The sequence below is a fragment of the Xiphias gladius genome, chromosome 17, assembly GCF_016859285.1.
Source record: "Xiphias gladius isolate SHS-SW01 ecotype Sanya breed wild chromosome 17, ASM1685928v1, whole genome shotgun sequence".
In the NCBI taxonomy this organism is placed as follows: domain Eukaryota; kingdom Metazoa; phylum Chordata; class Actinopteri; order Istiophoriformes; family Xiphiidae; genus Xiphias; species Xiphias gladius.
The window spans coordinates 11095249-11210319 of NC_053416.1; the positions used below are offsets into that span (position 1 = coordinate 11095249).

General features: G+C 39.2%; 6 protein-coding genes across 13 annotated transcripts; 2 read left to right on the forward strand and 4 right to left on the reverse strand.

Moving 5' to 3' along the window:
• Positions 1 to 18168: 18168 nt before the first annotated feature.
• Positions 18169 to 28237, reverse strand: LOC120802319 (NEDD4 family-interacting protein 1-like). Of its 2 annotated transcripts, none has more exons than XM_040150003.1 (7): positions 28024 to 28237; positions 25161 to 25248; positions 23468 to 23586; positions 20906 to 20993; positions 20652 to 20776; positions 20356 to 20422; positions 18169 to 19189 (listed from the first exon to the last, which is right to left on the reverse strand). In XM_040150003.1, the coding sequence occupies exons 1-7, from the start codon at positions 28051 to 28053 to the stop codon at positions 19086 to 19088; spliced, it is 621 nt and encodes a 206-aa protein (XP_040005937.1). In that variant the 5' UTR covers positions 28054 to 28237; the 3' UTR covers positions 18169 to 19085. The 2 variants fall into 2 exon arrangements, with proteins under 2 accessions (XP_040005937.1, XP_040005936.1); XM_040150002.1 differs by having other exon boundaries at positions 23456 to 23586.
• A 2368-nt stretch (positions 28238 to 30605) lies between these two features.
• On the reverse strand, positions 30606 to 37643 carry endou2 (endonuclease, polyU-specific 2). Its single transcript, XM_040150961.1, has 7 exons — positions 37586 to 37643; positions 35454 to 35619; positions 34590 to 34695; positions 33347 to 33468; positions 32756 to 32868; positions 32135 to 32288; positions 30606 to 30898 (listed from the first exon to the last, which is right to left on the reverse strand). The coding sequence occupies exons 2-7, from the start codon at positions 35553 to 35555 to the stop codon at positions 30644 to 30646; spliced, it is 852 nt and encodes a 283-aa protein (XP_040006895.1). The 5' UTR covers positions 35556 to 35619; positions 37586 to 37643; the 3' UTR covers positions 30606 to 30643.
• A 1559-nt stretch (positions 37644 to 39202) lies between these two features.
• Positions 39203 to 48374, reverse strand: rnf14 (ring finger protein 14). 2 transcript variants are annotated; one of them, XM_040150959.1, is made up of 9 exons: positions 48277 to 48370; positions 46933 to 47092; positions 46097 to 46227; positions 45303 to 45492; positions 44309 to 44694; positions 43878 to 44106; positions 42880 to 43052; positions 42326 to 42456; positions 39203 to 42227 (listed from the first exon to the last, which is right to left on the reverse strand). In XM_040150959.1, the coding sequence occupies exons 2-9, from the start codon at positions 47081 to 47083 to the stop codon at positions 42167 to 42169; spliced, it is 1452 nt and encodes a 483-aa protein (XP_040006893.1). In that variant the 5' UTR covers positions 47084 to 47092; positions 48277 to 48370; the 3' UTR covers positions 39203 to 42166. The 2 variants fall into 2 exon arrangements, with proteins under 2 accessions (XP_040006893.1, XP_040006892.1); XM_040150958.1 differs by having other exon boundaries at positions 39204 to 42227; positions 48269 to 48374.
• A 1330-nt stretch (positions 48375 to 49704) lies between these two features.
• Positions 49705 to 66870, reverse strand: hspa4a (heat shock protein 4a). 2 transcript variants are annotated; one of them, XM_040150477.1, is made up of 20 exons: positions 66797 to 66870; positions 66513 to 66656; positions 63477 to 63534; positions 63165 to 63305; positions 62117 to 62239; positions 60999 to 61098; positions 60293 to 60426; positions 59124 to 59368; positions 58638 to 58714; positions 58052 to 58203; positions 57583 to 57689; positions 57008 to 57141; positions 56203 to 56384; positions 55302 to 55385; positions 53803 to 53958; positions 53124 to 53249; positions 52808 to 52915; positions 52180 to 52299; positions 51747 to 51908; positions 49705 to 50730 (listed from the first exon to the last, which is right to left on the reverse strand). In XM_040150477.1, the coding sequence occupies exons 2-20, from the start codon at positions 66617 to 66619 to the stop codon at positions 50530 to 50532; spliced, it is 2517 nt and encodes an 838-aa protein (XP_040006411.1). In that variant the 5' UTR covers positions 66620 to 66656; positions 66797 to 66870; the 3' UTR covers positions 49705 to 50529. The 2 variants fall into 2 exon arrangements, with proteins under 2 accessions (XP_040006411.1, XP_040006410.1); XM_040150476.1 differs by having other exon boundaries at positions 66513 to 66830.
• Positions 66871 to 69492: 2622 nt separating this feature from the next.
• zcchc10 (zinc finger, CCHC domain containing 10) lies at positions 69493 to 76892 on the forward strand. Its single transcript, XM_040149670.1, has 4 exons — positions 69493 to 69596; positions 72091 to 72252; positions 73477 to 73518; positions 75953 to 76892. Exons 1-4 carry the CDS (start codon positions 69556 to 69558, stop codon positions 76200 to 76202), a joined length of 495 nt encoding a protein of 164 aa, XP_040005604.1. The 5' UTR covers positions 69493 to 69555; the 3' UTR covers positions 76203 to 76892.
• A 963-nt stretch (positions 76893 to 77855) lies between these two features.
• aff4 (AF4/FMR2 family, member 4) lies at positions 77856 to 112000 on the forward strand. 5 transcript variants are annotated; one of them, XM_040150086.1, is made up of 21 exons: positions 77856 to 77960; positions 94316 to 94445; positions 97736 to 98539; positions 98908 to 98946; positions 99141 to 99227; positions 99565 to 99592; positions 99731 to 99794; positions 100030 to 100122; positions 100574 to 100718; positions 100973 to 101729; positions 101894 to 102045; positions 102656 to 102741; positions 103174 to 103408; positions 103900 to 103997; positions 104441 to 104504; positions 105138 to 105274; positions 105743 to 105814; positions 106019 to 106112; positions 106273 to 106316; positions 106665 to 106882; positions 107995 to 112000. In XM_040150086.1, exons 2-21 carry the CDS (start codon positions 94320 to 94322, stop codon positions 108120 to 108122), a joined length of 3471 nt encoding a protein of 1156 aa, XP_040006020.1. In that variant the 5' UTR covers positions 77856 to 77960; positions 94316 to 94319; the 3' UTR covers positions 108123 to 112000. The 5 variants fall into 5 exon arrangements, with proteins under 5 accessions (XP_040006020.1, XP_040006021.1, XP_040006019.1 ...); XM_040150085.1 differs by lacking the exon at positions 77856 to 77960 and adding an exon at positions 78465 to 78824; XM_040150084.1 differs by lacking the exon at positions 77856 to 77960 and adding an exon at positions 89359 to 89653.
• Positions 112001 to 115071: the final 3071 nt, after the last annotated feature.

Sequence of the window (115071 nt, forward strand, 5' to 3'; positions counted from 1 at the left end):
GCATGTATGTGCGTTGTGCATTTCTATTGTGATTTGAATTGCCCGTCGTTTTGTCGTCTGCTTCTTAACTTTGTGAAAAATATGAATTTTTGTATTCATATTCATATTTTTTGTATTTTACCATTTGGCCACAGAACCAGATAAAAAATTGCCATCTATATCTATATCTGGCCCATTTTCCATCGGTCACTGGACACTGTTCCTTTAAAATAAGGTACAGTAAATTACATGCAATATATCACTAATTTGGTTGGTGGCATTCAGTATGCGCATGACAGAGTTTAGAACTCCCCTCATTTCACTGTGTGAGAAATACAATAAGAGATACATTAAGTGAAATAGACAAACGGGAGTTAAGAGAAAAGAGGATAACAGAATACATTTAGATAAATACAGTAGTCGAGATTCATCAGCAAGGAGGAAGAGCTCAAGCAAGAGAGAGACAGACAGGCAGTTGTCGCACTTTTCTCTCTGCAGTCTCCGATTGAACACAGAGCGGAGGAGTCATGCATCAGCGAAGGAAATTGGGAATGTGAAACATGCCAGATTAGAGAAGAAATCTGAGGGCCTGCAGACAAGCTCAATAGCTTCAACCATGGGAAAAACACACACTCAAGACACGCGCTCATACACACAAACATACTCCCGCACGTACACACACACACAACTGCAAAACCCATTCAGATTCTGAACCACCTGCTGCATTCCACAGCCAATAAGTCAGCTACTTAAGGAGCCAGCTTTTAATCAGCCAGTCAGTCAGTCAAAGAGCCAGGCAGTAAAGCAACCATCCATACCGACAGTTCATCAGCAAGACAACTAAGCAGTCAATCTGTAACCCATCCTGTCAGTTAGTGGGAGTTCACAGTTACTACTAAAATAATCTGCAAGCAAGCAGACATTTGCAACAGCAGCTCGTGACACCAAAAGAGATCAGTGCTGAGCAACAACAAGCAAAGCGACAGGGGGAAAACGTTTGGAAATATATTTTTCACTACAACAATCGCCACCAAAACACGTATATTCTGCAGGTAATTAACCGATTAGAATGACATGAGGCTGAAAATACAAACTATGACAGACCTTCATGTACAAGGACAGATTCTGGGAGAAATAGCGTAGTTTTGTAGTAATACTGCAGATGCGAGCTGAGTGCTGGTCAGCCTGTCAGGTGGCCAGCCAGCCAGCCACCCACACATCCAGCCAGCCAGGACAGGACAAGAGCAGAGGAAGCAGTCATTATGGAGGAAGCCAGGGCGTCTTAAAGCCATTATATGCCCCTCAGAGAGAGGCAGTCAGAGGCAGCACGGATGACTGGAGCGCTTCAAAGCAGGAAGGAGCCCAGCCACCACCACCACCTCCTCCATCGGCCTGCATGTTCAAGGGGAAGTGAGGAGTTTACAGGGTGAAATGGGGGTTAAAGGGCGGGTTGGAAGAGGAGAGATACAAGGGTATTTGAAAGTAAGCACATGATTTTTGTAGGACTTGTGGACTTTACCAGAAACGTGGTTTTGTGCAGGTTTAATGGTTGTTAGCCTTGCAGATAGTTTTGTTTTTTTGTACTGAAGTTCTGTGATTACTGCAACCATTGCCAAACAATGGAGTTGAATGGATTTGGTTTGTGGTGCGCACAACACCGAAAAATGAAAGAAGCTACTTTCCAATTAAAGCTGCACTAATCAATGTTTTTAATATTAACATAGGGTCAAATGATTACATGCAAAGTGAAAGGGATTGCTTGTAGCGATGAAACCAAAGAGAATGATCACACAGCTGTAGTTCCCCTCAGGTCTACAAAGGGTTTTAGTACCTTTTAGCTCATTGTTTCAGTTTTACAGCCTGCAATTTTACTGTTTTGGTTTGCTCTCACCGCTCTCGTCTACCTTCCAGACACAGCAGGCAGCTGTTTCAACCAAAAAGCTCTGCTGAACTGACTGTACACTACCCGCCCAACACTGAACAGCAGAATGACGAAGTTAGCAACCAGCCACTGAACATAGTGTAAATTTAAGAGCAAAACAGAATGAGACTTATATTGATTGGGAATGCGAATGTCTGCTTGATGTGTAAACAGGCAAGCGTTTGCTAATTCATTTGCCATTTAAACGTCATACGTTGATATGTCAAAGTTATATTTAAAGCTTGTTCCTCTGCACACAGTTGGCTTTAAGAATACTGCTTTAAGAAACAGTCCCTATAGGGAGTACAGGCAAACAGTTGCAGATTCGCGAGGTGGTGGGTAAAGACAGATTTGTGTAAGTTGAAAATGTTTATATGACACCCCATGAATGTAAGGAGACAGAAGGAAAGAGAAGGCTCTGAAGTACAATAACAGATGCTGGATTTGCTTATGAGTTTTAACAATGCTACAGCCACAATGTAGAGTCGATGCATCTTTGTGGCGAATAAACATGAGCTGCAAAAACACCCAGCGGTCAAATTCATGCACATAACGTGAGGCGAAATTCATTTCAATGATCCCCCCTTGTTTTTAATTTGGAGAATTTAAGTGGATGAGACAGGATAGAAATTATCTGAGGGGATGTTTGCGGTGGGATGGGATAGAGCGGAAAGGGAGGAAGTGATGGTGGTGAGTTATAGTGGAACTTAAGGATGGAAAGTAGGAGATGAAGGATGGCGAAAGAGGTTTTTAACTGAGGGAAAATGGCTTGGCTGTAGAATAGTAAAGCCATAAACAAGAGGAAGAGTTGAACCGTTGAAGGCTTTTGGAACAAAGTGTTGCAGAAACAGACCACTTCCTGCCCCATTTCCAAAAACAAAAAATATAACATAAAACAATGTTCTGGTGAATATTTAGGGAGTACAAGATATTTTTCAAGAATTCTCCCTTCTATGTCTTTGGAGTATGCAATAGAGATCAACATGAAGCACCAAAGGGTGCCCTTTCCTTCACCCCCAATGATCTCAGCATCCTTCTGCCCATTACCGCTGTTTTGTTGATTTTTCCACGCATACTTGTCTTCCCTCCCTTATTTCCAAGACTGTCCTCCCATAAAAAAAAAAAAAAGCCCCATAGGTCTTCGTGGAAGCATCTTATTACAACCCTTAGTAGCGTTTTATTATGACTCACAGTTGTGTGAGACAGCATCAGCTGTTTCAACAAATGCCCCAAAACCAAATATGTTTACGTTCGAGTGACAAAGGGAGGGAGGATGTCGGGGTAGATAGACGGGTCGATAATGCCAACCAAGGTCCTCTAACCTTAACAAAGTACTTATTTTAACCCAGACCATGATCTTTCCCTAAACCTACCCATATTGTTTTTGCACCTAAACCTAACCCAGCATTTACCAAAGCGTCGCCACATCAAAAAAGGAAAATTATTTACAGGGATTTTTAAACATTTTTTCTGTGGCATGTCACCTGCCACTGGTAGGGGCAGGAAACCCTCCTACGGGTCATATCAGAGGTGAGGGACAAACGATCAATGAGGTCATTTAGATTAGAGGACTTGTTATTTCCCCATCCTCTATCTTTCCATCTCTCCCTCCTCATCTGTCTCCCCTGTCTGTTTTTTTTTTTTATTGCCTTTACATTTCCTACTTTACCCCTCCCTTCCCTCTATACCAGTCGCCCTCAACTCTTCTTCCTCCCCCTCCTCCCCCCTCTTCTCCTCTCCAGCACCTGTGCCCCTGCGGAGGGGGAGTTCCGGGGGAGAGGAAACCCCCAGGGCAGCCAGGCACCTCACAGATGGTTAGCAAATTACACCTTCATTACCTCTCCTCTCCTCTTCCTCTCTTCCTCTGGCCAGTGCTTCACAATGACTCGCTGTTCCTGTGGTACTACACATCTGTCAGCAGCTGACCTGTCTGCTCATAAAAGTAGCAACTATTTAGAAAAAGTTAGGAACCTTCAGGCTTAATGGTACTTTTATTTTTGCATATTACTGTATTTTTTTTTTTTTAACTAAAACACAGTGTAGGCTAGGTAAAATATTTAATCTACAGCTACACTACCACTGTATAATCATAGTAGCACTGAGCACATCTTTGTTAGGAAAAAGGACAACTTGCTTTATGGCAGTTAGTCACTAAATTGTTGTGCAAATGACACATAACACAGGTACAAAGACATGACCACATAATCCCCAGGAGGCATTTTGTAAACTGAAATCAATCATTATAAAGGGTGTGCTTATACACTGTAGAAAATGACAAGCCTGGCATGCAATTTTATCTTGTATCCGATCTTACCGGCAGTGTTTGAGGAGATGTCTTTTTGCCATTGTATTATATTTCTGTATAGGACATCATTTTCCTTATTCCAGTACTATGTCTTTAAAACCAAATCAAAACATGAAATTCAACTTTGAAAATTTCCTTGAGATTTTTGTTTTGTTTTGTTTTATATGTAATTTCCTGGGGAAAAGTTACATTATCTCAAATAAATTGCATTTGTTCAAACAGAAATATTTTGTAAGTCATCTAACAAAAGGGACTAAACTATAAAATATAGTGAAGTTAGTTTCATGTCCATGTTTCATGTTTGCACTGCACAGCATTAACCACATAGATATGTTTTACTTGTGTTTTTTCTCTGCTTGGGATACGTGCAGAACAAATTAAGAAGGTAAATCATAATAGCAACTCTTGCAGGACTTTTATTAATAAATCACCATCATATTAGGTAATAATTTAAACAATATCACCACAAATAGCAGGATGATCTACGAGGAACAACGACCAGCCCTAAGCTTCTTTTGGCTGTGGGTTCAGGCTCTATTTCCAACAAGATCTTTACACAGCGTCTCTGTTGGACTGGAAAGGGAACGGGTCAAAACGAGTGGGGAGGTAAAATCATAAAACAGTCTGATAGAAAGATGCTTATGGGAACTATAAAATGGAGCACTAATCGTAATTCACTGGGGTCTTATATATGACACAACATCAACATAAGAAGTCTGTTTTCTGCTCTTCCATAGAGTTAAATGATGTGTCTAAAACAGTAGTTCCAAACCTCTGAAAGATTTTTGAAGAATTTTCACAAGAATAGTAGCATTTAGATAAAACAGCGAGAAATGTGATTAGTGCTCTGTTGTATACACTTGGTCAAATATTGTTATTCACAAGCCACTTTTTTTTTTTTTTTTTCAAACCACATTAGCGCATCATTATGAGAAGATTCCTGACAGTGATTACTGTACATATCAGTCATGTTTGAAATATTTAGCATAACAGACCACATTAGTACATAGAGTACAGCACTGTTCTGGGACACTTAGGCTAACTGTTGAGCCCTTTTATGATGCTTACTTTATATATAAATATGCAATGTTCAAGTTAAAGATCACACTGAAAATTTGAATCCTGATGCTGCTTTTCTGCCAAAAAGTGAAATATAACTTGAGAAAAAGAGGTAACCACAAAAGGTCAAATAAAAACCACCCCAATGCTGTGGAAAACATTATGGTGCTTGTTAAATGAAGGGTTTAACTTGTAAAAAGTGCTCTCTACATAGTATACTGACACTGTATTTTATACTAAAGTCTTATCCCCTCATAGCTAATGATTAACAATCCTGCACAATAAGAAAGTCACCATCAGAAAAAAAGGTGGGAATGCTGAACCTACCAAGTTGCCCTAATTAAGTATGCAGGTTTGGTTGCATACAGTGTGTAGGTTACCAGCTGTTTGTTAATTTGTAATGACAACTGACTGACTCACACACCCTGTATCTTATTTCCATTCCTCCTTCAGCCCAATGTGAAAGCACAGGGCCCAGTGAACCCATTAGTCAGGCTGAGGAAGGCATGGAATAATAATGAACGCACCTCACACGCATGAGCAAGTAAAGCCCCCCCCCACCGCCGCCGCCACCGCCAGTGACTTTCCAGGAGGTTTTTCCATCATGTAAAATGTATGTCCCTCTCACTTCAACAGATCTCTCCATCCTCTATCAAGCGAGGAGACTTTTTTTGTTTTTAGGCACTATGACGTGGACCTGAACTGAACTGAAATGGCAGAAAAAGAAAAAAAAAAATCAATCACCTCTTACATATTTCTTTCTCCCAGAAGCTGTTGGAGGTTTACATCATTTGTCATCATCATCATCATCATCATTAATCATCATGGTCACGTCACTGTATCTAATTGTAGTCTTGCATTTGGTTTGCTCATCTTCCTATGTTCTGTTGATTTTGAGGTGAAAGGGTTTTTTTATACATCTCTTGCTTCTCTTATGTGAAAACTTTTTAGTAAAAGCTTCTCACTTTTTTAGTGAGTTTTATAACATTGTTTTCCACTACTGTATGATTGTGTAACCATATTATATGCATTACTGTTGCACAAACAAACAGATCAGACCAATATTGAAGCTACAGGGAGAAAACCTGTTATGCCGTGCTCATAGTCAGTCCGCCTTTTTGGATAAATTGTAATAGAACTGTTCGTACTCTACACCATTATTTATTTATTTATTTATTATTATTATTATTATTATTTAAAGCCAAAAAAAATAGCATTGGAAGGCAGCTGCTGGACTGAGCAGCACATTTAAGAGAGCAGAAAATCAGATGGAAATTACTTCCTCAAATGTGACTGCATCATATGCTTAGCTAAGGACTAGTTTTTTGAAAGACGATTTAATATTGCTGTTTATTTAATATTTTGAAAATGAACACCATTTCCCACAATTCCTAGACATTCGCAAGCTAAACATCACGGCTCGACAGAAGATGCAAGTCCATGAGCTTGTTGAGAAGTCGTGGCTAGGTCAGACATGTGTCATAATATAAAGACAGAAAAAAACTACAGAATGTAGAAGCTGATACAGAATCAAATTTTAGAGGCAGCATAATTGCATGTAGAGTCAATAGTAAAATGACGAAGACACCTACACTCGAGTTGAAAATGTTTCAACTTTAGTGACTTTACGAATCTGCTTCATTAGCGTACAGAAACGAGGGAAAAAGGAGGGAGACTGTAGGGAAATAACAAAAAGGAGTTTCTGGTGAGTTCTGACTTCAGTCAGAGGCTGAGCTGAATATACACATACAGACACAGTTGGTATTTCCATTGCTAGCTAGCTAACGTACAGTTGGTACGTTAGCTGCAATCCCGTCTCCTAAAAATTATGTTCAGACATTTGTAAATTGTTTTCCCAATTATATGGTTGTGACAAATGCAATCACCAAACAAATTAAACTCATAGCAACAAGGTTCTCCCTTTTGCTTCCCCTCAATGGCTTTAAACCTGTGATAACTGATTTCTTTCACCACTTGGGGGCTGTGGAAACAAGTTGTGAACTCAACATTGACATTTTAATATTGACAGTTGACTAGTGACACGTACAGCAATTACAGATGATCATTAGCATTCATTTTGAGCAGTTTTTCTGGCCACCTGATGAATGTAAGTCCAATATTCACTCTCTTTTAGCCCTGTTTTTGGTCTCCACCAAATCCTTTGGGGGCATATGTGGGACTAAAGCTGCTAAATGTTCTATGTTGCTCACCAGCTGTCCCTTACTTTTTCTGTCTGATGTTTGGTGCTGGGCTAGCGGTGTACAGTGGGTTATTTGAATTTTTTTTCACTGAAAACAGATGCCTGTGTGGCCGAAATCGACCCTATGAAAGTGGTTAGAGTGAACCAACGAGCTGAAAACCTCTGTAAGGCTGAGAGGAGCTGCAGTTTTGGGTGATAATCATCTGCAGGTTCAACAATACTAGCGAACCCTTTCACACGGTCATGTTGTTTTCACATTGTCACTTGATACTAAATAATAATGTATTGATTATAGCCACATTAAAGTTGGAAAAAATCATACACACTGTTTGACCATATCTCTTTCAGATCGTTCCACTTCTTAATTGGAGCTGTGTTTGCACTGAATGAAATATTCAAACCCAAGACTCTATGTTTTTATGGCTCCACCATTACATCAGATGGAAATGTTCTTGAAGTCTTCAAAGTCACCAAAATTAGGTCTGACATGTTTGGAAACTTTGGGATCTCCCCTGGAATTCCAAATTAAATTCTGTGGGTTTTAACAATATTTCACTACGTAGCATGAGTTTGTACTGATGGGGTTAGGGTCAATGGGTTTAAAAGGTTAAATCATCATAAGAAAAAGAGAGCTGTGGGGACAGACATGTGTACGAGACAAGGGGACAATGCACTACCGGAGAAGAAGTGGAGCCAATGTAGACGCAGACAGGGAGATGGAGATAAAAGAGGGAGAGCCCACAGCAGGCCAGAAGTTGTCTTCTACTGTTACTGCAGTGGAGTCACAATGCGAGCGGAGAGAGTATGAGTCATACACAGACCCCTCCCTGGCTTCTTCTCTCTCCCCCCACCCCTGACAATGAAGCTGGGTTACGTCGGACCTGACTCATTCATTCACAGCCGAGTCTCAAGCCCACTTTGGTTATACAGATGAAATCGTGCTACTTAAGAGACCATCGCGGCTCTCATTATAGTGGTCTGACATACTTTACCGTGCTGGTTGCCTGAGCCCCATTCATAAAAATTCTGCAGTCTGTGAGTATGTGCAGGGGAAGACACATGTGCACACATACACACACAGCTCCAGTCCCTTATTTGGTTTTCTTGTATAGCTGAATGGGTTGAGGACGAGTGTGTGTCATGGCTAGGGTTTTGTGTTTAATGGCTACTGGGGGGCCACCCACACTGGGAGTGTGTTCACCTACAGTATTGTAACATACATTAGATAAATTCCCCTGAGTGTGCTCCATCTCCCCTCTATCAAATGTGACTTCCCCTATACTAAGATTCACCTCTGTGTAGTTATTTCTACCTCCCCTCCTAACATTTTTTCCTCCTCTAGCCTCCTCTTCCTCCTCTCTCATTGGAGCAGCATCTACCTCCATGTGGTTAGCTCATCTCCTTTCCTTCCTCTCCTTCTCTCTCTGGTTAGCTCATCTCATCTCTAGGCAGTCAGCTTGTCAGGCAGCTAATTATAGTCTACGCTGTGGAGCGCAGGGCCGGATGTGACAGCACGCCGTGTTTGTGTGCGTCTGTGCACTGTATGTATGTGTGCTTATGTGTGTTAAGTGCAGACATATATGTCACCGTTGCTGTCTGTTTCCGCATGGTGGTGTGTGTGTGTGTGTGTGTGTGTGTGTGTGTGTGTGTGTGTGTGTTCCATATGTGTTCTTGTACATCTATCTTTGTGCGGACCTGTTCTATAGGTTTGAGAATGTATTCCATCACTGAGGGTCTTCACAAGTATAATGATGCAAAAGTGTGTGTGCGTGCATGTGTGTGCACGTGTGTGGACGAGCCACCAGCAGGATATCCAATCCCAGCCCCTCCCACACTGTACTGCAGCTCTGACTCATACAAGGTGGAGGCAGAGACAACCAGGGTCTGATGACTGACTGGTGTGTGTGTGTGTGTGTACACATGCGGTTACATATACGCATATAGACTCATACATATGTGCTATATGGAAAAGTTAACAGGTAAGGATATAATACAGAGTACACACATGCATACAACATATAACACTGCGGATACTTTACATAGACATGAACAGAGGCTGGGCTATATAGTCAGTTACCAGTATTATTTATATCTATTTATACCTATTTATTGCAACGCTTGCCTCCATGGTCAGGCTTCAACTGAAACATGTTTCAACGAGCAACGTGTATCTAACATTATATCAATGCAAAAGTGGTGTCAATCAACAGAATATAAGATATTAAACGTTTACTGCAAACAGCCACAACACGTGCAATCACAGCTGTCAAATAAAAAAAATAAAAAAACTCTTATCAGTCCAGTTTTGGAGATTTTCATGTTTTAAATACTGTTTTACATGGTTTGGGAATTTTCTACTAGTCTAGATCCATTGAAAATCCTTCACAAGCTCATTGGATAAACTTAAAATTATTTCTTCCATGGCCACAGAAAATATTCATTTCTTACTGGCTGGCAGGTGTCTGTTAAAATAATATCACATGACACCTCGAACATAGTTCCACTCAACAGTTTAAAATCACTGTTTGAGTCAGTGCGAAAGGTATATTAAATTGCAGGTAACCATAGAAACTGATCTTCTGTGTTGCGCAACTCGTACTGGTGAAACAGACCTAACCCTGAATTAAACTGGCTTCATCCGTTTCTGCTGTTCAGAGAAAACATACAGCAAGATGCAGACCAGTTTGAGCCTCAAGTCTTTCAGAGTTATGCAATTTCTTTAAACCATCATTGATTGATTTTTTTTTTTTTTTTTTTTTGTCCACTTTGGGGCATTGGAAGCAAGCTGTAAACACAACATTGACATTTGACCATATAAAGGTAACATGCTGTTAGCAAACAGCTGCCTTTTTACACATATAGCAGAAACAGAGCAAAATTAGCATGAATATGACTTTGTGTGTCTGTCCACCTGCAAAATTTAAGTCCGATGTTCATTCTCTTTTTGGCTTTGCTTTGGTCTCCACCAACTACTAAGCAGCTGCCTCCTACATCTGGAAATGAGATTCAAAATACTAAAACGCTCAGTAGAGCTGAGGGGAACTGCAGAATCAGGTGATAATTCTCTGTGGGTTCGCCACACCTAAAAACTGTGCAGAACTGGGTGTGTGACAGCTCCCGGTGTTTATATTTTTTACCTATATTCTTTCACAGTTTCTGTAAAGCATGTCAAGGTGACACACGGAGGAAGTGTCTGAGTTAGACATAGGCAGTGAATGTGAACATGGATTTCTCAATGAAAGAGATGAGGCTGCGTCCATTCATATATTACGCATATAAGCACGTATGCCTGCACACACACACACACACATATAGACAGACAATAGCAACGGCTTCGCACGTAAAGGATGAGATCAACAGTCGATGTGTATCCGTTCAGATGCCATGGGAACTCTCTCTCCTCCCCTCTCTCTTTCTTCTTTATCAATCATTCTTTCCTCTTCTCCTGCTCTGCGTCTGCCTCATGGCTTCCTGTGTCATCCCCCCTCCCCCCACCGCAATAAAAGGAGAGAGGCCTGTTCATTCAAGCATTTGACCAGTCAGCTGAGCAAGGAGAGAGGAGGGAGAGAGGGAGGGAGGAGGGAGGAGGGGAGACGGAGATAAAATGTGAGGAGAGGAAAGGAGAGGAGGAAGGCTCCCTCCCTGTGATGAATAGGTCACCTGTATTACATCACCGATGGGGGATGGAGCGTTAAAGGAGAAAGAAATGAAAGGTAGGACAAAAAAAGACCAGACCCCTCCTTTCCCTTTTCTCTCTTTCTCATCCTCTTCCTCCCTGTCTCCTCCTCCTGCCTCTGCCCTTCCAGTCCCTCTCGCTCTCCTTCTCCCCTCTCCATCACCCCCTCCACTCCCCATCCTGACGGTATGAGTCACAGACAGACCAGTTCCCTTGTTGCACTGCGGAAACGTAATGTGACGTAGCCTCCATCTCTCCCTCCTTCGCCACGCGCGTCCCTCCATCTCTCCCATTCATCCGTCCGTCGCTGCCTCCCATTCATCCACCCTCTCGTCATAGCACAGCAAGTCTCCATTCACAAAAAGCCCTTTAAGCCGGGAGAGAGACACCAGGTGGATTCACAACACCAGAACGAACACAAACTGTGTCACACCAGTAGAATATTAGGCCTATACATTTCAGTATAGTACAATAATGCAGTTTAAAACAATGAATTAAAATACAACAAGGCAGTAGCAAGTAGAACTAAATCATTAGCACTTAAAATATGACTCTTTAGCATGGAGAGCACATAAGAATAACTGAAAATCTTGGCAAATGTAATGAGTATCTTTGGCTCAAAAGTGAGTTAGTTTCACCAATACTGTATTTGGTACAATGTTGAGCAAGGTTTATTGTTGCCATGGTTACAGCATGTGCAGTCATATATGAGTTAGACTGCCCCATGATTTGTAACACTGATTAAACTGTTGACAGGAAGTATGTTTGAGGTGTCCCAATAGAGGATAAAAATGGACAATGCATCTAAAACTGAATAGAATAGGAGCACATTTTGCAATTTGCGAATAAAAAAAACAACCTAATAATCACTAAAATCAAAATGTGACAAACTGCAATAGAAAGTGAGTGAATAAACCATGACGTACAGTACATGAAGCACGTAACTTGAACGTCCACTGGAGCATCCACTGGAGAGACGAAAAAATCACCGACGAAAACATCAGATCTGTGTGGAGCGACGAGGAGGCTGTAACCTTCTTCAAATTAGCACATGAAACAAACATAAATGCCATATTTCCATCATGATATCTACATTGTTTTTCACTGTTTAATGTTTGACTGGAGCTCCTCTAACTGAGTCATCTCGTTACACCCTCTTCTTCCACAATGATTTAACAGCATGTGACTTGGGAATTTGCGCCTTCCGCTGCTTATTTTCAATTAACCAACTCCTAATATTGACATAATGGTACCAGATGGAAATGTACATTATTTCATACTTTCTTTTGCTGATTTTGCCAAGCATTCTGTTCAAATTTTCATTAAATTTGCATGGACACCTAGATATAGATGAATATAATAGAATGCATATGGTACATTGCATTGCCATACAATGCCATACAATGCAACGCATGAGCAGCAGCAGGAAGATTATCATCACGGCTTCTAACCAATAGTTTCAAACAATATGCAGAAATGAAAAATAGCATAAAGGGAAAAGGCCAGGTGACTTCACACTCACACTGTCTCTCACATCACTACAGGATGAAGTCAAGGATAAACTTGTCTCTCTGGGTGTCATTCAGCGGCGTGTTATTAAACATTGGCATTCACAGACACGCTCCCAGGTAATAACACAGACAACACGATGGATTTGTGTTTTATGACATTCGTCAGCAGTCTGTGGAAGTACGCAGTGAAGTGAGCAACAGGGGTGATTTTTCATATCATAGACTAAATAATGCCAGCCGGCAAAAAAAAGTAGGACAGATGTGATGACATCACAGTATTGCCATCGGATGATTGTTAGAAAACACTCCACGGATGGTGAACCATTTATTTGAAAGTTGCAGAATCTGGATATGATACATGTACAGTGAACGGTGACAGGGAAATAGAGCCACAGCAGCCATGAAAAATGTCTCAGTAGGGTTAAAGCTATAACATAATACTAAGTTGAGAAATACTATATAAGTAAAATGCCATTGCATGTTGAATGCAAAATACTAATGAGCTAGTATTTCACCACTGTAATCATATCAGAGGAGGTTATCCAGGATAAAAAAAATGTATTCTGATTCCTATTGAATGGGGTAGTAATTCTAGTTTTGTTACATTTAAATTCAGTATTTCTCACTTAAAGGAATTGTGTGTATCTTTGAGGTCTAACGACGATACTGAATGGGTTTCCTTCCCGATTAATTGAATATTTTATAATGTGCAATATTTACATCCATGTTTTTAGCTTGCTTTCTTCTTTGCCTTTGTTAGCAAACCACCTGTCACTCAGCTGAACAGTGTAAAACTGGCAGCTTGAAAACATTGCTCCGTGGTGCTACCAGTGGTCCAAAACCCCACAGGGTACCTTTAAACTGGCCATCCGTCTTTGGACATTTTTAACCTTTCAGCTGCTCCCCCCTTAGAAGCCTCTGATTTTACAGACTTCCAATAAAACGGCTCATCTTATCGTTAACTGTACCTTTCACGCAGTCATAAAACTTGCATCTAGCAGTATGAGCCTGTGTGATTCTCTTTGAGCATGAAAATACAAAATTCCTCTGAGACTAAACAATCCTGCTAACAAGTTGAGGTTATTTGTGAAAAAAAAAAAGAATAATAGGGCTGTTTAAATAAGAACAGTGGCATTTCACTTGTGGTACAGAGGAATACTGTGTTTGCATTGGAGGCTCAAATACATAATCTTTCTCTGAACGTAATCAGAAGATATGAGTCTTTCTAATCTCTCTGATTACGTAACTGTATGTACGTTATAATGGATGACATCACTAAGGTAACCTACCTACCTAACGGTCTCAGTCGTCAGAGACAGATGCCTCAGCGACTTGCGTCTGATTTTACGAATGAACGGTTGACATTCAGGTTTGCCCTGCTGGTTGGCTGAAGACAGGAGCAGAGAAAATCTCAGTGTACAGTATGATTCACCACAACAAAGTGTTAGGGGAGAGGGGGTGGTGATGTCATTGGTGGTGGTGGTGGTGGTGGGGGACTCATCTGTGAGTCAGAGAGGAAAAAGAAGAGGAGGTGATGGAGGAGGAGGAGGAGGAAGAGGATAAGGAAGAGAGGTTGGTAAGGGAAAAAAAAAGAGAAAAAAAAGGAGTACATGGGGAGGTGGGGTACCTGCTGTGTGTGACCCATGGTAACAGGCGATGCTGGCCTGCAGATGACTCACCACTGCTTTACCAACCTCTCACACTCACACACACACACACACACACACACAATACACGGGATGCTCACGCCATACGCCATGACACGCAAACATGTAAAAATGCATCGTACATGCACATACAGACTGTTTTATGGCATTAGAAGCATGTAGACTTCCAAGCAACATACACACGTTGCCTACAGGATGCTTGCACAGACACACACACACACAAGCACCACATGAAGTGAAGGGAGAGGAGGGGAGGGTCAGGATGACTCACACATCAATGATAGCACCCCTCCCTCTCCTCAGTCACACACACACACACACACAGAAGAAGGACATATCATTTGGATGCAACCCACATCCTCCCCACATCCTGGGGAACCTCCCCTCTGAAGCTCAGACTCACAGCGGGAGGCTCCGACCGAATGCAGTTTCTCTAAGGTGATGGGAATTCTCTGGCAGGATATTCTAACTTTAAATAATTAAGGATTAAGTCAAATTGTGAGAAGTTTGCAGTAGCGCGTCTGTTGCGGCCTCCAAGCTTCTTGTCTTAAAGGTGCTCATCTCTAAAAATCAAAATATTATCGTCAGATTCAATTTTGGTATCTTGGTATAATTTCTGTAGAGATTAGACTTCAGTGGAGATTACTCGCACTCTCCAAACCACACTAGTTGTATTTTAAACTCTAGCTTATCCCAGACTTAAGACCACATTTCCCAGAAACCCCGTCCTGTTAACAGAATGGATATTTTAATGCCAAAGGATTCATTTATCTTTGTCTTACCGCAGATGATAAACATGATAAAGGTGTTTTTTCCTGTCGGCCTTTCACTCGTTCAACTATTTGCCTCTTTGCAAGCTTTTCTCTATTTGCACTGATCAGTGCTCTGCAACTGTTATTAACTCTTCAAGCTGACGCTGTATACTACTGTATCCTGCTCATTGCTGCACTGTTTATGTTGTTTATTTTCTGTTTTTGTGCCCACACTGTGAATCAATTTCCCTTCGGAATAATAAAAATCAATCAGTCAATCAATCATACAGCGTGCCTGATTTGCGAAGTAAAGCAATCCTAGCAGGTGGATACATCTGATCCAGAGGTGAGGTACATAATGTGAGATGCAATGACAGCTAATCCGCCATGCTTTTGACAGTTAGACAAATGTACTTATTATTTATTGTGCTTTTTTTTTTTTTTTACCTTAGTAGCAGTAGTTTCATACATGTCAACTGCTCAATATGGCCAATATTGCACTGTTGAGCATCTTAGTTTGAGCAATTTAAATGAAAGGTTCCTTTCTCTAGAGCTCAACAATAGCAGACATAATAACCTCCACCTCTATTCACCACACCCTGAATTAAGAGTAGGTCCAGATTTTTGCAAATACACTGATGCCACTGGCACGTCTGTATTGTGGATATGTAGCTGAAGCCAGCAGCCAGTCAGCTTTAGCTTAGCTTAAAGACTGGAAACAGAGGGAAACGGTTCGCCGGGCTCTGTCCAAAAGATGATAAAATGCAACTTCCAGCATCTCTAAAGCTCAGTAATTAATGCATTATATCTTTTCTGTTTAATCCACACAAAAACTGAAGTGTCGAAAAGACAATTCGTTGTACCTATGCACGGAGCCAGGCTAGCCCTTTCCGAACACTGCTGCTTTCCTACTGACCAGCCCACGGCATAGCATTCAGCTAACTTGAGTTATGTTTATAGGGGAAAGCAGTTTGAAAATCTCTTGTTTCAGACATCAGGCTTTTTCCCCTAAAAATATTGTTAGACTGTATCAACTATTGTAAATTCACATCATCGTTGGACAAAAAGTCTAACAGAAGCCAGAAAAGTAAAGCTTCTCTTTGGAAAGATGGCTCACTCCCAGGCTCCCTGTAAATCAAAAAGTCTCCTCTTATCTTTTGATAGCTAAAACATGCAAGCAGTTCAGGCACTTGGCAAGCACACATCATTCCCATCAATTACTCCAAGAAATACTTCCATCTCTGTAAATCGGGGGCAGCTGACAAGACATAGACAGCTCTTGGCACAATGGAGCCGTTTTATGAATGACATCTGGATAACAAGAACACCTGCACTGGGTGACCCTGCTGGAGCAGAGACGCAATGACGTTACAGAGGGATTCAAGTGCACTGAGGCTGAATTTGTGTAAGATGTGGATTATGAGGAATTTTGTTGTTTGTGTGCTTTGCCAGAATTTACAGCTGAAAGAATGTCATCGGTTAAACCCGTCTGCACCTGGCAAAATGAAATTTGTTTATCCAAGGTCATCTGGTGACGTGGTGGTTCAGTGTTGACAGTCTGGCCTATGACCGTTATCCCACTTGTCTTCTTTCTCCTTCTCTTTTTCTCACCTTTACAGGCTATTTGTACTGTGTAAAATATAAGAAATGAACAAAAAACAATTTTTAAAATATTCAAATAGTGAGTTGTCTAAAGCTCAGACAGTTCAAAGTTCACATTTTCAGCCCAGAGCTACTGAACATCTTGTAATTTCTGACCAACAGCTTTTTCTATTTTTCCAGTGGGCTCACTGCAGAAGAGTAAATGACTTCAGGAAATCCGATTTTCAAGAAGTTCCAGTGGTGCAGCAGCACAGCCTTAAAAAGGCAAAATCAATAGTTCATAAAGAAGAGAAACACTAGCTTAAAATGTCAACCAATATTGAGAAGTTGCTTTAGAGTATGTAGTAAACTTGTCAGATTTAGAGTTTCCTTTCATGAAATCTCAATCTAAAAACTTTTTTTTTTTTTAATATGGACCTCAAGGCAGAAGTTTTTAAAAATAATATTCCCTGTATACAGCAAAGTACCTACCAGAAGGCTTAACACACCTTTAGACTTAAACTGAATGAAAATCTGGTTTTCTTGACTTCTCTCATCTGCTCTTGGGAACAGATCGTATTCCGAAATTGTAAAATAATCCTTTTAATGAACTGAGAGTGACACTGTACCCCAGTGACCTGTGAAAGATGGACTGAATGGAGCCAATGTCATGTCAACTGAGCACCACTAGGGGCCAATATCCAGCTATACGATCAGGTGGGGAGGAATTCGAGATGATGTGACACTCTGTGACAGTAAAAGTTTCTAGTGAAACCAAAGACTGTTTTAGTAGGTGTGACATGTCTTCCAGGTGGGGTGACCTTTACTTCCGGTTCCAAATGCAAGGAAAAACACTGCTGACATGTATAATTAGCCAGCCCCAGTAAATCATCTCGATTCTTGCACACACACACACACACACACGCGTCTAGTGAGTGCTAAAATTAGCCCGACTAAAAGTACGTCTCATGTCAGTAACTGAGCACGGCAGTCAGCGAGGCTTCCTCTCTCTGCAGCTGATTTTAACCTTTCAAAACTCTCCTATTTAGACATTTTAGAAGTAAAATCACTCTGGAACTACTGGACTGAAATGTTTGTACGTAAATGAATATGTTAAATCTTCAACTGTCAGTCTATACGATAGAAGTGGTATCATACAACTTGAATAAGTAGCAGAACTAAAAATAGATGTGGTGTCAGGTGATATTTTCACAGGAACCATACTACTTTTTGATAAATAGCTCAGTACCAAAATGTTAATTTTAGATTTAAATTGCAAACATTTTCCAAGCGAGATACTTAAAATTCTTGCAATAAAAATAATCATTCCACTTACAATAGAATGAAGGCAAACATAAAAACAATTACTCTTCAACATTTCATTGTTATGTTAAAAAAAAAAAAAAAAAAGTCTCTGCTCTGAATTAATATATTCCTTGTTCTTTGTAGGGCAGGGTTTCCAAATACCATCAATTTTTTCCCCTCACTGGAAACCAATGGGATGCCAGTGACTAAGATAGGGCATTGGAATCATTTATTTGACCAAAACCGTCCGATTGCACATGTGAACAGACTAGTGACAGACTTATCAGCTTATTCCATCCCCATCACTGTGCCCTTGAGAAAGGCAGTGACCCTCAGCCTACTCCAGAAGCTCGGCTCCTGGCTACCCTGGACATCACTGCACCTTTAATCCTCTGCTGAAATACATGTATGTTAAATAATGAAAGAACATTTCTGATTACAGTGAGTTCATAGACAAATCTTAAATACACAAGGAAAGATGCATTGGGGAATGACGGGGCCCCTGATCTTCTATACAAGTGGTCCTCAACCATTTTAGCCCCTGAATCCAAAACAAGCCAATGTTTTTCCCTTTTCAGCCTTGTATTACCTGAATTATATACAATTCCACAAGGAACAAACGGTATTGGTCAGAAAATTTAAAAACACATTAATTTGATACTTGAAATATATTATTTCACATAGTGTAAATCAACCCATAACCCAAAAATTACCCACTGGTCCCTGGGCTGAGAACCACCGTTTTCTAAACATGTGACTTCATCAGGTTGAAGACCTGTGGAAAAAAAATAATACAAACAAGCCTGCCCCCTGGTGGCTAATCAGGAGCACAGTGCATGCTGCTGCTACCAACAGATAGTAAAATAGTAAATAAGGCATTAATTTATACATCACACACTTCGTAATTGCAAATAGCACTTGACAGTTCACCACTAACAATTGAAGGGTTTTACAGATTTCTCAGCGTTGACTATTTTACAACAAAAAGGGACAACAGATGTATTGCCCAAATCATGTCAAGCAGAGGAAAAAAAAAAGTTCCATTCTCCTGTTTTGGTTGAAAAAGCCAGAGAGTGTGCCTCAGTGAAAGAGAGAAAAAGATAGATGGTGAGACAGAGGGTTTACGGGCTCAGTAGATGAAGAGGACTCGGGTGCGGGGCAGAGTGGAGAAGGTGTCAGCCATCTTGCGGATTCTGGCGTAGTTGATGAATCCTCGTATGAAGAGCAAAAAGCCTGAAAAGGAAAAATGGGTCTATGAGATTGACAGTACTAACTAGTATTACAGTACTAGTATTACAGGCAATACACACACATACACACACACAGTGACAGTAGCGACAAATGTGGCCACTGCTCTGACTGGGTTTTTAGTTGACCAATATAAACCCTGATAAAACAAATAACAAAAACCGAAAGATATATCTGCATTTACCAATGGAAGCTCAAGATTAAGGTACTGACTACTACATGCAGGTGTTTTGAACTGCTCAGACTAAATTACAGGGTGAACAGAGTTTCATCTGGGTGATATGAAATGAACTTTAACATAACTCATTGAACTTAATGGCAACATGTGAGTGAATGAGTAATAACAAGGACACACTTTACAGAGATACAAAAAAGTCTGAGGTTAGCAAAGACCGTCATTCCATACTGTGTTTTGGTCAAGATCAGTGGGACAAAATTACTTTAAAGAATTGCGAAGTAGGAGTAGTTATTTTGGGAGTTTTTTGACCTGTTTGCACTTTATAAATTTGATAAGACAGACATGTTAAAAAAAAAAAAAAAAAAAAACACAGTTGTAGATACAGCAGATACAGAGCAACATTAGCATTTATGTTTCTGTCTACCTAACATAACCTTTCCGCTCTCTTTGGTTTCCACTAGCTCCTGAAGGAAATATCCGGCTCTTTAGCTGCAAAATGCTCCACTATGTTCAAAAGCTATGTTCAAAGCTAACTTGTATGTCTGCTGTCCACCAAGTAGATAGTATACAGTGGGTTTATCAGAAACAGCTGCCTGCTACAGCCAAAAGTGGCTGTATGAGAATGGTGAGACTGAATCAAAAGAGTAAAGTTATGGAACATGAAACCAAAACAATGATCTGAAAGACGCTATACAGCTGAAGTTGAATAAATACTTTTGAAATCAGATTCGCCTCCATGTGCTGTGGTCAAGAGTTGAAGAAATATAATAATCATTATCATCATCATCATCTCTATTCTGTTTTTATATTTTTATCTATCTATCTATCTATCTATCTATCTATCTATCTATCTATCTAGAGAGACAATAAATGATGCCTCAACACTGGTACAATGGAGCTTCAGAGAGCAGAAATGTGTAACAAGCAAATCAAAACCTTTTGATTCATTTAAGTGCAGCGGTTGGCTACTTACCCAACACCAGAAACACCCACCACAACCAGTACTGTCCATCAAAGTAACCAGGGAAGTATGTGGAGAACTAGAGACCCAACAATACAACAGAAATGACTGGTTAGAATAAATATGGCCAGCGCTGGTTTCACTCAAATGGTCCCTGCATTTTAAAAGTGAATGAAGAAAAAGCGCACTACAGAAACAACTTTAAAATACTAGAGTGGTGTTTGGGGCTTCTGAGTTGTTTTTGCATACCTAAAACCATATTTTATGTGTTTGTATGTTCGCTGTGTAACGTCCGTGTGGGCTCATACCCGGACTATGAGGATCCATTTGATGAGGGAGAGGCCAAAGCCTGAGATGGCCCCGTAGCGACCGGCTGCGGAGGTGGTCAGACAGAAAGACAGGAAGAAACCGATCCAGTTGAAGAGGAATGCCACTGGAAGGAAAAGGGAATGCTAAGAATGTCTTTCCGGCACAAATCTATGTAGAGAAGAGCTAAAGATAAAAAAAATAATAATAATGTGTAATAAGAGAAAAACAGAGACGAATAGATTGGGTGACTAACTGAAAAAAGTGAGCATGAAGATGCCATCATTTCCTATCCTCAGCTGATCAGCATCTTCAAAATCGTCCCTGGTCACAAAGTCTTCATCCTGCGATAGAATAAGCAACAGAAGGGCAAAACAAAAATTAAGCTATTAAAGCACTCAAACAGTCTTTCCACAGCACAGCCAGGCAGTAGCAGAGCTTTCCGGGGCTTTAATTTATTTATTTAAAACTTTCTACAGATCAATCAAATCAATCTATTTGATAAAGTTTGTCTTATTTTAACCAATTCACAATGATGTATTTCAAATTGTACAAATACAACACAGTGACTAAGATCAAAGTGTGATTTGATTAAGCACAGGTAAGCCACTGCTAGTGGAAACCAAGCTTTGCTGACAAAGGAGGGTAGATACAACACACAAAAAAAAAAAAAAAACAACCAACAGACCAATGGAAACATCACAACACAGCAAGCCCATTTAATGACTATCTGGAATCAGTCAAATTCACTGGGAGAACCAGTGGATCTCATTTTACTATCAGCTAAGCACTAGCTAGCACTCTAAATACACAAACATAAAAGAAAGGTGAGGCACTGAATACATAAACACTGTAGGAACATCTGTCTTCACACAGCAAACCAGGACCAAATACACTTTCTCTCATCATACACTCTCCTCCGACTCCTCCCAGTTACCTCCAGTGAACTGCGAATTACATCGTCAAAAGTCTCCAGGCGTTCCCTGTGCTGAGGCTGCTGCTGAGCGCGAGGCAGTGTGTGGCAGAGAAACACAACACCAGCAATCAAACAGGGCTGCCCCACATGCAGTAAGGCGCAATGCATCACAGTGACCACTAGGGGTCAGAGATTAGCTGTCATTTTTCAGAAGATAAGAAATTCTTGTTTCACTGTCAACTTAAACAGAAACAGCAGCTTTCAAGATAAGTCTGCGGCCAAGTATGTATGAATTTCTGCTGCTGAGAAATAGATGGCTTTTGTGTATGCGCTCCTTCTGAGAGGCCTGCACAAAGGAGGTTAGAAATTACTGGCACGCTGTACAGGATGAGGTGTGGTTTGCCTTTTGAAAATAAAAACGACAACTACAACGTTAGTAGAAACAAAAGAGTTCTCAAATATAGATGTTAATAAAAGAACACAAATGTTTCTCTAAACAAATGTGTCATCAAAGATTTGTGTTAAAGTATAATAATAAACATAAACTAATGTAATTTTTAGAAGAAGATATCAGTAAAGAAGGCTCTTTAGTAACGTAGTTGCAGCCATGGGAAACTAAAACGTGAACACCCATAGCTGATAGAAAGATAATTCCCAAGGCTGCATTTCACAACAATTTGTAGTGTGCCTATCCAACATTTCTAAATTTTACACTGGCAAGTATCCATAACGCCATCCTCAAGTAGAGACTGTATAATGTGATGTGGTGGCAAAGCTTGAACTAGCAGTAAAACCAGCTAGCCAGACAAAACATAATCAGAGTACGGCTGGAAATATTAGCTTATGTGGCTAACTTTAGCTACATCACAGGTTCAATACCTTTTTAAAATATGTTATCAGCACTTCAGCATTTTTTTCCCAGGGTTTTTTAATGCCACATAGAACACAATTTTATATCTTTTTCATGTTCATACTGGTCAAAGCATGACGGAAAACCAGTAGGGACAATAAGGCCTACAATTATTTATTACAGACATGAATTTATTGACATTTATATCCCATTTTTGCCAGTACTTTCCTTGCTTGCTACAGGTTTGATGGCATTGACTAAAACTCTAAAAAAAAAAAAAGGATTAAAAAGCCTCCTGCACACACAATCAACTTTTGCACCAGTCTCACTTGTAGTTTAGAGGTGTTCAACATCTCACTAATGTTACTGTGTAACAGACCAGTGAAAATATTCAAGACCTTTGTGAATGAAATTTAATACTTAATAACGGCTATGGTCTTTTTTTTTTGAGATAACTGAGTTCAATGATTTTTAAGATTCTTCAGAACCCCAAAGATACCTTATTTTATTCTGAAGCTTCCTCCACCTTTCAATTCTTGCACCAATATTTAGTCACATTTTGGGGGAAACAAATCAAAGTGCATTGTGCACACAGGGTAGTTCAGGGGGCCTTGAAGAATGAAACATGCAAAAAAAAAAAAAAAAGGCTGAATTGCTCATGATGTGAAAAAAAAACAGTAAAATATTATAAAATGCTCTTGAATGTGAGTGATAAAACATGTTTTTTCTCCATTTTTGATAATCTGCAGATGTTCACTCAAGTAACAAAGGCTGGCAGCAGTTCATACAGGAAAGACAAAGATATCAGATCAGGTAAGTGAAGTACACGGCAAACACAAAATGAAATAAACTATGTGGTGGGGCGCTAAGCACTTCCTGTCTTGTAGACAACACAAGAAGTCTTTGAGCAACAGTTGCAGTGTGTGTGTGTGTGTGTGTGTGTGTGTGTGTGTGTGTGTGTGTGTGTGTGTGTGTGTGTGTATACAAAAATTTAAAAAAAAAAAAAAAAAAAAAAAAAAAAAAGAGAGAGAGACGCTCACTCTTCCGGTTACCAGGGGAACAGTAGTTTCAGCTTTGGTTCTTTCTGCTTCATCATAGGAAGGTAATGTCGTTGCTACGTTGTATGATGGAGGCTTGGGGAAAACACCATCTTCCTTGTAGTCAAAGTAGGCTGAAGAAGAAATAGCACAGTTAGAAACAAAAAGGTAGCAGTTTTACTAATGCAAAGGCAGATAGCCGCCTAGTAACTACATTACATATTTACACTCAGTGGCCACTTTATAGAGTAGACGTGCCTGATCTAATGCAATCCAATACAAATGTGCCATAAAGTATACTTTCATGATGCCTATGTTAAGGCCTTTTTTTTTTTTTTTTTTTACACTGTCATATATGTATTAAAAAATTATTAATTAATTAAAAATGTCAAATTATATGTTTTAGCATTGAGGTCATAGTTAGTGGTAGTAGTGATTTTCTGTCCTCTCCTGTATGTAAATTGGGATTAGAAACACCTCTCAATATAACGTAGTCCAGTACATCACCAGCTTTAACTATGAACTCAATCATAACCATAACAGAATTTACACAATTTTGACAATGTTAAAACTGAAAATTATAAACCTATATTATAAAAAAGGTAGAATTTATGGCAGAGCTGTTGTATTAAATTGCAATAGACTGTACAGGTGTCCCTAATAAAGTACCCACTGAGTGTATTTTCAATGGCAAAACCAAAGCCACTATTTAACATGCGATCTCATGTATTCACATACAGTAAGCCTTTGAAGTGTTTGGTCATTGAAAAAAAGCTCTGGAAATGGAAACTATGAATTAGAATTTCCTACTTCTCACCACTGAAGACAAACTCAGACTTTATGAGATTACAAAAAAGTACTGTTTATGCAAATTTATGAGGACATCGCTCTCTATTGCATTAGATTTTGCTCACCGACCAAATGTTTGACAAGCCCTACAGTGTTAATGCAACTTAGAACTCACCATTATTTTCATTATCAATTAATCTGCCAATTATTTTCTTGTTTAATCATTTTGGCTATACAATGTCAGAAAACTGTGAAAAATGCCTGTTGCAGTGTCCCAGAGTCTAAGGTGATGTCTTAACATGGTTTCTTTTGTCTGACCAACAGTCCAAAACCCAAAGATAAATGGTTTTCCTCTCGGATAAGATAAAGAAAAGCATTCAATTCTCACATTTGAGAAGCTGCAACCAGAGAAAGTTTGCTTTTTTGGCTTCAAAAAGGACTTAAATGATTATTTGGTCAACAGAATAGTGTGGAATAATTTCCGGTCAATCAACTAATCGATAAATTGAGTAACCGTTGATGTTCTGTAAGGTGATTAAACATGTATGAGTCAACAATTATATCAAACTTAAGATAATGCCTTCCAAAACAATCTGCTCTTCTTAAAAGTGTAAGTTCTGTGTGTTATTTCATCCACTCTATCATCTCTTGATAATGGCCAGAGTAATCAAAACAATTATGAGGTCCAACTCATCCATACTGAGTGCACATTAACAAAGCCATTATTGCTTTAATAAATGTTGCATTTACTAAGATATTTATTTATCCTTGTGGAACTGCAAACTGTACACTACAGTTAAAGTAATCATGTTTCCTCAGGTTGTCTCCATGCAGCAAGACACAAATAAAATTCCCCCATGTGGCAGCACTGCATATGACCTCAGCACCGGAGAAACCTCTGGATGAGTCATGGTCTTACCAGCATTGTCCACTGTGATGCTGTTGTAGGGGGGTGGAGCGTCAGTTGCTACCTGTGGTCTCTCTTCTGGGTCCTCCTCGTTGGGCAGCTGTGGGAGGTCAGAAAACCACTTCCTGGTTGATTTAAGGCTACTAGCATACTTGTCAGCACTGGACATTTTCCTTTTGGATTATATTCTTTTAGATAAAGAAGCTTCACACCGCCTATCTAGAGTTAAATGGTTATTGCAACAACCTAAAGGAACTGACACATGAAGCATCAATTGATCAGAGAAGAGGAATGGAAACTGGGCACAGGTCAAAAAAGTTTTTCGATCATATATGAACATTACAAATAAGAAATGAGCACCTACTATAGCAAGTTTCTCTTTCTGTCATTAAAAGCAGGAAATCACGTTACCAGCCCAATTGATTACAAGATCAGAGCCTTGTCGGTCACCTCAGACACTGAACAAGATAGACTCAGCTGTTCCTCACTCCTGATTCAGCTTAACAAGAATTTTAAAACAAATTCACTTTTGATCAATTAACACTACTGTCAGTATCCAGGAAAGGCCAGTACCAACGGGTTTAGAAGGGTTTAAACTACAAATAAACAATACCTTTATTTTCCCTTTGGTTTGGGTAACACTTTGTTTTAAAAAGGTCCTATAGTTTCCTATAGAGTCCTAGAAAGGAACTGATATCCAGCAGTAAACTCATAGAATTACATTACAGGGAAAACAGGGACAGTGGTGACTGGCAACTGGTACACTTGTAAGTAATTAATTCCAATTAATTAGCTCCAATTACTTGCTAGTGTAACCTAGTGAGTCATTTCCACAATCAGATAAGCTTAGCATGAAAAAATGTTATATTTGTCTAGAGGCATGCTTCAACATCCTTTCTATGGAGGATTATTAATATCTTCCATTCCAATAATAAAAGAACAATGAATGAATATTTACTTTGCTTAAAATAAATAACCTTCCTCTGGAAAATAACAACTGTGTATAAACACAACTCAAGTAAACGGTTCTTCGAGAAGCATTAAATAAAATAGTACTTTGCAGAAACCATGACTGGAAATTGTCAAGGAGATTCATTCCGTAGAATAAAGCACTAAACTGCCAGTTTGCACAAACCCCTCCTGAAGCCATTTTAGGCTTGAGGGATTCCCAGGAACCTCTCTGTCAGAAAGTGAGACTGTGTTATTTACGTGCTGCTGATCAGGTTTTTAGAGAGTGAATGGTCAGAGTACAGCTAACACAGTGAGAGACTCAGAGTGACGCAAGAATTGTATCAGAAGTAACCCCAAAAACAAGTAATAGAAAAATACAGCTTTCCTTCCTTGGATACCCGCTGCCAAAACTGCAAACCACATTTCTAGTCATGCACAGAACATAGCCGGCTTTGTACCAGAGTAGTCTCTAATGCGTCTGCACATTAATTATTACTGCAATCAACCACATGAGCAGATTTATAATAAGGAGTGTCCATAAGCAGGTCAGCTGGCAGATTTGGCAGTTAAGCTAGATGACCTGCGAATACACCCACTGCTGTATGTCATGTGCTATCCAAACAGTAATGTTTACCAGCAGTGGAAAGCAACTAACTACATCTATTCAAGTGCTGTACTTAAGGACAATTTTGAGATACTCGCGCTTTCCTATTTCCATTTGATGCTACTTTATACTTCTACTCTTCTATTAAATTTCAAAGCGAAATATTTCACTTTTTGCTCCACAACATTTAGTGACAGCTCTAGATACTAGTCACTTTATTATGATTTTACATACAAAACATATGACCACGCTTGCATTTGTTCTTTGAAAAAAATCTCATCAAGTCATTTTAGTCCCCATGTTTTCTCGGTACGTTACTGAAAAAAAAAAAAAAAATCTACCAGTTCAGGGAAAACAGTCCAGCCTGTATTCAGGGCAAATCAAACTGTTTCAAGAAGTTTCTGAAATCAGGTTTCATTTCTCTTAATTGTGCTTGTGCAGCGACTGGCTTCATGCTTCTTGTTGCAGACTGGTTCAATAAAATGAACAACAAAAAAAAAAAAACAGGCTGGCGAAATGGCCACTTACAGCCTGAATTATTTTTATAACACTGGGGCTTTGCACTGTTAAAGACTGACCTGCCCAACAGAACATAAAGTGGTTAAAACAACGACCAGGCACAGACAGTAAAATGCTACTTACACATTAATGTACCAGTAACTTTACTCCAGTAACGTAATCAACTTGTAACAGACTGAAGAGACGGCATTCTACAATACTTTAACTTTTTAAACTGTAAGTAAATTATTCACTGAAAATACTTCTGTATTTAAGTAAGATTTTGAACGCAGGACTTTTACTTGTGACAGCGTATTTTTACACTGAATTCTGATTTTCCCTAAGTAGTGGAAAGTGACGTTAGCATACACAAACGGTCATCGTTAAACTCAGTTTAGTTTGCTGGCAACCTTTCCTGACACAATTCAACACTTGCTAAGTACTCAGAAACAAGCTGAAAACGCCCGAACAGACAATCGAGTGGACATTCGCGTATAAATCTACCGCTTAGTACTCAAAGAACCGAAACGCTAGCTGGAACGGAAACGTTGGCGTCAGCGCAGCTAGCATGCTAACAGCTGCCGATGAAAACGACGCTCGTGGCAACAAAATTGACCCAATCGGCCGCCATGAATAGAAAAACCGCCGTGTTCAGGTGTTGTGACACCGACCTAACGCCGCACACCTAGTGCGACTGTGTGGATTCTTTAATCGGCTTTACGGCGTTAAACGACGTTAACGTGTTGCGTTAAAAAAAAAAAAAAAAAAAAAAAAGCTTAACGTGTCGGTTTGCTACTGACCGACGGCCCGAGTTTGTCGTACCTGCTGATATCTGGCGCTCGGTTCGTCCATTCCGGCTTGAGCGACTCGCGGTCAACGGCAGGAGAAACAAGCCGCCAAGACACCCGACGAAAGCGAAATTATATAACAGCACAAACTATAAACTCTCTCCTCGCAACAATGAACAGCTGTTCCTCCCTCGACTGCTCACAGTACTGTCAAGCCACACTATTAGTCGGCGTATAAAACACAAGGCTTCCTGTTAGCCTTTTTAAAACAAAGTCCATATTGAAGACCGGTGCATAACAAAGCCAAAAACGCAGTCACTTCCTTACCTTGCTGCAGAAAATGTTATACAATAGAAATGTATATTAGCATTAAAAAGTTATATATATATATATATATATATATATATATATATATATATATATATATATATATATATATATATATATATATATATTTGTTTTAAAACTGCAGTGACTGATCTGGTGAGATAAATTTAGCAAAACCCAGTTTACCCATTTTATCCTGTTTCATGGAATCCAAAGATTCATTTTGATGCTCCGACATCCTATTATCTTATTAATTGAGTTTTCAGGTATGTAATTCGTGATACATTTTATTAAAGTAGATCCTTAGTGCTGAAAGGCCAAAGAAGAAACAAGAACATATTATGTTTGTAGACACTGCGTTTTCCCCCCTAGGCCCTTGGCATTATCCAGTGATAGGTTGCAGTTTATCTGAATGTTTAGATTTTATGTAAGGTCTGTGACAATTATCAATAATCTGCATAGAAGATAAGAGCTTTTTTTTATTTGGCTAAGAGTCTTCAATCTTCAAATCCTTTCTTCTCAACTTCAGTGTTTCTTTAGATACTTCTCTCAGCTTTTGTTAGGCAGAGTGGTGCTACAACCAAAACATATTTGGCTCCCCAACGAAAAGCTGAAGTTTTCCCCTTAACAGTTGGCACCAAAACGTTTGCAGAATTTTTCGCAAATCTACTGCAGGTAACAATGTAAACGACACACTCGTGCAACTCCCTGTAAAGAGGAACTTGTAACAATAAATATAATCAGTGATTCTAAAACGCTAAGAGTCAACAATAGCGACAATATCTTCGTTCAGCCATAAATGGAGCAGGCCACTGTTTAATGAGTGTGGATAAGCCACCAATTACAGTTTCATAGTGCAATGTAAAGCATACTGCACATTCACATATATGAGAGTCGACATGATTTGATGATTAATTGATAAGTCAATTGACAGAAAAATAATCGACATATATTTTGATAATCGAATATTCGTGTTAGTCACAGCAAATGGCTCCTCAAACGTGAGGAGTTTTTCTCTGTTTTATATCACAGTAAACTGAACATCGTTGGGTTTTGGACTCTTGGTCGGACAAAAAGAGACGTTTGAAGACGTCGCCTTGGTTTGTGGGAAATTTTGAATGCAATGCTTTTATAGACAAATAATAATGAAAATAACTGTCAGTTGCAGCCCTAATATGAGCCTTTTTTTTTATTGTTAAATAAGTTTTACAGTAAAATAAACTGCTGTTAGCACTCACCAGCTAAAGGGGAGAATTACATATGCCCTCAGATTAAACCCTAAAAGAACATTTTTTATGAATCAGTTTTATTCTTAAAGATTTTATTCAGTCGTTTCTTTCTCATTAAGAACATGATCACTTTTGTTATTTAAAAAAAAAAAGGGACATTTCCGATGCCTTTATGTTGAAACCAAAACCGATCAGTTTCCGCTCTATTCTCGTCAATTTGTCGCGGCTCCTGTTCGCCAAGCGATTGACGTCATTGGCCAAAACAAACCCTCCACCGCCGGAGACGAGGTGCGACCACCACGGCCACAGTACGAATGTTACACACAGCACCAGCCGGGAAAGGTACAATAACACTGACTCAATCTTAGCTGTCACCCAGAGATGATGTAACGCATTTTGTCCCATTCGCTTTAAATGCTGGGACAAATTACGAAAAAAAAAACAACAAAAAAAACAAAAGAAGTTTCTGTGAACTCCAGCATGAGACAACTCTGTGACCGGGGATCACAGATAAAATATTTCTCAACTGGGTGGAGGACCATGTACAATCCCATACCAACAACCATGTCACACTGTCTGACACAAAGCTGCTGCCGGGTACACACCAATGAAGTACTCTGGAGCCTCTTGTTTTATGGACGAGATGAGGCGTGAGTAGATGAGCAGGTTATTGGAACCAAACAAAGAGAATGGCAACATAACTATGTTATATAACCACCACTTGCACTCACTAGTACTCTTATGAAGTATATTGCATAGATTTGTACTGTATAAATTTGAAGACACAAACACGGGATGTAAATAACTGCACAAACTTTATGGTTAGATCTATTTTATTGTTTGTCCCTAGGATACCCAGTCTGAACTGAAACTGACCAAGATCAATGCCCGTCTTCAGACTCATCACACCTTTTTAATTACTGGATGAAATACGCACTCAGAGTGGGCAATAAAATACAAAGACAAATGCCAGTAGGTCTTGTAAGGGTTTATTGTATCTTTATCTAAAATAAAAAGGCAACAACAATACCTGTTACACTTTGGGTGCAAGCTTAGGTGTTGGAGAAGTTTTAAATCTCAAACTGATTTCTATTCAGGTTACTCAGGGTTCTGGTACCTGAGGAGCACAGGGTAAGTGGTACCTATGTGCTTTTGGTTGTAGTGGTGGCAAACAATCTCCACATCGTAGAAACTGAACTGGACTTTGACACGCTCATTGGGCGAGGTGAGAAAACAGAGAGTGTAGAGGGCGAACTCGAACTCGGGACTGACGCCGATGAAGATGCTGCCCTTGGGTTTTATACCGTTCTTCCAGCTGAACTGTAGCGCCAGGATGTGTTTGTTCTCGTCGGGCTGGAGTGAGCGAGAAGAGAAATGGCAAGTGAGGAAAGGGAGGAGGAGAGGATGCTGCGAGATGGGAGGGAGAAGTAGGATTGTTTGACAAAAGCAGCTGCGGGCTTGGTCTCGCCGGCGTGAGGAGAGGAGGCAGGGAGAAAGATGTGAGACCGATCCAGGCCTGTGCTGTGTACAGTGTCAGAAAGTCATTGTCACTCGTAACAAAGAGAAAGAAAATCTGAAACCAGTACGAACAGGACGTGACAGTGGGCCGAGAAATTAGATTTAGAGAAATTAGACACTGACATCCTGTCAGGGTTTTACATACTGGTACACACTTCCTGAGCACAGACATGTTGTGTGGAAACCCATGTTCGCCAGGAAAAGAAAAAAAAAAAGTCAGATAAGGTAAAAAAAAAAAAATTTAAAAAGAATTCTTGTCAAAATTATGAGAAAGTAAGTCAGAATTTTAACTTATTAAGTCAAGCTTTTGACTGAGGACCTGTTAATTTTAATTTAGTATCTCATAGTAATTAATTAGTAAATCAAACTTTTGAATTACCATCACATAATTTTGCCTTTTATCTCACAATATTGACTAAGTAAGTCAAAATCTTTGAGTTGTCTCACACTTTTGACTTAGTATCACGCACTTTTTACTTTTTTTATCTCATAATCTTACTTCACAAGTCAAAATCTATAACTCATCTCCTCATTTTAAGTTAGTATCTGATCATTTTGACTTTTTATCTCATCATTTTAACTCAGTAAGTCAAAATTTTTACTTAGGATAAATATTTTTCTTTTTTATCATTCATAACTTTCCATCTATTTTCTCTTCCTGGTGAAAATGGGCTTCCATATAGAACTAGACAAAATTTGAAGAGATCCGCAAATTTTGGTAAGACTGCCCCGCTGATCAACTCAGCTGATAGCTGAGCACCTTAAAGATTTAACTGGCCAACGGGCAAAAATTAAAAAAAAATAAAAAGGAAGAAGCTTGTGAGGGAGCAAACGTGACGGCAGCAGGATGGGAGGTTTCTCATTGGTGTGAAAGAACGATGATGAGAGCAAGATAACAAAGAGTGCAAGTCAACGTGGGGGAATAGAGCGGATGAGAAAAATGGAAGACAGGTAAGTGTTTTGTCAAATATAGTTCTATCTATCTATCTAATCTAATGCAGACACAGCAGTGCTGAATATCTATTCCTGGTCCATCTTAGTTAACGCCAGAGACACACAATAACTGTATACCTTGGGTGAATTTGCATTGACGCTGTAGCCTTTGTAATCGATGTGTCCCAGCTTCTCTTGTAAGTAGAGCTGGATCCAGTTGTGAAAGCCAATGACGGTCCGCCCTCCTCTCGTCTCTCCAACAAACACGTGTTCGAACCCTGAGGAGTCTGGCCTGGTGGGAGACAGAGAGGAGAGTGTCACGCCACGAACACATTTGCTGATACGCGGTCATGCTGGTGTACTGTACGTTCCCCGTGCCATTTTGTCCTTAATTTTTCCTGAAGGATCTTGCTCACTTGTTTATACATGCAGAAACACATTTTCAAGAAGTACCGTTTCAACTGCTCATGCTCATGTCCCACCCCCCTACCCCCTTATAACTCTTAATTCAGCAGCTCGGCATCGATTCAAATGACCAGATTCTACGAAGTCATGCACCTCTCGGACAAAATAAGGTGTTGTGTGTCTGCTTCCACCCTGAACACGCTACAAAGAAACATCTTCAGTCTGACTATGTTTCACTCGCAGCGATGCTGACTGGATGTGTCACTCAGAGCCGGTTTCCCAGAGCAAGACAGTTACCGTTACCAGATTCCACTGGTGAAGTTACATTTAGGTGCCGCGCCAGATCCCACCCACCTGCTGGATCCTCTCCTCGCATAAAGTTCAAACCAGATCCTGTACAGCTGCTCCTTGAATTGCGTCTCATCCTCGGGAGAGAGGTGCTTCTCTACCAGGTATTTATGGGCTATCTGCAAACAAGCATGAATTTCTTACAAAATGATGTCTAGCATTATATTACATATCAGACACCTCAGAGTCTTCAGACCTGAATTGGGATCACTATTGTCCATCGTCTACATTACAAACCTCGGGACACAACTGGTTTTGGCCCTGCATTCTTGTTCTGCAGTTGCTTTCCTTGTTTGGCACTGATGCCACTAGCAGATGTGTATGAGACGGTATATCTGCCTTACACCTACAGGACAATATCTAGAACATTTAGAGTATAACCAACCATTCAGGAGTTGGACCAGACCCAATCTAATATAGTTATGAGTAATAAAAGTAATAATTTAGTCATTGTGAGAGTGAGTTTAAGCGTATTATATGAATATTTAAACAGCTGAGCAACTCCTTATTAGTTCTCATAAATTATTTAGTAGAAACGGGCCTTTATGAGGCACGTGAAGATGGGAAGGGTTTATTCCCCGAAGTCCCCACAGCTACCTTCATAGTGGGAGTCTGAACGATGGAGTCCAGGAACTTGTGGTTCTCTGCCACCTCCTCGGGGGTTACAATTTCTGGCTCGCCAGTGTCACTCTCATAGTTATCCAGCAGTGAGATAAAGGCTGCAGAAACAAACACACACACACACTCTTCAAAAAGTGATTTGGTGCAGTCCGGGACAAAAAAGGGTAAGTAATTTTTCATAAATATAAGTAATTTTGTTTATGTGCTGTCCAACCTTAGAAACATGGATAAAACAACAATGATGAAGACAGCGAAGCAAAGCTGAATATCGAAACCTCAAGCTCAGTGGGGTATAGACAGAAAAAGTCTTAAAACTGAGACTGCGCGTCTACTCCGATACATTTGGCATGAAAAAATTCTCCATGACTCTATCTTCCTGATTGGTCATCGTCGATGGTGTGTAAGCTGACGGCAGTTTACATTTACATCATTTACATTTTTTTCACCGTCACTTTTCACACATGAAATAAATCTACTCTTTTGAAATGTAAAAAAAAAAAAAATGTACCTGCTGTTTAACCAGGTGACAGACAGCGAAGCAAGTTGCTAGAGACTATTTACAAACTAAGTACAAAAATAGCACAGAGGGAGGAATCCTCTTTTTTTCAATGGGACATCAGCCTCAGCCTGAACTCTCAATACCAACTATTACATAACTCAGTTCCCTATAGAGCTCTGTACTAGGGCGCTGCTTTCTCTAACGTGCTGCACGACACAACTCAGTGACAAGAATCACCAGAATTAAGTGTGCCTCAGCAGTTATCATGCAGAGGAAGGCTTGAATGAGAAGCCAGTGGTTGTACAGGAGCATCTTTCTGCATCCAGCGCAGTGAACTGTGCTTGCTCTGTGATTATGCAACATGCCACCGTTCGTCATAAGGAGATTATGAGTCGATAAAAAGGCTTTTCTCTGAGGGGAGAGGACGAGGAGGACAGTATCAAAATGGCAAATGGGGCAGTAGAATGTAAGAGGAGATCGTGTCGACGGTTCAAGTTGTGTAAGAGGCAGTGGCAGACTAGTGCAGCGTCCAGAAAAATCCAGTCGGGGGCTGCCTCATCCCACAGAAACAAGGGGACAGCACTGAACATTGAGGCACAAAGAAAGACAGCTCACCCTGGACTAAAATAAAGTCAAATTGGTTGTGATTTTGCAACTTGTGTGAAAAAACAACTCTGTGTAGCAGTCCCCAAAAACATGCCTCTACCCTCATGCACTTACCTAAAAAGGTCTCCTTTTTGAAAATGTTTTCGTCGACAAATGTAAAAAGAGGATATCCTGCTCCATCATTGTTGTCGTTGACGGCCATGCTGTCTCCAGCTTTGCCCTGCGGCAGGAAGAGAACCACTCAAACTTTAAGATCTGACTTGTGCAAACAGGTGAAGTTTAGCACTCAATCACGGCTAATTTCGCAAGATAGATGTATTGATGATGACAATAACTAAACCGGTTAAACTATAAATATGGAATCACATAGATACTCCCCTGAAAACCTAAATTGGTTCTGCCATCTAATCTGAGGTGGCAGTTTAGATTAAGAGCCCATTTCCCATAATCTCCATTGTTTCCTGCCACATAGAGGTTCTTCACCTTTACAGTTGGCCTTAAGTTTTCTCTTTTCATACTGACGAGGGGAAGTGTAGACATAGCGACTGAGAGATAAAAGCTTCAGCTCTGTTTGCAGAGGTAAAGCAGCGCCCACATTCAGTTTTGTGCTATCAAGTAAAAAAAACCAACAGGTTTCATGGTAAATTCACAGTGTACAAAGCAGTGAAGAGGCCAATGTATCTGAAGAGACACATTGTATTCACTTGAATTATATTGATATCTTAAAATGAGTGTTGTTGCTGTTCATTGAAGTTGCGTGTGATAAAATGGTAAACGATCTCAATCATGAGGCCTTTAGATTACAGATAACCGACTGCACATCAATTGTAGATGTGTTTAGGGGGCCAGGTAGGAGGTCAAAGGTCAAACATGTGTGCAACAACTCCAAATGATAAGATGGTTTAAGCCGTGATGAATACAGGGAGCAGCTTCAAGCTTGTGTGTGTGTGTGTGTGTGTGTGTGTGTGTGTGGTGCACCTGCAGAGAGATCCTGTAGTCTTTGCCAGGTTGGAGTCTGTTGATATCGTTGTCCCATAGCTCCTGCACCATGGCCGACAGCTCTCTGTCACTCTCAATCATGATATGGCTGCTGGGTTGTGTTCTTGGTCCCGCGGTGGATGAGCCGAGGTTTTGCAATCTACCTCTGTGGTGGACGGTAACAAAAAAGTACATTTACTCTACACATTTTTTACTTAATATTTTACACGTTTATTATACTTTTTAGTTTTTTGTACATGCAAAACACCTAATACACAACTAAAATAGGATGCTTTGCTAACCCATCTTTGGACTTTGCCTTTATGAAGGAATTTCACATCAATTTAGTGCCAATGTTTTCCTGGTTATTTTAAGAATTTTAATACTTTTTGGATGGATGTTGAGTTTTAAATATCTTTAAACATCTGTGGTAAGGTGTTTTAAAAATTGTAAAATGTAATTCTGAAAGAGTTAATTTTAGTAACTTTCGGGCGGTGATAAAATGGGTGCAAACAATGGCTGCATGTCAGTGTGTCACAGTAGACAGTAGCTTCAAACCATTTCGTAATGAGTCTATTTACAGGGACTTTTCAGTAGCTTATAAAGACAGTTTTATACCAAAGATTTATTTTAAAGCAGTTAGTTCATTCATACATTAATTCTTTACGAGATTTTAGCAATGTAGCCAACTGTTGTCATAGAGATAAAGTTTTAAATCCTATGAGGTTGTGTCTTGGACTGGAAGGGCACTGGAAGAGTTTTAAAAATAAGTTTATTGATCCATATATTTCCATTCCAGCCCTCAGAAATGAGAACACTCAATATTAATTATATTATACAATATTAATTCTTTAACTTTTTGTAATATTGTTTGAAAATATATAGTAGATTCCCAATATGGTTCACATTAATTTGTGGTGTCTTGTGGTGACGCAATAATAAATCAAGAAAACATTCATTCATATTTACTATCCCCTTACTAAAGATGGTCTTCATTCACAAAACCAACTTTCTACACTCTATAGAGATATTCATCCAGAACTTAAATTTGACAAGAAGGATATAGGAAGCCATCATGTCAAAAAGCCCATGCTTTGTTAAGAAGGCTCGCAGTTCACGTAGATTCAGCCACAGAAGTCCTCTCACTTTCACTGAACAGCATGTACTGTACATGTACAGCCAGTCAGGGGCCAGTCAGCTCTTTTGCCTGTTGACTGGTATATTGGTTCCTCTAGTTTTTCTGCTGGTTCACTCCAGAGAGTTCAATGGATACGTCTGGGATAAAAGTTGTCTCTCTGGCTGTGTAGGAGCTTATGTTTTATGTCAATTACTATGTAAGTATTTTGTAAATGTAGGATGATTGAGTGTTGAGTGATTTAAGATGACCCGCTGGACCAGATGGCTACACGAGGCTTAGCAGACAGTGCCTGTAGGAGGCCGACTCACGTGCAACTTGAAACATACTAGTTCTCATTATAACTTGGCATTTACATATATTTGCGGTCTCATTGTTTATTTCTTAGTGTGAGAATGCGATATAATTGTGGAATTCTACAAGTTAGTTCTTCACTACAAACAAATAGAAGCTTTCTTATTTCATGGTTTGGTGGTCCACTTAATTTGCTTTTGAGATTGGTCATATCTGTATATCTGATGTTGTACTGACAAGGTTTGATAGGACATTAGGTATAATTAACTGAAATGGTTTTGTTGTTATATTGTAATAAATAAAGTACAAGAAACCCGTGTATTCTAACCGATACACCACAGAGATGAGAAACTCAGCAGCCAGTGATGTCTATTAACACCATCCCACGCTTGTTCCCTGACAGATCAGTACTAATAGCTACCATTTTAACCATGATCACGGAACGATGATTCAAAAGGCTATCATGAAGTTAATGTGGGCCTGTGATGGTCCAAAGCATTGTAAAAACATAACAGCTCCGCATCAAGCCAGAGCTTATCCATCCAACTCAACACTCGTGCACCAGCGCACCACCACTGCACTCCACAAAAAACATGGCCTACAACAGACCACACATCCATGACAGTGAGATCTGGGAACTTCATCGCCGCCATCCAAGCCCCAGGCCGCATCCCATCAGGCCACCACATCAAAATCCACTGACCTTTTTACTGTGTAAAAGTCCAGTCTCGTCCTGTTGTTATGGTTCAGTGAGGTGAGAGCGGTGATGGTTAAAGGGTCAGTGAAGTTCCTCAGCGCTGGTCAGGTGCTGCTGGTGCTGCTCTCCTGCGTTTGTGAGAGCTGGTGTCTATAGGGGCATAATACCAGTCCAGCCAGTCAGTCAGTCGGTGTGTATGGAGAAAGAGAGGCTGGGGCTGGAGTGAGGGGTGGGGGTGTGGGGGGTGGGTGGGGGGCAGAGAGCACGAGGCAGGGGATGGGACAGGATAGGAGAGAGGGCCTTTTTTAAAGGGTTATCCCCTGTCAGCAACTCTAGCTAAAGGGATTACACCATGTTGTCGTCTCTTTTCAATCTCAGGCTAAAACGTGGGCTCTTTGTTTCTTTAGTATTTCATTGTTTCTCTCTCTGTCACCGTATAACCTCTGGATCACAGGGTAAATATGGGTCATGTTTCAGGTAAGAAGATGTTGTAAAGGAAAGTATACCTAAAGCACTACAGAGGGCGAATGTTTTTTAATCAAACAGAAAAATACTCATCTTGATTCTCCATTGAATTTAAAACTGTTGAATTAGTCTTGACCTGTTGAAATGTTTTGAATGATACCATATTTACAAAAACCATTAAAAGAGTGCAAAGATATGGAAAAAACAACTCCTGGGATATTCCTTTCCTTATGTAAATTATGTGTTGTATTAATTATGTGAAAAAACATTTACATAACATTATTTTACAGTAGCACAGCGGAAATGAAACTTGTAAGGCGTGGTGCTCTAATTCAATCTCATCCCCCTAGTTTAATACGTGGGTGAGTCAGCAGTGTTTTTGTGTGCAAGTGAAAAAACTGCAGTCCATAAGAAAAGTGAACCTCTGCATGACTGGACCAAGATCACTGTTAATTTAAGTAACCTAACTGTAATAAAACTTGGGAGAAATGGAAAAAAAAAAAAAAGTATTTCAGTCAAGTCTTTCGTTGTAATGTCTCCTTTAAAGTTACATATTTTCATGTTAATATTCTGCAAAGCCTAAATGTGGTTCCTTTTATTTTTTTGGTCCCGTTTGTGAGGGACAAACAAAGAGTGTAACATCTTAAAAGGAAAGTAAAATAATTAACATAAACCACGGCATTGCACCATGGACGGAACATTAACGATAAGCACCCAACTCACTTGAAGTTTCAGATGATGACTGGCAGAACATGTGGAAGATACATCACACATCCACCAATTCACAGACATGGAGGGAATTCTCCTGGAAGAACCCGGTGGTTTGTACGCAGCTAGGCCGACATAGATGTCTGAAATGTTGGAAAGTGTGTGGAGCATTTGATGTTGATCACTTTTGTATTTTAAATTTGGAAATGTCAGGCAATAATGTTTTGGAAATGGTATGTAAAATGCTACGACAAATACTCAGATAACAGGTTCCTATGAGTTGTCTGGTGCCTTATCGCTAATTTCTCAGGAGAAGGTGTAATGGGAAGTGACAGATATTTGGTTAAATACTGTTGGTAGCAAGCAAAAACAAAAACTATTACAAGGAGCTGGGGGAGGGGGACAGCACTGACAAAGAACCAGTGGGTAATAATTGTTGAAGAAATGTTCTCATTGGAAAAATGACAAATATTGTGAGACTACAAGAAGCACAACTGCAAGCAAAATGGACCTTATACAAGACTCAAAATGGCAACATCAAAACAGAGCTGATATATCCACCAACAGGACTGTATAAATGAAAAAAATGTGAACGAATATCCTAAACCATGTTTGTTCTTTTTTTACGGCCGTTGTTTAATGTTGAAAATCTTTTTCCAATAAAGATATAAGTGGGGGAGGGGGGGACTTTTAACAGCTTGAAAAACCTATGAACACCTACAACAAAATGTCTCATGACCCCGCAGCGACTGGAAACTATTATTGTTCTGCAACCCGCAGTTGGTTTCAGTTGAACATTCTGTTGCTATAGCAACCACTGCTGGCACAGTTCCATAGCGACTTAACTGACATTTTTACGTCCACCATTTTGTCAGATCTGTGACAAAGCAAACACTGTCAGGCATCTTTTTATCTACTCCTTAAATGCCTTTGTTGTAGCATTATCTGTAGGTACTCCTATTTGCAGCTGCTTTTTGAATGTTGTTTTGTGATTTAGTAGAATTTTCTATGATCAGCTTACTGCTAATCAAGCGAGCCACTATATTAGCTGTCTGGAGTTAACTGGAGTTAATGTATTGCTAATGCAACATTCTGAGTAACTGTTAATTTACTGTTGGGATAACTTTTAAGTATTTTATGCTTTCAATTTTTTTTTTTTTTTTTTTAAATTCTACCTGTAGGTTTAGAACTTGATATTGATCTTTCACTGGTGACAATTTGTTTCTTCCTGGCCTGAAACACAATGCAACTAATTTGACATACTTTCTATACTTCTGTGAATCCAGTTTCCATTTTTTCACCTTTCATCTAACAGGTTTTTTATGGAATTTCATCTCTTTTGGATTTGTAAACAGTCATTTAATTTGTAAATTAAAATAAAAGCCCAATTCCTATCTTCGGCTTTTCTTTAAAGTGCGTTTAGGTCGCTGTATAGCTGTGCATCTTTACTCACAGCGAGGGCAGAAGAACTATGCTAGCACCAAAGTGCATTTTTTTTTCAGTTTCAGATCCAGTGAATAAAGTAGACAAAATGTTAAGTGGTAACATTTATTTTTGAGGAACGGTTTGCTGAATGCACTACAGGATTCTGCAAGTCCAGTATTCAAACTTTTCTTACATGACAAAATTAATTGACAGTGGTTCTGCATTGATGGGAAAGTGAATCCACGTGCATTTCAAGACTGAACAAGAGATTGTCTTTTTACCAGTTCAGACCAGCATCAATTCTGTTTAAGTATTCTGCACTTTTGAAGCAGCAAGGAGCAAATGATTCAACGTTGGAAAAAAAATAAAATACAGATTTGATGCAAGGTTCAGTTTGAAACAGAACTGACTGCATGATAGTCCTCTTTCTGATCAGATTTGAAAAAATAAAATAAATTAACAATATACAAAATAATTTTTGTATCTAACATTTTTAAGATTCTATGGCCCCTCTTTGACACTATTTGGCAACATTAAAATAACAGTTGTACATAGGGTGCGAATAATTCTAGTCAAAATTATTCGCCTTGGCTGTTTACCAAGTGAGGATTTCCTTTCTGACACCACAGTCTCTGAGTGACTTGTCTTTCCAAAACATCATAATCACAATCCCAGTAACCCAATCAGAGGATCTACTGTCATGAATATTTACTGCACTGTCCTCCATTAGTACAATTTTTATGGAAAAATATTTGACACAAACAAATAGAGAAAATTCCCCAAAACCAATCTCATGAAATTCTTCTTTCCAACCTATTTAGCTTTTATCATAGGACGCGCAAAAAACACGTTTCTGTAAATCTAAGGAAAAAGCTAATCTAAACATAATTTTCAGATAAGGAAAAAAAAAAAAAAAAAATTGCATCCCAGGAAGAGATGACCCCAGCCTGAAAATGTAACCTAAAGAGCACACTCTGTACATAGCACATTGTGTCTGTCTGAGGGAGAAATAAGGGTTTCCCTATTCTGGTAGTCAACCAAAACAGCCTTTAAAAAAAAAAAAAAAAAAAAAAACACCACACAAACAACAACAAAAACAAAACAACCAAAAACCCTGTTATAGAATTCTGTCCGGGTGACAAATCTCCACTTTTGTCTCCACTGCTTTTATCCTGTATCATTGTTGTATTTGTATGAGAGTGTTGGTTAGATCATGACTTAGTTATCCACCTTGAAGTTTATCTCAAGAAGAGTTAGCTGTGTCATACTTTTGACATGTGACAAAATGCTAGCCAGAGGGTAATTCCTTAATATAATGGCCAGGGTACTTCATATGACAAAGAAGGGCAAATCCAGAGTCCTTCTTTTCCCTGTAACACTCAGAAGCAAACACTTCCAATTTACCAAAACTTAGCTTTGTCGGTGACTCCAGGATTGTTAGGCTGTGAGATGAACTCATCACGAAATACATGTCTGATTAAGAAGAGAGAAATTATATCTGTAGTCATAATCTACTGTAAAATAAAGAGAAATCCAACCAATTTTTTACAGAGTTTTGAATTAAAAGCTTAGTTCTATGACACTGTCATATTTAAAGGGTTTGAAATACAAACTGGTCACTAACCCCATATCCAAGTATGTACCCTTGATAGCCAAAAGAGTGAATTTTAAAGATTACCCGAATGACCACAGCTGTCTCACTCTTGATATAATAGCTAAAACCATTCTTTCCATTCATGACAGAATACTTTGTATACTTGACATCTGTCATTTATCAAGTAAATATGAACAACGTATGTTCGGGCATTGAATGTTTTATACCCAAGATGCCTGATCATGTTCAAACCATAAACAATGGTTCCATGGTACTTGGTTGTGGGGGCAATGTTGTGCTAATGCAGGCATAGTGTGTGTCACAGCTGAAGTGATGGTTAAGTGAGTTAAAGTGCATTCAAATGGAGCATACAGCAGTCAGACACTGCACGGGTGTCAGTCCTCCTCGTCGCTCCAGAAGGCATCCTCTTCATCAAGATCCACACCCTGGAAGAGTCTGCAACAAGCAAGAAAAGACACGTTCAACCGATGTCTTCACAGATGGAAAGGAAGTTTCAGTGAGTAATTGGCTGAAAAGAGACACGGATCACTCACTGGTTGTAACAGGGCGAATGGGGGTTGTTAAAGTGACTGTACGGGTTGACTCTGCTGAGGAGGCCCAGGCACAGCCAACAGAAGTACTGTCGACATGAGGTACAGGTCATCTTGTTACAGCCATCCACTTTCTAGAGAGACACAGAGACAGGGCCTTAGCGGGAGGAGACTCAACTAACATCAATTAACATCATTAGTAACTGACTTAGAGTAACCTGCGACTGGACATAAGCTATAGTACAGAATAGGTTAGAGAGAGTTAGTGCTGTTTAACAGTCGCACTGAACATTTTTAAATATCTTTTCCTTTGTACATTTAAATCTGAGGCTTTTGAAACAGCTAATGGCCACATTGAACAGAACTGTTCACCAAACACAGGCTACAGTTACATTTCTGTTCACCAGACCACCTTCTCTCACTTTCTGTGAGTCATGTTAGTAATGAAAATAAATACTCTGTTTCATATTTAAAACTGACAGCAGTGAACACTGACCCCCAGTGGTAAAGTTCAAAGCCTGTCCTACTGTACTGTTACTAGAAGGGTGAGCCCCCACCTGTATATTGGTTCCACAGCGTGGGCAGCATTTACAGTTCTCACTAAGCCAGTCTCTGCTAAAGGACTCCTCCACTGCTTTCTGGATCACCCTCTTCCCAAAGCGCTGCTCCATGAACTTTTTCCCCTCGGATGTGGCTGACAGGTACTCATCTCTGAGGTTACGTAATTCATCTGTGGCACAAGACAGAAAGCACTGGTTTTAACCTGAGGGTTGATATTGGTCAAATGTGTTACCAATTGATTCTTTTTTTTAAATATTTAACTCTTAAACCATTCCTTTATTGGTATCTTTCAGTTATATTTGACCATAACAGCACCTGAAAACTTTTATTATTCACAATCTCTCAACTCCACAGATGTTGTGTGTTCAGCATTCAAAACCGAACATCCCAACTGTATGGTTAGTTTTTGTTCACCGTTTCTGAATTGTAATGTATTGCACTAGTAACAACAAGTATGATATTTAAAATAAAAATGCCAATTAGTATTAAACGTTCATTTCATAAAAGTATTAACTCCCTTTACTTGGAGTTGATCTCAAAAATGTGATTTTAGAGTAACTGTGGAGCATTTGGGTGGTTGTTGATGGGGATTCATCCAAGATAAAGTCCGGGATGGCAAATGATAAAAAGAGATGGAGCAGACCAAGACAGGTGGATGAACAATGAGATGATTGTGCATTTTTCTCCTTTAAAAACAAAAACGTAGAATCTATTAGGTAAACATGCTAGGCAAGTAACAAACCTACATGTTTTAATTGAAGGGCAGTATCCACACCCACCAAGCCAACCTGCTGAAACCCAACTTAAAGCATTGCAAGAGATAAAAAAATAAAAAGCCCTTTTAATTATTATACAGCTGACTAAAGAAATACAAGGCTGCCATCTGTCAGCAGCATGAAACTACACCACTATACAGAATAACAACACAAACAAAATAACTAATCTTTTCTTGTTACCCTTATAAACAAAATTACTACATTTCCAGTAACATTACCTGCAGGGATTTTACACTGGGAGAGACCGTGATAGCCCAGCTTGCACAGTGTGCAAAAAGCATACTGGCAGGCCGAGCAAATGCCCATGGTTGTGTCTGGCTCCACCATAACAGCGGTGGCGCAGGACTGGCGGGGACAATAGACCACGTCGGCCATGAGGTCCAGACTGGACTGGAGCAGCAAACGGTCATAACGTGCAAACAGCTCCTCATCTACCAGCTGCTTCACCTGAAACATGAAGACAGAGGGAGGAAGGCAGAGGAGCAATTGGTTCATTACAAATGATAGGGTTGGGAAACTTGAAGAGGTCAATTAGAATTTGCAGAGAGGGATTTTAATTTAACCCTCTTATTCAATCGTAAGGTGACTTCAGAACTACAAACAAAGACATATATACACTTATACTGTATCTACTGTACAGCTCTCATACCTGCAACGGTGTGGCTAAGGAGGTACATTTGGGCTCAGGGCAATTAAGGCACTGAACGTTGCCGTCCCGTATTTGGATCTGGAAGTATTCAGTCATGCAGGCCTTGCAGTAGACATGCTGGCACTCCTTAAAGCAGAGGCAGTTGGAGCCCAGCTTCTCTACAAAGCAGATCCCACAGCTAAACACCTTGCTGTCAAACACCCTCTGACGCTGCGCCTCGTCAAAGTCCAGGAGCTGAGGTAGGAGGTCGGCACGCGGGTCCATCAACAGGACGGCCCGTGGGTCCACTTGAGAAGGTGGCGACAACTGAGGTTCAGACTTTTCCTTCTTCACTTCTCTTTTCTTCTCTTCGGCATTTTCAGAATGACTCCCACACTGTGTCAGAGCTGAACATAATTGGTAAATGGATCAATCACTCTAAAAAAAACGACCAGAACAGGTTTTAATTGGGTTTACGATTTTTCAAAACTAACTTGATTCTGTAGTATTCCATCTCATGCAATTAAAGCTTCAAAACACCTGTGTTCCTGACAGATACAGTACTTGAGCAAAATTCGCTTACACATAACACACAGCAAAATCATGTATTTTTTCTAATTGGAAAAAAAAAAAGCTTTCCATTTGGTGATTTAGTTGAGCTTTAATTTGACTCAGGACCCACACAAGATGTGGTTTGATCAAATAAAGCACTTGTTTGAGACACCAGCAAACAAATTAGGCAGAGTGACTGAATGTTAACTGCTGGTACTGTTCTCAGTATCAGCCAATCTACTTCACAAGACAACAGTAGTTAGAGAATAGTGGGAGAGCATATTTGTACTTGTGCTGACCTACTTCTCCTATCAACTTAATTCTAAATGAACGGAGTTTACGAAATATTACATGATCTACTTTTAACAGATATTATGCTGGTATCTTAGCTACTGTAGATGCATCCATACAAGGAAAAAAAAAAAAAAAAAACTACCTTAATTTAACAAAATACATACTGCACCTGTGGCTGCAGGGTCGGTTTTCCTGCGCTCACCGCTTGCCTTACTTCCCCCCCTGATGACTTCAAGAGGAGACTGGATGTTCAGAAATTCCAGGGCCTCCTCTTTGAGGAACTGGATCCATGTAAAAAGAATCACAAAGCCTTGGTTCTCCTCCCATAGCTCATCCAGGCGTCTGCACAGAGAGCACATCTGAGGAGGTAAAATGGAAAAGGAGAAGGAGCAGGTATTGAGAGTGATGAACAATAGGGACTCTCTTTTGAGTGATACCATTTTACAAAGGACAATTACCCCTTTTCAGAGTGAAGCCACACCAAGTCTTTTGCAAAGTGATGAGATGAAGAATAGCCATATTGGCCTAAATGTAAGACGATATTTTTTTCTGGAAATTAGGTTTGAAAAAGTTGGAGTTATCTTATATTCAAGGACTAGACAATTACAGGTAAGTATTTACATCATCATATATTCTGTTTGAATGGAGAGAGTACCTGAGCAACATGTTCTTCTACAGAGATTGTTGCATTGCGTATTGTCTGTAGCTTAAATGTTGCTCGACTAGCAAGTGTTCTCAAGTCCTTTATAATGAGCCTTTCTGAGTCAGTCAACTATGCAAGTATTTCGCTAGTCCAGTTTAACCAGCAGGGGTTCCTGAAGGCGCAGGTAACATGCTTTGCAGCCACTAAGGACATAAATGCATAGCAAATGAAAACAAGTTCATGAGGTCTCCCGGCGTCTTTACTGCAGAAATGAAACCATCTTATAATCAGGTTCACTCTACATTCAGGTCAATTCTTACCTGTGCTCTGGTCATCCATTTAGAGCTGAGAGTAAAGACTGGTGAGGATGTGGATGGATAGTTTGCAGGAAGCTCAAAGTTGAGCACCAAAGGAGGTAAGAAGCAGACATTATATTCAGTTTGCTTCTCTCCTGCAACAGACAAAGGAGATGTGATTGCATTCCTCATTAGAGTGTGTCTAACAAATATGGTTAGATTAAGAGAAAGAAGAGTAGGAGACATGAACTTTATGAAAATCATCTACAGTGCTGTGTAAAAGTTTTAGGCACAAAAGTAAAGTGGGGATGTTTCCAAAAATAATGCCACAAATAGTTTTATTTATCATTTAACTTCATACAAAGTGTCGCCTTTGACCACCCTGCCTTTAAACAAGCACCGCTTCTCTTTACACTTGTGCAGTCTTTCAAGGCATTTGGGCAGGTAGATTGTTCCAAGCATCTTGGAGAACTTGCCACAGTTCTGCTGTGGATTTAGGCTGTCTCAGTTGCTTCTGTCTCTTCAAGTAATCCCAGACTGGCTCCATGATGCTGAGATCAGGGCTCTGTGGGGGCCAGACCATTTGTTGTAGGACCCCTTGTTCTCCTTGTGACTGTAGATAGTTCTTTATGACCCTGGCTGTGTGTTTGGGGTCACTGTCTTGTTGCAGAATAAATTTAGGACCAATAAGACATCTCCCTGATGGTACTGCATGGATGGATAACAAGCTAAGCATCTAAAGTGCCTGAAACTTTTGCACAGTAATGTGCATTGTAGACTTCAAGCATTATTGCAAATGAGCGATGCATGAGTTGTACACCTGGCTCTTAAGGCTTTACGCAGCTCACTGACAGCTGTACCTTTGACAACAATTTTGAAATCAGGAGGAAGCTCCAGACAGAGTTGGATCTCTCCCCCCTGTGCCAAATCCGCTCGGCGGAACTCCTCATCATCATAGATACTTGCTAAAGCAAGCAGCTCATCCTCCTGGGCTTCCTTGTCCTCAGACATTTACATTTCCTGCAATAACAATAACACAGGGGACATAAATCCATGCTTAAATAAGTATAACAGTGGCAACACACGGATGCGGCAAAGCCAAATACAACTACCACGCATCACACTATCAGAGAGAGCTGTAGCTAGTCAAATACAAAAACAAAAGCAGCTTTGTGTTAACACTCATGTTCCCTTTTGTGCATTGATTTTTTCATCAAATGCCTGTTAATCATTATCCCGGTGGCACTCTGAAAAGTGATGAGCTATGCACACTCAGTTGGCAGTTTATTAGTTACACCTAGCTAAAACTAATGCAGGCCAACATAGCAGTCTTGCAATAAATCCTACCTTCATGAAAGTTAGGATATTGAGTTTTTATTGAAGCTTTTCTAGAGAGGTGTTGATTCAACTGAGTGGCCATTTTGAAGGATGGACTTTGTGCCGCTGTTGAACTGTATTGGGTCATAAAGAGAGGTGTTTCTGTTATTTAGCCTGCCCTCACTGATTTGAATGGGCTGGACAAAGTAAGAGAAACACGTGTCCATATAACGCGATCCAATTCCACAGCGGCGCAAACCGCAGTCTCCAAAATACAAAGTTGAATCGACACTTCTCCGAAACAGTTTCAACAGAAACTGACCATTATAACCGTCATGTAGGTAGGTTTTACTGCAGGACTGCTGTATTAGACTGCATAAGTTTTAGCTAAGTGTATTTAATACACTGAAAACTGAAAACTAATGTACACATGTATGAGTATGTACACACAACAACTTAACATCAGCTGATTTCGCTTAGGGCTACAAGGTGGCCCCAAAATTAGCACATTAGCCAGCATAATTTAACTTTATCCATATTAGACGTGGTCGTTGTTTAATGACAATTCAATACTCGCCTAAATTACGGTGGTTGTTGTTTTGGTCGGGGGCGAGCTAGCACATTTCACGCCCGGAGGTAGTGAGCAAAATCGGTGGGTAACATTAAGGGAAAGGCGTTCAAGCTAGCTAGCATTGTTAGCTAATGTAAACAGCGGCAACGGCTACAGTCGGGAGCTCGGCCCTGCTGTAACTATTCCTCTGCGGAATGACCAAACACTGCCACTTCTCCTGTATTGTTGGTCAAAGCTGCAACAAGCGACTGGAAGTGCGGTAACACCGGTACAACATCAAAAAAAAACAACAACAACTTGTTTCTCACCTTCTTACCGACTCACGTACTACTGACTCCAGCCCCTTGACTGGGTCACAACTGTGGCTGCAGTGCGCAGTGTTGCCAGGTTTGACTGACAAAACTCTGCCCAATCAGAGCCTAGACCCGGCCCATGCGTCGTAAAAAGTAGCCCGATTTTTAGTTTTCATTTAGGAGATGGGCTTTTTGTCATTGGACGTACTGGACATCATCAAAAAATAACTGTGACACTTCAGAAAAACTAAAAACGTGACGATTCTCAGGCAAGTTCTTCGGTTATTAAGAGCGTCTTTTTTTTCTATGATTTCTAAACGGATATATGGATAAGACAAAAAACAAAAAAAAATGTGTGTAATCATGTCTGTGTATTCCGATTAGACTGATTTGACTCCCGAGTTTTGACTCCGAAACTGAGGCATTCGGTCGCCAATGGTTATAAAGTGGCCAACACGCCACCGAGCCAAGCTGGAGTTACTTTGCAGTCCCAGATTTTAGATTAAAAAAATATGTGATTAACAAATACACTGTAATTCTTTTAGATTCAACTGCCCAGCAGCATATAAAGTATTTAAACTTACCCACAGCTTACATGTGAATGCATCAATAACATCCCAATTATATAGTATACAGTATATAATAATTAAACACTGAAAAGGGCCAATCGGCAGAATTAGTACTTTCACTTTTGATACTTCAAATGTATTTTTCTGATAGATTTTGTACTCTTAATTAAGTAACATTTTGAGTACAGGACTTTTACTTGTTTCAGGATCCAAGTACACCCTGCACCACTGGCCTTCTGGGGTACTAGGAATGCATGACCTACAAAGATTTTTTTTTTTTTTTTAACATATTTTGCTGAGTGGTAGGACAGCAACTAACAAATATTTTATTAGTCGCTAAATCTGCCATAAATTATTATTGCTTAATCATTGATGAGAAATGCACATCTCATTGTCCCACTTGCCAAGGCTGACATGGTTCAACTGCTTTGTCTGAGTTAATAACTATCAAGGAGGACTACGAAAACCAGCAAGTATTCACATTTGAGACACTGCAACCAGGACATCTTTCTTGCTTGAAAAATTACTCAAGTTTTTAATCAACTATCAAATTTACCAACTAAGGTAGAGCAAGGACCCTACACAATTAATAAGTACTATGTTATAGTTACCATATCTATACTGTCACTAAAAGGTGTCCTTTCGGGACAACAAATGAAAGGCACAATCTCAAAAGCAAATGTCTACAAAGATTTTCCAAAGTTACAGGTTGTTGTAGGGTATTCACAACCAACCATAATATGAAACCTCCATTCATCTTGTCAGACAACAAAGAAAGTGATAGCCACTGTGTTCGCTAATAATAATACATGAATATTCCTTGTCAATAAGCCATTTCTCACATCGTATGCTTTTTTTTTTTTGGTCAAGATTTATTTTTGCTTTTTTTTTTTTTGGTGATGTGGCAACAACAGCAGCACCCAGAGGTGATTTGTTAGACCAGCATTCACACTGTTAAGTAGAAAAAACAATACAAGGCTACCAGAGAACAACCAACGGACCATTGCTTTTGAATGAGAAAAGCCAAACAATGAAATACTGCATGACAGTAACTTGTAGTATCTAGTTTCAACATACAGTACAAGTAAACTCAAAAACTCCGTCTTTCCTTTTAAAACTAAATACATAATAATCCAGCCATTACAATTATTTATAGTGAAAAAATGCAATATTTGTCTTGTACAATTTGGAACCATCCATGTTCGTTTACAAGTGCCACTGTATCTATACCTTATTTAGACATACTGCAATATTTTACATTTTCGTGAATCCTTTTTTATTACTAGTTTTCTTCTGCAGAACCACTTTGCTTACAGTTCTCCAAATCTGACATTCTTAGTTTAAATGCTCAGGAGCTGCTAAATAAAAACAATCTTAAACATAATGGCCATCAAAGAAAACACAGAGAAAGCAGTTTCCATCCCACACTCACAACTTTTATGTCATAAAGTAGTCCATTCAATATTAATATGATGCAATATTTTTGTATTCATCTAAGAAAATGAGAAATGACATGCCGAGGAGGTCGACTGATGAACAGTATTGATTAGGGATGCTGCTGTCTGTGTCTTCGAGAGAGAGAGAGAGAGCGAGAGAGAGAGAGAGAGAGGCTACTGTGTCATCAATAACAATCTCATAAGAACAATAGAATCGGGGACGAGTAGCAGGACAGACGGAGGTGAAGCTCAGGGGCGGCAGCTGCAACAGTTAGTCAATGTCCATTTCAGGGAGCTTGTTCTCCGCCGTTTCCTGTTCCGTCCCTGCAGAAGTGGCTTTGTCCGGGTTGCATGGCTGGCTCTCTGTTCCCTCCTGCCCATTGACTGGTCCATTCTCTGTCTTCTCCTCTTTAGGAGGCTCCACCTTGGGCTTGGGTTTGGACACCACTGGGTTGCAGGTGGAATAAAGCTCCTGAACAGGGAAAGAGAAAGCATTTGTTAGAAGAAGGATAGAAAGTAACTTTTTCCAGACGCCATTGTTGCTCATTTGGTCAGAGCTTTAAACGAAGTTAAGTCAATTTCTACGACCAATTTGTACAATGAAGACTTGTTTTACTATTTCACACAATTTGCCGCTACTACAAGATTGCAGCAGGGCTAGTTTTGTTTCCAGAGGAAACGTAATACAGATTTGTTCACTACTTCACTCCGCTCTGAGAACAAGCTATAAACAACACAGAGGAAAAGCTGACTGTCTGGTCTCCGGCTTCCCAATTCTCTCTGTTGTGTCTTTAGAGTTTGTTACCAGGGCATAAAAAAGAAGAACGACGTGTGGAAACTAATCGATGACATTGTTACTGTGTCTGGCAGCAGCAGAGACGTCAGAAACAGCAGTCCGGATGGAGTACGTAAATTACGTGCTCAACACTACACGTCCCCAGGACCACATATTCATTAGAGGGCAGATACTGCAATCTAATTTGTGTCTGTGTGTGTGAACACACCATTAGAGATTGAAAGCGGTTTTTGTGGGGCGGCAGTTGTTCGACCATTGGTTGTGTGGTGTCAACATATTCTGCCGCTTTGAGCAAAACGTTGGGGGGGGTCATACCATCCTACACTACCTTAATTAGTTGCCGTGGCACAGAGTGCTTACAAGTTGCATTCTTGTGTACAAAGACGACAACATGAAAAAAAAAAAAAGCTCTACTTATGGTCCCTCTGAGCAAGTAGGTGCTGTTTTCATTTCTCCGCTCCCTTTTAATTTCACTCGTGTCAGTGTTAGATATTAAGGCTGCATGAAACCAGACTAATCGCAAAGCTACAGGGAGTGGATTTGGTGTGAATCCCATTTCCCTAAACCCAACAAAATGCTTACCCAGCCCTACAGTGACTACAGTGGGGCTGTCAGACTGGCTTTGCGAGGCCCCTAGTAACAATCTACCTGGGCTTTTTTGGCATGTAGTGCGTTCAACGCTCTCTCAGTACCTTAGTCTTGGCCTTGATCTCCTGAACTTTTACCACTGGTTCCAGTGTGAGGTCCTGACTGTTCTGCTGGTTCATCTTGCTGTTCATCCAGACCATGGCGTCGTTCACCTGCTTGTCCACCCGAGTCACCTCCAGCTCATCCAGGTGATTGTACTGCTCGTCCTGTTGGTACAAGAGCGGGTAATTTATGACACCTGTTTTGTGATTGCTCTTATTGGCTAGTGAATGAGATATAAATGGAAGTGATGATAATCTAAACTACAATCACCCAAAACTGCTTTCAAGCAATCTCAGTGCTGTATATATTTACATTTCACTTCTGAAGTAGAATTAATAAAGTCAATGAGAGCTGCCTTTCTAATACATCACCAACATTATCTAACTAAACAATCACTTTAATAAGCCAACAAACTTGCTCTCTGTGCTAGGTTACCTTTGCCCTGTAAGCTTCAATGATCTTCATGTACATCTGTATTTGTCTGCCAAGATCCTCATAGGCTTTTGGCCTCTCCTCAGCTTCCATGTATCTCTCGTGGATAGGCTGGCCCATTTTCTGTAGAGAGGAACATCCTGTTTAGTTCGCCAGTCAGCCAGCAAGACAAAAAACTGAAGAAACAAGAGTTATTCCAGTTTTTTTTTTTTTCCCCATCAGTAGATAAAAAAATGAACCAGTTATTAAATATTATTAACCTAGTTGTCAGTTGTTTAAAATATAAAAGTCACTGTCTGATTTAAAAAAAATGAATCAAGAATATCAGCTTTCTACTGTTTGGGACTTCACAAAGAATACAGCAGATAAACATGTATCGCGCACCCCAGAGAGCCTGCAACAAGCCCCTTAAATAGTTAACTCCATGTTTAAACCTTAACAACATTAATTAATTATTGCCTGCATCCTTGGTACTGTCACTGCCACCTGTTACTCTGAACACAAGTCCCAAATCCGTACAATGAACCATTTAATGTCTTCTTAAAATATCCAAGTAACCTTTTAAATGGGAATATTGCTATTTCACTTCGTAAAACCTGCCCAGACATACAATGCATGCATGCCCGGTTACCTTCAGTTCAGCCAGTTTGTCAATGTAGACTTGTTTCTGCTGGTCCTCTCCGTCTTCATACAGCCAGTTCTCTGTGTCCTCCAGTTTTAATGAGAATGCGTCACGATCCTACATGTTGTACGGAAGCTTAGGTTAAGTTCACAATTTACACACATCAACAGTTAAAAGCTTGATATATGTCCAGTAGATCTGTAGTTGAGGTTTAAACCCATTAAAAGTTAAAAGTGTTGCTAATTGCTCATCTCTACTGAGAAGATTAGTGTCTGTTAACATGTGTTATATCGCCATCTAGAGGACTCAAGTGGTCTACACTCACAGCTTCATTCACAAACTTCTCCAGGATGCCGTGCAGCTTGTCTCTCATGTCGTACACGTACTCTTCTACATTGTTCTTTGCATCGTTCCTCTCCTTCTCCAGCTTATCCTGCATGATCATCTTTCCCTGGAAGAGTCACAGTGAATGTGTTGCTAGTCACTCAGCTGAAGTGTTGCAGTGCGCACACACGCACACAGTGAATACAGGACATCAAACCACTTGAGGACGGATGAACACAGAAAATGTAATTAATATTTGAGTCATATATAGATCTAGAATGTAATTTTTAAAAAATACATAGTCTACCTTTAATATATAAAATAAGAATAAGACCGACAGAAACCTTGGTGAAATGTTAGTCATGTTGTAGTACTTAAAATTAAACAAAATTAAGATTTTGAGTAAGAAGACCTTCATGCACAAGTGTAAGATCAAGTTTTTAATTAGAAGTGGTTTTAGAGAATCATATCATCATATCATCAGATGAACCACAGCTATTATAATATATAAAGAAATTATAAAGTGACCAACAGTTATTCGTTTTTTGTTCTAAATTAAAACCAGGACCAGTAGGTCTCACTAGAACATTGCTTGGCCAAATATTGTGTGTGTGTGTGTGTGTGTGTGTGTGTGTGTGTGCGCGTGCGCTAGATATTCCTGGTGATTTTTAGAGCATTACCTCATTCTCCACAAACATATTTAGTACGTCACTGGACAGCTGCCAGTGCAAGTTGTTCTCTATGGGCAGCTCTACTGTCTTCGTTTTCACTTTGGGTTTCTTCGCCTGGGGGGGCTGGTCGTTTTTCTTCTCCTGCTTGGCGTCCTCTGTAGTTGTCTGAAAAAGGAGGGATAAAAACTTCTTTAGTCTGGGAAAATGCAGCTGCTCTAGTGGGGGAAGGACATGTTAAATGTAGAAGTTGCATGTGCTTTAGGTAAGTGGATAAGTGGTGAATCCGAGGATACATGTTTGAAAAAGTTCAATGGCAGTCGATATGATGGATATTGCTATTCTCAAAAAGATGCCTCCACCCCATAAAACTTTGTGTGACTTCAGTCAGCTTCAGTAATTTTCCACTAGACAGTGGGATCTGTCAAGCTCCACCTTTTATTTGGAGCAAATATTCGTTTTGGCTTTTTTTACAGTCACTTTAAATTTGCAGGGGGTCGCTGTTAGACTAGAATATGCTTCTTTTGTGTGAATACATCAAATTTCCCTTGAACTCACCAAAACATTTCTTTGAATAAAAATACACAGTCTACCACAACAAGGAGTAATACAAACATTCCAAATCCCTTATATGTTTAAATACAGTAAATTCTTTCTATAATATGTGTGTGTGATAACGCACAACAGGATCTTCTGTCGTATGCTAATCAACCAGTGTTAAACATTACGTTAATAAAAAGTTTAGTATCCTTAATGCAACGGTTACCTTAGTGCTGGGCGATATGGCTGAAAATGTTAACACAATAATAAATTTGTAGTTAAATTTACTGATTAGAAGAACTAATGACGATATCAACCAAGTGTAATGTTTTCTGTCCTGATCCTGAAAAAGTTTCAGGGCCTTGAGTTTCCCACATATTTAACTTCTTTTGAATCTGCCAAACAATAAACTTTTGAGGATTGTTTGTTCTGCTTATATTTATTCTGTTCTGTTTACGCTGCTATAAAATATTTAATGTGATCGTTTTTACATTTCATTGCCTCTTTCACCTGCAGAGCTCTGTTTTAGAACACTTTAGGGTCCCCGATTTCTCAGAAATACCTTATCAAGACTTGCTAAAACAACACACTTAGGCAATGTTGACCTTTTACGCAACATAGGAATTTGTCTTTGACTTAGTTTGTAGTGAGCATTTTTGATGAAACACCAAAAATGCTGACACACTGGAATATTTTTCCTGTCTACAAAGACGTAAAGCTTTTGTTGAACCTGCGCTTGTTATTGGTCACACTGATGTTATTTCTCCATTTTCACTGAATTGGCAACCACACTAATCTTCCACTTTAACATCTTCCAGCTCTCCTCGACTTTGTACGTGTTCCTTTCCGAGTTGACTTGCTGTTTAGGTTGCCCCTTGCCTAGCTGTTTGCAGAAAGCAGTGTGATTCTGCTATATATAATATCATAAAAATATTGCGTAGAGATTGCCGTATTGCCCAGCACAAGGTTACCTCCATTTCCTCCGTCTCTGATTTCTTGTCTCCGTTGTCTCCAGCCTGAAGTTTCTGATCCTCCTGGTCCACCTGCATTTTGTTCTGACACACGGTAACAAAAGAAAATACATACATAAATGATATTACATATGCCATCTTGTGGCTGTTTTTTTTTTTACCCAAACTCTGGGTTCAGACAGCTTGAGTCAACACCAAATGTCACGGAGAAACACCAATGCATTTCTAAGTTGTAACACTGACACAGACTTGATGAGATTCAATGGGTTTTTGCAAATCCTTTTGGTTGTCCATTTCTGTTTGAGCCTTGTTCAAGATTTGACGTTATTTTCCTTCCTTTCAGAAGAGACTGCCTTTTGTGTTCGCTGCCTTTCATCACACCACAAACTCCCAACGGAATTAAAACGTCTTGGACTCAGTCTCAATTGTGTGTTTAAACCTCTCATTAGGTAATATTTGCAGCAGGCGAATTTGGTGTTTGATATCATTCATTCTCATGAGTTTATACCCATTGCTTTTAGAGTCACATTATTTTGGGGGAGAAAAAGGCCAAATGACCGCAAATGTGGTCCAACCCTTGGCTCTGCAGTGCAGATCGTGACAAACAACCCGAAATAAAATGCCAAACAAATTACAAAGAGGCACTGGAGAGAAATGGATACAACCCCTTGAAGCTGTCTTAAGCTTGTTAGGGCAAGACATCAAAATTCCACGGTGATGATAAGACTGACTATTAAAAACCAGGGTGTGGCCAGAATGACATACTTTGTGAATGGGATGTCTGGTGTGAAACAAAGCAAACAGCATACACCAAGCCAGGAGTACCTCTCATTTCTTTCTCTCACAAACACACAAACACACAGTATGTCATTAGTCTCATCCACCCAGTGCCAATACCCACCTCCTCTTCCTTCACTGCCTGGTCCGTCTCCATCGGCTCCTCCCCCTCGGCTGTTTTTACGACCTCTACGAGCGACGCGCTGGATACACTGAACACACCGTGAACGTTAACCCGAACTTTCACCTTGACTTTTGCACTCTCCCCAGACGCCTGAGGAACCACATTCTGGATCAGGAACTGGCCTGCAGGGCGAAGGAAAGGGCGTAAGGTTAGAATAGGTGAAAATCTCTACGATTCTATCAACGAGGGAGGGCGTAGAAGTCCAATACACATAAAATAGCTAAATACGCTCAGGAAGCTACGTTGAATAACAGGAAAAGATAATCATTTCATTTTCTGGAAAAAAAAAAAAAAAGAGTAAGTAGTTACAATGTTATAGAACATGTTATAGCTTTCATCAACATGATAACAAACATCTTGTAACTAAAAGCTGAATAAATTGATTACTGTATACATACTTAATGGCTGGCATCATTCTATCTGCAAAACTAACTGCAATCACTCAAAACTAGGAGCTAATAAATCTAGCATGGCGCAAGAGCATATGTCAAAGTTAAAAATTAACTGTCCATTACTTATAACTGGAACACTTTGGATTTAGGCTTATATTACAAACTGCAGATTGAATTAATAAATACAAAACATTTTGAGAAACCATTTTTCAGTTATATCTACAGCTTTTTCATTAAATGTGGACTTTTTTTATTAAATAAAAAAGGACTGACTCCATACTTAATGTCCATATTCATTTTGACCACTTATCGCTTACAAGTAGTGAAATCTTACAACTTTGAACTTGCATTACCTATAGTGGTGTTGGGGTAGGGCAGCTCCTTGGGGTTGTTGTAGTAAGCTTCAAGGGTAAAGGGCTCTTTCCGGTAGAAGGTCAAAACTTTGGAGAAGGGCGCCGCATGGTTCTTTTGGAAAACTTCGCAATCACTGTGAAAACACAGCAGGAGGAGGTCAATGAGACAAGGAAAGTTTCCATAAACAGAATCTTACAACTTAGATCAGGGTTTTATATCGATGTGGCAATTGCCATTAGTAGTATGCATGAGACCTACAGTATAACGGGATTAATATATCATAGCACAGGGGACAACATATTTAACTGTTATAGTAGTTGCATTCAAGACATTTTAAAACTATAAGGCCTTACATGACAACTCTTACTACATTAAAGCCCAAAGACCATGCTGTTTGGACCATCAAGTTCCACATGTGAGGGAGTCCACTGATATAAGTATCTACAGTAAAGCAGCCGGTAAAGCCTATTGTGCCCCATTTTCTCAGTGGGATCCAAACGGCAAGTAAAGTGTCCTAAGTCCTAACTGCATTTCCTTATTAGATGTTCTCAGGTGACATTGACAGAGATCATACCTCAGGCCTTCTTCTGCGGCTGAATTCCATTTTAGGGAGATGGAGTAGGGGACAACATCTGTAATGGAGAACTCTCTGACTTTGAACGCTGGTGACAAGATAGCACACTGAGGAGTAGAGAGGAAAAATACAAATCCCACGTTACCAAAGCTCAACGTTTTGTCTTTAAGTTGCTTTCTTATTCAAGAGCAAAAGATTTAGTTTGTATTTGCGAGGCCGCTATCAGAAAAACGTGTTTTGTTTTGTTTTTTTTCAGCTGATATAAATCAAATGAATTGGAAAGCAACATGTTACATGTTACAAAATGTTAACTTTTTGTACTACGCAAATACTGCATCCAACAACAAATAAGTATGTCTGTGTGTATAGATGTGTGTGATTTGCTCTCTTATCTCAGCTGCCAGAAAGTGAGTCTGCTGTGTGAGTCACTAACAGGTACAAAGTGTTAGTCATGACAGGTGAGCTGTACCTGCAGTGCACAGCCTCTAGCTACGGCCTCATCCGCATTCAGGGTGGTGCTCAGCTCCTTGCCAAAGAATTTGCTGATTCGCTCTTTGATGGCAGGGATTCTGGAGGCACCCCCGACGATCTCCACTGCATAGATATCTTCCTTCTTCAGCTCTGGATACAGGAAGCAGGAGATAAGGATGACACAAAATAGGCTCCTTAAGTTTAGACACTCACAGCTTCACTTTCCAAAACCCTCTCATTAAGTACAATGGCAAATTGTTCAGTGTGTTGAGTGTGAACAGTACCTGAGTCTTAATGGAAGGTAAGTCTGTGTGTACAATAACATTTAGCACCTATTTAAAATGGCAAACCTGATATAATCTGATATCGTTTTGTTATTTTTAGCCATATTACTGCTCAGACTGGACGAGCAAGAGCAAGCAGAGATAGACAGAAAGAAAGGAGGGATTAAAGGGAGGCAGGCATGTTGCCAGTGTCCGGAGGGAAGGGCTGTCTCAGCAAAGCAAATAAGTCAACCTTGTCTATGTGAGTGTGCATGTGCTTACGGGGATAGTCCAGCTGCTATTAAAGTCAAATGTACTCACTGGCTTGTTCCATGACACTGCGCAGGGGACCCTCTACTTTGGCCAGCAGCCCCGCACACATCTCCTCAAACTGACCTCTGGGGATACATGGTCATAGATTATTAATAGATGCACACTCACACATACCCAGGAAAAAACCCACATGTGCAGAGAAACTAACTGTGTGACAGGCAAATGGATGCTGAGTATTTTGGAGTAATTACTAACTTCATCAAAACAATTTTTAATTTGCGCCTAACTATAACAGCACACTTTAACATTCTTATACTAGTCCAATGAAAAGGATACTCTAAAAAACCGCAAAAGTTCCACATTATCTATAAATGAAGCAGACAAGTAGCTTTATTTTCACTGGTTAATATAAAGCAACAGTCTAACAATCCAATTAATTAAGTGTTTCTTGAGCCCTCATTGATGATTTTTGTTATAGCTACTGTTGCTAGCAGGCTTTGTCCTTTTAATTATCAAAGTAACTTTGCAGCTCACCTGTTAAGTTTGCTGGAAACGTCGATGTCGTTCATGAAGCACTCAATGTTGAGAGGCAGGTCGGAGGAGTTGGCACTCATCAGCTTCTTGAGCTTCTCACACTCTTGATAGAGCCGCACCAGCGCCCGGGGCTTGGACTTGACGTCCAGCTTGTACTTCTTCCCAAACTCCTCACAGAAGTGGTTGACCAGGATGTCGTCAAAGTCCTTCCCGCCGAGCTCTGAATCAAACGCTGTAGCCAGGATCTGATGGTGGAGGGAGAGAAGGGTTTATTAAACTAGTGGATAAATACCTTGATAAATACTTACTATACTTTACTATATGACTGCCTACCTGTATTTCTAGGATGTCTGTAACATTAATAATAATAATAATAATAATAATAACAACAATCTTTATTTGTAGAGCACTTTTCAAAAGTTACAAAGTGCTTAACACGTGGCAGTAAATTAAAAACAAAATCAAGTTACAGAGTTCTACAATGGGGCAGCAAAATCATAAGGGGAAAGATAAAAAGACAAACCCAATTCCAGTGGTGTGAGATAAAAGAAAATGTAAAAAGAGGAATAAACAGAATAAAAACACAAATATAATAAAGTAAAAATTCAAGTAAAATCAGGATAGGCTGATAAAAGTATGTTTTGTGAATGAGTTGAAAAGATGTCACTGACACGGCCAACCGGATTTCCTCAGGCAGGTCGTTCCAGGTCTGGGATCTGAGGCTATGGAGGAGTTGGCTGGTATAAAGTTTTTTATTTGTTTTTGGGTTTTTTTTTAAACAAATAGCTTGCTGGTTAGGAACTGGGGTAGGATGCAGGGCAGCCCACAGACTGTGTTTGGAGAAAGTGCCTTCCTAATAAGCAATAACATGTACAACATTTAGGTTTAATGTATGCGTCTTCTGATTGAATGTTTTCAACTCAGAGGTTTCCTCCTTCGTTACACCTAATCAAACTGATCATGAACAAGTGATTACAAACCGTTGCTAGCCAGCACTGGTCCCCTGTTCTGTTTGTCTGTGCAAATAATGAGGGGAAAACTTTTTTTTTACCCAACTTGTTGTCAAACCTGACAAGAACCTACAGTGTTCTGTATCCTCAAAACCTGCCCTAAAAAATTTCCCCTTCTGTATTGCTTTTCAAAATGGACACAAATTATTCATTACTCACCTTGAGCTTTCCCTTGTTGAAGGCACAAACTGACACCTGGTAACCGGAGTGGCCCAGGTCCACAAACACCACTATCCTGGGCTTTTCCTCTGGAGCTGGCAGGTCCTGCTTGTAGATGCCATATGCCAGAGTCACTGCACAACAGGCATAAATCGGTATTAGTTTGTGCTCACCTCTGTACCAGTTTGCTAATTAGCATGCTGTATTTCAACTGTACTATGCTGAACTATGTCAGATCTACAGAAAAGTGTCACTACCAGAATGGGAATAAATACAAATGAATACAATGTAGGCCTAGCTTTATGACATCCATCTGTTTCACTGTATCTGATGGGATAGTTACCAACTGGAACACGAATCAGAGTTTCTGCATTTTTATGAAAATATACTGTAGCAGCAATGTGATATTAACATGGATTTTCAGTCGTAGCATGGTTCAAACTCAAGAATAATTTAGTGACAACGTTTAGCCGTATACTAGGCCAGAAATTGACAACTCCTTTCAACTACTTTCTCGCATCTTCTTTAATAGAAGCGACTGTTTCAGGAGATGAAAACAACAGATCTCTCACAAAATAGCATTTGATGTTATTTCATGGCAGTGTTATAATTCCCTTGTGTGGCTAAAAATATCAATAAGGGATAACCAGTCAAAATGATTCAGACGTTGCCTGTCCTGCACAGAGTTTACTGGGTCTCCATGTACCTGCTGTGGTCTCATTCATTAGTCGTAGACAGTTTAGGCCTGCGATCTGAGCCGCATCAATGACAGACGACCTCTCTGCATCAGAGAAATAGCTCGGGACCTGGGAGGGGGGAAAAAAATACAGCATTAATACAAAGGATTAATGAGTTTCAGGGAGTGAAGATACGAACCTTGAGAGTGTCAGAATGAGGGATTTGAACGGAACTACCAATAATGAAAAAAATATATGTACATGGTATTACTATAAGGCACTGATAACATACCAAAATGTCCTAAAGCTGTAACTCACGAACACTAATGATGCATGAATCGCCTGCATCACAAGATGTCTGGATAACATTACCGTTTTAGTTACTCCGGGTGCCAAAACAAAACATCTCCTTGTGGAAAAGCTCAAGGGCTAAAATTAGCTATTGGCCACAGTAATAATAACACATTATCCATCTCTAGGGCTGATGTAAACTGTAGATTTAGGCCCAGTAAAAGTAACAGCCCATGTGTGAGATCTGTAACATTACATAACAGGCGCTGTCGGTGATTTCATATACTGAGCAGAGAAAGAAACACACACACTTCCCACTCTTCACCAACAAGGTGCAAGAGAGGAAATAAAGCTTTCAGACAAGACATCTGGTTAAGTGTTTAGAGCTCAACATGTCACGCGAACAGGTGGTAATGCATTGACACACCGTGGAGGCAGCTTTCACTTGCCTTTTTTAATTTTACCCAAAGTCCTTGAAAATGCAAGAGGATGACATTAATAGCTGCCATTCAAAATAGCAGGATGTCAATGCAACGCAGTATTCCATCTAGGTACAGAGAATGGCATAAAGTGCATGACGTAAAGTGAGACAAAGGTATCTTGAAGTCAGTGCAACGTCACGTCTTTAAATAAGCCGCATGCAGGGATCCAACAAGTGAACTAACACCGCCTTACACATCTAAAAGCAATTAGATAAGATTTGTTGCCACAAAAATAAGCGTTAAAAAAAAAAAATCCAGTTGGTTATGGATAAGCCGACAGTTTTTCATAAGAAAAGTAATGCACAGCAACTGACAAATCTATTTAAGAGGTTTTATGGATTTTCAGACACCCTGCTGTCTGCAGGAATGCTTACAGAGATGACACAATCTGCAACTGGTTTCTTCAGTGCACTTTCAGCAGTCTCCTTCAGTTTGGTCAGCAGCATGCCAGTGACCTGCTCGATGCTGAACACTCTCTCCTCCTCCATGTACATCACCTAGAGTTGAGGGGAATTAGGAAGATGATTACTCTCGAGACAATTTGTTTAAATTGCTAAGAACAGGTAGTGCATTTAAACACCGATAAATAAAGCTAGCACAGTTTCATTTAAGGCATTTTAACAGGCAGGGTGCTCACAAAACAGGCCCCAGCAAGACGATTCATTCCCAAAGTGCTAAGAAAAATATCCAGATGTAATAAAATATGTAAATATATAACCTGAAAATCTTAATACGAGGATTTATTTTGCAGCAAAACAAGTTGATGCTTCTACTCTCGTTCGTCCTGAGGACTCACATTAATTATCCCCAGAGGGACATAACAACATGCCGGGTTGTGTGTTTGCAGTGTGCCAGCCAGGCACTCATCTGCTTCCTTGCAAGAAATTTGTATATGTTTCAGATCTTAAACCAGCTATCTAATGGCACCAGAATTTAATAAAATTTTTCACATTCAGGCGTTCAGATAAGTGCAAGGTTCAGGGAGATAATGCAGTAAGAATATTGTCGTAAGAGACAAAATGCCTAGAAGGTAAATATACATTAACTACTTAAGGGAGAGGCAGCAGAGGCCGTTATAAAAACATAAAAGCATAGAGGACATGGTAGAATGGAAGATAAAGCAGAAGAGTTATGATTCAGAGGAAAGAGCATTACGTGAGGCACTTCTTGGAGCACAGCATGTAACAGTGGATAAAGCAATATGGTCAGGAATAAGCTTCCGTGTTTTCTGTGCTTCCCCTCTCTTTTCTGTGCTATTTCTCTGTTAGATTTCTTATGACTGTCACTGTTTTATTTTCAATTGGCCTAGTTCAGTGAACAGTACCGCTGATAAATTCAGGACAACACCCCGCTTATTCAGTCTTACTTCGACAATCTGTTCTTAAATAAAAAAAAGGAGCACCTTAATATCCTCAATCTTACTTTTATACCAGTGGATCCAGAGGGCATCTGTGCCAGGTCATACACCAAGTTAGACTTGGTTGACTGGACGTACGGGTCTGAGAACGTCCTGCCATGGAATCGCTTAAAGCCCTGCACTGTGTTCTTACAGTTGGTCACCACCTGGATATGATGACGGAGGCAAAAGAGGAAGAAAATAAAAGAAAGTTACATGAAGTTACAGTAATGATCATTAACCTTGATGCAGTTTCCAATTTCCAATTTCCAATTCTTTGTCCAATTTAGTTGCGAAGAACTCCGAGGAAGATGACAGGGTGACTGAAATGATTTTACCTGGCTCTTTGCAGCTGCTCCTATAGATCGATTTCGTGGTCCAAAAGATACAAATGACCTGGAGGACAACAACACAAAATGTTAAGCTACAGCCTGACATTGTATTATGAGCAAGCAATCTATGCCCTTCTTAATCATCAATCTATTTGTGAATACATCCCAAATCGAGACAGATTTGTTTGACAGGTTAGTTATTACATGGTGTCATTCTGATGCCTACACATGACTTGACATTTCAGAGCCCAACCCACATAAAACTGGACAGACCATTTTCCAGGCCTGCAGTAGCAACACTACCAGTTTGTTTTGGTTTGTATTTAAGTACACAAAACAGTATCAAATGTAAAAGTAAAATCTTTCACTGTGTAGAAAAATATGAACTTTGTTTTTTTTAACCCAAAATAGCTCATAGCTTCTTTTTTTTTTTTTTTTTTTAAGGAATCCTAACTGAAGCAAAAGTGTGGCTGCACACAGGCTTGTTAAGATTCATCTAGCACAGCTCACTCAATACTGTATAAACACAATCTGAAGTGGTGTGGTCAGCCCACTTGTATCCCAGCGGGTTGTGGTCTAAACATGCCTGTTATCGTCATCCCTATCAAACACAGGTGTCAGAGCTACAGTCACTGTCAACACACAAGTGCAGTTGGTGTTGTCAAAGAAGGGTCAACACATGAAGTCTCCTAGGAAACTGACTGAACAGGCGCTGGGCCACAACAGAGTAGTAAGTTGCATGATGTGGGGCTTTAAGCTCATTTTTAGTGACGTGAAGGGCATAATGCAGGAAAAATATAATACAAAAAATTAACTCAAGGATGAAAATTATACCGGAAAAGAGGGAAAATTACGAAACAACACTTTTCAGGATTATTCAACTAAATTATGGGCTTGTTTTAGGACGACACTTCTAAAAGGCAAAGTTCATCACTCTTTAATTAATTAACTATTATTTTAATTAATTATTAAATATCAGAGATTTCATCTCTATCACAAGACTTAATAGTCTAATTGATGTCTTAAAATTGCATATTTTATCTCACCAACAGCAAAAAAACCTCCAAAGTACTCAGATATAACCGGTTACGTAATAAGTTATATAAGTTAGAATCTATTATATTTCTGCCCATTGACTAATCCAATAAATGAACTGATTGCTTCAGTAGTAACTAGTCTGTTACAAACAGGATTGGTTGTAAAACTCACAAAAAAAAGAAAAATAAATAACAGGTAATGCTTCCCTATTCTTTTCAACAATAAATCAACAAAGATACCAAAAATCATTGCTTAAAATCTGTCAAGTCTATATATTCATTAATCTATACAGCCAATAAACCTAAAACCTCAAATTTCCTTATCTTTAAAATGTTGGTTTCATTTTAAAATAATTTCTCAAACATGGTAACAAGGTCATAATTTAACATAAAGGGGCCTGTTTACATCTCCACCTTGGAGATACAGACATTACCAATGGATTACCATACAGAGTCACTTTATTGTAAAATTTCAAACAGGTATTATCTTAGTTTCTAAATGTCTCTAACTTCTTTTCTCACCAGGGGTAAAAAAAAAATTGTACAGATATCAGATAATTCTAGGCAAGATTTTTAAAGATGCTTTGATGACAGTACTGTGCCTAAAATGTAGATCTGAAACAATTACTCAATTATCTTATTAACAGAAAATTAATTTGCAACTATTTTGAGATTCAATAAAGCATTGAAGTCACTTATAAAGCTAAAATAAATGAATATTTTGGAGTTTTGTACTGTTCATCAGACTAAAAAAGACACAACAATCTGAAGATGTCACCTTAGGGTCTAGGAAAGTGAGATGGACAGTTTTTGACATTTTATAAGTGAAAACAACCAACCAGCTAATTGAGAGACTCCCTTGCAGGTTAATCGACAGTGAAAATAACTGTTTGCTGCAGCTCTACTAAAATGTATTCAAGCCGCTTATTGTGGACCTTTCATTTCTTTCCACCAGTTTGAGAAATCATCCTGTGCTATAAACAATTTTTTTATTTTAAATCAGTCTACAAACACTCCTCTGAAATGATGAATTTCAGACTTCTTAATATAGGGCCTTAATTCATTTAATGTAATTTCACAATGCTCAAAAACCAATACAATAAAAATAAAATCAAGGGGATAAAAAGCAAAATATCTCATGAGATAAAGTAACACCTCTTCAAAGGAATATAATATTTAATAAAGAAATAGTCTCCTTGATGGCATATGCAGAAATGTTAACAATTTACAAAAGCCGCCGAAAGACCCCTTGAAATTAATTCAGATTTTTTTTTCATTAGATGTAATGACAGGACCGACAACTACTGTGGGTACAAAGTGTACCGTGTCAGTCAAATGAGCTGCACTTTGGATAATACAAAAACACTTTAATGACAAAATTCTTTAAAAAAAAAATACTCTTTTTAATATAAGTTAGTATGAACAGTATATATATCCTTAGGGCAATTCATTGAACTCTTAAAGGGACAACAATAATTGCTAGAATGTTCCAACAAACGATTGGCTGCTGTTGTCATCGAGAGGGTAACGCAAGACGCACACTTTGGCACACGGGGCACACCGGTTGGTCGGAGCTTTCGCCTTCAAGAGCTGAACGACATTAACTAAAAAGGTGGTGGGACGGGAAACACCGCCCCGCTCCTGTTCGCCGGGCAACCAAATCCAGTTTTCAAACGGCATAGCAGCGTTAGTTAAAAACTAAGCTGAGCTAACTTGCTAGCTGGTGGGTGAACGAGCTGTGTATGTCAAACATTAATTGTAGATGGTTTCACATTCGCCTTTGACATATCATCAAAATGTTTTATTAATTTACGTACACTGAAATTAAGATTAATTAGCCAGTACAGCTCACAAGTTGCGCTAACGGTAGCTAGTCAGTCAAGCAGCATTCACGTGCATTACCCTAACACCGGCGAGACAACAACCGTTAGAAAATAACACCTCTCTTTTCAGTAGCCGATCCCTCACACGTCCAATAAATAAAATCCATATTTTAAGTACTCACGGTGTGCATCTGTCGCTGTACTCGTTAGCGACTGTCTCGATCCCTCCGGCTCGGGCTACAGCTACATAGCAGCTTTGAAAGCCCAAGTCAAATCCCACCACTGACATCTTCTGCGATACGTCTGTCTTCTGGCTTCAACGTGATCTACAGTGCGACGTAGAAAAATAAAACAAAGGTATTGCTACAGCTTTAAGAGGATGTCAAAGTCAGGTGGAGTAGTAAATTGTTTTGCGCTGAGTTAAGTAAAGATACTTCTAGTCATAATCCACACCGCTGACTATTACCGGTGTCTCTGATCTGCGCTGGCAAGCTGCAGCAGCAAGGTGGTCTTACTGACTTCTCGTCGTCAGTCATCGCGAGATTTACACAGTTCTAGATATCTCTGGACCTTTCTATAACCATGTGGATGATGTTCTCCAATACGCGAGGTCTTGCGGGAACAATCCGGATACTTCCAAACATTTCGAGATCATTTTAGGGTTTCAGATTTATTCCGGTAGGATATTACATAAAAAATTCCAAGGCTAATTGATTTAATCATGCCTGAGATTTACTTTATGTGAGAAAACAAAAATAGACTGTGCTGCCTAAGGGTGTTGACAGTAGGAAATCATATGTTAAAAGCGTACCACACTTAAAAAGAATGAGTGAGCGAACCAAAGCTACACGTTCATTTTTGACAGTAGATTAATGCGATATTATTTGATATATTTCCTTTCAAACTAATAATAATCATAAATTATTATTTAGAGCAATTGATTTTATTGTATTTCTCTTGTAAAACATCATAAAATACACTTGCCCAACAACACACGGAACTAGGAAAAGAAAACCTAAAAACACATCCAGCACATGGACCCTGACATGCAAAGACAAAATATAAAAATAAAATGCAATTAATTCATTATAAATAGCATGTACACAAATGCATTCAACTGAAGCATAAAAAAATTCTTAATTAGAAGAAATGCTGCAAGGTGCAAAGACTGTATGCCTGTGTCAATGTTCATCATATGATTATTAACAAACTTGTGTGTTGTTTTATGTTTGTAAGATAAAGCAAAATGTGATATGTATACTTTTAAGCCCTGGTAACACTTTATTTTAAGTTCACCAATTTCTAAGCAGTTAACTAACATTTAATAAATGGTTTTTAACACCCTTTAATGTCGTTATACACTATTTTTTATTATTACCAAGTGATTATTAATATAAAATATTTGTAAACAATTATGACTATATCCTATATTTTATATTATTACAACTGTTACAACTACATTTTCATTCATTATCAGTTTATATAACAGCCTCCACTTATGGTTGGCTACAAGAGGCAATACAGTTGTTTACAAATACTTTAATAAACACCTACATCTGTTTACAACTGCATTATAATGTGTTATAAAAATGTATTACATGTTTATATACTGCTTATTAATGGTAAATAGGGGGACCTAAAGTAAAGTGTTACCTAAACCCCTACTTCATATGTGTTTCGTGAATACAAAATAAAGATTGAATATGTTTTGTTGGTGGCATTAAAATACTGTTTAAGAACCCATGAAATCGAAATGAGAGAAGATTACATGTACATACAGCTAAGACAAAAATTAAACACGGGTGGGTGTAATGACAGTTGAATGGTGGGAGTGAGCGCTGCACTGGTGACACAGATAACCAAATGCTCAACCTCAGCATCTTTTGGCACAGTATTTGAAAATATGGAAATAAAACCAAGAAGGAAAAGATTTTTTTTTTTTAATCCAATATAATAGTTTAGTCTGGTCCATTATTATCAATGTGTCCATTTTTAACTTATACTGGTATCACTTGAAAACACAAGCTTCTTCTTTCTTTTAAGGAAGAGCCATTTTTTTTTTAAGTAGTGGGAATACATTTACGAACAATACAGCTATCAAAATTTAATTGATTGATAAAGTTTCCTGAATTACCTTACTTTATTTTAATTACTTTCATTTCACTGACAACAAATGAAAACATTCCAATTGAGACTCATGTAGCCAAAAGTGTGGAGAGGACCAAGCCTTGATGTATCCAGTGAACACTGAGGATTGTGGGTTAGTAAATAGGCTGTCCTAAAAAGCTCTGAGGCCTCTGCAAACTGTGATTGATATTTGGATCAAATGCGTAAATCCCATCAGATCTGCTGCCTGCTGCTGGATTCTCTATTGCTACTAAATCTGTCTGTATGTTTCTGGCTATTAATTTGCCCTTCTATAGCCTGCACCAAACACTGTGCCCTGTTACTGACCTGCCAAATGGCTGGAGGATACACTAGACACCAACGGGCTTTCAGTATTACAGATCAGTTTGGTTTTAGGTGAAGTTTGGGCTAAGTGATATACAATTATTTAAAACTATTGCAGTTCTGTAATAGATACACTGCAAAACATACATTGCTGTTGACAACTAAAATTTTTGTGGCCACAGAGTGTGGCATTGTAGTTATTAGACTTCATTATATAAAAAGGTGATTCTAATATTTTGACTCTAAATGTTGATGAGTTTGATGAATTAAGACTGTTTTTAGCATAATGCAGTACGCTACAATGCGAACACAAAGTATACAACCTGAAAAAAAAATCATTTAAAATGTGATCTAATCTCAACAAAGCTGAACAATAAAGGTAGCATTTACACTGTTTCATCGCATTACGTTGTAAAAGTGTTTATATTTTTGTGATCACTCAGTGTTTATGGGAGAAGCACCCAAACCTTGTTGTTAGAGTGATTGGTCTGCTGCCACAACACAATTAAAATGTCTAAATGAAATAAAATGAAATTTGATTAAATTCAAAAAAAAAAAAACAAATGAATTCCGGTCAGACATCCTTTTAGGAACGGTGAGAAAAATAATTGCATTAATTATGAGATAATTATGTATGCGATAAACAGTGAATTATCGATGAAATACAAACTTGCAGTAGATCGTCTTTACCAACAGGGGGTGCTGGATGCATTCAAGTTGCCGGAAATACGGATTGATCAGTTAACAACGAAGGAGAAAAAAGTAAACTGCAGCATGGCGACCCCCATGCATAGAATAATAGCCAGGAGGCAAGCGTGAGTATAATTTAGTTTACTTAATGTAACTGCTTCGTTTTCATATTTTGTGAATACAGCAGTCTGTCAAACAGTAATGACACTGACACTGAGCTTCCTGTGACATATATGAGGTGATTTCGACGAACGCTGCAGGGCTGAATGGGACACAAATGCGACGCTGTCCCTCTTAACAAAACTGAATTTCTGTTTAATTTAACGACTGTTTACTCTCTGCAAACGTTTATTTAGCCTTTGAGCGGACGACTTATCTGTTTCGGTACAAAAATATCCGACAAGACTTCCGTTTATTCGAGATTAGAGTAAGATATATCAAGTTATAATAACAGTCAGTGCCTTTATGGACTAAATGACTTTATCGACTAAAATATTTGTCTTCCTTATTACATATGAACATATAGCCTATCAGAGTATCGGTATAAATACAATATACTTGCTATGCTATACATTTTGACAGGTTTTCTATTCGCACTGTAAGAAATAATAAAGATGAGGAGGAAAAAGAGGTTTGTTGTTTTTTGGATTTCCACTTCAGAATATAAAATTTAGGTCATGTGTATCATAAGCTTGATATGTTAAAAATTCGTCTTTTATCATTCCTGCTGTGGTCAGGGAAAACCAAACAAAACATTTTCCCATTTCAGAGAGAGAGAGAGAGAGTGAGAGTTAGTGAGTTTGTACATTCTGGAAACTAGAATGGCTCTCAGTAGAGCACATACCTCCACCAAGGCCAAATTCTGACGAAAACATCAAAAATGTCCTGCCTGGCAATGTTAAGAAAAGTGATTTTATATTTTAAAAAAAATAAAATAAAAAAATCCTGGATCCACCCCTTTAACCAGAGCCACACCTAAATTTAATGGCTTCTTCCTTGGAACATGCGCCATCCCTCAACCAAGTTTGGTGGAAATCGGTTCGGTGCTTTTTGCGTAATCCTGCTGGCAAACAAACCCACAAACGCACACGGGTAAAAACATGACTTGCTTGGTGAGGCTAATAACAAAGCAAGATACATCCTTTCCAGAAACTTGTACAGTACTGAAAAACCTTCAAAATGAGTAAATGACGGTCTCAGTGTAAGACTTACAAAAAGCACAAGCAGTACTTTAGATACTGTTTGGGTGGTTCAGCATAATTTTGCTGGGTTTGTTGTTGTAGAAAGCGTATAAAATGAATATAGAATGGCACTCAGGTGAGCGCATACCTCCGGCAAGGCCAATTACAAACAAGATACAACAGACTTCAGAGAAAAAAATTCCAATTCATTGTAAATTGTAAATCCAGATCTTCCCCAAAGTTGAATGGGTTCCTCTCTGGCCCATGCACCATCCCACCAACTTCAGTGTAAATCAGTTCAGTACTTTCTGTGTAATCTTGCTGACAAATAAACAGACATGGGCGAAATCATAACCTCTTTGGCAAAGGCAATAAGCAAACATATTTTCCATTAGGCCATGCTTTCATTTGTATATTCAAATGAAAAACCTTGCTGATGGAAATTTATTTTGCAGTGGATTCGACAATTTTTACAGTATAACTTAATTTGTTTGTTTATTTTTTTGGCAAGTGCACAAAGGCTCAGATAATCAAAGTGACACACATTTTTTGTACTCTGATGCCCCGGGAGTAGAAGAACTCAGCTGTCTAATTTTGGAAATTACTCCCATCTCCTGTGGGATTAGGAGATCTGCAGGGCTATCGTTGGTACCTCCGCCAAGGAGATTATGTTTTCACCTGCGTCTTTTTGTTTGTTTATTTGTCCGCAGGATTACGCAGAAAGTACTGAACCTATTTGCATCATATTTGGTGGAGGGGTGGGGCATGGGCCAGGGAAGAATCCATTAAATTTTGGGGCAGATCCAGATCATTTACAATGAAATTTTTTTTTTTTCCTCTGAAGTCTGGTGTATGTTGTTTGACATTGGCCTTGGCAGAGGTATGCGCTTAACTGAGTGCCTTTGTAGTTATAATTGTTAAAAGCTTTATTTAATCATTTAATCTGTTTGAGATCAAGGTCTCTTTTAAAAGAGAAACCTGAGTACAGCAGACGAAATAAGACAATAACATAAAAGCACCCACAAATAGGGTCAGAAAAATAATAGACATTGACATTTTAATTCATCCAAGTGCATATTAGAACTTCCCAGCGGATGGAAAATGACAAGACACGTTTGGTTTGGAGGCTGAGGTGGTTAGATGGGTGTACAAAATATCTTGAGTTTGCATCCTGCCTCCTATGAAAAGTCAGTCAGTTTCTTTCTACCATAACATTTCCAGAACCTTAACCATGATTGTAATCTTTAACAGAGGATTTTTAGTTGCCTAATCTTACCATAAGGAGGAGAGATCAGACAGCATTCATATACACTATTTACGAATTTATTGTCAAAAATGTTCTTTTATGTTTAGGTATGAAAATATAGACTGTAGTGATGGTCATTGTTTATCTTTATGGAAGGCAATACATTCAGATTGTCTGTTTTCTTAAATACAGAGAGGCGAACAAACAACATGTGCGTTGCCAGAAGTGTTTGGAGATGGGACACTGGACCTACGAATGCACAGGGAAGCGGAAATATGTGCACAGACCATCAAGAACAGTTGAGTTGAAAAAGAAACTCAAGGAAAATGACAACAAACCCCTCAGCATCACTGGGTAAGGTGTCTCCATCAGGGCTTTGCTGATTCCGCTTTGTGCTACTAAAATACACGTTTAAGATAATAACATAAATGTGCAGCCTTATCATTTTGGTTAGAAGAGTGATAAACAAAGTGCTATTGAGTGACCCAGCGGGGCTCCTTTTTAGGAATCAGGAGTATATTGGACTCAACAAAGGAATCTAGAGATGTCTTTTTATCTTTTTAATACCACAGACAAGCATTTCTTCTCCCCTAAAATGCCACTGTTCTTACTTTTTTCCATAGTGTTAACTCTCTTCTCACGCCACCCTTAGTTGCATCACTGTATGCATATACTGTACTGGCAGCACAAGTAATTAATTGACTGATGCAAGGATATGACCGTAAAGACTGGAGTGTACAAGAGCCAAATTTATTTACTTCTATGACCACATCTTTTTTTAGTCATCAACGGGCCACAAATCAGAAGCCTCTGAATACAGAGAGACGCTGGTTTTCACACCTTTTTGGCTTCACAGTTACCTGCTCTCATATTCAGCCTGGAATGAAGTGGGCAATCAGACTGAAATAGTTTTCACAGTCGTCGTAGTCAGTCAGGGAATTTGACTCATCAGAGGAACAGCGAGGGCGTCAAAACCAAGATGTCGAAATGTCGTGTCGTAAGAGGCCGCCTGCCATGGAGCAGTAAAAACACTCAGCAGTTTCTGAACCACACTGAGGAAAATTTAGTCTGTAAATTAAATGGAGTCACTGTTGTATTCAGAGAAGGACACACAGGGAGTAAAGGAGACTGTACTATGAAAATTTCACACTGTATACCAACCAGTAGTATTTTACCGCCACCTAGAGGACATAATGATAAATACAGCGTATTGTGTTTGACGTTTAATGTCAATATCTCTTTTTTAATTTTCTGAAATTGATTTCATAATGAAGGTGCTTGTGCTGGAATTAAAAAAAGATGCCAGTACCGTTATATGTATTTAAAAAAAAAAAAAAAAAAAAAAAATAGGCACCACAGGGCAAATTACATATTTTGTTGATTTTTGAAGTCAAACGAAGTAAGTACAACCCCCCACAAAGCAAAAAGCTGAGCACAAACTTTTGCAGACAACTGTTTATTAAAGCAGCAGTCTTTGCAGCGTGCGCAACCAGCTATTACTTGTGAGTACAGGCTCAAATCAAGCTCAGCTTGTTGTCAAATAAGTCACTAAAACCGTTACTTTTTTCCCCTTTACAGACCAGGAAGAGAAGGCTCCAGTGAGAAGAAAATTAAAAAGAAGTAAGTAAATAACCACATTTTGACAGTGTTGGATGTTTTAGCTCCACACAATATATGTTTTGTGAGAAAGTTATTAGAGTAGCACAATTAATGTGCAATATACTTAAAAATACTTAAATAGTAGATCAACACTTCCTTTTGTCCCTTTGGCCAAGTCAAACTTTTAGTCAGTTACATTTCTGATGACTGTACATTTTAGGTTGTATAAAAAAAGATTTCTGTAATTCTGAAGCAAACTGAGGGGTTTAGTAATCCACAACATTTTAATATAAATAAAACATGTATTTAAATGTGTTTGTTAGCAAGTAACTCGAATTACTCTCACACAGTGGTATAAAAGTGAAAACCTAAACACACAGACATTTCTTTTCTTATTACGGTGGTCAGGTAGCTTTTTCCGAAAAATCCTGTAATACACTTTACATTTGTAAAAGCAGCATTAGAAATTTCTTTGGAAGCAACTGGATAGAATGCTTTAGTCTTAAAGATGTTATTCCACTCATCCAAGAGTCTTCTTCAGTTCGAGGGATGAGTTTGTCTTTTTTTTTTTTTTTTTTTTTGCGTCTTGTCACACAAAGGGCGATAAGGTCACATGTGAGTTGTTGGAGTCACATGGAAAATCGTGTGAGTGTCGTAGTAGTGTGAATTTGAGTTTGCCCGGGACGGGGTGACAGGACGGCGCCGTGATTAGGTTGTGTAGTAGAGCCCCTCCTTTGTTTATAGAAGGTAGATGACTTTTCCAGCATTACTGTCCAACTCTGGGTCCAAAACCCTAACTGTAGATGTCTATATGGACATTGTGGCCAGAAACAGTCCCCTCTAGTGGAGGCTCTTGATGACTGTGAGCCACTACAGTTTATTAAAAACTGCTTAAGCACTCATCTTGTAGGCAATGTTTTCAAATGTCTGACGATTATACTGTTCAGTCATATTACAATGGTAATGGTTTCTAAATCAGTTTTTAAAATGCCAGCTTATAAAAATCATACAGTGGCAGCAGACGTTTTGACGTCTCATAGTAGGATAAGCACGGGCTGAAGTAGTGATGATGGCCCTGTTCTGTTCAAGTGTCCCAATAAGCCATGACCGTGAGCCGCAATATACAATATTCTATGATTTTAAGCACAACTTAACTCCCCCACTCAACTTTTTCCACATCATTCCTAAATGAATCAGATGCGTAGGCCATTTTTCTCACAGCAGACATTTTGTGACTTGTCGCAGGAAATGCACAGGCAGAAGTTATAACATTAACGATGGCTCTGTTCTGTTCAAGTGTCCCAATAAGCCATGACCGTGAGCCAAGACATACAATACTCTATGATTTTAAGCACAACTTAACTCCCCCCATCATCTTTTACTTTTTATCATCCCTACGTGAATCAGATAAATAGGCCTGTTCTCACAGCAGACATTTTGTGACTTGTCACAGGAAAACCACAGGTGGAACTAATAACCTTAATGAAGGCTCTGCTGCTGCAGTTACTGCAGTGCTAAGCAGCCATTAATAATGTTATTAGCTTCACCTGCGTTTGCCAAGTCAAAAGGTCTGCTGTGACAAAAGGTCTATTAAACTCAAGTTTCACTCCACAGCCACATTTTCTCGCTGGTCATGTGTGCAGCCGACCACCAGTGTGGAAACCGCTGACTTGCATTATCGGCGGTCGATTGTTGAATTGTGGCTGTCAACTGCAAAAATGCCACAATAATGTAAGCAAACTAGTAATACAGTTTATACAACACCCATTTACTCAGTGTGGACTTGACCGCTGTGTGGATTCTTTTTATCTTTTTCTTTTTTTAAGAGTGGCAGGACATGCTTATCTGTTGCTGGGAGGGGCAGATGCCATCGGTCAAGAGATATCAGAGGCTGGTGACTTGTGGCGAAAGGATGTGTGAGACGTCACGTCAACAGTTGCGCACTAAAAGTGTTGCTCCCTCTTCACAAAACACACTGATAAAACCCTGATGAGCAAAACCAATCTGATTGCCTTTCCTGTGACGTGACTACACTGGTCTATACAACATCAGAATTAGGGAAAAAAAAAAAAAGGACGTGCATCTAATGTTTCCAGTTTGCCCTTTTTACTCAGTTCGTCCAAAGTAAAACAGCAAAACAAAAACCTTGCAGAGTGGTGCTTGTGACCTTTTTAAAACACAACGTTATTTCCCTTCCAAAGGGAAATAACGTAGTGAAGTAGGTAAACCGAGCACGGTGAAGAGTCAACATGGTAAAAAGCAGTTCAAAGTCAATCCCAATCTTTTCATCTCTTCTCGTTTCGCTAAGACACACCACGGTAGCCACCACAGCCCATGTAACATCTCAGAGGCTCCTGCGGGTACAACATGAGACTTCCCAACTATACGCGCTGCTCTTTTTTTTTTTTTCTGTATTCATGTTTGTCCTTTTGTGCTCTGCCATTCCACCTCTCAGGGCTAAAGACACCAGCGACAGCAGCAGTGATTCAGATGGCTCCTCCAGTGACTCATCGTCAGACAGCAGTGACTCCTCCAGCACCTCTTCCGATGACAGTGACAGCAGCAGTGACAGCGACGATGACAGCTCTTCCTCATCTCCCTCTTCCTCCTCCTCCTCCTCCTCCTCGTCCTCAGACAGCTCAGACTCAGGAAGCAGCAGCGACTCAGATCAAGGACCTCCAAGGAAGAAGAAAAAGAAGAAATAAACAACTAAGTGGGTTTTCTTTCTGTTGTTATCCCTGATTAAAATTTTAGATGTACTTTTTTTTTTTTTTTTTAATCCCATCACAGTTGGTTTGATCTGCATGGATAGGACACTTTAGGGCTGTAAATCCTACAGCTGTGTACTGCTCGTACAGTTTTGTTAGCAAAAATTGACTAGGATGAGATTACTTTAAGTTGGCTGTTGCGTCATATGTCCTGTTTGCAAAACACATTTCCCCTGTTACTTTTACTAATGTGATATTTTCTCAAGATTGTAGGTCTACTGAGGAGGTTATACATTTTTAAAGATTTGAGGAAACTAGTGTGTTTATTCATGTTGAATCCTGCGATTTTTGTATTAAATTATATTTTTAGTCAAACTGAATATGTACAGCTCACAACCTTAATAAGGCAACAAGACATCTAATTACGAAAAGACATTAGTATGAGAACTTTTCAAAGGATACTAAATAAAAGTTAAGTTTGTCAAAATTCAAATTAGTTTGAACTTAAATGGTCTTGTTGCTATGAAATTGCAGTTGCTTGTTTCACTGTAAAATAAACTTTGCTTGTTTTTTGCTTTGAAGGCCCCTGTATATTTGCTCATGTAAAAGGGTTTATATTGTGTAAGTGATACACATTATAATGACTTTACAGATTTGAAATTGAGAATAAAATGATAATAAATCGTCTTTTTGTTAATTAATTTACATGTAGGAGATTTTTTAAAAACAGCTTCTCACAGTGCCAGACAGTGTTGCTAGACATGCTGTTGTGTGCTAGGATAGAATAAAATTAAAGTGTTTTTGAAATGCTTTTATTTGCCTTCATTAAAATACAAAACTGAATAATATCAAGTCTAAAATGCAATTTTTGTCTTAAGGAATCAAATTAGTCCATGAATATATGGGCGTATTTGGGCATCACAAACCTGTCCCTAATGCCACAGCTTAGTCATCAAACATACAGTATGTGCAAATATTTTTAATGCACCAGGGGTTACAATTGCAGAAATCAATGATCAAACGCTACGGGGGGGGTAGTTTATTGATTTTTATCAGGGCAGTTCTTTCCTTGCTTGCTTTCCCTGAAGAAATTAGGTCTTAAGTATCCAACGTCTATAATATATACATTGGATATAAGTATTTTTTAACCTTTTTAAACCATTGTCTCAAGTGTGCCTGAACGCCATAAAATAAGATGTTCTGGTGTCATCTGATCATGTACCCTGCTGCCTCCACGTTCCCATTAAGTCCTGTGCAAACAAACCTCCTGTGCTTTAGCAATACTTAGAATGTATTAGTTTGTGATAATTTGAGTAAAACACAGGTTTATTTTGGAAGACGGTCAACGTGAGGACAATGAAAAGAAAAATAATAAAGGCCTTAAAACTAGAGTTTGACAAAGGGCACCTTCGCAAGACAGGAACAGATAATGAGCTAATAATGCAGAACCCACCTTATCTGATGATGAACTTATCAACTAAGTTGTACGAATATCTTATCACATTTGCAACTCATCAAATTGCCAAAAACCTGTGGAGCTGTGGCTTTTGGGGACTCTGAGCAGTTTCCCACTTTGCCCAGTTGGTATTTCAGCCTTGGGTGTCACATGGTTCTGAGCAGGTTTCTAGCTGCTCATAAGCACGTACAGAACTTCTGGGTGAGGCCCTACAAAAAAAAAAAAAAGAAAAAAAGGTTTGAAGTTGATGGGAGAAATCCGGCACCACAAAGTTACCATTAATGGACTAAAGAAATAATGTGTGTAACTGAATGTAGAGTCAGTTTTTGTTAACATGTTATATAATAGCTAGAAGATAAGTGACAACCGAGTTCAGGAGTTCATTTGTGTATTCAAAATTAGATACAAATCTACAAGAGGGAACAATGAAACGCTGTTCGTGATTTCCGTCCTGTGAACGTCAAGTCTGAGCAACCCGTGCGTCAGAAAAATGTTGCATTCCTAATAACGTGGGAATTATATGTGGGTTATCTTTATCATTAATACATGGTCGTGCTGTTACTGACTCATTTAAAAAAAAAAAAATGGCTCATTAGACTTGACTCAACTTTCTTATCGGTCATTTTTTTTTTTTTTTTTTATTGGTAAATTGAGAAAATGATCGCGTTCAAAATAATAATTTCCTATAAGTTGGATAAACCACATGGAAGCTATGGTCAATGGTCTTTTTAAATTGCCTTTTGTCCATATTGCTCGAAAAACGTGTAGAAAACATTAACCTCCCCTTTACGCTTACTTCGTTATGTGGTTGGTTTGAGATATTTCCGACAGCAGTTGAAGGCAGCACCGCTTGCTGCCATCCATGCATCCAGTCCTGTCTGTGTTACCTGCTGGCTACTTAACTTAGCTAGCAGCCTTACCTATCAGTCACTTCTGTTCAGGAATAATAAAATGGACGAGAGACAGAATGATTTCATTTTGTTTTCCGCTCGATGCGCAGAGGCGAATTAAGGAAAACATGGAGACCATCCATTTGGTTTTAGTATTTTAGCTGTTACAGCGTCTTGCTGAGTCCATTTTGCGTGTAACTGGAAGTGGAAAAGACAAAGAGAAAAGAGCTTTCCAATAGCTAGAATGGTTTGGGCCTAAAAAGAAGACAAGAGGTAAGGATGCCGTATACCACAAAGGACGCTGTTTGGTGATTAGCTGTATTTAGCGGTTATCTGACATTTGGAGTGACTGTTAATTGAAATTTCCGCAGAAAATTTCAATGGTTTCAGGGCTAGCTAGCCGCTATCCTAGCCACAAAACGCCACTACCAGATTTGGCTAGCTAACATTGTGCTAAAGCGAAGATGCAGGTAGTCCCGTAGGTAGCGAGTTAGCCTCTTTCTAAATGGGTACACCTTGTAGCTAATATTGTGTTCCGATGACAGCAAACTGTATTGATTGTTGAAATGATAATGACGCTAAATGTTAATTTTATCGGTGCGGAGGCTCTCTTCTCGAAAAGTAAGGCAAACATCGTAAAGACAGTGATCATGTTTTTGTTCCTGTAATGTTAGCTAACAGGTCATGACGTCTGATGTTTGTGTTTTCTCTGTTTAGCCATGGTTGACATAACTTACACACCTAAGTTTGCAAACTAGTACTAATTAATGTTACCGACAAAGAGAGATTATTTGGTATTAAGCGCAAATGACAAACACAAGCTGCACACAGTTTACCATGCATGTATGCGATCCAGCTTGTCGAATGAAACTCTCAAAGCTGTGCAATTTCAACATGAGCAACAATTGTTTTACTTGCTTGCAGTTTCTCTGCCGCAGACAGCATAATTTTCACTAATCCAAGGCCCATAACAATCGTCAATTTGCTCACGGTGACTAGCAGAAACTTTTGGTTTGTTGCCCTGCAGCCTCCGCAAATCGTATTCTGCATTTATTATTCACATGAGATAACTCTCGGTGCCACTCTTAGCTGTCCTAAGTTAAAATCCTAATGATTTACCTCAAAAATTACCGATGTGTAGGAAGGCAACACAATAGCGTATGTGTCTTGCTTTGGTCGAGCAAAAGGACAGCTGATGTGCTTTTTCTGGGAAGCCATTTTACGTGCCACAGTTGGGGGAAGGGCCAGAAAATACATCATAAGTCAAGAGTAACTCTCAACGGTTATCACTGATGCATGTATATATATCTAACAGGGCAAACTTTGAACATGGAGACAAGGGCAAGAGCAAACATCTTGTTTATCTTGGTTGACACATCTTGGTGGGGGAAGCCTGAGGTCATGAACTCATTTATGGCAGGTAGCTGTGAACTGGCAGAACAACTGTGGTCAGGTGGTAGATGGAGGTTTTGGGGTGTTTGAGTTGTGGATGCAGTTGTTTATGAAGTATACTGTGTGTAGTCCAAGACTGTTTATATTTTTATGTGGACATACAGGAGAGACGATATTGCTTTCATGTTTAATTAGGACAATGAAAACACTTCCTTCATCTTTTAAACAGTGACACTAACTTCAGAAAAATAGCAGATTAAGGCATTACTTTGTAACATGAAATTGTCAAGTACAACAATTTTTGAAAACACTTGTGGATATATGCTCAGTCAGAGTAACACATTATGTATAATGGCTGTAAGACATGCTTAATATCCCAACTTGCATTATTAAAGCTCATGTAAACATCTTTACTGAGCCAGTGTATGCTTCTGAGTTGTCACAATATTTTGTGACAGAGAAGGTAATCCAGCTGTTTGGTTGATAGATGGCATTTAAATCTACTCCCATGTATAGCAATAAAATGAGCAGATTAAAGCACAAGGCTTAACAAAACTTGCTTAAAGGGTTTAACATGAAAACAGAAATACCAGAAACCTTAATTGAAATCTGGTATTTATATGGTGAGAGCTGTTTTGGTCATTAATCAGGCTATGCTCAAGGACTGGAGGATATGGCCCCAAAGCAATAATTATAATAACTTTAACACATAATTAGGATTGCACCGATCTGACTTTTTCAATCCTGGTACCGATACTGATACCTGGCCTTTGGGTATTGGTATCAAGATATGTGTAAGGTAACATCAGGATTGACTTAAACCTTGCTTTTCTAACGTTGCAAAGCAAAACGTAACAAATGCATATATATAAATTTACTGAAGTGTTATTTATTATTAAAACAATAAATAATCGCAAGTTGGTAAAACATCTTTGAAAATTTACAGGAATTTTACAGGAATTGCAATTCAAGTTTAAACATCTTAATTAAGCAACAAATTGATAAGGAATGAAAATGTTACTATAAAACAATACAACAGCACCAAATGAGAACAAGTGATAACATTAAATCACAATTCAGCAACTGTAGAATAATGAATTTGAGAAGCTTTTCTGTTATTTTTGTAGCTTTCACACTATTGCCGGGAAGTCTCTCGCATCTTTGCAAGGCATCCAACAAAGTTATTTGCGTCTTCGATATCCTCTGCTTGTTTTGTTGGTTGAACTCATCGTGTTCTTTGGCTTGATGCTTCTGGAGGTGCTGGATTAAGTTAGTTGTGTTAAACCTGTTCCACTACCCGAAACAATGGCTTTGCAGTTATTGCAAGTAGCCATAAAACTTGTTGGCGAAGCAAGTGTGAAATACCTCCAAAATGCTCAATACCTTGTTTTTAGCTCCCCTTCTAGCGAAATGTATGGTTCTACCGGCGCACTGCTGAGGCATGGCGTAGAATGCGCACATAGACATAAACATAAACATAGAATAACATAGAATTGACTAGATCGGCCCTATTATCACCAATACCCGATCCAGCTATTTGAATCAGTATCAGACCGATAGACAATATCAGTATCTGATCGGTGCATCCCTTCATTTAATTACTTGATATTGAATGATAAAAGAGAAGTTTCACACATTGTATTTTAAACTGTTGAAGCAATAGCTTATCAATTTGCTGAACTACTTATTTTTTCAAAAAATTTTTTTTTTTAAGTGAACATATTGAAGTGCAGGATGACTGGGTGTTGTAGTTTTGAGTAAGGGTTAGCACCGAAGCACCAAGGGAAATCTTAAGTAGACATATGACACACAAGCAAAATGAAGTGGCTTCCAAATTTCAGTATTGTTAAACTGTGGGGTTACTAATAAGGTTTTTTTGAACAACCAAAGTAATAGGTTGTTTACTGAAATACCGTTTATTATTCATAATAAAAGCCCATATTCAAACTAATGCAGTCCATGCATACATGGTCAGTGTGTTAAGGCAGATAAAAGGTTTCTGTCTTGTGCTCCCTGTGATGCAGCGCTCTGTGAAATCCTCTTCATTTCCTGTTTAAGTTTTGCTCTGTGGCTTTTAGTATAACTGTTTCCTCTGTAGCCAAGCTAAGGGCACATGCACATGTTCTACTGAGATGTTATGGTGACTTGTTTGTCCATTCCAGACAGAGGATTGAGTGCTTGTTTTCTTTGGCTTTAACACATCTATTGTACATTGCGGCAGTAGTACAGTGTGATTTTGCGGGCTGGATATTTGGGAAATGAGCAATAGCCGGTTTCAGACTGTGCAACAACAAGTGATTGTACAGGACTGTAGAACTGCCCTCCCAAAACTCAATAGTCTGAATTAACCAAAGTCTTAATCCTTTATCTTGTCTCATCATCTTTGTCTTCATCTCCCTTTGATAACCTAGGTGAAGTCAAAAATGAATCATTGCAATCATGGTTTGTTAATTGTACAGATGCTACTGCTTTTTATCAGTTACATTAGTTTCTTTAACTCTACCCAAAGTAAGAGCTAATTGCGTACTCAGCTAAGGTCTGTCTATAATTATAAGTTCATAATCAAATATTATTTCCTTTTTACAAAGAGAAGCTTGTCGAAAAGAAAATGTTTGAAGGCTCTTCCAGATTCTGTCGGTTTAATTAGCTCGAATCTAATCAGACATCAGCAGCTCTTTTTTTTTTTTTTTTTTTTTTTTAATCCCTCAGTACTGTTGCTCACGCAGCAGAAAAATATGCTATTCACTGTGTCCTGACCTCATGCATCTGTTCTTCAGCTTTTGTTCTCTAGGATGTGAGTTAAGCTCTCATGCGGCTATATAGTCCCGTGGAGGTGAAGCTCATTAAAGCCATTTCATTTCACAGGTATGGCATAGATCCACGCTGCGCGATACTGCTTTGTCATATTGTTCTGGAAATGATAACATCAGTCATAGTTTATTGCAGCAATAGTACTTCTGATAAAAAGCAATGACATTCATTAGCATAACATTTTTCAGAGAGGGTTAAGGGCTTTGCAGGCAATAACAAATAAACCTGTAACACTGACAATAAAAATCTGAGACAGTGAGATGGATATGAGATCAGTAAAATGAGAAGTACAGAATGTAGTAATACATACATTAAACATTTGTAATAAGTGATTCAAAAGACAATAATGTTGCAAACTTCAGCCACTTATGCAGTGCAGGCACTGGAATCCGCAAGTTTATCAACCAAGCGCTTACATTTTTAATCAACTGGTCTCTTATTTCACGTTCATGTTTGGCCACAGCATGTATCAAAGTGTCAGGGGACACAGAGGTTTATTTTGAGGTTCAGCATAGTAAGCTATAGTTGAGCGTGTTTCTATTTGTAGGCAGGCAGATACCCAGATACTAACAGTATCAAATTTAGTCCATACTGTTCTCAGAGTAATTAAATTGTGAGTAATATATGGAAAACTGTGGCACAGTACAGACATTTCTGTGACTCCTAAATAAAGCTGGGGTAATGTTTGACCTTTATTGTTGTTATTATATGTGATAAATCACGGTGCAGTATAAATTTGCACAATGCTGGCAGTTTTAATGGCTTAGGTCGTGTTTCAGCTGGATAATTGTAGTTTCCAGAAGGTAAAATTACCATGACTAAGGAACAGTTATTTCATGTCTTGGGTGAGTAATAGACTATTAAGTGGAGTGCTTCATCTAGGTAAGTGTTACTGCTTCAGGCTTAAAGACAGCCTGATATAAAACGTTTTGGAGTAAATCTGTATAAATAGGCCAAGATGAGTTTCACATGTCAAGTGTTCTTTCAAATAATTCCCTTATCAGCTACATTAATGATCAGTAATCACTTAATTAATGGAAGCATAAAGATACATAATGCACTCGAAAGCTTTATTTAAACAATTGACATTGGCTATTTATGCCATGCACAGTATTCCAAATTAGCTATCAATTAACCGTTCACAAAACTGCTGCTCCCACTACTCCTTTTGTTAAACAAACAGTCACACTAGATTGAAACGATAATATCAATGTTGCGGCTTAAGGTTTTGTTGGAGTCGACATCTTATATTGCACAAATACTTTTGAGAAAACTTAGTGAAATAACAGTTTATATATTCCCATCAGATAATCACTGACATCTCTTGTCAGTCTGTTTTTAATGAGGTATCAGCATCTTTTGTTCCATATCTCTGCTTGTAAGGCTTGTTTCACTCACCAAGTCTGGTGCCACAGTTCACTGTAAGAATTTTAACATGACATTAATAAACATTTTTACCAATTTTAGAACCATGAGGCTATCCAAGATCGTAAAAGCCCACTCAATCTAAGCGTACCGATCAGGCTGGAACATGCTGAGTTTATCCTGTACTTGCATCATAGGCCGGCATGTTGAATCAGTATTGCCTGAGGACCAAGGGAGGGGTTGTTTAAGATGTTACCATAGTTCAGACATGGGTGAAGAGGGTCATGCAAAAAAAAAGTGAAAGCCTCTTGACAAGCCTGGTGTGTACATTTAAGGGGTTGAATGACGCAGGTTCTTTCGAAACATTGCCGAGATAATTGAGGGTTGTGTGCCATGTTCAGTGAACAGTGTGGCAGAAAAAGTTCCCTGAACATTGTGTTATTTGTGTCACAGCTGCAAGCGAGAGCATTTTCTTTCTGAGCTCAACTGATGATAGTTTGGAGGTTATTATTTAAGTGTGATTTATGAGCTTGGCATTAAGACATCACCGTCCTAGAGGATAACAGTGCAGTTTATAAAATATACATGTACACTCAAGCATCAGAGTTTTGTTTTCATCGGGAACAAAGCCTCTTCATAACTCAGTAAACAGGTTTGCTGGATGTCAGCTATAAAAACACCCCTAAATGAATATGATTAATTAGCGTATAAATGCACAGAACTGGGTCATGACTGGGCCTGGGTACAATACTGGGCCATGATTGGTAAATGCTACCAGCTCCCTCTGGTTCAGATAATGCATGCCTGCTGAGTGGAGGCATTCCAGACATTGACTCAGTTCAAATGCTTCAAACCTGCCTGAATGAAAGGATATTAGCAGACTTAAAGTCTTGTTTTGATATGTTAATTGGAGCTAATCTGAAGCCGTATTGAAATATTAAGGGGTTTTTACTGAAGACTGAAGCAGGAACTAAAGAATTCTGAAAAGTCAGACTTTTGATATTGTCTTCTTCAAATATCCTCAGTTAAATACTTTAACATTAAAGACACAAAAAAATTAGGCTTATTCATTACCCCTTTTGTTGTGTGAATGAGACAAAGTTTCTGCCATGCTGATACGGGAATATATCTTTGCACCTGCATAAACATCCTTAGGAAAGTTGTTTTATGTTGATTTAAACTCACTGCATTCTCAAAGTTTTTTTTTTTTAAATTTCCAATTTAGTCCTTGTCCTAGCTGCTTGTAGTCTTGACGGCACTCCTCCACAAACAGCTGCTTATATGAGGCAGGTTTACAGCATTTGAATGGACACTCCCTCTGGAATTCCTGCAGTCAGCAGGTTTGCTTCAAAAGCACCAGGGGTGGTGGCTCTGGATGCCCATCTGTACCTCTGTTACTGAGATCATGTTCAGATACATTATAAAATACTCTTGGTAATCTGCATTTATGAGATACAGGAAACCACTTATGACAGTTGTCAGTTTTGGGTTTGTTGTATAAATGTATTTGACTTAAAATAAGGCTTTATTTATTTTTTAACATCCAAAATTCTGATGTGAAAAAATACTTCCCGTGAAAAGGCTTTTTGAGGTGTTACTGCAAAATCGAGGTCATTTGTAATCATTGTAGTTGGCAGCAGTGTCCAAAACCTGCTGCTGTTGTTGAGATGCTTAGATTCCATACACAATTCAGTTGTATCGCATAACTTTTAATGTGCTAAGTAAAATTTTTTTACTTTATGAGCCTTGTTATTGATTTAAATCAACCGAGAGTAGTAGCCTGCTTCTATTTATAATAGTAAATGGCTTATAAAATTGATGTGCTGAAAATAACTGATCAACCCTGATCAGAAAGACTAGCTGCACATTTAAAAATTCAAAACAATTAAAGTGATTGTACCCTGAGTCAATTAAACATTAATTTTTATTATTTAATACTTGATCTCAGTTTAGTTAATAAAAAAAATTCCTTCGTGACCAAATTTAAAGCAAACATTCATACTTCAAAGCAGATGCAAGAGAGATGGAACTAGAAGACCAAGATATTGAGATAAAAACTATAGGATATGAAAAAATTATAACATTTAAAAGGAAGTAACGTATATAAAAAAAATGTTTTCAGAAGTAGTTTAAAGGTGGTAGGGACTTGGGCAAGTCATTCCAGGGCCTAAAGAGCTGGTCATTAGACCTGAAACAATGAATTGATTAGTCAACTAGTTTGATAATCAGTTAATCGTTTCTGTCATTTTTCAAGTAAAAACAGTCAATGTCAAATGTTCTCAGACTCCAGCCTGTGAAATGAGACGATTTTCAGCTCTCCTTTGTCAAATACCACTGGAAACGGAATACTGGAAAATTTTTACTTTTGGTCAAACAAGACAAGACATTTGAAGACATTACCTTGGGCTCTGCGAAGTTGTGATGGGCTTTTTTTTTCTTTTTCTTTTTAATTTTTCATAGATTAGAATATTCACAGATTACAACTTTAAAGTCTTTACAGCATACAACATAGCCTGTCCTTGATACACCTTAGGAACTGCATTTGAGATAGCGCCTGAAACCCCCTCCCCGTATATCTTTCCAACATGCGATAGCGGGGGTCTGTGTCAGACTGTTTCAGTAACTTTCCGAAACCGACGATACAACACGGTTGGTCAGCTGTGTGTAGATGAGAGAGGAGCCAGGGATTATACTTCTGTCTCTAGTTCTCTTTTTAATTTTTTTAATTAATTTATTTATTTTTTGGACACTCTTAATTTGAACAACCTGGTGCAACACAATGAATATCACCCCGGAGAGAGACTGTCTTAAAATATGCGCCGTTATCACCGTTTTTAAACGATAATGCGTCTCCCCCCTCTGTATCAAGGCCAGCTTTTCACGCTGCCTTTCAGTGCAGCCTTTCGGAACGACTATAAACACACTGGATTTCCAACATGGTCAGAAAGCACATCTTAAGCACTAGTTCTGAGAGAGGGGGGAACCCTTCTTCCCGGACTGACGGACGTACGGGAGATATTGTACACAGAGTACATAAAAGTAGCAGTAGTAACATTACATTATGATGTCACAATGATAATTTTAGGTAAATAAAAAAAAAGAAACTGCACACATATAATCAGTAAATTTTATGGCAATAAGTCAAAGAGTTTGAGGCAAAGTGTAAAAGATGTTTCCGATGTGTTTGTACAAGATAGAAATCCTTGCGACATGTGATGATAACACATCTGTCAGCATGTGTCATCATCACATGCATTCGCGTTCACTCTTTACATTTACACACCACAACCTGCACGCCCTGTCTCTTTAACAGCCTGCACTGGTGCTTTGCCCCTGTGCTCAGGGCATAGTGGGGGAGGGAGGGAGGCAGCGAGGTTGTTGACGGAAAGACTGGCTCTGATTGGCTGGGCTTTACTGAGGGCAGTGACATCACACCGGAGGAGAGGCCCTGTGGTATAAAATAACATCTCCTTTTATGGGACGAGTCGGACCGTTCCATTCTCGGGGAGAGGGGAGATTTATTCCCCTCTCCGTGTTCCCTTAATGCCGCTTTCCTCCCAAATGATCTTCCCCCTAATGGGCCCGTAAGGCTGTTTTGTAAATTAATACTGGTGTAAGGCTGTCCTGTACCAAGCTCATTTATTTCTTTAGGGTTTATCCTCTTCTTTAAACCATCGCTTATTTTATCAGCTTACTTTTCAGTTTAAGTTGAAGTTGTAATAAACTACATAAAGACTGTTTTCCCCTCTCTTTACTCATTGTATATCTTCATTGATACTATACTTTTTCTTTTTTTTCTTTTTTTTTTTTTTTAAATACAAATGTATTCTGTCCTACAAAGAGAGAGTGCAGTAACTACAGAGGAAATGAAGTTGTGAAAAAATATTTTTAAAGTTTTCAGGCCCGATGGCGAACCGTTAAACAGATACAAAGGTTGTAATGCTTTCATTTTATGTCTTTTTAGGTTGATGGAAAGACTGGCTCTGACCACCCCCACCACCACCACCAAAAAAAAAAAAAAAAACATTCCCACAGAACCCACACAACACATCAAAAAAAAAAAAAAAGTAGATATTGGACTTTGCCTTTGAAATATCTTCTATAGTGTCTACCAACAAAATTGGTTTCTCTCTGCTCTCTTATCAATTTTAACTAGTTTGTTTAAGATAATGACTTAGTTTGATTATTATTTATAGTCCATAGCTTATAGGAAGCAAGTGTGTCTGTGTTTTGGCTTCTATCTGTCTGAGTACCATTAATATGTATATACAAATCAATATTAGAGATTAAGTTAAAGTAGCTAACCACACAAAATCGCATGAAATTCAATAGAGTGAAAAAATGAGATGGCAGCTTTAGTAGGTCTTCTGGCGGTTTTTTTTTTCCTTCTACATCACAAATTGATTTAGCTTCTGCCTTTTTTTTTTTTTTAATGATGTGTATTAACAATCTGAGTAACCAAAATGTCAGTTCATCATAATTAATTATTTTCATTTAATAGGAAAAGGGAGGGGAAAATCAATAACTGAATAAGGCTAGCCATGGATATCTCAAAGGCCAGCTTTCACTTGATATTGCCCTCTAAGTTGAGTGTGTAGTTAGCTGTCTTTCTATGGCAGAGTGTGCATTGACAAGTCCTACGGTTCACAGCCAAAGTACGGATACTGTGTTTCGGTTTTTTTAAAGCTCTGTTTTGTTGTGACTGCAAATTTAAATAAGTGTGTTCATTGAAATTACACCTTTTCGTGACATTTTTATACAATAAAACAGATGTCAGAAAGTCAGATACCGCTTATAATTCCATTTTGGCCAAATATGTAGCTCCTGCATTTTCCCTTTGTAGGACAGCACTGTAGGGTAGTGTTTTGATTGTCTTTGCAAATGCCTCATCATCAAATCTATGCTTTTTTATTTTTTATTTTTTTTGTTGTGTTGATCCTTGTACTTTCTTCCAATAATTCATATGCTTAATTAACTGCGATTAAAACATTCCTCTGCTCCTTGTGGAAGCTTAAAATTGGCCCACAGCACTGTTAGAATTTAAGATAAGAGGCACCACCAGGACTGTCTGGTACTTACGTGGATCTTTCTCGCTTACATTCAGCCTTATATTTGCACACCACAAACAAACACCCTTTCTGAACATGCTCTAACCTCAAAACATCACACAGACAGAAACAAAAGCTGTGGCTGCCTCTCGACTTAGCACGTGACTATCCCCACTGTTTGCTGACATGGTATCTCCCAAGAAGGAGCAGTCACCTCCCCTCACTAAGTCAGATTTGTCTCCACTCCAAGGAAATACACCGTACCATCGAGTGGAGTAAAGAAACTGTAGTTACACTCTTCCAGCTGGACGCCCTCAGATACATTTAGAAAAGGGCCAGGTTGTCTTCACGGAAGTAGGTTGCTGTAGTAATTTAGGCTGTCAGGTCATGAGGAGAATACTTCTGAATCCCTGGGAGATCCTCTGAACCTTCCTCCCCTCCTCCTTCCAATGTTTCAGTGGTTGGGGCCATGGCCTCTCAGTCAGGGTAAGAAATCCACAACTAGTTGGTTGCTTTACTTATTTCTGTTCGTGTCTGGTAGGTCCAAAGCACTTCATTTTCTCTGAGTATATATATGTTATGTCATATTAAAATGTTTTGGTTGGCTTTACATAATGGCTGTGCCAAAGAAGCCCAGTCTTGTATTCATGGTGATCAGATAACCATCAGTTTCTTTCCTTTTTTTTTTTTTTTTTTTTTTTTTTGCTTCTGTTGAAGACGTGGCCTGGCTGATATGTTGTGACTGAGAAAGAGGCAGATGAGCTGATTAATTTAGGTACAGAGTGAACTGCCTTTTCAACTCAGTAGACTTTGACCTTTTCAGTCTGGCACACACTGATGAAATGATTACAATAAACGTAGCTGGCCATTACACTTTGATAATAAGAAATGTTATTGAAACTCATATTGTGTAAGATGTGATTTGCTTAGGTAAGCTTTTTCTTTGCTTTGAAACAATCTAGTTTACTATTTTGGCAACTGATTAGCTCTGTAGGACTTCAGCCATGGACGCAGATTCGGCCCAATATTTAAATCGAGGCGCATTTGTGATCTGTGCCTCTAACGTTTGCTCTTTAAATGAGTAAAATAGATATAAAAAGTTTTTCCTGGGTGTTTCCCACACTGTCCTGATACTGGGATTAGGCACGAGAGCATAGTTTTTTTTGAAGGCCAAAGCTGAACAGTGCCTGAATTTGTGGTTTTTGAGTCGCATCTTGTTAGTAAAGCCCAACGTTTAAGCTACTGCCCTCATAAAGAAATAAACAATATGCTCAATTGGGCCCCACCTAATTGGGCATGGGAAAACGCCCAATAATTAGTTTAGAAAAATTAAAGATTAAATTTGTAAGTAAGTTGGAAATGCTATTTGGGGACATACCATCCACCATGTTGTAGTAGTTGCTTTGTCACATCAGACATGTTTCTCCATTGCATGTGATTTTTTTTTTTTTTTTTTTTTTTCCTCCTCACATTGATGTTATTTGTCTCTCTTTTGTGATGCTAAACCACACTTGTACACACAAGAATCTGTCCACCATATTGTAGACTGCACTCGTGTGTTGATGTGTGGAAAACCGGCGATGTATACAGAAGTGCTTTTGGTCCAAATTTTTTCACAAATGAATTGGTTGAAATGATAAAACATGTTCCTTGATGAGTTGTTGATTTGTACACATTTAGAACCAGTTCCATTTCAGAAACCGTTCTTGATACCCAACAACATGAAAATTGGTTTATATCAGTCCACTGTGGCAAAAAAAGGTAAATCGCCACATTTCACCACTCAAAATAGTTTATTATAAGTTTATTATTCATATAAAGGTAGTGTTGACCTTATTTTTGGTTTTCGTCTCCATATAACCTAGTTTGGGTTTTGTTGCTGGTCTGAGGCCAACTTAAAAACAGGTCAAGTTCAGAAGGCTTACTTAATGTTGAGACTTTATTCCGCCTCACCGTTCTGTATAAAAGGTATGAACATGGAACATGGAGCATATGCATTGTTGTTTTGGCATTGAGCCAGCAGCGGAGGTAGTTACAGAGCCGGATCGACGTCTGTGGGCAGGCATGGCGGGAGAGATGACGGCGCTGTTGTTACACGTCACGCCTCGGATTCTGTTGTTTGGTTCGGTGTAAACAAGCAACGATGGCATAATGAGAGGTCTTCCTACTGGCAACATAGTGGGATCTCTGTTTGAAAGGGACGTCTGTCTCATCATAACACCAACATGAGTCTTTGAAATTCTTTCCTTCATTTGGGTACTTGGTGTACTTCCTTATTTATTCAAAACCAAAAGCACACTTTCCTTTTTTTTTCATACAGAGAACTAGAGTGACCTTTTTTTAAAAGGAAAAAAAAAACATGGGAGGGGGAGCCTACGTTTAGCTTTTCATTTTCACCAAGATAAATAACTTGAAAGAGGCAGATGTACTTGTCAATGAAGTTATTTTTATTTTGGAAAGCAAAAGAAAGTAAGTAAAACAGATTGCTGGCTGTTAAATACTAGCATTTGTGCTCCAGTATTGTTGAAACCACAAACAAACAATTGAGCCTCTTGTTTGATTTTTCCCTTTAGTGCTATACTAGAGTGTGACAGGGTGTAACCTCCTGTTGAACCAATAAAAACCAGTAGATCAGTCAATTAGTTGGGCAGAATGGACATGAGCTATGTTTACAAATGATTCTGGGCCTGGGCCATTTGATCATTTAGCACTGTGCAAACAGTGGCCTATTCACACATGCAGCCCCACTCCAAAACTGACATCAACAGGCTCATTTACATTTACACATAGTACCAGCATACTAAAAGCACCCTTGGTACACCGTCATTTAGTTTCATTATTTGCCTGACCAGTAGAAATGTAGAGAGCTTTATTTCCAGTGAATGGATCTGGCTTTTTCTTAAGCCTTTTTTTAAATTATTTTTTATTTTTCACAGCATTTATAGCATAAAAGACTTTCAAATGCTAGTTACTACTCAACTGGGATTTAGAGTAGGCAAAATGACTAACATCTAGCAAAATCTACTAGAATGTGGTTGGAATAAATCTTCCACAATGTTAGCTCTAGTAGACACTTCAGTGGTCAGGTCAGTTTTGGCAGGTTTGTTATTGTGCATGTTTGCTCTGAAAGTGTCTGTTGTTTAGTTTTTTGACAATGTATAGTCTAAGCTTGGCTCTTAGCTGTGATGTAAGTCAAATAAAGTCCAGAGATGATAACATTGGGGTGCTGATGGATGTTTGGGTAATGGATAGCCCAAACGATCTTTTATTCTTTACACCTCTGCTGATAAAGCTGTTGCTTATGGTGTCTCTTATGGCCTTGGTCGCTTCCTGAACTTTGGTTAAATGTAGCCTGGTTATACAGTGTAAATCCCATTGTCTGTTACGTGTAATGACTCATACTGCAGTTAGGTGGTGGTGATGATGTAAAACAGGCAAAGGCTTAAGAAAGAGGTTCGCTTGGAAATTACTGTTTAGACTTACTGATAAGCTTACAGATCGCCAGTGGGAAGTTGTTAAAAAAAAAAAAAAGCCAGGAAGTGTTTTGCTCAAGCGCTGCCAAGATTTAGTCTGAAACATTAGAAGTTGATTGATAGCCCTGATCAGCTTTTATTTGGGAGTTGTGTGGATTCCTTTTGGATACTTGAATACCTTCAAATATGTGGTCTACTTTGCCTGGTGTTAGTCTGGCTTGACTTCCCTGTGAGTAGTGCCGTCCCCCCCTCCATTCTAGAATCAGTTTCCAATCGGCCTCTTTTCGTCTTTTCAGTAATACCTAGTAAGGATTGAAAACACCCTTGTGTGTTTTGCTCATAATCTAGGAGGAGGACCAGTGGTTGCAGCATAATCACTCTCTGTCAACAGCCTTAAAATCATTGTTGTCACTGGCAGAGCCTGAAGATGTCGACTTAGACCAAGAGACGACACGCCTGGCTGATAATTTGCTTCTTTCTAGTTTCAAAGCTCTACTAGTAGTTTTCTGTTTAAACAAGGTGCACAACAGTCCAATTTTGTACCTTGTCAGGCTGGCTGTTCCTAATGAACACACACGTTCTGTCCTTCAGTCCGCATGCCTATGTTTTGGTATTCAAGGTGGCATCCAGCAAAACAATTTGTACTCTTAATTTTTTTTTTTTTTTTTTGGACATTGTGCTGAATCGTCTAGTAGTGTTCAGTTTTATTACATGTCCATCAATCAATACATCCACCTAGAAGGACACTGCGCTCAAATAGCTCTCCTACTTTTATGTTTGTACTACACATGTTATGATCAGAAGTACAATAATGGCAGATAGGTGCATTCAGCTACCAGTGATGGAGTCAGTGGCTCGAAGCTGCAGTTTGATAGCAGAAAGTTATTATTTTGTCTTAATTGGATTGTGTTTTTGCCTTTGTGCTATTCCTGAGAGAACTTTCATATTCTTTGTATGAGGTGTTAATGAGTGTCCAGGATCCATTTTAGTGTAAACTCCAAATAACCATCATATTAAAAACATAAATTTCTTTTTTTGAATCGTATATTTGGTGAGCTAGCAGCTATACAAATTGTCGTAAATAAACTTGTCACTGTACAAGAACATTGAAAAATGGCCATCAGTCGTTTCAGCTGGGGTACAAATTTACACTCGCCATCTGTACAAGGAAATTATCTGCAGTAGAAGTAGGCTAGTGCACAGTATACACACTATCCTAAGCCTATTAGAGACTACTTTCTCCACAGGTCGTCTTTGTGGGGACCCCCCCCCCCCCCATTTATAATGTGTGGGGTTTCACCAAAGATAGTCCTATATGTGGTTTACCAAAAAATGGTGACTCAAAGTAGACAGTAGGAAATGGCAGCCTGACTGTATAATTTGCTTTGGATAGTTTGAAACTTGAACTAGCTGGTCTTACTTTGTGAACTAAGTAATCATAGCATAGAAGAGAAATGAAGGCCCGATTCTGTTTAGTTAGGTTACTTACTTTTGACCGAGACAAAGTTTTAGGTAAATTCTTACTCGTCATGTGTTTCCTTTGTGAACGTCTCACTTTCATAATACTGCTTCTTTTATATCCATCCTTGTAAAGCCATGAGATAAGAAGTCTGTTTATTGTCTCCCCTCAGCGTGTTTTTATGTTGACTTTTTGTTGTTGTGTTTGTGTTATTAGCAACATGAACCGTGAGGACCGGAATGTGCTCCGAATGAAAGAAAGAGAAAGGAGAAATCAAGAAATCCAGCAGGGAGGAGGAGAGGCCTTTCCAGCAAATTCCCCTCTCTTCCCTGAACCCTACAAAGTTGTAAGTTTACTTACCTCGCGTTCACTTTTGACATGTAATTGATTAGTCGGTTTGGAGGAATTTGTAACAGTGACAGGAAGTTAGAACCGCAGAGACTACCAGGTGCATTCACGTCAATATAGCATTGTTATCACTCATGCCAATGCTTTTGCTTTTGCTTTTATTTTAAACTGCTAAGAGGAATGGTTAGCTCCAGGCTTCAGTGGTAAAGAAGGAAACCCTCTTTATTTTGGTGTCTTCCTACAAAGTGTGTGCAAACACTTTATGTAGTATTTGTTTGACTTCATTCCTACAGTGCTTCAGTCTTCAGTCGTAAGTTGATTAGATGTTCTCAAGGAAATCATGTATTTGATTTAGGCTTGAAAAAAGTTTTGTTTTTGCCTTAATAAAAAAGAATGAATTGTGCAATTTACTTAGTTATTTATTTTTATTTCTCACAATGACCTTCAGGATCCTGCAGTCTTAGTTTTGCTAACTGTTTATGCGATGAACGCTAAATATGGCAAGATGTGCTATAATACCCATGCAGGAGTTGTTTTCTGTGCCATGTCTGAACAAGCCCGTCTTACAATGACCGTCCACCTTCTTTTAATCAAGATGCTCTCGCACAAATTTGAAGATGTAATTTGCCGATTTGCGTGCAGCGCAGTATGTGGTTGTGTTGATAATGGGTATTAAACAATATCAGGAGCTTTTCCAAAAGTATGTGGCTTGAATTAAATAATTGTTAACTGTCAGATATTCAGCTGTTAAATGCACAAAATAAACAAGAGTCGGTTGAATTGACAGCACCTGTTCTTGCTTAGTTGTTTTGTAGTCCAACTGTAGAAAGTAAACATAACAACCACGCCAACCTCCCCTCCTCCCGTGCCCTTTTGTGTGTTCATCCTGTGCTTACAGACACACACAGATGTAGGCTAGCCAGCACCTAGCTCCTACCCAACCAGTATAATTGTAAAGAGGATTTGAGTTCTCTGTACTGGTCTAATCTTTGTCGTGAACCAGATTTGAGCAGAGGTAAGTGGCTCCTCTCCTTAGCTAGAGCTACACATCAAAGCAGCAGTGAGGAATGTGTCCTGACAGGTTTGGAATAGAGAGGGTACAAAAGGTGAGTGATGAGTGCCGGTGTGTTTTGGACCACAACAAAGTGAAAGGTAAAAAGCTGACATTGAAGAAGGAAAAGTCCTTGACCTTTGCAAAGGATGAAAGGCGTTTGCAGCAAATAATCCTATTGTGCATGTTGGGTCTTCCATTTTCAGAAACTGCTTTTAAGAAAAAGGCAGCGGCATTTTGGGGAAAAAAATGTGGAAAAAGCCAACTGTTTATGTCACTGGCTTTTCTACACTTTGTATCTCTTGTCTCCTGCTTGCCTGAGTCTTATGTAAGTCTCACTTTGACTTTTTTTTTTTTTTCCCCCTCTGTCATGGTCCACTAAGTGGAAGTTTACTGTGTTCTGCATTAAAGGCCATGTGTGTGCGCAGCTGCAGCTGTGGCCTCCCAGATGTAGACCAGCAGAGCAGTAACATTTTTATGGTGAAGAGTTCACGCACTTGTAACTCAGCTAGACAGAATGAAGAGCACAAAATTATCTGTTGAAAATTACAGGCACACAATATTGGATTTCTGAGGCAAAACTATTACAGTTTTTCAATCAAGGATCCCTCAAATGTGATTATCAGATAGGCCTTCTTAAACAAATTGTGCCAAGATCTATCCAGCCCCAGAAACTAAGCAAGGATCTGAACTCAGGAAATCAAAAATCCATTGAGCTCATTCATGGTTGCGTTTCGACTGCATCTTAAGAACCACAAAGCTAAGGCAAACCAGACAGGTAAAACTTTAACAACTGTTGGCTTAGTTTATCATTTTTGCATGTGAAAAGATAGCAGAGGAAATTTGGAAGACATGGCAATCAGTGTTTTGTTATTTTCTGTTGCAGAAATGCAATGTTTGACTTGATGTTTGTAAGGATAGTTCCTGGCTGGCAGGAAAGTACTGCCCCAGGACCGGAGACTATTTGTGGGACAGGAGTCAAAACTTGTAATGATATTCCTCTAGTCAAGATGGACGTAACGTTCTTGAATTCTTGAAAAGATTCCTGAGAAAGTACCTTTGGATGAAAAGAGCTATATAAAAACGTTTTGTCAAAGAGATGTGCAGTACAGTATGTACAGCACATTGTGTGGATAGTTTGTCATTTTAAATGTGATACAATATTTACAGTACAATACAACTTTCTTGTTTTTATAGAGTTTTATTCTGCCAACACATTGCAGAGTGTTGGAGTCAGTGTCTATGTAAACACTGAGTTTTTGAACAAACTGTGTAATGATTCGGCTGTTTCCAATTTACCTCAAGCACTTTCTGTGTATTCGTCTTTGTTTTTTTTAGCATTACCTGCCAACATGCATGCCAGCATCAGTATGTGTGATAAGCCATTATATCAGCCTTTTGAAGTACTTGTATTGAATAGTTTTTTTTTTAAGGAGCGTGTGTACTATTCCACTGGAGGTTTAATATAATCATAAATCATAAATTTATTCATTTATGCACGTACTACAAAGTGAAACTACAGTTCACCAGATTCACACATGTGAGCCAGGCTATTCTAGTCAGAGGTAGCAGAGTGCACATTATGACCAAGCTAGTTACATTTCCTGCCAACAGATAACGGCTCGTGTTTCCTCACCGTCTGTGTGAATCTGTCCAACAAAACAGAGGTCTGAGGCTGCATGTGAAACTGGATATTCTGCACAGACTTCTGTCACAGGCTGATTGCAAACAGGTCGCCTGGAACCCGTGGCCTCAAAGTGATTGATTAACCTCTGTGTTGGAACTACGGGTAGATCCTTATCTGTGTTCACACATGGGTGTGGACTGATCTGGCCATAGTTTGAACAAGCTAAACTGTGATTGGCTGATTCGATCTCTCTCTCTAAAAATGTTTGTCTTTTGTTTGATGAAAATCCGCATTTCAGTTATGCTCATTTTGCACATTTGACTGATTTTGAGTGTTTGTGTGTAGGAACGATACTTTTTTCCCCTCCATTTTCAGTGTTTTTGATGGCAAGCAATTAACCCAAGTGTTGAATCTGTGCCCATAATGACTGTTTTCTCTCCCCACTCTTCTATCCTATCTGCTTTCCCTCTGTTCATATTTCTCTTATTTATTTTCTTCTTAATGAGTTTCATATCTCTTCTTTCTCTGTGACTGTCTTTTTTTGTTTTTTCTTCATCACACTTTCCTCTGCCCCCCCTTTTCTTCTCCCATTCTCTGCTTCTCTCTTCAGTCCAGCAAGGAAGATAAACTGTCCAGCCGTATTCAGAGCATGCTGGGCAATTACGACGAGATGAAAGAGCCGATTGGTGACACACTTCCAAAGCTTGGCGGTAAACCTTCTAATAGCTCGTCTTCCTCTGAGGAGAAATCAGGCCCACCTTTGTTTGGCGGGGAACAGCGTGGCGTCAGTAGCGGTGGCAGCAGCCAGAGCAGTAAGTGGACGCCTGTTGGTCCAGCAGCAGGTGGATCTTCATCCCAGTCCCAGAAACGCTCAGGACTCCAGGGTGGGCACGGCAGCCAGAGGGGCAACGGAGGCGGTAGCGGCAGCAGCAGTAGCCAAAGACACGGAGGAGAGGTGCGGGAAAAGAAATCAAGTAAACACAGCGGAGGTTCAGAGCACTCAAAGTCACACACATCGAGTCCGGCCAAGGGCTCTCTGAGTTCCTCCAGCAGCAACAGCCACTCACGGAGCTCCTTGTCTGCCGAGCAGCATCATAGCAAAGAGCGCTACCGCTCAAAGTCCCCGCGAGACAGAGAGGCCAACTGGGACTCGCCCTCACGGGTTCACACCTCCTTCACCAGTGGACAGCACTCGAGTCAGGCGTTTCCCCCATCTCTCATGTCCAAGCCTGGCTCCATGCTGCAGAAGCCCACGGCCTATGTGCGGCCTATGGACGGCCAGGAAACGGCAGAACCCAAGAGCTCACAAGCAGAAAGCTACAGCGGACAGTCGCACAGCAGCACCATGGGAGAGATGAAGTCCAACGGCAAGGCCTCACTTTCCAAGCTCAAGATCCCCTCACAGCCTGTGGAGGTAAGGCTTTCATATACAGACCCTCAATTTCATTCTGTTTTTAATTTATTCTCAGCCCTGCAGCTTATGTTCACTACTCACATAAAAGCCGTACTGTGTGTTTATGTGGCACTTTAGATATAAATCTAGTGGTGGAAGTTGCATGAAGATGTGAAATGGCTGAGCACTGAGCATATATTCATAATGATGTAATAACTGTATTAAATTACCACACAGCATCTTACACATGGTCTGACTGAACTCGTAGGTCTCATAAAATGCCTATAAGATGACTCATGGTACTCAAAATGGAAGCCACCTCTCACCTGCTGCACTGACATCATGTTGTTTATGAACACATGTGCTGAGCATGATGTTTCTGTCTTTAGGGCTCCGGTGACGCCAACTGTGTCGATGAAATTCTGAAGGTAAGTACATAATTGTATTTTGTTTAAAAAGTGCCTCTGTCAGGCGAACAGTCCATCATGAGTATTCAGAGAAAAGCCTACTGCCTCGAGTCAGTGAAAAAGCATTTTGCATTACTCACACTTTACAACTCATTTGCACCATTCCCTGTTTTTTTTTTTTTTTTTTTCCTCTTCCCTTTCTTTCTTTCTTTCAGGAAATGACTCAATCGTGGCCCCCTCCGCTGACAGCCATCCACACCCCCTGCAAAACAGAGCCCTCCAAGTTTCCATTCCCTACCAAGGTCAGCATTGCACCAGTGGCTGTTTTGACTGTTTGGATTGAAATGATTATGTGTCATGATTAATTAATAAGGCTTAATTATTTGTTCATTACTTTTGTATGGTGCAGACTGACCTTAGATAACACATGTAGCCAATCCACAGTAACCTTGTTTGGTGGCTGTCTTAGCTTATTCTTGATAAATATTCATTCTGATAGAAGGATCTAGTACTTTTCAGCCAGTTTTGGTGCTTCTCTCATTAATGTCTTGAATGTTAACATATATGGTCACAAACTCAGGGAGGAAAAATCCTTCCAATGAATCCACTTACTCATTCACTGTTATCTGTTAACTTCAGGACTCTCACCCTTTTCCAAGCGGACACAGTGAGTACTGCACACATTTCAGATCCAAACCTTGACACAAAATATTTCCAGAAAATGTATATATTTATATATTTTATATTTCCAATACATATTTTTATGTATACATATCGGTCATAGGTCTTTTTTGTGTGTTTTTAGAGCGAGGCAGTTCTTCAAAGAGCTCCAGCAGCCACCAGTCCAAAGCTTGCGATGACCAGCCCACGTTAGTACTTCATCCTTTTCCTCTTTACCTCCTTTCTCGTCCTTTGTTTGTAGTTTTTCAAGTATTGATTCAGACATCAGAGAGCAGGATACCGAAACAAATATTTATGATCAATTAAGAAACCTAAAGTAACCAGCCATGCAAAGCTAGACGCATCTAGCTGCCCCAACCTGTAGCAATTACACCGCTGTAATAAAACCCAAAGATTTAATTATGTTTCATTCCCATATCTCAGTATGCTGGAAGATGACCTGAAGCTGAGCAGCAGCGAAGATAGTGATGTAGAACAGGACTCTGCCAAAAATGCCTCAAGGAACACGTCAGCAAGGTAAAGGTTTTGTTGTGACTGTGTTTGAGAGGTGTTGACTCAAGTTAAAGTTTTGAGGCTGCTGCAGCTTTCGTTCTATTGAGAGGCGTTTGTTATATTATGTTCCTTATCTTGAAAGAGATGTTGCAGAAGTTGGGTTAACATACATTCCTCTTGTTAGTTTTTTTTGTTTGATCAGAAATACAGTTTATACTTTCACCATATGTGTGGAAAGTCCCGAAGTGTGAAAAATTGTGTTAATAATTTGCACATGTTGACAGTTGTAAAAACTGGGTCCTTGTCACTGCAGTGGATTTCGACAGGGTGTCTGTAGAGTGGTGTGGGATCTCTTCAATGTTTCCTCTGTTAATAAATGTGCTGTTTCTTACTGAGTTAACTAAATGTGACTGAAAGGGCACTGTTCCCCTTTTGCGCACAATATAATATCTGACTCCCTCTTCTTTAACAACAGCAATAACAGTGAAGGAGCGGAGCAATCAAGGGATGACTCTAGCAGCCACAGCGGCTCAGAGAGCAGCTCGGGCTCAGACAGCGAGAGTGAAAGCAGCACGACAGACAGCGAAGCTAACGAGCACCCGCGGCCTGCCTCTCCTGAAGTAATGATTTAACTGTAACTTTGTACAAAGCTGTATTGCTACGAAATGATAATTTGGCTCTGTATCAACCATTTTTTTCAGTGGCACTAACTGTTGCCAACTCTGTCCACCTGTATTTTGGATTGAGATAGTTGTAAGGCATTGAATGTTCTTTCTCCTGCCCAAAACCTTTTGTTTTTTTTTTCCCCCCTTTTCTTTTCTGTGTTGGACTATGTTGGTTTCTTACCTGTGTATGTTTTCCTGCACCCCTTCAGCCTGAACAACCCATGGCCAACAAGTGGCAGCTCGACAACTGGTTCAAGAAGGCCAAGCAATTCTCCCCGGCTTCTCCAGTGGACAACAATAATGTTCCAACCAAGTGCAAGAAAGAGGGGAGAGATAATAGCTCAGGACGCGGCTATGGTAGCCAGGGGGGGGGGTCAAAAGACTCAGTGGCACCCACCCCAAGTAGGGACCTACGGGCAGCACAAAAGGGTGCAGAGGGTGGCCGTGGTCGGCAAAAATCCCCCGCCCAGAGTGAGGGGGGCACAAATCCGCGAATCCGCGTGGGTAAAAAACAGCCAAAAAAGTCTGAGAAGCCCCCAGTCGTGGAGGAACCTAAGGGAGGCCTGCGAGTGGAGAGTGAGCCAGCTCCAGAGATCCCTCCTCATCGGCCCAAAGCTGCTACTAAAGGTTCCCGCAAACCAAGTATCAAAAAAGAACCAAAATCCTCTCCGAGGCCTACCGCATCTGCTGTCACCGCCACTGTAGATAAACGCAAGGCCAAGGCACCCACCAAGACTTCGCAGAAGTCTCGTGAGTTTGTTGATACGGACTCCTCATCGTCCGACTCTGACGGAAATGACAGCAACCCGTCCTCATCACAGACGCCCAAGTACACAGAGAGTATCAGGACCCCAGTGTGTGTTTTTTCTCCAATGGAAGAGAAAGAGCTGTTGTCTCCACTGAGTGACCCTGAGGAGCGCTACACTGCGAGGCTGCCTCAGCAGCAGGTTTTACTAGTGAAGATAGGTCAGTTGACACTGCTCATAAGGCGAAAAGTTTTATAACAGTATGCTGTATTCTGTGCATTTGTTTTACACTCTAGATGGATCTGCACACCCCTGAATCTTCTCTTTACTTTGGACCAAGTTAAACCATACCCTACCCCTCCCTTTCCTTCCCATTTCCTATAGATCTCAGTTTGCTGTCTAGGATCCCAGGGCGGCCGTACAAGGAGCCTGTAGAGATAAAAGTGGAGAGGGACGACTCTCTAGACAGGGACAGCAAAGACTTCAGCAAGCAGAGCTCTGAGAAGAGCTCTAGCAAGGCCAAGAGGAAACACAAGGTAGAGCAAATTTCAGCGAGTATACCTGGATGCAGCTTGCAGAACTGGGCGGGGTTCAACCTCAAACGTTTAATCCCACCCGCCGTGGTTTCATGATTGGTTCAACTGTCGGAATTGGGCTGGGTTAAACGTTGTTTCGATTGGATGGTTAGGTTTAGTGAGTTGGATTAAACATTGAACCCCGTACCGTTCTGCAGGCTGCAGCCAAAGTACTCCTCAATTTCAGTGCTTTTTCTCTCAAATACATTCCATATTGATTGTATTCCTCACTTTAAGGAGAGTAAAATATAAGAACATCTCACTCTCTGTTCCTTTCATTTAAACATCGTAGCATTTTTTTTTTTTTTTTTTTTTTTTAACGGGATGTGTTTTGCATAACCTAAAAACAGATTTCCATTAAAGCGAAAAACTGCTTTGAGCCAACCAATTTAGAAAAACAATGAGCGGTAGCAGTAGGTTGGACTGTACCTCCTAAGGGTTAAGGTGCCAGGCTGCAATTTTCTATATGTCTTCAGACTAGTTCCTACAGAGGCATTAACACACCAATAAATCCTAAGTATCCTTTTAATATGTCTTTGCTTTTAATTTCCTGTGATCTATGTATCTTTAGAATGATGAAGAAGGCACCAAGCCAGAGAGCAAGCGATGCAAGCTAGAGGATAAGCCTGTATCTCATCATAAAAACAGCAGTAAAGAGTGAGTATTCTTCCTTTTTCTCATGGTCATCATTTGCAGTAAACCCTCAGCACACCAGAACACTTGGCACACGTGATGTGACGGCACTACTTCATTTTACACAGGCAAAATGAGGTTTGCCAGATATATTTTTCTCTCTTCTTACAAATCACAAAATAAACCCGATAAACTCTAATGAGCATCATAAAATCAGAGCATAATTGCTCAGTGACGTGGCTTGTTTATTACATCACAGCCTCTTCAAGTTGCACCTGTTAACCTTTTATTCTAATTACATCTCTGCTGTGTTCTCAGTGTTGAATTACCCGGAATGTTAACATTTAATCTTTGAGTGTGATATTTTGTGATGTGTGGTAAAGTACTGCTACAGAGCGGGTCAATTTTAGTAATACAAAAACATGTGTATTACGATAATGATTCATTTCCCATCAGGTCTAAGAGATCTTTGGAAAAGAAAGAGGAGCCAGTCCCATCTCCTTCCATGTCAGGTCTGCAGCGAACGCCCAAGGCAGAGCATCCGAGTCGGAAGAGGACAGTAAGCCAGTCCTCCACCTCTTTGTCCAGTGGGACAGGGAGTGGAAAGGAGGGGAGCCACAGCAACAAGGGCAACTCCACCTCCAAACACAGAAAGGGAGAGGAGAAGGGACGCAGCACGCGGGATGGCAAGGTGGGTGCGGGTAACCTTACCGCCAGGCATTTGCTGTCCGTGCGAATACCCAGCAAATACTGTGGGTACTGCGAAGTGTGAGTCTTTCATAAGGTTGCCAACTGTGCACTTTGTTCCCCCTGGGGGAACTTGAATAACAAAGCAAGCATGAAAAACAAAAAAAAGTTGTTGCTGTGGGAAGAAGGGGCGATTAGAGAACATAGCTTGATGGGTATGTGTGTGTGTGTATACTTCATGTGTATGTTTGTGCAGAACGTTAGGAACATTTAAATATGATTAAAGTCACCAATGAATCTGACACGTATTTGCACTGACTCCAACCAGCAGCTAATCAGTGAAATATTTTGGTCTATATGTTGTATATGCCCAGTATCCATAGTGCGCAGTGTTTCAAACTCACCCTTTTTTTCTTTCCCCATTTTATCCTCAACTTCAAACACCAGGCCCCTTTTCCCCGTAACTTTATTCCCTCTCGCTTGCTGTGTCTGCAGGAGAAATCCTCAAAGGGCTGCGATAACCAGCTGGCTGTGCCTCCGCTCTCCACGGATGGCTCCAAGTCTCAGAGATCCAAGCTGGTGTTTGAGGACAGGTAAGAGGAGCTCTTTCCACTGTGGATAACCCCACAGTGGGATATGCAAAAAGTATTGCTGTGGGGATCTAGGGTTGCCTTTGATGCATAAAGCCGTAGGAGGTTGGGGAGGTCATGAATAGATTTGCCTGCATGCAGGAAAGGTGACGTAAATTTCTATTTTCAAAAGGTTCTCTGCTGTGAATCTCTGTCCTTTTCATGCTAGTAAAGAAACAGCATATAGTCTTGCTTCTTATTTTTGTGTCTTCTGTTTCAGGGTTTTATAATGGAAGAATTAATGTTTAAGGCGATGGCAGAATGTTTTTATGTGTACTTTTCAGGTTCTGTGCTTAGATCAAATTGATGCAGAAACTGAGCAGTGACAGTGTTAAATGACTGGGCTTTTTTAAATGTTTCAGAGTGGTAATCAGGATTTGTTTGACCTGTTAACAACTTTGTTTCAGGGTCCATTCAGCTGATCACTACTTACAAGAGGCCAAGAAACTTAAACACAATGCAGATGCACTGGTAAGAGCGAGAGCCTAAAGACTATGTACATGCGTAACTGAGATGTTACAGTGTCAGTAGCCACATGCAAAGCAATGAGAGGAGAGGGGTGTTTTTAAAAAAAAAAAAAAAAAAAAACACCGACCAAAAGCTCTAGACTAAATGTGAACCTACACTCTTGTGAGATTTTCCATGGAGCTTAATGCTGCTTTTAACAAATTTCCTCTTATCTGTGAAATTTATGTGACTGTACAGTATTTATTGTACTGACTGGGAAATTCACCTCATTTTCCACAGTGCTTTTTTTTTTTTTTTTTCGCTTTTTTTTTTTCCTGTGTGCTCTCACTTTTTGAGTGGGGGAAAAAAAAAGAAAAGGAAAACATAAATGCTTTTGCTACCTGGTCGCTGCAACATGTGGCTTTATTTAACTGTAGGTCAGGTATCAAGTTACTTACCTGGAAATTATGTGGTACCTGATTCTGCTCACTGTTATTTCCAGTCAAAATCATTGAAAAACCATTTTGCTGCTTTTGTAAATACAAATCTAAGATCGCACATTGCAATGGCATAAAATGACTTCTACATTACTTCTACTCAGAATAAAACACTAACAGTGATTTTATTTTCGCTATGTCCCTGTTCCCTCTTTGACAGTTGGACCGTTTTGAGAAGGCAGTTTACTACCTGGACGCTGTGGTGTCTTTCATTGAATGTGGTAACGCTCTGGAGAAGAGCGCCCAAGAGGCCAAGTCACCCTTCCCCATGTATGCTGAAACTGTGGAGCTTATCAAGTAAGGGCAAACATAAAAACCTTCGCAGAATTACAATTTGAAGGGGAACGCCACTGGAGGTTGTACACATCAGAGTCCCTTTACAGGTTTTGGGGGTTTCTAATGTACATGTGAAAAAGGTTGTTTAAAGGCTTTTCAGGGGGCTGTGGAGTTAGAAAGAAGTGTGCTTACCGAACCTCTGTAGCCCAGTCCTCAGCTCTGCTCAGGGCTACATTAGCCGCTATTAGCATAACACTTCCAAATCTCTGAATGAGTCTGTTGTTGGTCGAGTTGTATTTTGGGTAATGTAGGCACTAGGTTATGACAAGGAAGAAGACTGTTTGGAATAAAAGAGAAATTATCTTTGGTTCTGCTGTTCAATTGTGATCTGTGTGTAAAATGTAACAGTTACTAAAATAAATGTTTCTATAGTGACTTAAACAGTTGGATCTCTTAGAAACTAAATGTTTTTTCTGTTTGTGCATCCAGATACACTATGAAGTTAAAAAGCTATATGGCCCCAGATGCTACTTCAGCAGACAAGAGGCTAGCTGTGCTTTGGTAAGTACGCTGACTGACATCAGGTGATGGATTTCAATTTGATGTGGTAGAAGTGTTGTCTTGTCTTTAAGCTGCAACTCAATTTACTCAAAATCCTTGCTATTTGATTAAGAAGAGTTGTGTATTTAAACGATCCATACAGCTCTGGTTATTGCTTTCTTCTTGGAGAATTTTAGATCAATATTCACCCGTTTCTTTTTCCAGCCTACGATGCCAGTCCCTTCTCTACCTGAGGTTATTTAAGCTGAGGAAAGACAGTGCACTAAAATACTCCAAAACACTCACCGAACACTTAAAGGTACTTTTGTTTCCAAGAAACTGAAATCTGGTTTTGCTTTGAAAACCTTCAAAACTACAGCAACGTAATATCAATTCCATGAATGTAGTTGTCCTCTGTGCACGTGTAACCTACCTCCTCTCGGTGTACATAATGTTCTTCCCCTCATTTTGTTTGACAGAATTCTCTGAGTAACACCCAGGCTCCCTCTCCTGGAATGGGAAAGTAAGTTGTATCCTCCTTTGCTGTTTTGGAGATTATAAGTAATTGTAAAGGAGACATCTGTGTTTCCTACATGAGTGTTTAATGTCGAGGAAAAAGTATCTCAAATGAGTTTGACGTTTTCCCCGTGGTTAAAACTTTGATAATTTCAGTGGTTAAGAAAACCATTGGAAATACTTTTTTTGTTACCCTGCTATTATTTTACCAGTTCTTACATCTTTTTTTGTGAAGAATGATTTGAAGTTACTGAGTCATACTGGGCATATAAATATTGCTATGGATAATTTTTATTTTGTGGTCAGTATACTTAAATCTCATGCCATGTCTGTTTGCTTCCTTTTCCTGATGCAGTAAAGCAGCGGGTATGCCCTCTCCAGTGTCCCCCAAACTGTCCCCGGGCACGGCCGGTGGCTACTCGACAGTCAGCAGCAGCAGCAGCGCCAGCTCGTCTGTGACCATACCTCAGCGTATCCACCAGATGGCTGCCAGCTACGTCCAGGTCACCTCCAACTTCCTGTACGCCACTGAGGTCTGGGACCAGGCTGAGCAACTATCAAAGGAGCAGAAAGGTAAACCTTAAGAACTAGGTTTTACATTATGTTTTTGTTATTGTTAGTCTATAATTCCCCTTTTAGAAGATGTACAGTTGTGTGTAAAAGTTTGGTGGTTTTTTTTTTTTTTTTTTTTTAAGGTGAAAAGAAGTAAATACAAGCCCATGCAGCAAAAAGACATTAAAAAATGAACCCAACCCTCAGGGTTCACGACACCCACCCCTGTGGGTTTGGTGTCGTGAACCTGTTCTCTGTCGGCTGAACCGGCTCCAGATATACTACTTGTAACATAAATATCTATCATAAATATCTGATGTCTTATCAGGATTGTCTAAATAACTCTGCAACAGCTGCTGCATTTCTACAGGGGTCTAAACAATATGCAGTTGAATATTAACTAGTTATGTTAAAATAGACGGGGGTTCAGGAAAAGTCAATACTTGATTTCAAAATTGGCAGCACGTTGCAGGGAGACCATCTTGCCTTGGCTCTGCTGTGAAAGCAACACGTAAAAATGGAAATTCCTTACAGATAACAATCAAGTAGGAAATAATTATCAGTATTACTCTGACTAATGGTATGATTAGAAATACTGCAATATAAAAAGCTTTGTCAGTTGATTTTTATAGCTTAATATAAAATGTTTTTAGTCTTTGTTGCTGAAATCCTTTGCAACCGTCACTCACTTGTGGCACTGTGTTCCACCATTGTCAAGGGTAATGTGAATAGACTGGAAGGTTTTTGTTGCTTTGTCCTCAGCCCTTTCTCTCCCCTCCTTTTCTGTCATGTCACATTGTACACTAATAAAAAATATTCTTAAAAAACTGAGTACAGCTAGAAATAGAGATTTTAAATCCCAGCAAGTCCAGAACTGATCATTAAGTTGTTAGTACTCGTGTGCAGATCTACCTGATGCTGACGCGATTTGTGGAAAGAAATTGACGACAATTTTAATTGTCGATTAATTGTTGCTTTTTTTTTCTGTTTTACTATCATTTCAAATTGAATATGTTTAAATTTTGGACTTTTAATCTTAGGCTCGGGGAAATTTTTATGGAACAGATTAAATTATAATAAAAACAATTTTAAAGTGACGCTGCCCCCCTCTCACTGTGTCTTTGTTTTCCCAGACTTCTTCTTGGAGTTGGACAAGGTGATGGGTCCCCTGATCTTCAACACCAGCAGCATGACAGAACTGGTGCGTTACACACGGCAGGGCCTCCACTGGCTGCGCCTGGACGCAAAGCTTATTCCCTAGCGAGGACTCACTCCCTGCCCGCTGCTTCCACACACACCCACCACCTCAGCCTCTTGTGCTCAGCAACATGTGCTCAAAGACACATGCATGCCCTCAACGACCGACACACAAAAACAATTATGTACTGTATGCACACACAGTCCACCTCTGGTCCTCCATGTACACACAGGTGATGAACTTCTCAGACATATCTCCAACACTGTGTCCATTTTCTACACCAGCTTGCCAAAAACACTGAGCAATTTAGAAACATCTCACACCTTCGACGGCACCACCCAGGGAGAAGCATCGAAAACTGCAACACAGGAGTAAAAAGAGCTTATCGCCATACTTCATATATCGGCATTCTTACAAAATCTTTGAAGGCCATGTTTTTATGTCTTTGGCATGGAAGCGCTGAATTAATTATTTATTATGAATACACTAAAAGGGGTTTGGTTTTTAGGCTACTTTGGCTTTTAACTTTTTCTTTTACTTTGTTTCACCAAAGTACCTCCCATAAACACCAAAGGTGCTTTAAAAATGAAGGTTTCTCTTTATCATTTTTGTGCCTTGTATGTGAGCTACAGGAAAACAAACGTTCACTCGTCCTATCTGAATAAATTATTTTTCTTCTCCCTCTTTTTTTTGCTATAGACACAGTTGTCATTTTATGCATTTTTTTTTTAACATTCAGCGATTAATGGAAACTGGCAGCAATTACGTTTTTTTTATTGCACTCTTTCAGTTTTTAGTCAAGTCCTCTTAACACATTTGACATTTTAGAGCAAAGATGGTGTCTGCCTCCACTAATTAAGCTACCATCTTGAGTGATCTTTCCTTCAAGTCTCTAGGCACTAGAGGTAAATCCTGGAGCATGCCCACAAGGTTTAAGGACTGTAGGAAGGGCTACTGTGCACAGCATATTAATACTTATGACACACACATACAGTGAATATATATATATTCTCTTAGAAGTTATATTGACCAGTGTATTTGTTTTGAACAGTGTCATTTTATTGTTCAGAATCACAAACTTGTTGGTCAAACTGATGAAATCACTTTGGTCAAGTTGGATGTAAGGAGCAGCATGGCCTCTAGGGGCTGCTAGCGGGAGCTTTTAGACTCTCGGCCTTAATAAAATTGATCACGTTGACATTCTCTATAAGAGATTTATTTCTTATTTGAAGCTCCAGAATAAAAGTCTCTTCCTGTGAAATATTTTTACCCTTGTAGCTACATTGTTGACTGAGCAAGGTCCTCGACACAGTCACTTTTAGTCAGTGTTATTCTTGTTTTGTTTTTGTTTCCTTTTTTTTTTTTTAATCCCCTTGTTTGCTCAGAGTGCTTTTTTTCTAAGGAACAGCAGGGAGTGTCTTAAGTATTGAAGATCATATCCAATTATGTATACAATGCAGTTATTTACACCGCAGTTTATAAAAACTGGGCCTGTGTGACCACTAATTTGGCACATCGAAAGCAAATTCACCTGAAAGGAAAGATGTTTTTTAGAGAGGCAAACTCATCAGTGATGCAGACTAGCAGTATTGCATTTATAGAACAAAGAGTTTTAAATCTATGATTATATATTTCAAATAAGAAGTATAAAGGCCAATATAGATTTTATTTATATACCAAGCAGTCTTTTTTTTTTTCTTCTGGCCAAGCAGAAGTATAACGTTTCAAATGCATAAGATTAAAACAGGGTTGAACAGGGGTTATAAGATGCAAAGTATTTGTATATGTAATTGTTCCTATTTAAATTTTGAAACCTTAATCATACTTGTATTACAAGACAGTAGGTATGAAATGTTTAAGCTAGCTGTTGTTAATATGGTTCAGCGGGCAGAGGAGCGACGACAGAGTATCTGTGTATGCCAGCTCTCCAGATATGAGCATTTTTCTGTTTATTTAAAATTACTGGTTGTCATCAAAGCAAATGTGAATGGCAGTGGTTTTGAACGAAGACGTTTCATTTGACATTTTGGTGTTTGGTAATGGTCAGTGACATGAAGGACTGTCTGGTTTCTGGTTATTTTAAGCCCACTTCCTACTAAAACATGCTGGAAATATTAAAGCCTGGACCAAGTAGTATTCATGAAATCTGTTACTGGCTGATTTTTTTGTTTGAGTCCATGGGAGATGTTTTTTGACAAGACTAAAGTGCCAGAAAGTTAAAGAGCTGCAACGGTCTTAAGCTTTCTTGAACTTTTCCTCTACTTTTAAAACTTAAAATTGGTCTGAATTTTTGAGTTGCCTCCACCATTTTTATCCCAGAGTAACAAATCTTTAGAATTACTATGTGGCCCAGGTTTTACATTTTTTTTGTTGTGTTTTGTATTTTCTTTCCTTCACTGGCTCCCTGGCCTTTATTGTAGGAGGGGATACTGTTATTTCCTCTTGCACTTGAAAAATAGAAAGTCAGAGGAGGTATTGTTTTAATCTATGCAGGATTTTTACAAAAAAGGATCTGTTTCTGTGGAGAAAAAAAAATAATTTTTAGGCTTGGGATTTTTTTTCCCCACTTTTTTTTTTTTTCTTTTTTCTTTTTCCTGCCTCAGTGAGAAACCTGTTTAACTCAAGTGTCCAATGCCTTTAGCTTTTGCAATTTTGTGTACTGGTTTAGTATATATGTGTATATAGATCTGTTTTTATAACCAAACACCGATGGCTTGAGCCATTTTGTACTTAAAAGCTGGAGGCCACTTTTCTCATAGGATTCCTCTGTGGGTTTTGCCAGCCCAGTCAATGTCTTCATACACTGGTACACTTTGTAAGTACAGGTCCCGCCTCTTCTAGTCACATGTACAAATTTAGCATTAGAATAATTTTTAACTGTTTGCTACTCACACTTATTTATTTTTCTGCCCCTTTGCTTAATGTTTTTTCTCTATTTTGCCTTTTTAAGAAGTACCATTTTATGAAATAGGAAGATGTAAATGTATTGGGGTTGTTCATGATGAGATTTCATTGTAAGTAGTAATTAATATTAATTCTAACTTTGAAGAATCCAGGGTAAGATGAGTTTTTTTGACATTCAGTAGGAAGATGTTAACACTTGCATGTTTCTATTTAAATACAAATGTATAAATTGTAAATATAACATTTCTTTAAGGGTGAATTTCTACTACAGGTTGACATTTTTATTAAATTTAAAAATCCTGTAAATACATTTTGTGAGATACTTTATGCACATTTTTTTTTTCTCCGTGGGCTTTTCTGTTCTCTTCTTCCCAGTCTCTTAACACTGTATATCAAATTGATTTCTCAGTCCTTTTTTCTTACCGTGCTCGTATACTTGTCTTCTGCTTCACCGTCTCTCAGTATCATGTCGCCACATAATCATTAATGTCTCTAGATCCAAGTGCGAATATTTTGTCTTCTCTGTATTTGATATGGAGGCGTGTACTTTTCATGAAATGTATATTGTTGATCTCATGGGACGGATGGATGGCGTGTACTGTCTGTTATGTAAAACCATGTCTGTTTCTTCCTCACGAGGGAGATGTATTTACTATGTGTCCCTTTTTGAACAATTGGTCCAACATGTCTTTTGAAACAGAGGTATTTCTCTACACATCAAAACAGTTGTAGCAGTTTATACAGTATGTTGTATAACACCTTTTTTCTAAAAGTCGTCTCTAAAGTGAGACCTGCAGCATACACTATGTACAATAGTCTAAATTGGATTAGTTTTAAGAGAAGTGATGATAGAGATACTATATATGATGGATGCAATATGATTAAAGGTACTCATTGAGTTTGATCTTCAAACTTAGGTTATGTAATTTAAAAGCATTCTTGTGAAGTGAGTATTAATTGTGACTAATGAGAGTCTGTCCTGAATATTCTTTGTATTTTGCCGTATTGAGAAATAAAATATATATGGATATGTTTAATGGAGTTGTACTTAATTTATTTTAGCATCATGAGATTGTGCGTTTGAAAAAACTGATGTATGCTTCTCGTGTTTTTAACATTTTGAGCTCTTACTTCACTCTTCTGGGCCTAAAAAGAAGAAAGAGAGAAAAAAAAAATGGCCATAAAACTTTTGAAATGCTGATATTTCTTTTGCCAAGATGATACATTAACTTGAAGATATTAAAAACGAAATAAAAAAACTCATAGAATGAAGTAAGAAGTTGGAAAGCAGTGAGCCAAACTCCTTGACTGGCTTAATGAGGACTACAGACTGAATTTTGTTTGTTTTTTTTTTTTGGGGGGGGGGCGTTTCCTCCATTTACTGCTCAATAAACTTAATGTTAAGGGTTTTTTTTTTTTTTTTTCGCTGCAAATGATGTGTTTTGGGAGCACGACTAGAAATGAACCACTCTTCATTATATCTGGATAAATACACGTGGCATAGGTAACATAATCTGAAAACATTAGATCATGTTGAATTAAATTGGCAACATCTAAGTCACATTTGCAATCATTTCTGTCCTATTGGTTCATTGCTGCACTCAAAATGTGACTCCATAATTACATCAACATCAGCTGCAAAACAAAGACCTATAGTATCAAAAGTAACAGTGTTTTTTGCAGAAAAATGGATTCCGTCAGTGTTGTATCATTATCTAAGTGTTACATTATTGGATTATTATTAGTGAGTCATTACTGTGCAAGCAGCATTTTGCTGCTGGTTAAGGTGGAGCTAATTTTTTACTGGCGGTATATACTGCTCAGTAGATTAACCTATAACAATGCATTGTATTGTATAAAAATCACAGGTTTTGTTTATAAGAATGTCGTCTGCAATGAAACTAGTAACTACAGCTGTTAAATAAGGATAATGGAGTAAAAAGTACAACATTTCCCTCTGACATATAATGGGTTAGAGGTATACTGTAGCACAAAATGAAAATACTCAAGTACGGTACAGGTACCTCCAAACTGAATTTAAGTAAACGTACTGAGTTCAATCCTGCTACCGATACGGTACTGACATGGACTGCTAACAAAGGTGTCACGACCCACCTCTGTAGTGGTACTTGAAAGACACTTGCAGTTTAACTATGCTTACATAATTTTGTCAACCCCATTTGGTGACTTTGTAAGACAAAGGCAGCTGCTGACAACAGGCCAGGCCTGTGCTTCAGCTCCTGGTGAATAAGTGGTCATGAGTTGCTACTGTCATTGCTGTCGGCCCATCAGTTTCAGCCTTATCGTCACTAGGCATGTCAATAGGATCACCTACGACTGTCAGTGACAGTGGGAGCAGTGTGGTAACAGTTGGCCCGCGATATGCAGTAATGACAATATGAACAGGGAGGAGTGGGACTTTGAAAAATATACTTCACTCTCTTGATAAGGATATTGGGAAGGATTCCGGGATTACAGTGGGAGTATAAAACCAGCTATCTGGTACATTTGAAAGTTATTTGCAAAAAAAAAAAAATTATGGCTTTAAGGCTGGATTGCTTTAAACGTCGAGGAAAGTTTAAAGGGGAAAATAGTTATTAAAATAGTTATTCCACTGTATTTGGAGACAGTTAGTGGACATTATAGAAATGAATTAACCTAGATCCTAGTTATGTTGATAATAGCTGTGGTTGACCTAATCGTACTGATTTTATGAAACGCAGGGAGTTTTAATTCAGCTTATGAAAATACACTGTATTTAATTTTCATATAGCAGGTTCTTAAAGTATTCCTGAGTATAAAAGTAACTGCTAACTATAGCGGCCAGATAAATGAAGTGGAGTAAAAAAGTGGGGTAAAAAGTACATTTCCCCCAAGTATAAAGAAGCATAAGATTAAAATACCCAAAGTACAAATACCTTGGGACTGTACTTGAGTAAATGTACTTAGTTATTTCAGCCACTGCTTCCCTAAATATGACATTCACAACAGTCGTTTCAATAAGAAATAGATGGTGCTCATTTAATCTTTCTGTGCATGAAAGAAAGGTATTTAAAGTAGTTAATATAGCTTTGCATTGCAGAGCCTATTAGAAATGATTAGCTGCTTTCAATCCACATTACGCTGCCCTGAGAACATTAACTCTTTTATGTAGACTGAGGTTTTTTCATTGTCAATTTATCTTTGAGTTTTTTTCATTGCACAAAATAGCTACAATTACCTCCACCTCAACAAATTAACACTTCAACAATAAGGATCCAATAATATGAGACCGTAACCCTGACAGGAGCCATTCTGCATGAGGAATACTTGTATTTTTCATACTTCAAGTACAGTTCATTGCTCTGTACTTTTACTCAAGCAAAATTTTGAACACAGGACTTTTACTTGTAACTCAAGCCAAGTACAATTTTGAGGTATTTATACCTTTTCTTGAGTATTTTCTTTTCATGCCACTTTATACTTCTACTCCATTACATTTCAGGGGGAAATATTGTACTTTTTACTCCACTGCATCTATTTCATGGCTTTATGAGTTTAAGAGAGAAAAAACACGATGTGTCATCATACATTAAACTACCAAGCAGTAAATTCAAGTAGAGTTGGACTGATAAGTTGATTAATATATTAGTCAGTTGACAGAAAATTAACTGGCAACTATTTTTAACTAATTTTCTAGTCATTTTCTTATGCGACAATGCCAAACGTTTCATGGTTCCAGCTTCTCAAATGTGAGGATTTTCTGCGTTTCCTTTTCATTACTTTAATTTTAATTTATTATTGATCCTTTTAAGGTTTTGGACTGTCGGCTGGACAAAACGAACACTTTGCGCTCTGGGTTATTATGAGAGATATTTCTCACTATTTTCTGAAATGGTGCAAACCAAACAATCCGTTGGTTAATCGAGAAAACAGTCAGCAGATTGATCCGTGATGAAAATAATCAATAGCTGTAGGCCTATACAAAATGGTTAAAAATGAGCTCAACCTCAACCAGCTGCAACAGTAAAGTCCTGCTTTTATTTTTAATGCATGAGTAATAATAATCAAATGATTATGATATCTAATATAATAATACTTTTACTGTGTACTTTTACTTTTAGTACAT

Coding starts and splice junctions, on each gene's coding strand:
- LOC120802319 (XM_040150002.1), bottom strand. CDS start 28,053: ATGGACGAACCGAGCGCCAGATATCAGCAG. Junction 25,249..28,023: donor CGAGCGCCAGATATCAGCAG/GTACGACAAACT, acceptor GACCTCCCACAG/CTGCCCAACGAGGAGGACCC. Junction 23,587..25,160: donor CATCACAGTGGACAATGCTG/GTAAGACCATGA, acceptor TTTCTTCTTCAG/CCTACTTTGACTACAAGGAA.
- endou2 (XM_040150961.1), bottom strand. CDS start 35,555: ATGATTGAGAGTGACAGAGAGCTGTCGGCCATGGTGCAGGAGCTATGG. Junction 32,869..33,346: donor TTCAGACTCCCACTATGAAG/GTAGCTGTGGGG, acceptor GCTTGTTTGCAG/ATAGCCCATAAATACCTGGT. Junction 30,899..32,134: donor TCAATGCAAATTCACCCAAG/GTATACAGTTAT, acceptor CGCTCACTCCAG/CCCGACGAGAACAAACACAT.
- rnf14 (XM_040150959.1), bottom strand. CDS start 47,083: ATGTCTGAGGACAAGGAAGCCCAGGAGGATGAGCTGCTTGCTTTAGCA. Junction 43,053..43,877: donor CCAGTGTAAAATCCCTGCAG/GTAATGTTACTG, acceptor CTTGTGCCACAG/ATGAATTACGTAACCTCAGA. Junction 42,228..42,325: donor CATTCGCCCTGTTACAACCA/GTGAGTGATCCG, acceptor TGCTTGTTGCAG/ACTCTTCCAGGGTGTGGATC.
- hspa4a (XM_040150477.1), bottom strand. CDS start 66,619: ATGTCAGTGGTGGGATTTGACTTGGGCTTTCAAAGCTGCTATGTAGCT. Junction 55,386..56,202: donor AGGCAGTGAAGGAAGAGGAG/GTGGGTATTGGC, acceptor ACCGTGTGTCAG/AACAAAATGCAGGTGGACCA. Junction 50,731..51,746: donor AGATCAAGGCCAAGACTAAG/GTACTGAGAGAG, acceptor TTCCCTGTTCAG/GAGCTTTATTCCACCTGCAA.
- zcchc10 (XM_040149670.1), top strand. CDS start 69,556: ATGGCGACCCCCATGCATAGAATAATAGCCAGGAGGCAAGC. Junction 69,597..72,090: donor ATAATAGCCAGGAGGCAAGC/GTGAGTATAATT, acceptor TCTTAAATACAG/AGAGGCGAACAAACAACATG. Junction 72,253..73,476: donor AAACCCCTCAGCATCACTGG/GTAAGGTGTCTC, acceptor TCCCCTTTACAG/ACCAGGAAGAGAAGGCTCCA.
- aff4 (XM_040150084.1), top strand. Junction 98,947..99,140: donor GTGTCGATGAAATTCTGAAG/GTAAGTACATAA, acceptor TCTTTCTTTCAG/GAAATGACTCAATCGTGGCC. Junction 102,046..102,655: donor AGGCCAAGAGGAAACACAAG/GTAGAGCAAATT, acceptor ATGTATCTTTAG/AATGATGAAGAAGGCACCAA.